A 135174-nucleotide genomic window follows, 5' to 3' on the forward strand; every position below is an offset into this window, starting at 1 on the left:
GACCCTGTTTGTGCATAAATGCTGCACAGTGGAACTGCACAGTGAAACTTTCCTGCACCTTCTTTTCAGTCATATGGGTTTTTTTTGTTTTGTTTTGCTTTTCTGCCCAGCAGACATGCAGGTTTATCTGAAACTTTTATTGGTCTTCCAAATCTTCAGTTCAGCTTTGACTTCCACGGTTTCACTTTTCTACCATGTCATGATGATGTTCAGAATCATTTTAGATCTTCAGTCAGTTGCCTAGAGGAGCCATGGATGTTGAGTGTCACCACAAGGTTTGAAGAGTCAGACAATTTAATCAGCCGACAATTCTTTACCTGCCTCACAAATCCTTACATTGAGTTAGATAAGGTTAGATAAAGTTAATGAAGTTCCGATGAGTTTACAAGTAGAAGTGTGCCCACATGCCTCAGTTACTGTTTTTTTTCTATTATTTTTTATGGTTAATGTAATAAAATGTAACAGTGCATTAACATTTGAAGCTGTTAGAGTTTTCCCCTCTAAACTTCTCAGTCTTCACAATTTCAAGGATACTGGTTAAAGCATCTATATCATATGGAGATGATTCAGTCATTACAAAAGCAGAAGATAATCTGTACACAAACCACAATTGGCTGTTGCCTGTAAGACAACAATGAGGGTATGAGCAGCTTTAATAATCGCTACAAGGGCATCAGGGCGGAAGATGGACCGTTCACAGACAGGAAATGCCTGTACATCATTGTGCTTTTTGATCTGTAAAGTCAACAACAGTTTTTCCGCTGGATCAAATACTCATTCCCAATCCTACACCAAAGTAAACAAACAAATAATAGGCCTAATAATAATAAATATTACCATGGCATCATAAAATCACTAATAGTACAAAGTGTAAAGCAGAACATTTTGCAATATCTGAATTCTGCACGAAAACAGCAATAACCCCTGTAAGCAGGTCTGTACTGCTGGCAACAAAATGACCCTTCAAAGATTCAGTTAATGTAATTTATTTTCGAGTTGTATTTATTTGCATTGCTTAAACATACTGTACATAGCTGCTTGAATTCCTGCAAATGAACAGCAGGTGGCAGTGTAAAACCAGAGATTATTGCACCTGACAAAAACAGACATCCAAATAACAGCACCATCTTATGTTAATGGACTATAATAATACTCATAGCCTACTATATACATAGTTGATTTTCTGTTTTTTGGAGTAAATCTTTTTATGTTACAGGGAATATTGTCACAGAAAACAAGCTGAATTTAAAAACAATTTTACAGTCACCTAAACTCCCATATTGATGTTGCAAATATTGGAAGTGTGTGCCCTCTGAATGTTACCCACTCACTAAATATAGACAGTAGTATAGGTTGCTACGCAATCATTCCTGTGCTGAAAGGTCCCTTCTTGCTGCCCTTTGCTGCATCTGTTAGAGAACTATATATTTCCATTGTTTTATGAATGCAGTGACACAAGAAAGAAATATACTGGTTTGAAATGTTTTTTCCCTGAGAACAGACAGTTTTTTTCTGTCATAGTAATTTCCCTGCAAGAATATTTCATATGTATGCATCACAATTGGAAAAAAGTCTGGGCAGACATGGAAGGATTAGTGAACGAGCTGACTGGGCATAAGCACAATAGTAACAAAAGGTCAAGGAGCCTTTGTCTGAAGTGACTTAAAAATTCTCATTGGAAAGTCAGTCAAGTGACTACAAAGAGATGCAAAACAACCACAAAAAGAAAACAACAGACAAAGAAATACAAAACTACTAGAAGAGATGCAAAATGACCATAAAAACTATAAGAAAGATACTTAAAATGATCACAGAGACTATACATAGGCACATCATTTGTAATTGTTTTGTGTCTATTTCAGTTTGGGTGTCTTGCTCCTCTGCAGAAGGGGTGGGGGGCTATAACATGTCTGTGCCCAGGGGCCCATTGTCTCATAATCCATCCATGTGTGCAGGAAATAGTAATATTTAGCTTCTTCATGCTTCAGTCAACTGAGGTGAATCTCATTCTGAGCCAAATTACCATTACTGTGTCACAATAAGTAATATTAGAGGTGTTGTTCATTGGCAGCTTTATTTCCTGTGGAATGTAGATGTTGTACGTAATGCACTTTTTTTTTTTTTTTGTTTACCTCCATGCATCATTTGCACTGTGAATGTATATCTTTCACAATATGAATAATCCATTATAGTGTAGGTTTTTTATCCACTCATTTATTCAGTCTCAAACTCATGAGCTCTGTTCCTGCAAGCCTGACAGACAGGTCTAACACCAACCAAGCTATTTAAGGTGTTGAAATAAGCACAGGATATTAAAGCATATCTGCCTGCAGTATTATAAAAAAAAGACCAACACTGAAATTACACTGCAAATTTCTTCTACATAAAAGAAGATTATAACAGGATGAATAAACAAAACAAGTTTATGTTTTATATTCTTCTGTATGAGTGTTGACATCTACAGTATATCAAAAAACATAACACAGAGATTACCACTGTATTGCGGTATCAATAAAACAAGTGTTGTTGGGTTTTATTAGTTTAAAATGCAGACAAAGCCTCATAAAGAAGATAGAATATTGAGATGTAAGATTGTTCCATGTAAAATTTGTTTTCAACACTTTGATTTTCATGATTTAAGTACATACAACGTAAAAACTGTTAGATTTTTCTCTTTGAAATTTAGTTAAACAAAATATAATATTTGCTCAAATGTAAATACCTTAAAAGGCACTTCAAAATCAAGGCCTTTAATGCTCAAATACATTTTTCCCTCTTAGCACCTAATTCAGTCATGTGAAGTCTACCTTATCTTAACTGCTGGATTATTATAGAGTTTTAGCTGAACACAGAGAAACAGTTCACAGTAGTAAATTTGTTTTTATTTGTGCAAAGAGTTACAATACACCAGCAATATACCCAGAATAACTAATTCTTGTTTATCTCAATGCAAATATAAGTGGAGATGTTAAGAGCATGCATGCAGATATATGATGCATCGTTATAAACCTATTCAGCGACAGTGGACCAAGAAAGGACAGAATAAATTCCAAAAATACAGCCAAATGTGAATTCCTATTGATATTTTAAATCATTATTTAATATATGTGATTGAGGGCAAAGTATTATACAAATCCAGGTTGTATTAGTGGATGTTAATGTGAGCCATTGTAACACATGATCTCAACATTTACTACTCAAGATAAGTAGTACACAGGTTGAATAGATAATGGCACTCCAAGTCTTAAGTGATTCAAAGAAATACTAATGTGTACTATATATGGCTGTATATTGGTCATAACTGTCACAGTTTCTTTGATGGATATTCTTATCTTGAAGTAACCTTCTGCGAGTGTCAAAAACCTGCTCTTTGAAGATTCCCACAGAGCTCCCAACCCCCTTCCTGCAGCTATTATTAGTGTGCTTGTGAAGCAAGACATTTCTTCTCCTGCTAATATTTCTTCTTATTATTGTTCTTTCACTACCTCTGTAACTTAAGCATATTTAAGATATATGTCTACATTTTAACTTAAAGCTGGAAAGATTCCTCTGGATGTGCATGCTATTTTTGCTCTCTCCTCTCAGAATTTTATATTGCATACTGAAGATTGCAGCTGACACACATTCGGCTTTGGATTTCATTAAAAAAGCTGCAGCCAAAAGTGTCAGCGGGGCTCCTCAGAACAGGAGTGGGACTTTAAGAACCAGCTTGAGGTTCAGATAGGGAGGTGGCTCAAATTCCCAGACATGACGATCAGAAGGAAACGGCAAACTAACAAAGCAGGAGAGGACGAAGTTTCACATCCTGGTGGCTGAGTGACTTAAGATACTCAGATTAAACCAGTATAGTAGAAGTGAATGTATTAAACCAAAAAAGACTCATTGTACCTGGAAAAAACACAATGCTGACCACAAACAAACCTGTCATATTAAGTGTGTTTGTATTGTAATTTGTGTTCTCACAGTTGCTGTCCACAGTGCCAGTAACATTAGCTGCTCACTTTGGTCTTCATGAATTTAATGGTAATGTCACAGGCTCTCCTGTGTTTGCTATGTGTTATGCTTTTTGAGGTGTGTCCCCTGAGAATTACCATAGGGCTGCCGTAACATGTTGGTTGTTGTTAGAAACAGTTTTGGGGTCATGTGGAGTACAGAAATTAAGAGAGGTGTGGTACCTTGTCTCTATGTCCGATTTCCAACTTATCCCAATACTTGAAACAGACTAGCCACCTAGCTACAATGAGGGAGCTAATCTAAGAAAACAACAGCGCAAACAACAAAGACACGATAAAAGAAAACTACAGCGGTCCGTAGAGGTAAAACACCACTACCACCCATATAACTGATTGTCTTCGCCTAACTGTGTATTTAATATCAAAATAACAAACAGGACATGAGATGGAGTACGATTAGCAGTAGCTACACTTTTCTTTATTTCTGTACTTCATGCGTTTGGACATTAGGCTAGTATGAGCTGCAAACTTTTGGATCTTAGAAAGGTAGCTTTAGCTCTTATAACCTCTTAATATTACAAGGTTAGCTTTAGCTACTAACTCTTGAACAAAGGGTAGCATTAAGCTACTTAAGACAGCGCCTTTAATGTTAGCTGCTAACTTTGGTCTTCGTCAATTTAATGGTAAGGTAAAAGGAAAACATGTCAGTAACACTAGGTACTAACTAATGGAATACAAGGCTAGGCTAGCTGGCTAGATGGAATAATGCAGTGCAACTAACATTAATCACACACTAATGACTAATGGCGAGCAATAGCTGGTAAGTCCTATATTTTGGACATCATAAGGTCAGCATTAGCTGCTAAAGTTTTAATGTTTGGACATTATGAGGGTAACATTAATAGCTACCATTGGAAGTTTTGCTGCTATAAGAAGGATGGACATAAGAAAGATGGCATGAGCTGTGAACTTTTGACATTTCAAGGCTAGCTAACTTTGCAATCTTTGTATGAAAAATTCATGTCACACTGAAAAAAAAAATTCACTGACAGAAAGACAGAAAGCCAAATGACATTAATTTAACATGTATTGTTCATTTAATCACAAGTAAATATGATAACAAAATGTGAGTGCTATTTAACTTTATTTCAAGAATTTCAGATTTTCCATACAAAGTAGCCCAAACCATGAAAACCATCCCCAGAGCAGAAGTATATTTAAATATGCAGACACAATGCACTTGTGTCTGCATATTTCTAGCTATTTCTTAGTGTATTTCACCTTTTTTTTTTTTTAGAGGTTTTGTTTTTTGTTGAACATCTCTCTATGTGATTTTTGAAACTGAAAACCAAACAGAGTTTAAAAAGGGTATGGGTTTGGTTCTTACTTTAAAATTTTCTTTACAATTTCACCTGTGTCACTGCTGTAAGAACTACAACATCCAGCAGCCTCTGACTCTGCGCAGACTCAATAGCAGCCTAAAGATGGCGTCTGCCAGGATGCATCCGTGTGTGTTAACAGTTTTACTTGTATTTTTTTTTTTCAGTTTTTTACTGATTTCCCCACCGAGGAGAAACGTTTCAGAGAGGAAATCCCGGAGAAAGTCTTGCTTATCGGTGAGTTTACAACACAAAACCCAATATAACAACAACAACCTCAGCTAAAGGAGTTAACGTTAGTTCGCTTTATGACTTACTAATTATTCACATCAGATTTGTGTATTTATTAAAGTCGTTTTCTTTTTAATTTCTCGAAATCACTGAAACGTTGCGTACAAACAGGGGGTTATTTTGAGTGGTGTACATGGATGTATATTAATACATCCATGGTGGTGTACTAACAGTTGACTGTAAATGTTGATAGCCAATCACATCAGCTGTTTTTGTGTGATTTCTGAATGTCAGCTGATCCATAATAGCATCATGATTGGCGTAACCTCGTGGTGAACATGTTGACCAATTAAATGCTGTTTTTAAACAGTACTCTCACTTTTTTTGCCTTATTATTCTCCAAAGTATTGTACATAGCGGTGGGACAGTAAGAATTTCAGGGATAAAAAGTCCTCATAGTCACAAGTCAGGGGATTAAAATTCTAAAACTGTAATGATTTTTTTTTTTTTATGTCTGATGTAGATACGGCTATCTGATGTTTATATCTGAAATATATAATTATTTACAAATATTAAGGAAATCAGATTTAAGGTAAAAGGGAAACAATATATCAATGGATGAAATACAATAACAGGAATATTATAAAAACAAGACCATTTAAAAAAAGTTATGTTATTTTTCCTTCATTTGTTTTTAATCAAATAACAACGTTCCAGCTTTTACTTGGATGAAATATGATCACTTTATGCAGTTTAATGCACATTTACATCTAACTATTAAGTGTTCACAAAGGATCTTTGGTCCTTATCTTTATCATAAAATTTCTCCCCATTTCCTTCACTTGCATCCTGTCCTCATGTCTCAGTCCCTCTCTTAAAATAAGAGATGTAACATTCTTTTCTGCGACCCATCATCTGAGGCATTATCAGTTCCTGGTGACGACAGCACAGCTGCATAACAGCTGGATCAGCTGTCAGTATGCAGGTGTTAAAAGAGCTTTTTATGCCTTGTAGTTTGTAATTGCACAGATAAAATGACACACTGTCCAAATAGTAAGTACAGCCAGTGCAGCAGTGTAGGGACATCCTCCAACAGGACCAAAATTGTCTGTGAAATAACATAAAGAAACTGTTTGACAGCAGCTGCATTCATTAAAAACCTGCATTTTTTATTTATATTGTGCACAGATCCATCAAACCACAGCTTAGTAAAGTTAAGGGTCAGACTTTGAAAGCTAATGAGCTAACAGAGCTTTATTTATTTTTTCCATACTTGCATATGCATTAATTGATTGATTTTCTATTTGTAAATTCATTATGTGATTATCCAAGTTATGTCTCCTAATTTGTAGAAATTATTTAGTAGAGTCTATGTTTTCGTGAGAGAAAACAAAATATTATCTCTATGTGACGACCTGATAAAAGGCGATGTTTAATTAAAAAGTTTTCACAGCTGAAAGACAACAGACTCTGAGGTGAGTCAGGACACAAATAAAATCTAAACTTGGGGGTGATGTTTCAGCTGAGGTGAAGCTGCTATTTTTCCTGTTATAAAACTGCAGTGATGTATCAGATCAGTCTGACCAACTGCAGTGTCCAATCGCTAACAGATTTCTAAGAAAGGTGTGTGTTGCTCTGATAAGTTTTCAGACTGATAAATACATGTGTAAATTCTCTGAACAGACTCATTTTTCAAAAACATTAATACTGCAGCTTCATGCAGAATGCAGGCGAAAAGTGAAAAAGCAGCACTTACACATTTTGCCACCACTGCTGACATAAGCCTAACAACCATACAGTGCATTCAGAATTCAGTATTCAGACTCCTTCACTTTTGTCACATTACCCCATAATGACAAAGTAGAAACCGAATGCAAATTTATTACAAAGGATTGATGAGGGAGGAAATGAGTTGTAACTGAGTGATCTGTCAAACGGACATCTATAGGTATTCTTTACTAACAGGTGCTTCTGCAAGCCCATATCATTTCTTCAAACACTTGTTCTAGTTACATTTTTTTTCCATGTTTTCCGAATTTATCAGGTATCACAGGACTTTCAGCAGCTTTATCCCAAGGCAGCCGAAAAACTTTTTGAAAACTGGGCTGTTGTCGATGATGGAATTCTTACATATGCCCAGTGAGAGGGAAACTGCACTTAGTGCTGGATGACATGACGCCAGGTAAGCTATTTCTTACAGTGATATCTCATAATCTATAAAAAAAAAAATGAGAGAAAAATAATTGAAAGACAGTTTAGATGTTTTTGGAATTAGACTGTATTTCAGACGTTTCTAACATGGTATCAGTTGGTAAATGTTGTTTGCTGTCTTGCTTAAGCCTGAGAAACTTGTAGCTGCAGTTTGGCTGTAGTTGACCTGCCTGGAGCATTTGGCTCTTCCATGAAGTGCCTCTAAAAATGCAACTGAATGTCATTTTCAGATTTACAATGTCCAGTCTTTACTCCAGTATCATCGCTGTTGTAGGTAATGTCTCCTCTGCTTCCCTCTGCCCCTCTGCTTTTCTCTCCTTATCTTGTCTACCTCCATCTCATCTCATCCAGTTCCAAACTTATGTCCCTCAAACAGCCTATGTAAAGTCGGCAAACAAATTCAATCCTCATGACTTTAAAAACCTGGCACATGAGTATCCACTGTCAGTCACTAGCATGATAAGATAAAACAAAAAAAGCTTAAATGTCTCTCTGGCTTGTCGTCTAACTCGGCATCAAATATGATACTTTGTAAATTCTAACCAGAATTTAGTCCATTGTAACATGTTCCAACACTTCTAGTAATCGTAATGGGATACACAATCAACACACTTTTGGTACCAATCAATACCAGGGCAGAAAAGTCAGAAATACTGCTTCAGAAGTATCACTTGTCATATACTTTAGCATACTATTTAAATGTTAATGCAACACTTTGTACCATGCTCAAATTGTTTAGTTGCTCAAGATGAGAGAGTTCTGAAGTTCCTGCCAACGCTGCTTCCCACATCCATCTATAAAGAGGAGGGAAAGTCTTCAGACCCACCACTGATGAGTCCCACAGGTCATTTATTGACATGCAGCCTGTAAGCTTCACTTTAGTTTTTCTACTTCAATAATGGTGGATGTTTGTGCTGCTTGACATGCTTGACATCTATGAAGTTAGTTTAGGGTCAGAATCAGAATGTTTGAAAGCAAAAAATGACAAACTGTGAATGTTAAACTAAACCCATAAATGATTTAGTTAAACTGTAAATGTAAAATCAAACCAAGCAGTAAATGAGAATGTGATCAGGGTTTTTTCAGTTTCTTCTTTCTTTCATGGTTCAATTCATTCTCAGTTCAGTGTTCTTGTTCTTGGTCTACATTTACAGTTTAAGTACAATCACAGTTTGTTATGGTTTGCTATGAATTGCCTTCATAGATAACCTTCCAGTGATTAGAGTTCAGTAACCAAGTATGTGATTTGGAGCTGATTTTTATGACAGCACTGCCTAATACTCTTAAACAAAGAGGCATGACTGAAGTTACTGGTGGCTAAAGTGGTCTGGTGTTTTATCTACACCCCTTCTAATTAGCACCACTGATGTTCATGAGGTCGTGTGTCATCTATTCATCAAAAGGATCGGTGTTTGTTTCTTTTATCCTAGATTTTTTTGCATTTTAAAGCTTGATAACTTTAAATGCCAGTTATATTTCAACACTAAGTGACTGATGTGTAATTCACAGGTTGGGACCAACATGGTTGAGTATTTACAAAGAGACTGATCAACAGATCAACCGTTCCCGGACATTTTGTGCCTTGGGGATGACATGACGACGTGCCAGCCCTTCACCGGTATTTCCGGCCACGTCATCGAAACAGACTCTTCGCCAGTGGCTGTCGATGTTTGTTTCATGATGTTTTACACCAAGCACCAAGTGACTCGCCACCTGGGGGTTTCTGTAGCATGCAGTGTATTGTATACTATATACATTTGTATTTATGCATAATAATTCCTTTTGGCAGAAAAATTGTAAAATGTCATTAAATGCACATTTGATAATTGTCATTTAGACTGTTGTTTTTTGAGTGTGCGGTATATTTTACTATTGAGTTTAATCTCTTCATATGTTTTGTTTGCAAAATCTTAATTGCTGAAGTAACAAAGACTGTCAGGTAAATGTAGTGCAATAAAAAGTGCATTCATTCCCTCTGGAATGTGGTGAACTTCTTAATTACAGTACTTGAGTAAATGTACTTATCTACTTTCCACCACTGTTGGTGGGAAACAGTCTAACCTTCTTAGCTACAGTAGTATTAATCATTTGGGAATAGACTGTACCGATCAGCTGGCTGGCAGGCTGAATCAGTTTGCGTTGCCAAGCACTGCTGGAAGTTTCTATATTGGTCGCAATGGGATTAACTTTCTGAAAGTCATCACAAGTTGAAAAACAATAACTCACTCTGAATATGCTCTTCCTCTGTCTTTCTTTCACAAACATACTCTCACACAGACCCTCCCCTCGAGCACAGCAGCTTGACTCTCGCTCAAGAGATGCTGTCACCAGAGAGTGAAGTTCATCACATTCAGGGAGGCTAAATAGTTTATGCTATACGTCGCATGTCAAGAGTCAGGAATTAGCAACTCAGCTTAATTAACACTGGTATTAATAGATTTCACAAGTGAGCTGGAAGGCAGCATGATGCACAGGAGAAAAGAATATTTGGAGACTTGATGATTTCAGTGTGATAAAGGGAGCAGGCAGCTTTAATTTTTTGCTTGATTTTCACACTGTGACTGTCTTTTCGCCTGGAATTTTAACAACCGCGTGTATTTTAATTACACTAACCAATAAGGAGCACTATTTCTGGCAGTTAGAAACACCTGTAGAGAGATATGTGAAACCATGGCAACCATACATGTTACCTCCAGCAGAAATGGGTTCAACAGCATGTTTTAACTGCGTGCAGTGGTAATACTGAAAGTTGAAGTGCAGTGCTTTACCAGTAATGGGAGAGCTGATATTGTGTGGATATAGTCAGGATGTAAAGCTGGAGTAGAATCAATCCATGTGAAGATTTAATGGATGGACATCAGATTACTTAACAGCCAATTATTTAACTTCCTGAGGTGACAAAGTGTGCAGACATGTAGGATACTGTTGTGATTCAGCGCACTTCACTCACTCTCATATTTTCCCCACAGATCCACCGTTTGGGTGGGTTGTTCACAGACTCCGCTGATGACCACTGAACATGACAAGTGATTCTCATCTGAGCAGCAGTGCGGAGAATGAAAGCGACTTTGAGGCCCCGAGTCCTCCTGCCAACGCAATGCATGTGTCATTCACATCTGCTGCTTCATAGACGGAGAGGGAGACAAGACAGTGAATGACTGTGAGTTTGACTTGTTTCAACCCTGGTATTACAGGTTTTATTTAACATTTAATGTCCAGTTTCAAACACATTTTTATATACAATCACTTCTCTGAAACATTGCACTGTCTCTATCAGCACCCTAAAGGCAGACTTGTACTGTAAGCAGAGAAGAGGAGTCTAAAACAGTAAATTAGGTGTAAGTAAGAAAACTTCAGAACAATAATTTTACTGCAGAACCTGTTTAAATTGTTATACTGTGACATTTTTAATCAAACGAGACCTAATTACACAGCTGAAATCTTTCAGTTTTGACAGCTTGCTCAGATCAAGTTGGGCTGACTAACTTGATCTGAGTTAGTCCACAGCCTCACCCAGGGAAAAAAATGAGTAAGGATTATGAACGACTTCAGGAGGTGCCTTTTGTTCATAAGGAGGATACATATTCTCTATTGTACAGGCTACTATAGGATGCTTCCACAATTAATCTGTTTTGTAGTTGTTGCTGTTGTAAAGAGCCAATTGAAATCAGCCAAATTGAATACCGTCATATACAATTTGTCAGTATATATATATTTATAGCATATCCAGAAATCTAAGGTGATTATCATTAATAAAATCTCATTTGGTTAAATACTAACATTGCATATTCCTATATTGCTTAGGTTGTCCTCAATAACATTTTAATAAAAAAAATAAAATAAACCCACAAATAAATACAACTGAAAAGCAAGGCTAATCTCTTATGTAAAACACTGCTGACCATGACTGGTGAAAAGCATGAATTATACTGACAGGGAGTGTGAGACTGTAAGGACATGCAGAGCTTATAAAACACCATAAACAGACATGCAACAGAACATCTGTTCAGCAGCCGGCGTTTGGTACAGGCAGGTTAGTCAGCTGCAGGCTGACTGACTGATGCTGGATGGGGCCCTGGGTGTACACATCCATATGTCCCTGTCACTAAAGCATGTGAGTCTGGAAGCATTTGGATCCATGCTTAGTCACACCAATGTACAGGTTTACAGTACATGGGAATAAAGGAACAATGCAAGAATTTGCTTTGGGTTTTTTGAACATTATGGATTAGGAATGTCATACTGTAATGTTACTTTCACACTGTCCTGCTTTAGAGGATATAAAATAAAATTATGATCACTGCAGACATCAAAAAGCTGCTTGCTCACAGTAGTGACAGATTCTGAAGATCCCACTGGACAATGACCCTAAAAATAAACGAGTGTGCTGTACTCAAAGATAAATATATATTAATTTTTCATTCCATTATTTTTGGCATGACAGGCAGCAGATACAGAGATTCTGAGTTTACCTTGTCAGAAAAGAAAAATATTTTGTTGATTTCTGCTCAAAATAAGACTATACTGTAAGTTTGAATTAGTGGTGGAGCCTTTGTTCAAGTAAAAGTACTGCTGTAGCTGCTTGCGGTGGAGCTAGTTTTAACTCATTTTTATACGGTTGGCTAGTTTCGTCCAGTGGTTCCCAACCTAGAGGTCGGGCCCCTCCGAGGAGCTACAACAAAAATCTGAGGGGTCGGTCGTGAGATGATTAATGGGGCAGTAAAGAAGAAAACATTAAGTTCTGCTACACAATTCTGTTTTCATTTGTTGGTCTTTTCTCTCATCTTCACTTTTTTGTGAAATAACAGATAACATGAAAGGATATAAACAGGTTTAGGAGGGAAATCTCACTTTGGTGGAACTGAAATCAACATCTCATAGTCTTCTGAAACGAGGTAGAAGTAACTCAGACTTTGACTGAAGAAATTCTACTTAGTTGTGGTATTGGCAAACTAGTAAAATGAAACTCCTGTCGCTTTTGTTTCAAATCCACATTGGCTTCAAATGCCTTTAAATGTGAAAACATTGGAGTGGACACAGTGAACATTAATGAGAATATCCTTTTTTTGATCACTGAGAGGCTCCAAGTTCAAACATCAACATTAAACTCAATAAAAGACGAATCTGACTCATACATTAAACAAAGGATATGAGTGTTTTCTGTGGAAAATAATCCCCAAGTAGTTTTTTCAGGGCAGCTAAACTGGTCCCTGGTGCATTTAAAATTTAGAAACATTTCATGTTCCCTCCCTGGTCTTTGCTAACCGCCGTCCTGTCTCCCCCTAACAGAGCCAAAAAACTAATAGTTGTGTTGCGTAAGAGATTATCTAAACTGCTCTTATCTTTTTCTCTGCTGTGGCTTGTAGGAAATCTAATTCTATCATGTAAAAAAAAAGAAAAACAACCTCTCCTGTGGCTTCATGAAGCAAAGGCCATTATGTCAAGTCAATTTTTATTTATATAGCGCCAAAGCACAGCAGAAGTTGTCTCAAGGCACTTTTATAATACTGATTACAGAGACCCAAATAATCCCAGCGTGAGCATTATGCCATGTTTGTGTCACTGTGGAAACAGACTCATGCTACTGAACGTATAGGCATGCAGTATGTTCTGGTGTAGTGTCAGCACTTCTGTAACTTTAGGTGAGGGTTGGAGGGAGTTGTGTAGGTATAACGTGACCTTGTTTTGCAGCAGTCACACCACACTACTGCACACCTCTGCTAACAGCAATAGTGAGAATCTGTGAGTCTGACGGATGCTCCACCTTCAAAATGGCTTGGTCAGTGCTGGAAAACAGTTGCTGCATGCAGCTCTCTCTGTGGGGAAGAGTTTGAAATGTGAAATCCTCCGTTTGTCCTGTTTGGTCAAACAGCTGTATGAGTAAACAAGGACTGGCTGCTGCACAGCTATTGATAATTAAGATTTTAAAACTTATGGCTCATCGCTTGAGATGATATGCTATTGAGTCTTCTGCAGAGTAAAGTTTAAAGTGAAGATGGTTTTGTTTTTAGAGTTGCAGCTCCTTTTGGCTTGAGACGTTTTTAAAGAGAAACAATGTTCACTTGCGCCCCCTTTTTTACAGGTTGAACACATGCACGAATGCAACCAAGTGCAATGTTCACTTCTCAGATTTATTCATGTCAATGGTTTTTACAGTCTTTCACAATAAAATTATAGAAAGATCAGAGAACAGTTAGAAAAAAAGAACAGATAAGAATAAATAAGATTTATTTATTTATTTATTTCTGTTGTTTTATCTTGTTACTCATCTGGCAACCGCTCAGATTAATCCCCTTTGAGGGATTCCGACCAGGTTGGTAACCTCTGTTCAAGACGAAAACAAACATACAGCCACATTGAATAAATAAGTGGTGAAACAAATGCAGAGGCTTCCATACAGTGCTCAGGAGGGGGTCACTGAGTATTTGGACGAGCTTGAGACTGATGTGAATCATATGCTATGACCTTCACAGTCACCAGATCTCAACCCAACACCTTTTGGAGCATATTAGACAACGCTCGCTGCCACCATCATCAAAACAACCAATGAGAGAAAGGATTTTGAAAGGATGGTTATCATCCCCCCAATAGAGTTCAGAGACTTCAGAAACTATGCCAAGGAGCATTGAAGCTGCTTAATGCTGTTTTTTGATAATTTGGTAGCCCATATGTAACATGTGTAGGCCTGATGTGATGCCTTGATATGAGCACACATGCAGGGTGAAAGGTTGAGGGATCAGCCTGTGTTCAACTCTTCTCAGATAGAGGGGTGATGTCCATTGTCATACTGGTCAAAACTGACCCCAGCCGGTTGTAAAACAGTGATAAAAAACGGTCAAATGTATTATGAAACTATTACTCAGCAGGATTTTATTACAGGACTAAAACGGCCTGCAGAAAAAAATGGTGAATGTCGGATTTTTATTCACCTTTTTCTTTTTTTTTTTTTAGATTTTATTTAATTTCAGACGGGAATATGACATTCTCCAAAAAAGAAGGGAGGGGGGAGACAGACAGATAGACAGACAGACATACATAAATGCCGAGACAAAAATGTGACGAAATCTGCAAAAAAAGAGACCGAGATTTACAAAATCTGGTCCTGAGACTATAGTCTTCACCAAATTCCTCTCATGTAATAGATTCCTATGTGTTTATCTAACACACAGCAGCAGCAGCAGCAGCAGCCGGTATGTGCGAGGTGTTATTTGGGTGAGATCTGAGCTGATGTCGAGCAGCCAGAGGCGCACAGGCGTTATGAATCCTCTGTGGTCATGCATGTAGAAAACAGAGGGAGTGAATGTGAAGCAGCCCTTATCAGCGGTAACCATGTGTGCGCAGTGGGCAGCGTGATGGAGCTGCATCCTTGCGCTCGCGGCCGTCGAGGAAAAACAGGCAAACGGTATTGTATCTGTCGCCACACCCATCACATAAAGCCAGACACGGCGCGGTAGCCAGGAAAAAAAGAGCGTTTTAAGTCGGTGACAGCGACATGACAACAGCCGAGGGCTATGGGTGAGCGACAGATGAGTCACACACATCCACCAGCCCCCCCCCCCCTCCACCTTTCATCGCAGATACTGTAAACCTGCAGCATACATAACTGGATGGTACCAATACAGACGAATAGTGCAAAAAAAAAAAAAAAGAAAAAAAAAAAGCAGTGTGGGTGAATGGATGATGGTGCACGTGGGGCCAGTTTAGGAGAGGTATTTAAAGATGTGGACACAGCTCTCTGTCAATGCGCATGATACTGCGGTTCCACTACTACGGCACGCTCCAACTCACCTTGAATCGGCGCACGGCCGCTCTCCTGTCATTCGGGTGCGGGGCGTACAGAGAACCAATACACGCCCCAAAGCCTCAACCAGCAGCCAATCCAATGATAGAAGAGGCGGACCTGTGGCTGCATTCTCACACTTGGTTTCACTATGCGCTCGTAAAACGGCTCCGTCTACTACAAACGCGGCGGTGCAGGTGCTCTGTCTCTTCGGGAGAGGATGCGGATGGAAGGACGGGGGAGGGAAGGGATGAAGGGAAACGCCACGAGGAAAGAAAATAGGATATGAAAAGAGGCTCGTGCTAAGAGACCGTGAGGTGCAAGGTCGAATATGAGAGATTGGTTGAACGGGGCACTTTGCGTGGTAATAGCTGGTCGGCAATAGTACTATGATTTGGTATGTGGCCACTCTGATAGCAAGTGTATTCAGCACCAGAGGAACGGCCGCTCAAGGTGAGTTGAAGTGCAGTATATCTTGTGCCGCACATAGCATATGATTTCTGCTGTCTTCGTGTGCGCTTGGTGCTGCTTTTTGTAATCGCATGACATTTTTTTGTATGTTAGGTTCATATGAACTGTGGGGCTATTTCATTCTAACAAATGGCTGCATATCTCATATGTCACGTGAAAGTTCAGCCCTGGTTAAATCGTATCAGGGAAACAACAATTGTCTTGAAATGGCCTTGCTCATATGCATGATAATATCTGAGATGGGATCATTCTTATGCCAGTGATAGAAAGACTAGTGTCCACAATTATTGAGAATGACAAAGACAGCTTGATTGATTTGGCTGTGGGTTAGGCCTGTACTGTGATATCTATGAGGCTCATTTTGTGTGATAAAGCAACGAGTAAATTGGAAAATAACGTTCCCGCTGCTGAGGGGAAATGTGTGCATTGTATCATAGCAAGCAGTCCCATTTGAGTTCTCCAGAGAGGGGTGTGACCGTCTCAGCCCTCAAGATGGAAAAGTAACTAAATAATGCATCACGTGTCAGATAAAATGCACTCTTGGATTTGATAGAGTCCATTGCTGCATGCATGGGATTCATATGCTGAATTTCACATTGCACATGGACAGGGTCTCAGTGTTGTGTGTGATGCACTGAACACATATGAGCTGCAAGGCTCGCCTGGTGCTGATCTAAGTGCTTCATAAACTAGTCATTCCTGGAGCTACAAACTGCACAATATCCCTTTTGTTCATATTTTTTCCTGAGCACTCTGTATTGACCCATGTACTTACTTAACCTTGCTCTTCCACTTATGTCCAGATGAGGGAGACATGTGCCAAGCTGTCGCCTGGTAACTGATCCCAATGACCCCACATACCCAGTTAAAACTGGTCTGCTCACAGGTCTGGCTCCTCCTGTGATGACAGCCACATCCAAGCTAAGCACAATGTGAAAACTTCCTCTAATAATGCAGTGAAACACATTTGAGCATCTCTCAGTGCGGTCATTGCTTAAAGCACAAATTCTCCATTTTATGAAGGCTTAGATGTGGCTTAATAATATCAATCCAAAGGTGTTGTCTGGTGTCGGCACTGCACTGAAGGTGATTTACTTTCGAATTATAGGCTGCGCCAGAGAGTCACAAATCACAACATATTAAAAATGAGAGCCGGTTTACTTCTTCTATTACAGTGTCCCAGAATATAGTGTTTGATCATAGTCTGGTGCGACACAGAACCACTGAAACGCATGTCAACACCAACTGTGACTTATTTTTCATCTCTTATTGCTAATCATAAAGACAACAAAGCAACCTATCATTAAAATTTAAGGCTTTTTTTTGACCATATTTAAACTCATGATTGCCAGAAGTCAAATATCTTTTTGTGCAGCATAATCTATTTACAGGTTGTTGGTTGAATACAAAAATATACTATGAAATAAATAAAACACATTAGAAAATAAGTCACAGTGTCTTAAATCATCAAGATAAAATATCGACTGAAGCTTGACATTTTGGGCCATACATATTAAATATAATAATAAATATATGTTTGCCCTCCATCTGAGAATTAGATGAGAAAACTGATACTACTCTTGTGTTTGCCTGGTCAGTATTAAGTGTGAGCTAGCAGCCAGTTAGCTTAGCTTAGCACAGAGAGTGGAAACAGGGGGAAACACCTAGCCTGGTTTTGTTTGAATGTACAAAAATCCACCTAGCAGGACCTCTGTATCTCACAAACATGTTTGCTTAAGCCATAAAAACACACATTTTAAAAACCATAAGTTTTGGTTTTACAGGGTGTTATGTGTCAGAGTATTTCTTGGACAGGAGCAGTGACTTCCAGGAGTTTTCTTGTCACTGTGACAATGCGGAGCAACCAGCAGAGCCTCCAGGAAATCTCTCCCCCCAGCCAATAAGTAGTGCAGCATGTAGCCTCTTGTAGTTTTTTCACTTTGTTTTTTCTAGAGATTAAACAAGCAAAATATAATGTGTTAATTAGTGGGCTTTAGGGTAGTAGGTTAATCGGTGGATTTTGATACTTTTAGCCGGAGTGGGACATGGTCGCCCTGTTCCCAGTCTTTGTGCTATGCTAAGCTAACTGGCTGCTGGCTCCATCTTCATATTTACTGTAGTAACTTGAGTAGTATTGATCCGCTCATTTAACTCTCTCCATGAAAGGAAATAAGCGCATTACACAAAATGTCAAACTATTCCTTTAAGAAATGGTAATTAAATAAGCTGCCATTCGCTTACTCTGGTACAAAGCTGCAAATCACATACTTTCCCGTTGGAAACCAAAGGCTAATGATATGCATGTTAGCTGCTGCAGCAGCTGCCCTCTCCATCGAGAGCCAATCTGACCCCATCCTGTTGGATTGGATACAACACTAACAAAATGGTGGTGCACTCCGGATTTCTACCAATAAGAAAAAACATATTAGAGAAAGTTTGATTGGTTTTCCACAGTCAGACGTGGAGGTAACAGTGCTGATAATATGATTTAATCCATTTTGTTAGTTTTCTTCCGTTAATACATGATGGGAGTTTCAGGTCAGCTTTCCAGGTACCAGCGGACATGAACGAAAACAGATGGTCGAAAACGAACATGCTCCAAAACAAACAAAAGAAAAGTAGGATTAGGGCAGCTCAGCTGAGCTGAGACTGGGCTCCTTTCTCATGAGTGGTATTTTGTTATATTTGCACTTTGCTTAGTGTTAGGCATAAACAAAGGACCAGAGAGTCCACAGCAAAATGTCGACATGAAATGCTTTAATTTCCTGTAGAAAATTACATTTCAAAATAGCATAAACTTCCTGAAACAGTTAATGTAAAATTATTTGTCCGGGCAATATTTGCACCTATCAACAACTTTAGTGTGGGTCTGGATAATACATAATACATTATGAAATTAGGTTTAACAATAATCAGTATGCTGCACCACTGTGTTTTTATAATGCAGTGCTCCATTAAATACTGTAGATGTTTATTGTTATTCAGTAAAGATAAAGAATTTGTTGTTCTAACTAAATCATACTGTTACTACAGAGAAAGTTGTAATACATAATTACTGTATATCAATTTAATTTCAACTGAAAAATCCAAACACCAACAGATGTATCATACTCTGGAAATGACTTATTATTAGGAGAGATGATGTTTTTAATTTTAATGAGCCTCTTCTGAAACTCACACTGGTCAGAGCGTTGCTGTGTGTGTGTTCTGAAAGTCAGAAAAGAAAAATTTTGAAAAACAAAAACAAGAAAACACAAAAATCTTCAAGATATAATTTCGCACAGCTCTGCTTAAATAGTAAAACAATATACTGGCACAATATGTGAGTGTTGTAAGTGGCACAACACAATGTGATGCAGGTCTTGTTCTTCCCATACACTGACTTAAAGTATGATTTAGGGCTGTGGTGGCCATGAAGGTGGCATCATCTGCAAACATGGATAGTTTGAAAATGTGAAGCACATGGGCATTGATGTAAATGGAACAGACGAGGTGGAAGAACACGTGTTCCCATAACACTGCACTGACTAGTTGATAAACTCTTTAGACAGAAAATTTTGATAATGTTGAAAACGAAAAAGGAGAGAAATATTTTTTGTTATTTCAGATATGATTTGCTTGCACTTGTCTGTTTCATGTCATTGTAGATTTAATACCTTTGGGTAATAATAACAAATAATTGCTTCTGAACATAATCATAATGGTAGCACGTCATTCGTTAAAAAAAACGTTGCCCAGCTTTTGCGTTAACACGCTGCAGTGTCAAATACAGGCAGGCACATTTTCCTAGAGGATAACTTTCAAATGTAAATAATGCTCTAGCGTTGAAAGAGCCTTTCTCATAGTATTATAAACCACTGTGCACTTTTAAATTTACTTACTTAACTTAAATTGTATAAGTTTAATAATTGAATTATAATTGAACAAGTTATGTGAAAAAAACATCCAATTACAAAAAATTTAACAACAATATATATATATATAGATTTATATATAAATATGTATAAGCACATCAGTCAGTGATTGACACATAATTGCTCAGGTATGATCAATCCGTCATAGTAACTGGACAGTCAAGGAAGTTTTCTTGTGCCAAGTGCCCATTGGGGAGGCAGCATATGGTCAGGGAGACTCGAGGGTAGTTCAGCAAAGTCAACAGTGACTTGGCAACCAATCAAGGTGAAGCAAGAGGGACGCTGATGGCAATATAGAAGTAATTAAATGTCATTGGCAAATGTTGGGGAGTGGTATATTTGAAGGACTACTTTCAGTCTGAGTCACTGATGGCAGACCGACTCCTCTTAGGTCCTATGCAAGGGCTTGGTGTTTTTTAAGCGTTAGTTGAGCTGGCTTTTGGCCAGATGGTATTCATCTGTAATTCCCTTCTTGTGAGCCGGCTCCTTGATGTTTCACAGGGTCCAGAGCTCCCTCGTGAACCGTGCCTTGGCACACTTGTTCTTGTCACTGGGTTTCCTCTGAAGGCATGTTTCTTCAAAGACAGAGATATATAGAAGCAGACAGGATTGTGAAGGTGTCAAAACTGTCACTCACATATCTGAGGCCTCCCATTAGTGCTGAAGCGGCGTCTGAAAGCCCTCCTACTGTCTCTGCGGGTCCAGTTTCAGATAGATTGGGCTGTCTTTGGTTTTTGTGGGGATGTTGAGACTGTCTGGGACACTCTGTAAGTCTGCTTTCCATGAGATGGTTGAGAAAAATGTTTTGACAGCAGTGTTTTAATTTGTCTGACATCTGAAGTGTTTTCAAAAGTTTTAATGATATGAGTAAGGGACATGAGTGCCTTTTCTTTCCACATTCACTTCACTGCAGTTTAACGATGTTTTCATGACTGTTTTTCCATGTTGGTTGAAAACTGAATAGAAATGTCTTTTTTTTTTTACTCTTGAACAATCAAAAGTAAATTTTGGTGGAATTTCTACTTAAATATGTTCAATGTCAATGAATCATAGTTGACAATTTATGTTAAGCTGTGTTCATGAACACATGTCCTAACTGGCTACTCAAAACTCTGTGAATGGTTTGTATTCAATTTTTGTTTTCTTTTTACTTCTGAATATTTTTATTGTACCATCAAAAACTGAGACACTACTCTCCAGCACACAAACACAAACATGGTGTACTGTACTGGAAAACATGTTTTAATTTTGATGGACTTGGATTGAAGCTCACACTGATCTGCACTCGCTGTGCGTGTGTTCTGAAAGTAAGATTTCAATCAAGCAAACTATGCAGCAAAAGTCGTAAACTACCACTGTAGTTTTTGAAGATGCTGCATACTGATGAGCAACTTATCTTCCTGTGCTGACATTATTTGTATGTGTTGCTATAGTGACAAAACCATTGTGTATGATGCACAATTTATTCTCTGCTCTTACCAATACAGTGAATGGGTTAATATTAACCAGCAATGGAGCACTTACTCTGTCACTGCTCACTTCGCTTGACCCGAGAAAGAGCAGTAACACCTCATCACATTTCCCTTCTCATTCATTCACTGATTTCTGTTATGACTTATTGCCAGAGTGGAGGAAGGATTCAGAGCCTTTGCTTAAGTAAAAGTAGCAATACTGCAGTTTAAAAATACAAGTTTATAAGTAAAAGCCCTGAACTAAAAATGCTACTTAAATAAACGCACACAAGTATTAGCAGCAAAATTTAAAGCATCAAATATAAAATATTCAAAATGTGGAAAGACCCACTGAGAATGTTAGCCTATAACTTAGTATATTGTTGTAATTTAATCTATGAAAAATGCATCATGTTTTAGAAATGAATTAGATTCACTTTTTTTCTGAAAAGCAACCAGTAACTACAGCTGTCAAAAAATGCCCATCACAGTTCGACCAAAAGTCAGAATATCCAAAAATATTTAGTTTGTACTGATGTGTGACATAGAAAAGGAGGAAATCCTCTCATCCTTCATATTGTTTTACTATTTTTGCCTTAAAAAATGGCTGAAATGAATAATGGATTATCAAAATAGTAGCTGATTATTTTTCCTGTAGCGAGTAACTGTTGGATTGGAAAAACTCATTTCAACAGTCCCAGCACATAAAGAGACAAGTTTACCTCAAGTCTTTGGTTCATCTGAGCTGCAAGAATGAAGACCAGGATCTGAATGGTCCTGAGCAACACAATAATAAAACTCCATTGGCCAATTTACCTCCTGTTTCTCAGAGTGTGAATACACTGATATCGCTCCATAGTTGTCATTAATAATCAGTTGTTGCAGGATTGTATACTTGCTGCTCTCATCTACCCAGTTTTTTTTTTTTTAACTATGTCAGCTGAACATATTTGCTTGACTGATGCTTTAACTTGCTGTTCTGAAATGATGTCCCCAGGATTCTTGGTCCAGACAGTTTTCTAACAGACATACAGTACAAAACAACTTTATCTCTTTTATTCTTTTATTTATTTATTTTTCTGTGCTGTACCTTCTCGCTCACAATCATGAGAGTAAAGCTTAGTAATGAGCTTAGGAGAGGGCCTGTGCTCAAGCTGTGGATGGCAGACTCTCAGCACTGGGCATGTGCCAGCTCTTTCTGGTGATGCCCCTTCCCCCCTCCCTTCTTCCTCCTCCCACACCCCCTCCTCCTCCCCCCTCCATCAGTCCAGTTGAGTCCCAGAGCCGAGTCTCCTTGCAAACAAACCCTGCAGCATTCTGGGAAAGCCAGTTTTTCAGATCGTGTGGTCCGAAGGACTAACTCTCTCAGCCACTGGAAAGTGAGTAAACGAAGTAAACTACAGTGTGATGTTGTGTTGATATTACACTTACTGTAGTCCCAGTTAAATTATCAGTGCACCAAAGACATACAGTAAAGTCCATCAGTCTTATCATGCAGCTGAACAATAAATATTTATAGATCTGCGATTAATCAGGCAGTCAACTGATAAATTAACTTAATGATTTAAGAGAAAAACCAATAGCCAGTGGATACAAATTATGCAGTGCAGTTTGCTGAGGTCATGCTTGTCATTATGAAAGTTTCTTTTGAAGTTTAGTATTTTATAGTTGTGTGTGCCTGCCCGTTATTTGGGTTTTTAAGAAAAAAAAACATGAAAAACTGTTGTAGGTAAGTGAAAAATAGTTTATACACAGAAGCCAATATCCATCAATATTTCCTTAGAAAGACAAACAAAACTTTTTAATTTTGAGTCTTCCTCACTTTGAACTACTTTACCGATCTGCTTGGTAATCGGTAAGTATCAATTTAATTGACCTTTATGCTGCATGCTGGTTGAATTGAGGACTTGGCTTTCAGCTACTCAGCGCTCCACTTGGAGATTTTGTGTGTCATTTTTACGCATTTTAGCCTTTTTGCATGTCATTCATTGAGTATCGGTTCGGGTTAGGGGTTAGTTAGTAGCGAAACGACATGGCATGGAATTACGCGACATCAGGCTCCTGTGTTTCAAACTGATATGATAGTCAACAAATAAGACGTGCTCTAAAATTTCACTGACTCAGCAGTTATACTTAATTTCCACCGACCTAACCTGTAAAATAAAATTACTCTGGGTGACACATTTTCTATTGAATCAATAATTAAGAATTTTTAATTCGTATTTCTAACTAAGATAAATATTGAAATTTGTTGACGAACTATTTTTCACTTACCTGCTACATCACTCAGATTATTTTTCCTAAAAATCTGAATTTAAGAGGGGGCACTTTCTTCATTTCCCTTACTATGTGGGCTCTTCCTTGGAAATATATTTTCCTTAACCTAATGGGCAGCAAACACTGTAAGAACATGCTTGTGATTATGTTGTTGGCTGTTGTGTCCGGAGTGGAGTAGTTGGTAGAGAAACTTCTTCCGATTAAAGTCCATAAAATTAGATTGAGTGTAGTGGTTTTTGAATATAAAGAGAAGTCTCTGGCCTCTCTGTTATTCAGGGTTGGGAGTTGGAGATAAGGATATGGACACTTGTATCATTTAGACTGGGCTGCACTGAACAGATAATATCGAGGTACTTCATTAAGGAAGGCAGAGTGGATCTTCTTCAAGAGGATGATCATGTCTTTGAATTTATACAATGAGCTAAAAGCACTTTTCATGGTTCCTTGCAGTGGTGGTGGATGAAGGTCTAGAGGGTGATAGAGGTTTAACCGTTTTTTTTTTTTTATTTAAAAAGGCCACTGCCATCATTCATCCTGCAGCAGGACTGGACTCTGTCCCAGAAAACATGATGAAGCAGTTTAGTCAACTCTTTGCGTTAAGAGCTATCAGACCTGTACTGTGTTTCCTGCACAGGCAGCTCCAACCTTAATGCTAGACTGCTATTTATTCCTGCTTTGGATTAATTACCTTCTCTGACTCTTTCCACCTCTGTCTTTGAGAGGTATCCAGAATACAGATGCTGAACCCTTCAAGTGAAGGGTGACTGAAGCATCCCAACTATTGGTTTGTTCCGATGTCTGCATTCATCAGCCTTTATAAGCATAATCTATCAAACCTAGTTGTAGGCCGCCACTTGCTTGTGATCCAGGCATCATGCTCACTTTTAAATAATCCCTGTAGTCCTGAAAAAGAAGAGATGCAAACTATATTTAAGGCAAAAAAACAGAATTTTTAGCAACAGATAAATAGACGTGAAAACAGAGTTAGTACAGTATATAGTACATTGTACCATTATAAGAAATATTACATGACATCTTATTTTAACGCAGGTAAAAACAACATCTTTATTTGCCATATTTTTTGTAAGATAAAAAGATTGAATGCTTTTGTAAATATGGATGATACACAAAGACTGAGTTTGCTGTTCACAACGTTTGAATTTTTAAATTCACTTGGAGTCACTAAGCCTGGGAGAAGAGAAAAAAATCCCTTTATCAGGATAAACTGAATGGTTGTAGGATTTTTTTTTGACATTAATACATTATTCCAAAGCATGTAGAAGTACTTATGATAATGTAACTTTTTTTTGTTCTAAGTTTTACCAGAAGATGCTTCTTTTTTTTTTTAACACTGCAGTGTCTTGTAATCCCATGGGGAGGGCCAGATGTTTGACACAACACAGAAGAACAAAACAAACAGAACAACAAACTCACTCTATATGGTATGCAGAACAATAATGTCTTATTATTATCTGTATATCTGTATAATTCAGATCTTTATTATTAGCTATACTATTTTTAGAAAGTAATTTGTTTTATTTGTATAGATTTTAGCACTGCAACCAACGCTTATTCATCTGCCAATTAATCGTGTAGTCAATGAAATGTCTGAAAGCAGTGAAAAATACTTACAACTTCCCACAGCCCAAAGTGATCTATTTTAATAGCTTGCTTTATTCAACCATCAATCCAAAGCCAAAACATACTCAGTTTACTTTCCTATATGATGAAGAACAACATTAAATCTTCAAATTTTTGAAGCTGGACCAGTAAATATTGGCATTTTTGCTTGTAAATGGTTAATCAGTTATCAAAATAGTGTTCAATTAATTTTCTCTTCATCAGCTAATTGATTAATTGTTGCAGGGCTCTTACATCTAGGTCCATTTACCGTGGAGGAAGTCTTTTTATTTTCTATCATAAAATATATATTTTACAGTAATCCTAGTGATTTGAATATCTTTCATGATGCTTAAATATCAAGCAACACGAATAGTGCTACTGAATCTTATCGTATATATTAATGCTGAGACGTATAAATCATCTGATAAATAAGCAGCCATACTGATAAGGTATTCATAATCAGTACTATTTTCATCTTTCCTTAAAACACCACTACTAAACTTACCCCACCTTCAATCAAGAACACATTTCATGCATCTGAAAGGAACTTTACAATCCTGAATCTGTCATATCTTTCCTCTATTTTGGGGAAACACATATATGCATCTGCACAAGAAGCACTTTACTTCCAGAGATAAGTGTTGAATCCTCACCGAGCACACTTATGTCGCTCTGAGCTGCAGCTCGAGTGTGTATGTGGGAGCGTTATACAAAGAGGAAGTGAGCGTGAGAGAGGGAGGGAGTGAATGGGAATTATATGGAAGTGGATATGTTGATCGGAAGATATGTGGAGCCGATGTTGTTCTGTGGATGTCTGAGCAGTTTACATGTAATACAGGAGAGCTGTGTTGCTTTGACTTTTTCGCTCACACTGTTACATATGATTTATTGATGCTGAATAAACAGTCTCATAACTGGCTGTAATTAGACAAGCCACATGAAAGCACTAATAAGCGCTATCAGCAGCAATATGCCTCTTTGTGTAATTACTTTAAAACACCTTGGCTAAAGCATTTATAACTGTTGTAAAAAAAAAAAAAAAAAAAAGAAAAGAAATGCTGTGAGCGACTGTAAAAATGACTGAATCATGGCTGGACTGAGGAATTTCTGTGACTTACAGCTCCTGCCAAAGATGCCCTGTAATGTGCACCTCTGGTAGTGCAGTGCCTAGCAATGTTGGTTCGCCCTTTGTGCCTTTGGCAAGCCAAGCCCATTTCACACACCTCTCTCTCTCTCTCTCGCTCTCTCTCCGTCCTCGCTGTGTGTTCGAGCAGGTGTCAGCACATCCATTGCATCCCTGACTGAGCATTGCTTGTCTGAGAGGAGAACTTTGCCATTAAACAGAAGCTAAATAGTGACGAGACCAAATCTATCTTGTATTGTCCCTGTACAAAAGTAAATGCAGCAGACACTGAGGTTGTCTGAATGCCACCTTCTGGAAAGTACCTTCTGGTCTGCAGACTGGAGTGTAAAATGTGTGCAAAGTCTGTTAGTTTACACCTTGACTGGACCAGTTGTGAATACATGCTGGTGAGTAGTTATGTGTAGAGAAAAGGCCGTCACTTTATATTTGAAATACAAGCTTGTGTTTGAACATGGGGAAAAAAAAACATACTGTTTGAAGTACTTTGCTTTAGTAAAAGTCACTACTAGCTTGACCAGCATCTGAAAAGCAGTGGGTGGATGTACTTTGGCTTCTTCACTGTAGATGGCAAAATTACCAACAAAGATGAGGCTGTTTGCTGACCTCATAAAAAGCAGCTGCCTCACTCTGCAGTGACTACAAGTCTGACAACTCACCTGCTACCTTAGCAGCCTAGTTAGATGGGCCGATAGAGAGAGCCAAAGTGAAACCTGAACTTCCTGGTTGTGTTCCAGAAGCAAGAAAACCTCATTCGAAATTCCACTGACATTTGTAACTACGCCAATGCCTAAAAATCCAGCTGTGGAACTGAGCCTTTCTCTCTTTCTGTTTTGTGACAAGCTTCCAGTGTCTAGATAAGGACAGTAGTATCTAATATCGTCGTTCATTCAATATTTATGTTTTTTAGCAGCCTTTAATGAACACCATTTCCCATATGCCCAAGACGTCCGAGCGCTAAACATCATTGCTTGACAGAGGAGGCGAGTTCATGAGCCAGTCGAGGGTTTGCAGTTAGTTCAGACACGTCTGTAATAACAGCAGGACAGACAGGACCCACGTTGCTGTTTGTAGTTTTTTTTCATGGGAGCTGTAGTTTTTTCTGTGCTCACAAAGCAAATGTTGTTTAACTTTGTTACCTCAGCTACTGGAGCAGAGAGTAACCTGGACGTGACATGATGACTTTGTCTGTCTATGGAAACAGACTTCGTGAATAAATCATGACGTACATGAAGCATGTGATTTGAACAACTACTCAAGCATCAACTTGTACTCAACTACAGTACGTGAGTGGAGCCATGACTCAGATCATTTCTGTAAGAGGGCAGCAGTAATATCACCTCATGTCAATCCGCAGATGCCTGTGTGCTGTAGGATTCTGTATTTTTGACTAATCACATGTGTATTCTTGTACCTGTATCAGTGAATGTGTCGTCCTGGTTACAGTCGTGAACAGTAACTAACCTCTCTGGCTTCCTCCCACAGTCCAAAGACATGCAGTTTCGGGTAATTTAGATTAGGTTAATTGGTGACTCTAAATTGCCCATAGGCGTGAAAGGTTGTTTGTCTCTGTATGTCAACCTTGTGATAGACTGGCGACCTGGCACCCTCACCCATTGTCAGCTGGGATTGGCTCAATAGCTAATGGATGAATTGCTGTGTTTGAATAGGGTGATTGTGCAGATGAGAATTGACCCCCCCAAATTTCTTTTGTAATAATTGAAAAAGATCGTTTTGGAGAAGGTACAATATGTAAAGCCTACTTGCATATTATTTGATGCACATTACCTCCTATAGAGCCAGAGAGACTAAACTAGCAGACAAACTAAATTAACCAACATACCACTCCATACTCAAGGGAGCTGATTGGCTCCAGACATGCTTGTATGCTTTCTCATGAAAAAGAGGAGGCTGCTGTGAATCCATGCGAACTACAAGCCTTCCCAACATTAGTCGTGTATAATGTAGGTGTATGTGTAGGATAAAATGTTATCGCTCTTGTTTTTCATTACTGGTGATGAGATAAAGAAGCCAGATCTAGCAGGGTGGTAAATGTGGCTAAAAAACAAAAACAAAATAGGTTCCCTATAAAACCACAGAGGAAGAGTCATGTATGCAGGGAGATGAATAACCAGGTGAAAGTCATATCCTGAATGTACCCAACACCAGATTAAGACTAGTGTGTGTGTGTGTGTAAACATACTCACTGCCTAAATTTCTCTTTATGTGTAGCTGCTCATGCATCTGTAGCTTCCATTTCAGAACAAATGCACTTTATACACCATCGACTGTGTTTGTGTTCTGTTGTACCTTAGCTGTTGTATACTTGAATTTTACAGACCCAGTTTAACACTGATACACAGATACGCACAGATAGACACAGGCATATCCCCGACAGCAAACACACACACACACACACACACACACACACACACACACACACACACACACACACACACACACACACACTCAGGCCATTCTCTGATGTGACCTTCAGCACATGCAGGCTGGCATTCAATTACCGCCCTGTCAGTGGCCCATCCAGCCCAGTGGCTGCACGTCCTTGAGACTCTCGCTCCAGCCTCCGTCCAGTCTATATTCCATTACATCCTCCACATCGGGAGCTCTGTCCAGCATAACGTGGCGCTCATATCCAAACCACTGTGAAACACACACACACAGCGTTCCCTCTTGATGCATCCTTTACAAAATCTCCAACTGCAGTGAGCAATGGTTTCCCTCGCTCATACGCTGAATCAAATCCAAGCATGAGGTAAATATTAGATTTTAGTTTTACTGGGTGAAATATTGTGCTGGTGTCAAAAAAGAGGTTTAGAAAACCTGAGCGCCGCTCTACATCTAAAATCGTCTCTCATTGAACTCCCTCAGTTTTCATATTTTTCCTCAATATTGTTCAGTGCGTTATTGGACCTCATTACTGTCAAAACATTTCGCCAGCTCTGCACCGCCTGATTATTGCCCAAAATTGCCTTGAGAGTCTATTTACTGTACAAATCTGTGATCATTACTGAAAGTACAATGTAGTAAAAGAGCCGTTTTCAGCCACTGCCACTTGAAAAACACTCACAGTTGAAATCTCTTGCAGATTTAACCCTGTGTGCCGCTGCATTTCCGCTGCAGTGATTCATGTGCCGGTCTGGACAGCTGTTGATTGACCTCAAACAGATGTCTCTTATTGGTTTATGATGTTTGTTACATCACATTGTGTGTATCAGTAAACATTTGTCTTTGGCAGCTTCACTCAGCTCTGGATATTTTTTCACATTTGCACTTTGCTAATGTGTTTTATTTATCTAATAAACCACTGAATATACATCATGGATAAAAGCTTTATAAGGCTACTGTAATTATTGACTGAGTGAGCTGCTGCAAAAGCAAAACTCTCACAAGAGCTGCGACAATTAGTCAATTAATCAATTAGTTGATGGACAGAAAACAATTGGCAACTTGACAATCAATTAATGGTACAAATCATTTTTCAGGTTTCCCAACCTGTGGTTGAGACACCTTTAAGAAGTAACAAGTTAAATCTAAAGGGTTCAAAAGATGCTTAATGTTCTGCTACACTAATTTGTTTTCTTAGCTCCAATCTTAGCGCTGTTTGGGACTGTCTTCTGAGATTTTATAGACTAAATGATTAGTGATTAATCGAGAAACTAATCAACAGCTTAATCGATAATGAAAATAACCACAGGTTGCAGTCCTGGCTCTAGCTTAGACTAACTTGCTGTGACACCGCCTGTTTAACCTATGCCCAACAATGAGGAATTATCCCCTCTGTATTTTGCTTTTGTACATGAACTGCCTGCCATATAGATGATTTATTTGACAGGTGACTGAATTGTTACCCTTCAGGAATTCATGATCATAGCAGTAAATCTACTATATGCCGAGGATAGATACATAAAACATATTGGGCTCCTGGATTTATTAGCTGCCTGATTAATGCAGAACTTACTCAACAGATTTCTGCCTCTGTGTATTTGGGGTTTCACTCTTCACTTTCCAACTTCAGTTGAATTTATGTTTACAGTGCCAAAGCAATCATGAGTTGCCATCATCTCTTAACTATATTGATGCCTTTTCATCTACAGTACTGTCTATTTGGAAGATCTTAAGCATGGACCATTGTACATTTATGTCTTGTTGCTAGCATAAATAGTTCCCCTGAATAAGCCCCCATAAACCCTACATTTCCATTAAGGAAATGAAAAAGACTTCAGCGGTGACCAAGCTTGTGCTGATTGTCCCTTCATGAGGATCTCATAAAAAAATTGGAGAATTATTAGCCCTCCAATATATTATCTCAAGTCTTTAAAGTCTCTTCTCTGTCCAAGACGTGCCCCTCTCGCCACCAGCATCCAAAAATATTGTCAGTGAGAAACATGAGCCGCTAAACCTATGCAACCTGAACTGTCTGCAGAGAAAACAATGGATTTCAGCAGCAGGCACTGTTCTGCCACAGGGTTTGAGCCTGTGCTTCATGTCAAGTGACTCTACTTACTCAAACCAAACAATGTGTCCAGTGTGTTTCATTCTGGATGTGGGCCCGCTTGCTGTTTTCCTCTGAAAAGTAAAAGCGCTGCACCCATACAGTAATTTAACTCAAAAGACACTTCAAGTATCAGCCACAATTTGTTATCCAACACCCCTGGTCCTGAAAATCTACGACTACAGGTCAACTATAACTCAGTTGTCTCAGTTTGTATTAAGGGCCGAAGTGTATCTTTGATCTGTATTAACAGTAGCAAACGTTTCTATTGGGTTAATGTACTGTAAATATCTTTATATGTTTTTCATGTGGTAAAATATTTCTAAAAATGTCCAGTTATTCTTGCCAACAGTCTTACCAAACCCTTGGTATTCTTCTTTGTCACCCTGAATAACCTTATTTTAGTATACATGAGAGATGGTGACTAGATAATTAAATCGGAATTAAAGCTGCAATGTGCAATTTTCCACAGGTTTAAAGGAGTAGTTTGACATTTTGGGTAAAATGCTTTTTTACTTTTTTTGAGTTAGATGAGAAGAGTGACACTCTCATGTCTGTACAGTAAACATGAAGGTACATCCAGCAGACAATTAGCTAGCCTGCGTCTGTCCAAAGGTAACAAAATCTTCCCACCAGCACCTCAAAAGTTGTTAAACTTTTGGATTAAACAATCAAGATATAAAGTGTTAATTACTGAGCTTTAGAGGTGGTGGTGGGCGGATTTTGTTTCTTTTGCACAGAGCCAGAAAAGCTGTTTCCCTCTGATTCCAGTCTTTGTGCTAAGCCAAGCTAACTGGCTGCTCTAGCTTCATATTTAACATACAGATATTAGAGTAATCATCAATTCTCTCATGTAACTTTCAGCCAGAGAGAGAACAAGCATATATTTCAAAATGTGTAACAATTCCTTTAAGTCACCCTGAGGTGCCATAGCACCCACTTTGGGATTTAGTGATCAAATTGAATTTTTTTCTCTTTTCTAAACAGAAGAACAAGTAAGTTTGGTGTCATATGACTCAGCACAATAACTGTGGAGCGTTGAAAGGGGTTATTATAATCGTTTTTAAAGGTGTTATAAATGAGGCTGCAATGGAGCGTGCTCAGGTGTGAATTTCAGGCTTTTGGAAAGTCTGAAAGGATTAGTTTAGCAGATTTCTGATTTTGTTGTGCTTATAACTGGATGGGACAGGTTTCCTCAGAAGCGTATTAAAAGGTCATGGTTCATACAGTTTGCAGGGCAGCGTCATGCCCTGCATGAATCTCTTTGCAGCAATCAACTCCCCACTCGATCAGTCTCAGCAGTCTTTGTACATTTTGATGCGGCAAACTGTGCTTGATCAAACACAGACTCCCCCTCAGTTTTATTTTAATGAAAAATGCTGCTTTATTACTGGCGTGATTTAGATGGTCCCAAATTAGTACATGTAGTTGATGTACAACTTCTATGGCTTGCAGCTGTCAGTCTCTTCCCCTATGAGCATATTTTTCACTTGTAACATTTACAGTGGGTTGGTTGGTAGTTAATTCTGTTTTATGTTAGTGTTCAGACTTGTGCAGCTTCATGTATTCCAGTGCTGGTCTATTGAAGACCTGCAGGGGCTGTTAAATGCTCATGCAGGGTTCACTGAGTCATTCACATGTTTCATTGGTTTTGTGTTGCTAATTAGAGCTCAGGGTAGCAAAGCATGGCTTCTTTTACCTTCTTACTAAAGAGGCACAATAGCAAAGCAGATTCCAGCACTGAGGTCTGTAACTGGCTGACCACATCTCCACTTTAAAAAGTGTAATTTGATTAAATCTGCTCTGTTTTAGTCCAGAATGTGTGCTGTTTGAAACGAATAAAGTAGATTAACTCTATCACAGGATAATGCAGATTAAACTGGTTAACACAAGCGCTAAGTGATTGTGCATATGGCCTTTAGGGGTGGAGTTAGAGCGCTATTTTTTCAGACAGAAGAACTGGGCGAAAATATTTAGGTTTTATTTTCAGTGTGCACAGTTGAAGTGCTTTCGGTCATATGAAATTTCCATTTCACACAACAGTGATGGTGGTTGAATATGAAAGAGAGAAACGCCATCACAGACAGTAGCAGTGCTGCTTGAGCTCATAATACCTTCCAAGTCCCGGCGTATTTGTTCTTCCTGTAAAAATTAGCCCTGATAATGCAAATGATACTGCTAATGATAGCATTACGTTATTCAGCTGGTGTTTCTCTGGAGTGAAACGTCAGCATGTCTCTTGATCCCTGAAGCGATTTTCCCTCTGGGCGAGGACGGGTAGTCATGCTTGCTCTGACGGTGGAGATACAGCCAGTTCAATGAAAGTGGGGGTGGCAGCTGGAGAAAATCCATTCCCAGAGTGAGCGTTCTGCTGAGGCAGGTATGCCGACCTTTCAGTCATCTGATAGGTCAACGCTCGGCAGCGTGCCTGGACATTCATGGCTAAACGCCAGGCCTGGTGGTGCTCATAGTAAAGCTCATCTGAGCAGCAGCCAGCTATGATCAATGGAACCCCTTGGCAGCTCATTTATAGTACAGTATGGCACAGCCACAAACCACTCACCAACAGATGCAGGTGACAGATGACAATGGACGCATGAGGAAAGCTGATGAAAGGGAGTGGGTTTACCCATGTGCACAGTGACCATTCACAATCTGCACAGTGATCTTGTTGTAGGTCATGAGCATCCAATGCATCTTAAGCAAAGTGTAGTGCAGCAGTTTAGTCAATCACCTTTAATTGCCACCCAATTATTGTTTGTAAATTAGTCTTGGATGACTTGAATGCAATGAGATTTTTCTGCTTTGTCTAGAGGAATCCTGTGCACCTTGTTCTGTGGCAAGTCAGACTCCGGCCCCATTGAGATGATCATTAAAATTCCTTGCTTGCACTGAAAGCTGCATCTTTCTCCTCTCAGGTGCCCACGGAGTGAGAGAGGAGCCCCGGTTTGTGACGGCGCGCGCTGGAGAGAGCGTGATCCTGGGGTGTGACGTGTCCCCTCCCCTGGACGGCCAGCAGCCCCCGTATGTGGTGGAGTGGTTCAAGTTTGGAGTGCCTATTCCCTTCTTCATCAACTTCCGCTTCTACCCTCCTCATGTGGACCCAGAGTACACTGGTAAGAAAGATGTAGCTAAAAAAAAAGCTCTGAAAGAATACAGAGACATTTTGTTTAAACATTTTAAATTGATGAGCATTTGGATGCATCTTTGGATGAATCAGGATCAAGATCTTTTTAATTGCCAAGTACAGGAAATCCACAGGACTCTGCAGCAGATACAAAGTTGACAACATCATCTCATGGTGCATACTAATGAACAGTGGTCATATTCTAACACCACTATGGTCTCACTATGCACGTGTAGATTAAATAATAATTAAAGCTGTGACATGCAAATGAGACGATTGATACCACTCTCCTATGTGTGGTAAATATGGAACTACAGCCAGCAGCAGGTTAGCTCAGCTGGAAACGGGGAGAAAACATCTAGCCTTGCTACGTCTAAAGGTAAAACCCCATTTACACTAAATCACTGCAAAAAAAGCAAAGTGTTAATGCTTCCAAGGAAAATTCAGGACAGATTGAAATTCGATTGTCGCATCGATCTTCTCATCTAACTTTGAACAAAAAAGAAAAATAAGTGTGTTTCCCAAAATGTCGTATTATTTTAAACAACAGCAAAGATAACGGGGCAAATACTTTTGTGTTACTTAAGTTGTTTCACCCTGTCTCAGTAAAAATACCACTGACCAAACAGATTGCATTAACAGAGACACAACCTGATGCCATTGGTATTGTCAACCAGGCAAGCGTAACCTGACCAATACATCGCTGTAGCAGATTACAGACTCCATCTCCAATTATGGTAAAATTACCTTTGTGAGTCCATCAAGCTGATGGATATAATAATAATATATTACTTCAAAAACATTATAGATCCTGCATAAGTAAAATCATTCAGTAAACTTTTCTATGATAATACAGTATACAGGTTTCCCTACACTACTGCAGACCTAATTATGAGCTTCTGGCTGAAGGCAGAGCCATTCCTGACAACCAGTTAAATATAATGCAGTGCTCTGTACATGTACCCTCCAATCCTATTTCATCGAAAAGATTGACCTGAAATTTCAACATGATCCAGAGCGTTTTCCCTCAGAATGGTGCTTCATCTGTTTGGGCTTTAAGGTTAAGGCATGGTACAGCACACAGAGACCTTCACTGTGAGTTCTCAGAGACAGACTTGGCCGTTCTGGTTCTTCAGCTGCACTTCGTTCTGTTCTAACATGACGTTCAGGGCTGTGCAGGGACAACTACTGCGTGTAAGTGCATAGAGGGAAATAACTGTGTCTCAGCAATTTATGACTGCATTGTACATACATGCTTTCCTGCACACTCCAGTGATGATGCAGCACAGAGCACATATAGTATAGAGTCAGTACAGTATATTAAAAAAAAAAGCCCATATGCTGCCCATATAGAACAGGGGGTTTTATAAACAAAATGAAAATCTTTACTTTTATGAAGCTATAACCAACAAATTATTGGCTTTAAATTGAAAAATAAGTGATTGTTTAACCACCTGAGGGCAGAGGAAACACGCTGTGAACAGATTCACTCTGTTGCCAGAGACATGTTTCTGTTATTTAACCCTCTCTGGACAAAATAGTAGAAACACTTGTCAGCATAAGGACATACAATTCAACCGCACCACTAACTACAGTGTCCAAAATGTTGAAACACAGTTGAATCAACACCTCTGTAGAACAGTTTCAACAAAAATTTAACATTATAACTTTCAGGACATTTATTGTAGGACTGTTGTATTAGGTGTTCCCAATAAACTGGCAGCTAAGTGCAGCTAAGTAAATATGCCATAAAGCTCTCCAGAGCTGAAGTGAACGGCAGAGTCGCCGAATTCTTTGTGTTGGGCGATCCCTTTCACCTTTAATCCATAGTTGAATAAAATCAAAATTGATTACAGCAGCTTAAAAAGCAGGACAACACTATATATGTGATAACACAAAATATGTGTTTTTCTTCACGTTCATCACAGCACCACACAACCTTAAAATCTCCCTGTCCTGACTTAGACAATATGTCTGCCTTCATTCAGACTCCTCACAGCAGGAAATTTGTTCTTCTGATGTTGCTTCAATGTCTGTGACAAGGTGGCGAGCTGTCAGAACGAGGTCAGAAGTATTCCTCGCTGTTCCCACCTCTTTACCGAGTACAAAACCCCTGCCTGACCCTGGCAATATGCTGTGAAATGAAGGCAAAACACGGCTTGTCGAAAAGCTGGAGGATTCATCTCCCTAGTGTGCGCGTCCCAAACATGGACATTTCTGTTTTTTTTATTAATAGGACTAGAGTGAAAGCAGTGTGAATAATATTAAATTCAGAGATTCCTCCCTATGGGCTTTTTCATGCAAGGTCATCAGTGAAAACAAGGCTAATGGCAGTGACTCACAGTCTGGGGAACCCTTTCTTTTTGTTTTGTAGTGGCTACTGTAGATACTGCAGCTGCTGGAGCCTTTCACTGTTTACTTTAACCTCCTGACTAACAGCAGGGTATGAGCGAACAGCACTTTTCAAACAGCATTACACTCCACTGTGCTCACTGGGGCTCTAGTAGTGGGCCTCTGCCATGTGCCATCAAGTCCACTGTTGAGGAATTACCAGTGAACAGATGCAACACAAATATGGCCAGTCTCATTACATAGATTAAAGTGTATTCTGGGGATTGCATGTGCATGGTGACGGTGTGATAATGACACCGGACTGTACTTCATGAAATGCTCTTTGGGGCATTTAATAGTGTCCATAATAGGTCATTGTTATCACTCAATATGAATAAAATTGGTGAACAGAGTAAATGTGCTTTTATTCCATCACACAGCTGCTACCAAAACAGAGCGGATTATCCATGAATACTGTACTTACAGTGTTGTCAAAGTGCAGAGCGGTGCAGATTGCTTTTTTGATTCCACTGATACTAAATCCATCCAGTTTCAGTGTGATCATTCTTCATTTTCCTCTCTTACTAATTATTAAGTCCTACAATATATTAATTTTAATAAGTAATTCAAATGTAAGAGAAGATATTTTCTCATTACAACTGTGTATTTTTCCCCGTCTAATTCACTGCTAAATGAGAATTGGTACATATCTCCTCGCAGACTAAAATCTATCCTGGATCATTTTGCCAGTTTGTCCTGCGGCTATATGGAAATTACAACATTTAAAAACATCTATTTTTGTGCCCACTCAAGCAAAGACGCAATCAATAATTCAGATGTGCAGCTTGTGAAATTTTAGTGTCAGATTCTAGCGATTTGGGACAGGCTGTTGGAAATCTAAATCATATCTCTCTTAGCACCGGATTTAGCTTTAGCCTGCACGAGAAAAAATATACACGTGTATATGTAATGTTTTTGTTGTAATCTGATCTGTTTTCCCTGCATTTGAACAGGAGGCTGTTTGTTATTGATGTAAAATTCCTCAGTTTTCTTGCCTTTGAAATAAAGAGGGAGTTGATGATTATGTGAACACAAAAAAATATTGAGGCACACCTTTCTGTGTCATTTGCCTTTTTTTTTTTTTTCATTGAATTGCTAGCACTTAATCATACAGTTAGTGGTAAGCTTGGCACTACATTTTTTTTCAAAGTTGGAAAATGCTGCATATTATTAGACTGTAATTATAAGCAGGCACGTGGGGGGGGGTTGGTTCACTCTGCTAGTTTAAATTCCAAGTCAGAGATAACGGGAATTTGTGACAGATAATGATAATGATATCTCGCACTTGACGAAAAGAATGACAGTAGCTTCAACAAACTAGTTGCAAAACCACTATGACTGGCACTTACAATTTAACTCAACTTACACTTAAATAAAATCCAACATCAGCTCTAATTCAGTTGATCTGGCCAATTGAAAAGGAGATATACATATACATACAGTTGTGAACAAATGCAACTATGTAACACAATAATAACACCAAATTTAGCCTGTTTGTCTGGTTTGATTGGATCTGTGAACGTGCTGACTTACTGAGCTTTAGTGCTCATATTGTATTTCTAACAGTGCTGCTTAAACCAAAGCATATGCATGAACTTTGGTCTTCAGCTTTATTTTTTCGTTTTCTGATTGTTGCTCTTTGCGATTGAAGGTTGTTTCCTAGTGTGCCACACTGTGTCTGCCAACTTTGTCACTTTGGATTTTAGTATTTTTTTTCCAAAGCTTTCCTATCTGACAAAGCTTGTGATGTGATCTGAACAAGGTGTTAGCTCCTCTGTTTTCACAGTAGACAGAACCCTGTACTGTGTAAGTGGTGTATGCCCAGGGGGACGGTCCTGACGTGGATACAGTGCCGTTAACTCTGTTTACAGCAGCACCATCTCACTCCTTGACAAATGGGAGCTGAGCCTGATCCCTACCCTTCACGCCGCCACCCGCCCCACTCAGCACTTCAATGCCCAGGCAAGAATAGAACTGACTTTTTAAAGACAAGCTACCTTTTTGCTGCAAGACTGCAGTCGCCACTCCTCTCTCTTCCTCTTTGCTGTATTGATTTTCTGCTAACAAAAAAAACGTCAGTTTTCTACCCAAACTATGGCAGCAGTCCCAGGGTTGGGGTATCTATCTCTCGCATTTATATACAGTGCTAGTAGAGCAATTCAGCCCACCCTCAACATCAATATATTTGCCTGACACTCACTTTGAAGTAAGAGGAAACAGTGCTTACAGTACATCTACACATCAAAGTTTTGAAAAATGCTTCATCTGAGAACACTCGTCAGACAGAGCAGAAGCGAGTGTTTTAGTCTGTTGGGCTGTCAGAGGCAGCCATGTGAGCAGCGGGCTGGAGGCTTGAAGACAGACAGCTTAGCAGCTGAAGATTTCACCATGCCTGGTTTCCTGAACCTCTCTCATCCCTTGTGATTTCCTTCTTTTAGAATTCCAATTTATCCTCAGCCTTGAAGAAAAAAAGAGGCGTGGATGGAGACGTTTTATTAGAAATAGATGATTCCTGTGAAGTAGAGGGATGGACTTTTTCCACACTGACACCGAATACTTAATTTTAATTCAGATGAAGGTATGGCTCCCGAGTAGTTTCATGCATTAAATCCTAATAGTTTAAGCCAGATGGTTGTTCATTTATGGTTAAATATTGTTACAGTTTATAGTGATTATTTGTTGAGCATTAAATGAGAAAATCGATATCAGACAGGAAGTCTATCCCTAAGATATGAGGCTACAGCTAGCAGCCAGTTACCCCAGTAAAGCAAACAGTTAGCCTGTCTCCATCCATCCCTACAAGCACCTCTGAAGCTCACTAAATAACTCCATAGATATATTTAAACTGGAGTTTAATTGGAAGCTAACCTAACCTTTTGTTGACTATAACTTCATATTCAACAGCTGTGAGAGTGCTATTGATTTTCTTATCTAACTTCCGGCGAGGACGCAAATAAGGGTATCCCCCAAAATGTCAAAACCAATCTTTTAAATCCACAAACATACCTTTTTTGCTAATAAAGCCTTTTTGGCGTTTTGGGGGGTATCGAGAGTCTGCATGTGTTTATATATCCATTTGTGTTTCCTCAACACTCCAAAGACTTGTAAGTCACGGTTGATTGAAGGCTCTAAATTGCCTGAAGATATGAATGCACAGTAAGTGTTAGGGATTGTCTGTCTCTGTTATCTTTGGGAGAGACTGGAAACCGGTCCAGGGTGTTTTCCTGCCTTCCATCCAGTGTTTGGACAAACTCCAGACTGTTGTACTCCCTGAGTAGGAATAAGTCGCTACAAAGCGTTTGTTTTTCACACCCGATTTGGACTTTGTGCGTCAAAATAGGCTTGTGCTTGTGCTTGTGCTTATTTGAATAACTAGTAGTTAAAGTCTGAATTTATGGAGCTGTTGCAGAGAAAAGAACAACAGAAGATTTCTTTAATGTTGAACTTAATCCTTATAACTCACTGGACTCCTCACAGCAAGAACATATGATCTTTTTAATCTCTTTAAAAGACAAAGCATTATTTTTGACCTTCTGGATCCTGCTCAAGAATACTACACCATGACTTGTAGGCTACTGCTGATGCGAAAGGCCAACCCAGTCCTTCATAAATGTGTTTCATGCTGTAAAAAAAAAAAAAAAAAGGTTAAAGTCAAGCACTTAGCCCCCAACTGCTATTCCATCGCTGGAAAAGAGCACGCTTTTGTCTTGAATGGCAGAAAAAGATAAATATATATAGCAGTGAAGAGGTTAATTTTGTTGTTCTCCTTTCCCCTCTGTCTGCAGGTAGAGCCTCTCTGCATGGGAAGGCCTCCCTGCAGATTGACCCGGTGCGCTCCGAGGACCAGGGCTGGTATGAGTGCAGGGTCCTGATGCTGGAGCAACAGTACGACACCTTCCACAACGGCAGCTGGGTGCACCTCACAGTCAATGGTGAGTCACCTGATCATACAGCCTGATCCGTGACCTGTGTGTTTGTGGTTGTGAAAGAAAAACAAAAATGCGTCACTCATTTAAGCTCCATATTCAGTCATCTTGTATTTGTTCTCAAGGACAGGCATTTGTAGTCTGGCGTTAATCATATATTCAGCCATTCAGTGTGGAGCTCTTCAGTAAAGGGCTCTGAGGGTTTATTGTGAGGCTGCATAAATCAGTCGTTTACAGTTTTTATATTAATTCTTTAGTTAAGTTTCTGATATTTTTTTGTGTGGAGATGGAGGAATTATAATAATTTAATAGAGACTTTTGCATTTACATTAATTTTCTTGTACTTTTTGTACTTTTGAAAGTTATAATGACATGCCATTTATATTTTTTATTGTACACAGTGATTTGTTTTTAATCTGTATTTCTCATTCCCGCTTTGGTTTGAGTTTGCAATTGTAACTTAGATTTTCATGGTAACACTTCTTGAAAGTTTTATATCAAACAATTAAAGATGAAACAACCAGTTGATTAACTGATCAGTGAACTGACTGAAAATGATTTGCATTTTCAAGAAAAACATATTCTAGTTGTAGCTTCTTAAATGAGAGCATTTGCTTTTTTTTTCTCTGTCACATCGCTGTAAATTCAATCCCGCTACAAATAAATGGGAAATTTGGATTTTTCACAATTTTTCTATACGGAAAAAATATGTATTTAATGAATTATTTTACTCCCCTTTGCTCTGAATATTTACATTTACAATACCTTAAAACATACTCCCCTGTGCTGGACATAGAAAGTGAAAGGAATGACCCTCTTCTCGTTCTGGCTGGACTTTGACTGCAGTGATCACACTCACTTATGCACTCCGTTTTATGAGAAAATGAAGGAAACCAAAGAGACTAGAGTTTGGTTCGGGAAGTTTTTGAACGAGGGATTGTTTGACGGTGATGTGGATCATTCCTGCAGCTGTTTTTAGAAAAAAGCCTCGGGTAAAACGGGCTGAGGGCTGGTTAGAAGAGGATTGATTATGGCCTGTTTAAGGCGGTTCCGGCAGGGATCGTCTGTGATAGTCTGAGAGCTATCAAAGTGATGACCAGGCGGAAAAAAAATCTGCACCTTTGCATTTCCCAGGAATGCCCCAGTGGCTTAGAGAATCCTGCGTGAAGTGTGTCTTCACATTGTTGCAGAGCACCAGAGACTACAGAGACACTGATGCCTTCGTGTTTTATTCTTTAAGCCCTGTATCTGTTTCATATGAGGAATGCTTTTTAGACAGATATTGTATTAAGCTGCTTCATATGTTTTGCGGTAGATGTAATTGAGTAAATGCTTGCTGTTTGCAGATGCATGATGCAGTAAATGTTTGTATGTTTGATGATTTTTTTAAACAGGCATTTAAGAAAGAAAAGTTCAGGTCAAAAGTGGTGATTTTCTTGTGTTAAAGCTTCACAGGTCTCTAACTTCAGAAAGCTGTAATCCTCTGTGTTGTTAGAGAGAGACTTTGCGAGCAAAGTCCTGTCAAGCTCATTCACATGTATATTTTTGGTCTGTGAACTTATGAGCGCTGTGTGAAACTCATGCATATTCGATTTGATCATGCATATGTTTTACAATGGATGCAATTCTCATATTTGAATAATGATTACAACACGCTGTATGCAAAATACTGTGTAAAGAACCATTTATAAAGTCCATTGCACCGCATAATCACTTTGGAATAAAAAATGCTGATCTGTATAAATGGTTATTATCAATGCAGAACATAATGTTTTCTTTTGTGTGTCGGCGTGTGTTTGTACGTCACGCACTGCAAATTACTTTCTGCACTTTTGTTCTGTGTATAGCGCATTACATCAACATTGACATGCCAGCGTCTCATTGTGTGTGTTTGTATGTGCCTAAATGAGATTTCTCTCTGCTGGTTGAAGTTGTAGTTGAAGAGTGAATAGGTCGTAATCTGCCGCCGAGTGTCACCTGCACACTCTCGTGATGTTTGGAGCATGTGAATGTCTGTGGGCGTGGGCGTGTGTCTGTGTGTGTGTGTGTGTGTGTGTGTGTGTGTGTGTGTGTGTGTGTGTGTGTGTGTGTGTGTGTGTGTGTGTGTGTGTGTATGAATGTCTTGTTGTGTAGGCATACTGCATCTCTGTAGCTAAACTCATCAGTATTCACTCTTAACTTCAACCCCTCCCTCCCTCTCTCCCTCCCTCCCTCCCTCCGTCTTCTGCTGCTCTCCACTCCTGTCAGACCTTTCAACAGAAACTGAGCTCTGCGGGCTGTAGCAGAACTAATAATATCCCTGAATGTCGTATAATATTTGGCATTTTAAATTATGGCATTTTACATGACCTCATGTACTTAACGTGTGGAGCTAAAGAGATGCAGCACCATTCATGTACACTTGTAGTTTAACTGGTACAAATATATTTTTTTTTTTTTGGGGGGGGGGCTTGTTATTTGACTAATAGACAGACATTCATGGAAATATCAAAAGCAGCAGCTGTTTCAACGTCTAGACATCTAACAGGGGAATTCATATGAAGACTTTATGCTACTGTTGTCCTCTAAATGGCTGTCTGTGAGGGAAGCAGGTGCCATTTTCGTCTGGCCTCCACACAGACACTAAGGGCACCCATTTCCTTTGGCCGTTGGTATTTGCATACACTCTTCCTTTGAGTTCCTGTTTGCTGGCCTTCACTTCCTGCCAAGCGGACAGGGAATTCATGCCCACTCAGTGGCAGGTGTCAGATGGCAAGGCCTTGTGCCCGAAAAAGACACTAAGGCTACTCTCTCTTTCTCTCTCTCTCTCTGTCTCTGCCCTCCCTCCATCTCCTCCTCTCCTCTTTAGTCTTGTCTCCCTGCTCTTCCTTCTTCTCTTTACTTTTCAAGCATCAGCACGCTTTTCAGAGATCAAAAAGTATACCCTCAAACTGTTAAGCATCTACACTGAAACATAAAAAATTAGACCCTGCCACTGTGTCACTGAGTTAGCGATGGCCTGGCATTTAGGTCCCATTTGGTTGACCCAGTTGGGGACCAAATGCCAGCTCGTTTGTCCAACAGGCCCATATATTCCCCGTGTGTGTCTGTCCTTGTCAGTCACTAATGGGGCCCAATGTGGCACCAAGTGGAGTCCATGTGAACAATCATCCTCACCACCATATGGGACCCCAAGGTGTAAATATGAATAATGCTTGCGTGTTCACATGGACTGAAATGTCATCCCATTAGGAACTCATGTGCGGGGTGTGAACGCAAGTGGTCATTTTTTTTTGTGATCCTGGCATTACACTAATAGATAAAAATACTAAATTCTTTTTTTTTGATTAAACAAAAAGAATTTAGTATTTTTCTCCATTAGTGTAATGCCAGGATCACACTACACAATATCAGCCCAGTGATAGCCCAACCTGAAGGAGGTGCGGTATGGTGAATAAAAATGGTCAGGTGCCTGATAAAAAAAAAACATCACTCAAGAACTTTTTTTTGGCTTTTCTATTCCTCTGTCCCATGTTCTTTGATGTTGGCCAAGAGCACCAAACAGTGCTTGTTTCATTTTAGATTAACCTGTAACCCTCAGCACAGGGACATTATACCAAATTAAAGAGTAAATTTAACACCAGGCTGAAAAGTAGTGCCTCACCGCCATCCCTTGTTGAAAGTTTCAAGCGCTATTGTACCTGTAACGACACCTGACAGTGATGGCACGCTGCACTGACACACCCTGTGTGGGTGCACCATCACCCTCTGCACACTAAAGACAAAATCACTCCCTTCTTTGCTCATTCACTATTAACTATATTCAGTAATTGCCTACTGTATAATTAGCACATTTTAGACACTAGTGTTGCGTCTCTTGCACATTATATTGTGGGATTGTTATCAAGCAGTAGTAGTGCAAACACTATCGGCACTACTTTTCGTTTCATTGTAGGAACTTTATAAAGCATTTATTTTATACTCAGTATTCAGGTGTTCAACTCAACAAATATAGTGCACTAAATAGTAAATAGCACAGCTTATTGCCACTAACACGTCATAGTGATGTTATGTTTCTGACTTGTAAATTCCATCCACGTCAACATCTAAGTTGTAATTACGACTGGGAAAAATCACATTTTTCTGAATGCTTATCTGACCTGGCATTTAACCAGTAGAGAAGTGCCTGAGAACAAAACAAACATGGCCACCTCACATCAGCCAAACAAACAAGACATTATGACACTATGTTCACCTAATGTGACCAGCTCAAACGACAAGAGTATCATGTAGCCTGTTCCCGCCATTAAAGGAAAGGGAGGATGGCAGTGTGGTGGTGAGGAAGTGAGTACTTTGAGTATACTGACATAAGAGGAGGAAGGAAAGTCTTTGTGAGCCTCTTCCTTCCCTTTGTAACAGTTAACACTGAAGCGTTTTGAGGCTCATGATGAGAAATCAATGAAAAATGTGTACTGTATGTAGCCGTGTTCTCTTAGGAGCAGAGACAAGAAAAGAGCGACCAAGTGAGGGAATAAAACGATGCGGACACTTATCGAGTTAGTGAGTAAATAAGAGCGAATATAAACCTTCAAAGAACAGACCAAACCCTGCGTCTTAGCATCCAGGCCATCTGCTGGTTGTGCTGTGTGGTCTGCAGAGAAGAACAGTGGGAGTGCTGGATCTTCAAGCATCTTTTAATGTATATAATTGATGAAGAGCTGCAGTAAGTAGGGCGAGAATTTCATGCTCATCTTACTTTTTTTTGTAGAGCAACTCCCTGGCTTCCCAGCTATAGTGACACTTCTTCTGTGACGAGCTGTACCTGATGGTGTGGAACAACTCCCAGGTTGACCAATGTACCTGCTGCTGTCACCGCCATGTGTGCCACCTATTTCCTGTCAACTCATGCTTATTCCCTTGAGAAAAATCTGAATTAGGAGTAGAATTAAAAACAGCACTTACAGTGGTGGAAGAAGTACTCAGATCCTTGAGTAAAAGCAGTGGTGGAAAGTAACTAAGTACATTTACCCAAGTGATGTACTTAAGTTTTGGGGACTTGTACTTAAGTATTTCCTTTTTCCGCTGCTTTATACTTTTTACACTACTACATTTATTCGACAGCTTTAGTTACAGGTTACAGATTGCAGATGCAGATTAATAACACAAAATAATCAGCAATAAATTACAATGTATTGTTATGGATTAAAACAAGATAAGACTAAATTTATAAGTTACTTAGCATTATATAAAGTAATTAAAATGAGCCCTGTCTTTACCAGCTGCAACACTAAAGTGCAAATGCAACATTAATGTATCAGAAATTATAATAACATAATATAAATTATTTTTCAATGGGCCATTGTGTGCAATAAGTACTTTTAGTACCTTTATTATTTGTTTATGCTAATACCAATCTACTTTTACTTAAGTAAAATGCAATAACAAAGTATTTCTACACTGTCGTGGTGCCACCTTTACTTAAGGAAAAGATCTGTGTACTTCTTCCACCACTGAGTAAAAGTAGCAATCCCACAGTGTAAAAAACAATACTCTCTTTCCCATGTTTCCTTTCAGTCTCCGCTTTCACTGTCTAATAAAGACATACAAAATACACCAAAAATGATTAGAATCAAAAAAAATTCATAACATTGATACAGCATTTTGTAAGCAGCATTTTACAGGTAGATTTATCTATTTTATGTAGGTAGGTAGTTCGAGTTCAGGTATTGGAATAGTGGGATAAAAGGTATAATATTTCACCATGAATAGTAGAAATAGTAGAAATATCAAGTAGCATCAAATAGAAATACTTAAGTACAAGTAAATGTACTTAGCTGCAATGTAAATCTCCCAATGAGAATCAGTAAAGTTTACCTTAAGATAAAAGCCCAAACTCATAGTGATGCAACTGCACATTGTTGCGTCTTAATAACTAAAATGATGCATCAGGATGTGTTTACGTCAGCCCATGACCCATCAACTACATTAGCAGGGGATGCATAAAGCAGTCATGCATTTTATTAGGATCTCCATTAATTTACTGTATCATATAATGTAATGAGTGCTAGGGAGTGAGAGTAGTATGGACAGGCAGATGTCTAAATGTGCTAATTGGGCGATTTGTTTACTCCATACCAGGTGTTTGAATGCAGTCTGAAGCATGGCAACACTCCCAGCGGCAAGCGGTGACCCACTTGTAATAGCAGCACCTTTTTTTCTCTTTAACTAAACACAGTGCCACTATTCATAATCAAAATATTATGTTGAAGTGGTAAAAGCAGCTGGTTGAGGAAACTGCAGTTTACTGGCCTGCAGTAGTTGGTGAAGAGCTCCCCTGTGGCAGTTAGTGAAGCTCAGAAACATCAGGTGGAAATGAAGTGATGTCACTAAGTGGTTTCTTTTGGTTTTGAAGAATAAATGGCAGATTGTCACCAACCCTGGTACATGTCCACTGTCCAGCTAGTACACAAAAGCTGTAGCAACCACATTACCCCGTATCTGGTCTACCTTTGTCCAAGAGTATTGTTCTTCCTATCCAGTTTCCCTTAGATACATGTAGCGGATGGATAGGAGGATAAAGTTTGTGATGCATCAACCTCATTGATACAAATGGGGTGGACCGCTCAGTATAACACAACACAAGGAAGAGTAGCTACTATTACAACACAGTGGCTAATGGGAATCTAACTAAATAAATAACCACAATTCAACAGCACCATAAACTGCAGCCTTCTAAATGACCGATAAAGCTGCTGTATCAACATCTTTCTGACACATTTTCGACACAAACTGAAGATTTCGACCTTCATTAGGGAAGAATTTTTGCAGGACTTCAGTTTTAGACTGCGTTATGAGTTGCACTTTACGCAGCCATGCTAGCAACTGTGTGAGGCTGTACTAATGGTGCTTTGAACTAAGTGCTAACATCAGCATGCAAGCATGCTCACAGTGCTAACATGCTGATTTTTTAGCAGGTTCAGGGTGTTAACATGCTAAAATTGGCTAATTAACAATAAACACAAGGAATATTTGAGGATGCTGGGGTGGTTAAAAATCAGATGTATGAAAACAGAATCCTAATCTAGATTTGGGAAAGAATGTGAGATCTGACGGGACATTTTTCCATGACGTGTTTCCATTCAAATTTTTATTACTTTACTGTTGTAATGACGACTGTTTCTCTGTCACTTTCTCCACAGCTCCACCTTCATTTACAGCGACGCCGCCACAATATGTGGAGGCGAAGGAAGGGGGAAGCACTCTGCTTAGCTGCTCTGCCCAGGGAAATCCAAAACCAATGATCAGCTGGCTGAGGGAAGGGGAGGAGCTCGCAACCAACGCAAAATATTCAGTAAGAAAAACACAATGGCCATGATTCTGATTTATGACTGTGTACAAAAATAGAAGCAGGGCTTTTGCACAGATGGTGTCATCCAATGAGTCCATCTGTACTGAAAGTATGTAATGGACTGTATCTCACTCAGGCAAATATCAGTTTATTATGTTTCTGTGCAGCAGAAATGTCCAGTTTTTTGTAATAAAACCTCTGTCAATGGGTCTTTAAAACGTGTGCTGAGACTTAAGTTGATGATCGAAGAATAATATGATTTTTTTTTCCATTTGAGACATTGCAACACAGATATTGTAAATTGATTCCTGCATGTATTTGGCATGCAACAAGTTCAAATTTTACGTTTCATTAATTAGAACCACAATCTGTGATCAGCACCAACGATACTGTCACTCAGACTCTTCCTGCTTCTTTGTATTGTCTTTAGTAAGAATAAAAATACACGTTGAATCACTTCAGCAATGTTAAGAACAGCTACTGGCAACGAACCTCACATTTTTCTGAGCTCTCTTTGTTGTCTGGTGATGCCTGATTTTTTAGTCCCGTGGATAAACTCCCAAATGTAGACAGCCTGATGTCATGACAAGATATTTCTGGCACAGCCACAATGTGGTTTGATAGCAGCGGAAAAAAAGTCTCAGCTACATAAACCATCAACAATAAACATCAGGTTGGTGGTGTTAGTCGCGCAGAATCAAACACGTTTTCACACGCCGTTCCATTACAGATGACTCAGGAAACACAGAATCAAGTTTCGACACACGGTGATGCACTGCGGCCGCAGGATGTTGCATCTTGAGTTAAAAGTGCAAATGTCAGTTTCTCTCAAGTGGAGAAACTCTTGCTCCCTTGCGCTCCAGATACCATCGCAATCGCTCCCGCCATCTACACGTGTAGCTGACAGCTGAATGCAACAAATTCACGCCTGGGAATTGTCAGGAGTCAGTCTTGCAAAAGTAGGTATTAGAAGTAGAAGAGGGGGGTCAAAGTAAGCACAAACTGAAATCACAGCAGCTCATTACGAAAACAACAGGAATGCTTTGAACATATTGAGAGTACAAGAGCATTAAAAGGGCGTTTGTTTTTTTTTTACACTGCTCGTAATTGTTTTTGGAACTTTTTGAAAGGTGGATGCCTCCTTCCTTTTCTGCATGCCTTCACATTCTCCCATGTCACTGATGTGGCAGTCTGCTGCAGGCGCTATCAACTCTTCACAGCTGCCTCGTGCATATACAGTGTACAGGAAGTGACAGGAGCATACAGGAGCGTCTTTTAAGGGCCTATTTCGTTTTTTTAAAAATATTTTATCCTTTTTTCTCTGCGATCTCTCGCTCCAGTCGCATCTTTTCAACGCCATCCCCTCAGTAAATGATTAGACAACATTCTGATGCATTATTAATCTCCCTCTCCTGCATCAATATTACATTAGTCCTAATATGAGTGTTACACTAAAAATGAAAATCGCTAGTGAGAGCCAAATGCCATGCTTCACTAGCTTCATCATTATATACTAAGAAATATAAAGAAGCAGTGCATTTATCAGCTTTCCTCATCCATTTTCCAGTTCTCGGTTTATGTTCTAGCAAAGACTTGGGAAAGCTCCTTCCTGTGGTGAGAAGAGAGCTGAGTGTTTGTGTGAGCGAGCATGAGGGTCTATTTGCTCACCCGCATCAGATCCATGGAGACGTCATGGAGAAAGGGGGGAATGTGACAGTCATGGAGAAAGGGGGGAATGTGAGGAGGAATCCTCATCCTCCTCCTCTCTTTACTTCATTACTTTTTTTTTGTTTCGTTTTTGCATGCAGAGAGCCACAGCTAAAAAGCAGCGATATTGAATAAAGAAGTTGTGCAGGAGACGGGACAGAAAGCTAGGTGGGATTATAAGGGTCTTCTCCAAAGTGCACTGAAAATCACAAATAAAAAAATGCAAGCAGGAAAACAACGGCGTGCTCCTGCTGTTTCAGGACCCAATGTTGGTCTGTTCGGATGTGTCGGTGAAGTGCGTGTGAGAGAAATTGAGATTCTGCTTTCATCTCATGCCTCACCTATCTTCTGTTTCTGTTTCTGCCTACTGCAGACTTCCCCCTCCTCTTCCTCCTGCTCCTCTTCATCCTTTTTCTTTAATTTTCTCTCCCTCACCTCAGATTGGGTTCAGCTATGGCACAGAAAGTATCTGAACAGACCGATGACCTTTACATATTATCAGACCCTGTTGATTTTACTGTCTTGGTAGTCTGCTACAGTCAGGGCTTCATGTTTTGTCTGTGTTTGATTTGAATTTGATGGAGTCAGTGCAACACAAGAAAGTAGCATAAGACTGTGTTTGGGCAGAACGCGAGGCAAGTTTTAAAGGAGGCACGACTGTGTACAGAGCTGATGAAAAGGTGCGATTAGATGCAAAATCGTCCGAGTTGAAAATTTGCTCAGTCTGCTTCATAAACGTACGGAGACGAGAGGAGACCGGAGGGAAATAACAGAGAGAAAAAGAGGTTCTGGTGAACAGAAACACACTTGTACACTCACATACTCACAGTCGGTGCGTCCATTGCTAGCTAGTTCACAGCTAACTTCTGTGCAGATGGTACAGTTCAGTACATTGACTGAACAGGAGTAACTTGCTCATTAGCAAACATTGCACCTGCACTTTCTCCAACAGTTTATGTGACATTGCACCAAGCACTTGTATTTTTTTGTTATTTGTAATCTTGGAGGCCAGAGGCATAGAAAATGAAATCCCAGAAAGTACAGTAATAATTATCATCTCTACAGATGCGTATCCACAAACCTATTGGCCCAGCTCTGCATTGCCTTTTTTTGCTGGCAAAACTCTTTGTGCCAGATGAATTTCACACTCATTTGCATAATATAAAGATGACATTTTTCAACGTTTGGCCCCACCCCCTCTCCACCCCATATCACCTGGAAATTCACCAAATGACACAAGGCAAAAATTAGCCTCACTCTCTGTCTGAACCTTTACAGCTCAACATCTATGAATTCTAAAAAAAAAAGAGTCAACAGTAATCAAACACATGATATCTCAGTGAGACTATCTCACCAAGAATGGCATGTATTTTTAGGCATAACAAACAGCAGATCAGTAAAAGTCACTGGTACGTGAAGGAGGCTGAACGGGAGCAGAAAATATGCCAAATCAGCCAGACAGGATTCAGTGCAAGTGTGTGATTAAAATAAAGACAATTTAATCAATTTCTAGTTGATTTAATCTCTTCCAACTTTTTTAATCAATGCAAATGGCTTTCCAAGCCTGGAATTGATGCTTCACAACACATCAGTGTTTAGTTTACACTCCGAGCTCTCACACGTGTTGCATGTTGCAGCAGTGACACACAAAGTGTTATCTTGTGATAGACAGTCTGAGTGAGGATGATACAGTTTGCCAACAGACTGACACAAGTTAAATGATGCTCGGGTTGATCTACTAGTACCATCTCTTGGCTGTAAAACATTTTAGAGACAGATGAATGGGAATAATTCTGCAGGCATGGCAGATTCCCCCTCAGCTGCATGAATGGACAGACTACAGCTGTGTGTGACTTGAATGGACAGAGCCTCTTGCAACCTGTTGCATAATTTATGAGGGTATTTCTATTAGGTTTGGTTAATGTGTTTCTTCACCACTTATTGGTTCTCATCAGTGGCTGGAGACGGGGACGCGCAGCGACATAGAGTTGGACGTTTCCAAGGTTACCACATGCAGGAATCAGACCTGGAGTTAATTAAAACATGACACATTCATGACTTGGGGCGTTGTATATCTTCTGTCTATATCTTTATTTTCACTTCATGTCATTCAGTATTTCTGCTCTGCTGCATTTGTCACAGTTAGATTATAAATTAGGATACAACATTTACTCATATGATTTTAAACAGTGTGTAAATTTAGACCTGAAGCATTAAATAAATGAATCAACTGTTTGATCAACAGAAAAATCATAAGGAACTATTTTGATAATTGATTTATTAAAGTAATTCTTCCTTCTTAAATGTGAGGATTTGCTGCTTCACAAACAAACAATAAGATGTTACTTTGGGCTGTGGAACATTGTGAGGAGCATTTTTCACTATTTCCTGACATTTGACATAGTAAACAATCAAAGTTAATCAAGAGGAAATTATTAGCTGATTATTAGATAATAAGAATAATCATTGGTTGCAAAAATTGGGTCATCCTGAACCAACTACATCACATTCTTACACATTAATACATCAGGAAAAATAATCTAATGATGATATAATGTTTTTTTACTACATTGAGTACTTTTACTTTTGATAATAATACTGATGCACTTTTCAATCTCGGAGTATTTTTAAAGTGTGGTGCTACCAGGACCTGAGTTATAGCTACAACTAATGATCATTTTCAGTATTGATTAATCTCCCTGTTATTTTGTCAATTAATGAAAATTAAATTTCTACAAAATGTAGAAAATAGTGAAAAATTGCAATTTTTTTGCTATGATGTCTTCATATTTCTTGTCATGCCTGACCAACACTTCACTTTACTATCTTAGAGGATTCACATTTGAGGAGCAGAAACCAATGAATTTGGACATTTTTGCTTAGATTACCAAAATTGTTGCTGATTAATTTTCTCTCAATTGCCAAATTGATGAATCAATAAATTGTTGAAGCTGTAGTCTGAATACCACCCACCCTCACCTGTCATTTACAGCCTGAAACATGCCCTGCAGTGCTTGTGTTTATCATGTTATTTCAACTGTTTTGTGCTGGAGGTTGGATGTGAATCTGTATCTCCTGCTCATGTAACCACAGGTACATGATGGCAGTCTAACCATCCTTGGCATCACCAGAGATGACAGAGGGGCGTACACATGCCGAGCCTACAGCGACCAGGGAGAAGTGCTCCACACTACCCGTCTGTTGGTTCAAGGTACTCTATCCATCAAATGAGCTGTTCGTAAATGCATTTCCATGAATCACAGGATTTTGAAATAAAAAGAATATATATATATATATACAGTATATATATGCTCTCTACCTGCAGCTTAATATTGCATTTGCATCTCTTACATTTCATTATTTGTACTTAAAGGCATTCACTGTAGTAGCATTTTAAAGCAAAGTCATGCAACTCTGTGGTGTATTGATGTAGGTAACACACCTTCTGGGTCTGTATCAGTCAGTCAATAGCTCAGTCTGGGGCCTGTGTGTGTTCATGTGTGCGTGCTCTTGTGCACAGCCATGTGTGTACAACAGGATCTGTCTGTGAGAACGTCACTGTCTCTCTCCGCTCCATTAACTAGACTCTCTGCTAGACACAGATCAGATAGATGCTTGTGATACCAACCTCCAGTTCTCTCAGTCTCCCGATACAGCAGAGCTGGAGGGATTTAACAGTGTGTATTTAACAAGCAACTGAGCATCTTGCTTTTATGGTAGAGGTAGCGTAAGGTCTATTTTAATCCTTGACTTCTGTAGGTGGAAACAGAGCAAAAGGAATTACTCCTCTCTTTCTTCCTTGTAGACTAAACGTATTTGCACACACTGCAAACACACATTGTGTTGTAACCTGGTGAAGAGTGTAACCACTGTAGTTCACTGCAGCAGTGGAGGTGAAATCTGTGGTCAGTTGTGCCTCCATCATATGAAGGCAGGATTATAAGACTTGTCTGTTCAGCTACTGCACAATATAAAGCAAACTATATTCTCAGAACTTGTTTGTTCATCATTATTATTATTATTATTATAAAGATTAGATACTACATTCTCAAAAACATCAGATTATTGTTTTCTCTAATACTAAGGTAATATCTGTACTATGGATATATTGTATTTCCTTTATAATTTTTGTTAGGGGTGCAGCTAAGGTTTATTTTCAGTTAAGTATTTACTTGATTAAATGCTTTGTTGTTTTATCCATGCATTTCTCATAAAATAGAAATAGTAAAAAACTGCCGTTCACAACTTCTCAGAGGCAAAGAAAACCAATGATAACAACAAAGTATCAAAAAAAGCGGAAAAACTCCTCATATTACTTTTTGCATTTTGGCTTGAAAAGTGACTGAAGTGATTAATTTTCAGTTGATCAATCAATGGATTGTTTAATCTAATTCTCATATTATATTTTGAATTTTTTTCTTCAGTGTGATAAAGAACCATAAAACAATTCTTAAACAATTTTGCAGATAATTGACTGTATTATGGTGTATGTCATTATATAATATCCATTAATTTCATTTGTTTGAAAGCAAGATAGCAGCCGGCTACGTCATGGCTGACCCACATGCACCACTGGAGCTTTTATATCAATATCGCACCATAAGATTTATTGTGTCAGAAGCATTAATGAATTTTAATTGGCACTATAGTCATTCTTTTCCACCCCCTGTAAATAAAAGAGACAGTTTATAATAGAATCATTGCTTTCCATTGTATTTCTAGTTGTGGAGATTTTGAATTTTTCAGGATTAATTTTACCTTCATGGTTTGAGCTAAATCAACAGTTTAAATCCATTGGATTATCTGAAAAATGCATTGTCACAAAGTAAAAAAATAAAGGGCTGGTTTTTTTTACATCTCAATAAATGCCCAAGATTATGAGTAGACATTTAGACTTATTGAATCAGATTTTTTTCCAACTTTGGAAACAAAGTGAAATTGTCATCTTCCAGTCTCTGAAACATTTTTTTTTTCTTTTGGCTAATAATGTTCACATCATGCAAAAATAACCTAGTTTCTGTGGGAAAGTATAATTTGTTTATATGCCCTGGAAAACAGACTGAAAATATGAGACCAGAATAAATGTAGCGCTGGACAATCCCAAAATAAATGTACCAGGGTTCCTTGTTTTGGACACTGAGGCATGTAGTTTGTGGAATAAGACTTTTGAATTCTCACCTGTTCTCACCTGCCATGTGTGATGCTGAAGTTTGAGTCATAGCCACAGCAGCATCAAATGTGTTACACCACTCCACATGCACAGGGACAGCTTCATCTTTTCCCTCATAAAACCGTCTTAATGTGTGAAACACTTGAGTAACACAACAGGAATCTGGAGTGAGGTGCACCCACAAAAATAAAATGCTTTTCCTGATGTTGAGTTCGGTTGAATGTTGGCATGAAAAGTGCGGTGAAATAAAATGGAAGATATGATTAGGACTCATACCCAGAGCAAGGAGGAGTCATGATTCTCACTCGGTGATCTGTTTTTAATTGTTATGTGAGACGCCTGCATGGTGCCGTCAGCGGTCCCATGTGATGTATAAAGCTGTGCTCGCTGAGAGGAAAATAACCAGGAGGCTTGTATCTGGGCCTACTCATAAAAGACAGCTTACCTTTCATGGCTTCTGCTGTTTTATTGAGAGTTGAGAGCAAACCTAGAGCTCCTCGGGGGATGAAAAGGTTACAATGTGAAGCACGCTAAGCTTCAACACTGACTACTATTAAGGTTATGATAGCTGGCTGCTCACTGTATTTTACATCAGACTGCGGTGATATATTGTAAATAATACATAGTGTGTGCTCTTTCTCACTCACTCACAAAAACAAGTTGACATTCTCAAAGTGGAAACAGTGGAGTCCTGCATATAGTTTAATAGGCTTTTATGATTTAAAGATACTTTTCATCCCTCTAATGGTTTTTCTCTGCTGTTTGGTTGAGCACATTTTAAGTTTAGATATGTTGGTGAAAAATAAGTTGTACTTAAAGTGAACCTGACTGAGGCACCTTTCAACAACAAGGAAATCCAAAGTGCGAACATATAAAAGATGTTGAAATAAAATATTAAAGAAACTCAATGAAAAAAGATATATAAACATGATTTAAAAGAGTAGGTTGATACCGCCATATACCCTGCAGTACTCTGCAAATCTAAATCTAAAACTCGAGTTTTACCGTGAATTAAAACGTTCCTGATCATTATTTGTTGATCATAAAAACTAATGTTATCGCAGTGTATATTTGTTTAAATTTTTGTTTCGCCATCATTTGTTGGAGATTTTTTAGATGTTTTCAATCAAAGTTCAGGCAGTGATGAGGTTAATCCAAGGTGATACTCATTGCTTGTCAATATTTAGCAATAATGATTTAACAACAGCTGTGGAAAGAAGCAAAAAACTCTAATCACTTGGGTGATTCCTGTCGGAAGTTTATGTCAAGACTGAAGTGGGTTTTAGAAAACAATCAACAGAGGATCCATTGCCCAGAAATCTAGTATAACAAACAATGTGCTGCATAGTTTTTCTTCTTTTTATATGACCATGAGTTCATTTTTTATTTAATGTATTCATCTCTTACAGTTTTTATGTTGTGTGTATAAATGGGTTTTGGGCATCATTGTTGTCCATAACAATGTGAATAAAATTGTCTTTTATTTCACTTTATTGGAGACAAACCTATGCAGAAGGACGTGGTAAAGGTGTCGTAAAAAAAGATTTTTACTTGGTGGGATCATTGTAGGGTTAAAACAGTAGACGGAGCTTTTACAGCTGTTAAAACACATGTTTCTGTTTCTCTTAGGGCCCCCATACATCGTGTCACCACCAGAAAACGTCACTGTAAACATATCCCAGAACGCACTCTTCACCTGCCAAGCGGAGGCGTATCCTGGCAACCTGACCTACACCTGGTTTTGGGAAGAGGATAACGTCTACTTCAAGAAGTAAAGTTATGATCAAGTTCACTTCTGTACCGTAGCTGCTGTAACTCTGTGTGTAGGGAAACATCTTAGTTAAGCACATGGGTGAGGTTAAGGCTCAGTCACTTAAATCACACAGGCTGCATTAAGCTTTTATCCCTAAGCATTTGTGATGTGAGTGACATTGTGTGTCTCTGAGCCCTTTGCTGTGTATTTTGAGTGACTGTCAAAGGGTATTTGGTTTGTGTGCCTATATGAACTGTATATATGTGTGTGTGTGTGTGTGTGTGTGTGTGTGTGTGTGTGTGTGTGTGTGTGTGTGTGTGTGTGTGTGTGTGTGTGTGTGTGGGCGCGCGCACTAGAGCCCTTTCCTGCTGCGGCCCTAGAGGCAGTAAGAGGGGGCCTGGCGGGGGTCGGTCTGGAGCGTGCCAGACGAGTTAGTGCATTCTGAGGACAGTATCACATGACTCAGGCCTTGTGTCATCATGCGCCTCTCATGCAGTGATGATCTGAAGCGTAGCCAGGACCTCTGCGGGCTCCCCAGAGCAGGTCTTTAGAGTCTGAGAGGGTTTTTACAGCGAACAAGTGACAGGCAGAACAAGTGGGAAGGAAGAACAAGTGAATGGGGTTTTGACTGGCAGTGAAAACAAGTGTCTGAGGGACTTTCACAGAGGAAGTGCATTAAAGTGTCCAGGCTAATTTTAAACAGCTTTCGGGGTGTCAGTCTTTTTTTCTTTTTCTTTTTTGTTTTTTTGCAGGACAAGTAAGATGTATTTTGGAGAATTGCATTAAATTTTATTGGTACCACTTTCTAATAAGAGACTTTTTATACTGAGTTTATACATTGGAATGTGCAACTTGGGAGAAGAGCCTGTATTTATCATAACGGCTAAAAATTACACTTAAGAGTGCGCTAAGGAGCTAGGGATAACAGCATAAAGGGACCACACTGTGTGACTTTTGGCTGCATTAGACATCAGCTGCTGCATTCATAAACCCAAAATGGTGGTCCTACATCTCACTGTGAGACTTGTCCATCGAGAGTCGATTTGGAGCTGTGGTGACCGAAGACATGCTGCGGCAAAATTCAGACAGTGTCAGAAATTTAGGATCTTCTCTCACAATTTTACTGCTGATGCAACCCAAGTCTAGAAACCAACCAATCAGAATACGACATGAAACGACGTTTAACACACACGTGCACACACAGAGACTTGGAAAAATAGAGGTGGAAATTTGTGCGACCGTAGCAAAGAAGAAAAACCTTGCAGAGCTGCAACTACTAAACATAAGAGCAGCACGGATGGATGACGCACCTCTGCTCTCATTTTCTTTTTTCTGTTCATGTCGTAGCGCCACAATTCACCGCACAGTCATCGCACAATCGGTCGTGCCTCAAACTGATATCATACAGTCTCATGCAGATTCATCTTGCACAGCGTGACATGCAATACAAATAATTGAGTGTGAGGTATAAGACTTCACGCTTACAGCTAAGTTGAAGAGTAACCTTTCACCTTTAACCCCTTCGTCTCCAAATTGTTGTAATTTTTTCAAAAATCCTTACACTTTAGTTTTACTCACTGACATTTTCCTGCAAAACCATAGATGATTTTTATTTTCAAAACAGTTAATCTGATTTGTGTGAAATCCTTAATATCTTCAGTAGCAATTAATATGTGCTGTACAACATATGCAGTACCGTGTAAAACTCGACCAAAAGAAGGGTGAAGACGCTTTCAAAAATATTACCATGAGTAAAAATGACTCCATGATGCTGAGATCAGGGCTCTGTGGGGGCCGGACCATCTGTTGCAGGACTCCTTGTTGTTCTTGTTGCTGAAGATAGCTCTCCATGACTCTGGCTGTATGTTTTGGGGTTGTTGCTTCATCTAACCTATTATTCATCGTCATGTGATCACCTGTGTCTCTGTACTGGAGCCATTTAGGATGTATTCCTAACCAGCTTAAGAAACATTACTGATGCAGTGTACTACATACAATGTACATGTATTGTATATACCACGATGTAGTTTAATATTTGATGTATATGTTATTTATTATACATATGTATACAACTGATTATAAATATATTATTGTTTTTTTCCCAATATAATCAAAATAAGCAACATTTCCAATACAAAGAAAAAACAGATTATATAAGAAGAAAATCATGAAGAAAAAATAAAACGTGAATTTCCAGCCTGGAATCAATAGTCTCACCTTAAATTGTAACTGTTGGCTTTAATAATCATTAATAAATCATTAACCAGTACTTTAAAGATAGCTCATAAGCCATTAATAAAAATACTTAAGGCTTTGCAGGCTGTGAAAAATATCTGTTTGGCAACAGTGCAGTTGTAAACATGGTTAATCCATCAATAAATATTTAATGGAAGAATGGACCTAATAATTAATGTGTTTTTTTATCCAGATTCTCTACATCCTTTTTCACAAAGTTTTCATACAGTTCAATCAGTCAAAGGATGTTTTCACAGCCAGGCAACTCAAGTGTTATTCGTTTGATTGGCCTATAACTGATCTGTAAACCTTTAGTAAATCATGTGTTAATCATTAATAAAGCCATTAGCTATGGCCTATAAACTTGTTACCAAGGGGGTCTTATTAGAAAGTGGTACCTTTTTATTTATTGACATTCAGTTTGAACTTCTCTTCAGTTGTGTGATTAAATGTTGATTTCACTGTGTGGACAAGGAGAGCAGCTCCATTAAAAAGGAAAGCCAGTGGAATATGTGCTCCGTCATTAGTGTTAAATTTTAAATGCTGTCAAGGGGGAAAACATGTACCATTTGGCGATTATGACAATTAGCAGATTTATTTGAATCTCTCACTCTGTACTCTGTGTTCTTTGGATCCCTCTCAGAGCTGGCTGCTGTTTGACTCTCTGCTGCTCTCTTATGGCACCATGATGTAATTTAGCCCAAGAAAAAGAAAAAAAAAAGAAAGAAAGAAATAGATTGGTTCCCTGTCCTGTCGTTGTGTTTCAGCAACACGGTGTGACAAAACATCTGTGTCTTCTTGCAGTGATCTGAAGCTCCGTGTGCGCATCCTCATCGACGGCACCCTTATCATCTTCCGGGTCAAGCCGGAGGATGCTGGGAAATACACCTGCAGTCCGAGCAACAGCCTCGGCATCTCGCCCTCAGCATCAGCCTACCTGACTGTTCAGTGTGAGTGTTACCCTGGCAACAAAGTGGAGGGGGAGGGGCGGGAGCGAGCTGTGTGAGGAGAAGGGAACAGCAGCAGCAGTATGGAGGCAGTTTGTGGTGGAGGCTGCTGTATTATTTGGCAGCGCTGCTCTGCCACTGTAATGCTAAGTAACCTTCTTGAATTTCAAGGTCAAACGTTACAGAGAGGGAGCAGAGATTCCCCCTCGTCATTTTGACTCAGCCTCTTTGGCCATTTCCATACTCTCAAAGGATTTCAGTGATTGAATTATTATCTATTCCGACTCCAGCCTCATTCCTGTGCACAAAGATGGAGACGGGCTCGTCCTCAGACTCCATTTTTCCTGGTCTCTTTTGAGTCTGGGCCCCCACTAAATGAAATGGTGACCTTCCTGTTCATCAGCTGAGACTGATGAGAGAGAAACGACACTCCTGGCCATCTGACGTTTCATCGTCAGCCCTTGTGTGTTGTGCTAATTTGCTCCCAAGTTGCTGCTGGTCATTGATTACTGTGCTACAGTATGAGAGAGAGAGAGAGAGGGAGAGAGAGAGGGAAGCTGGGGGATTCACAGCACTGCAGGCACTGATTTCATCACTGGCCTCAGTTACAGCAGACCATAATGAAACCAGTGTCCTGGATGCTTCATGCAAAATATACTCTGCACCCATATTTATCAAGCATCATAGAATCACTCCCAGGAATTGTTCTAAAGTTAATTTAGGACTAAAGATAGATTAGGTAGTTGAGAGTAATTTATTTATTGTCCTATACTTACTTTCAGGGAGGAACAGGACAACTATTTCATGCATTTTGAGTGTATTATTGTTTGTTTTAATATAAGTACCAAGGATTCTCTGAAAGCGGTATTGATTCTGAGTGGATTTTCCATATGAAAAAAAGTTAAAAGTTAAATTAAATTCAATGCAACAGCAGGTAGCTGAGAAAAATCAGCAGAATTAGTTGATTCACTAGATAATTACTGCCCTCCATTTCCTCAGCCACCTGTCCATCAAACACAGGCTCATTTACTCACATTGTCTGACTGAATCTGTCTATCACATTCATTTATGATTTTCTGACAGTTTCAAGGGTTTTATATGACAAGGTAAATAACTTAACCAAGGTTATATATGCAAAGTACGATGACAAAATTCATTAAAGGTCAAAGTCACTAACATTGTGCTTTAAGTTGCCCTGTTAAGCATTCACAACTAGCATATGAACAAATGTTCATATAAATGTTGTATATAAATGTTCATAATAAAAGGTTTGTAACACACTATAGTTCAGTTGTAACAGATTACCGTCTATTTATGTATTTTTATTTGCAACTGTACCTCCTCCTGTTAACACCCATACGTGGAGGCTGCTGTGTAAATAGATAATGAATGACAATATAGTAAAACACAGCTGTTGCAATACAAAATATGTCTTCATGGGAGAAAATATAATTGCTAATTGCTATACATTAATTATCACCTAAAAATGTCCTTGATGTTGACAACTGTGTTATATGTGATTTATTGAATCATATGTATGTATGTACTTATTATTAATGCTAAAGAGGGAGACTTCAAATAAGGTGTTACCATGAGGTCTATATGTAAATCAAAATAGTAGGTAATATGACCCAGCTAAGTGTAATAGTCCTATCTGCCCCGCCCAACCCCACATCGTCTAACAGCCTATAATAATGCTGCACTGCATCTTGCACACATTGCACAGGCACAGACACATGCAGCGATGACGTGAAAACTCTTCAGCTGGCTGCAGCTCCGTCTTCTCTCTCACTAATTCCCCTAAACCTGCACCTCTTCTATGTTCCCTAAATGTTCATATTTTATAGTCCTGCCGTTATTTGAAATAAATAAACATAACAATTAGCTAGATATAAAACAATATGTTAAATTTTGCCTGTTGTGATTAAGTAGCAATATCCTTCATTATGCAGATGAGTCCGTTCTCTCCTCTTTGTGAGCATTATGAGATGCAAAAGCATGATCAAAGTGTGATTTATCAGTGTCAGAATTGTTGGTGCTGTCAGAATCAACACTGTTGCACAGCTGTATTTTCGGATCCCATCATGTTTTCTCCTCTGCATCCTGCACAAAGTCAAGCTCAAAACGTATTTTGTCAAAACAACCTTTTAATAAGCTCATAGTCATCAAGCATTCCCAAGTCTTCTGTCCTATCACGACTTGTTTCTACCTGAACGTCGTCTCCTGACAACTCCTGACAGGTAGGACACCTCTGGAGAGCTCCTAAAATTTGGGTGAAAGAGAAGTGATTTCCTTAGTTAAAGAAAATTGATAAAACACTCTGGACAAAAACATAGGACCAAAACTGTGTCCGTCTGAGAATTTCTGGCCAGTTAAGAATGAGTTCCTGTCTCTGCTGTGAAATTTCTTTACACATTAAAAACAGTAAATATCAAACATTTGGTTCAGACATTATTGATTATGTGTCCAACACCGATCTGTCCTTTATGTCCAGACCCTGCCCGAGTGATCAACATGCCCCCGGTCATCTACGTACCACGGAAACTGCCAGGCATCATCCGCTGCCCGGTGGACGCCAACCCACCTGTGACATCGGTAAAGTGGGAGAAAGACGGCTATCCTCTCCGAGTGGAGAAGGTCAGTCTGCCTCTGGACTTTGTTGACCTCACTTATAAAAGAGTCTTTTTTTTTTTTTTTTTTTTATGTTCAGGTTTGCTTTTCTGCAGGTCTGTATGTCTCAGTGTAAACTATTTGAAAATTGGCCCCAAATTCAATGAGGTATGATTATGCGGTGATTTATTTGGTGCTGCTGATAAACAAGTGGCTTTTTATCAGATCTGTGATAAATGTATTATGATTTTAATAATGACATTATGAAAGTTATGTTTTCTTTTTAAATACTTTTTTTTATGAGTTTGATTTGCTTGACTGCAATCTTTTCAACAAAATAAAACAACATTTAGACTAATATACTAATATTTTTCAGCATTAGACTTTGGACATTAAGTTCCAGACTTTGAAGTTACAGACACCATATTTTTAAAGTGTCATTTGCATAATTTTCTGTGCATTTTACCAGTATTATTTATTTCTTTAAATAACAACCGAGATGAGAAGAGTTGAACCTACATACATGTGTTACATGTTGATATTCAGGTAACTTCTTTATAATTGAACAGTCCATCAAAGTCCACTGGGTGATAAAAGCTTAACACAAAACTTTTCCTTTTCTGTTTTTGTGACAGTAAAAGCACATTGATGATTTAAACTTTCCCATTGCAATTCCAAGATTATGATCAAGTGTCCAGTGACCTTTGCAAAAATAGTAGTCTGCAACCAAACCCCACAGTTTCTGTATCATTTCAACACTACACTGTCTGTGTAAAGCAGTGTTGTTTTCAAACCTTACTCAAGTGTCCCATACATACCTCTGTGCTCTGTTTATCTACTACTGTATTTCACACTGCTGTTGAGGGCAGACTTGCATTGCAATAATTTTCACTTCTCATTCATCCGATTTAAATTCTGGTTTAAGTTTTGGTTTCTTGTGCGGTTCAAAAGTATTTAGAACCCTGAAATCAAGCATTTCCCCTTGTCTTGCAGTACCCCGGTTGGAGCCTGATGCCAGATGGAAGTATCCGGGTGGCGGAGGCCACAGAAGACTCCCTGGGCACCTACACCTGTGTGCCTTACAACGCCCTGGGTACCATGGGCATGTCCCCCCCTGCCACTTTGGTGCTAAAGGTACATTGCAGTTTGGTAGTGTCTGATGTTCAGTTTCTACATGTTGTAGCATAGAGTGCTCTGTCCTCAAGTCTGCATGGTGTGTGTTTGTGTGTGCTTATCAAGGATCCCCCTTACTTTAATGTGAGGCCTGGGGGGGAGTATCGTCAGGAGGCTGGGAGAGAGCTAGTGATCCCCTGTGCTGCTTCTGGAGACCCTGATATACCAACCATCACCTGGAGAAAGGTGCAGTAGACAAACACACACCATAACAAATCTCCTGAAAGTAAATCACCTTGTGTTTCTGTTTCTGATTTTACCTGTCGTGTACTAAAATCTGTTTGCCTCACACCTTTTAACCATGTCGCTGTAATTTTCGTGTCCATTGAAGGTGGGGAAGCCAAGCAGGAGTAAGCACAACATCCTACCCAGTGGCAGCTTACAGTTTCTGTCCCTCAGCAAGGAAGACCATGGAGAATGGGAGTGTGTAGCCACCAATGTGGTCACAAGCATCACTGCCAGCACGCGTATCCTAGTCATCGGTACAAAGAACCCGCACAGTGCTCTCAACTTCCTTAACCACTGACCTGTCTTAGTTATTCTGAGTTCATTGTGATCTCACTCTGTTGTGTCTTTGAAATGATTTGCATGAAGAAGAAGTGTACTTATCCCACAAACCTCTTGCCTCTACCCAATTTCCCCTTGGGCATCATTAAAATTTCAGTAGATTTTATCTGTAATAGCTTTAGACAGTTACATTAAAGCCTGACTCTGTAGCTACAGTGTGCTATCCAGCCCTCTGCTAAAACCCTGTCACTTCAGCCTTTGTCTGTTCAGGTGTTGGGCCAAGGACATCTTTTTACTCATAAATTGATTGACTGAAGCGCCGACAAAGGCATGCAGGGATATGAAGTTTAAACAGGGCTATGAAGGTCCAGATGCACTAAGAATGCATTGTGAAGGGCAATACAACGAGCCCTGAACACTGTGCAAAGCCTCCTTTGACACCAATAATGCAAATTCTAAACATCAGATTTTAATCATGGTGCCTTTGCCTTTAAGTACCCCTTACAACTGTAAAGTTCTCTCATACAGTTACAGATTGCAGCACTTATTATGCCTTTTGCTTGCTTAAGTTGTGACAAAGTTTTTACAGCTGTAATAGCAGCCATTTTGAGTAGATAAAAGCCTTACACAGAGTTTTAAAACCGCCTCAACTCATTATGGAGGTGTACTGACTTATTGACATATAATTATTATGGGAAATGATTATAATTATGTTAAATGTACAATTGCATTGCAACAAGAGACACAAAAGTATTGTTCTTTAAGAGGTGGTTTATGCTGTTAAGCACATTTTACAGTTGTACACACATGCAAACATTAAGTAAATGTATGTCTTGTTCTTGTATTCTAGTCCAGGCTTTTAAAGGAATACTCCTCTGAAAATCGATCTATTGATTATGAAATATTTATCCCCTGTAGGCTGGAAAGATAGTTTTATGTACAGTATATTTTTCAGACTTGTAATTGCAAAAGTAGGTAAGATGTCACAAACTATTTGCACAGGGGGATCACTTGTACATTCTTGCCAGGAATTGAAATGAACTTTAGATGTTGAGGCCATATGTCATGCACCCCAACTACTACTGGAAATACACTTTCACTATCTTGCTGAGAGTTTGATAAAAAGATTAATACTACTGTCATGTCTGCACAGTAAATATGAAGCTACAGCCGGTTAGCTCAGCTTAGCATAAAGACTTGGGGGAAACAGCTATCTTGGATCTGACGAAAGGTAAAAGAAAAAAAAAAACTCCACCTAATAGCACCTATAAAGCTCAATAAATCACAGTGTGAATCTTGTTTGTTTAATCTGTACAAAAACAGAAGTGCAAAAATGACAAATTGTTCCCCAAAATGATGAACTACTACTTCAACCGAGTAAACATCACAATATTTAACTTTAGGATTTCTGTATAAAACCACCTAGGAGCCATAGCTTTAGCTAAACTACAATCAAGTTTTCTGTGTCAGATCAGCCTTGTGCTTCTCAGAAATCATCTATTACTCAAAAAACTCCACCATCCCACCTCTTTTTTCTTCAAGGCTGAGGAGACATTGCAATTATAAAAGGAGGAAATCACAGTCTCCCGTCCCCTCCCATCTCCCATGGCCCTAGCTTCATATTTGACACACAGATATGTGATGGCATCAGTCTTTTCATTTATCTCTCAGAAGGTAATGAATATCCATATTTTCATGATGTTGAATTGAATCGTTCCCTTCAAGTCTTGTAGTCCATTAAATGTGAACAATTCAGACTTACTCTGCCCCAGTAGCCCATTGCCCCAGTGCCTATGAAGTGGTTATAGTGTCGCACAGCTGTGTGAGCAGCCCTCAGCTGACAGGTGTCACAGGGCGGCACAGACAGCTGTGCTCCTCAGACCACGCTTAGGTCTCTCCCTTAGTGAGAAGTAGCTGGCTTCGGGCCGCACTGCACAGCTGTTTGGTGGGTGGGATGAGCAGAGCCGCAGACAGCGCTGCTGATCTAGAACTTGACCTTACACTGGTCGCCACCTCAGCCAGCATGACATTATCCACAGAGAGCAGACGCATGAAGCAGCACTGCATTTGGGGATGAAAACAGCAACAGAATGCTCATAGTTTGCTTTTTTTTTTTTTAACTCAATCAGATTGATTATGAGTCTGACTTAGAATTGCCAGTTATATGAATAAAATGTTAATACAGTATTCATATCAACTAATTTATACAATTTTTCTGCCTCTGTCTCTATGAACCACTCAGGCACCAGCCCACACGCTCCGGGCAATATCCATGTATTGCCCTCAACAACCTCTGCTAATGTGTCCTGGGAACCAGGTTATGATGGTGGCTTCGAACAGACCTTTTCTGTGTGGTACGGTCCAGTGTGAGTGCTCTTAGTTTCCTTCAAATCAATCATCAATCAGTCTACAGATGTGGAAACACTATCTGGAGGTTATCGGCCTAGTTTGATGTACATTAGGAGCAGGGTTTTTTTTTTTTTTCTTCTGCCGTCTTCATTGATGATGATAAAATATGAAATTCAATCAGTAGCTCACCACAGAATTGTTTTGACAGCTTATTTCTCAGGGTATTTAGTGGATGTGTGTGTGCATAATTCATAATGTGTATTGGGAAAGTAATGGAGTGTCACTGCAGTAACATCCCACTCAGCATCGTGCATGAGATATGCCCCTGCTACCAGCCAGAACAGAGTATATTTTTTGATTTTTTTTCCATGTGTGTGAGTAAACCATCCATCATGGTAACAATAGACGCTCACGTGATTATTGTAAAAATAAAGAAAGTGACACTTTTGAATGTAGTTCCACAACGTTCTCGTGTACAATAACATTTCACATGGAATTGAAACTACAAATTTGTGAGTCAAAGCCCTGTAATTACCTTGGTAAGAGATAATTAATATGCTTAATACATTTCACATTGTAGCCTAATGGAGTGGGGTATTGTGGATGTAAACACAACTAAATAGCAGTGACACAATTAAAATAACATTATTATTTAATAAGAACCAAATAACAGGTTTATATGGCTGCAGTGGCAGGGACCACGACTAATAGGTGAAACGCACAAATTGGTTAACACTTAAATACTTTTGTGTTATCCTGTCAATGTCAGTCATCAGTTTTTTAAATTACAGTTTCCAATAAGCAAATACACTGTTGCCCATAAAGTTGGAATGATTTTGTTTTCAGACACAATCCTCTGTTTATTCCTATTTAAATGCATCAGTAATCACTTTTGACCAGGTGCAATGATTAGATTATGTGTCCCAATTACGCAGGTGAAATGAAATAAATCACAATGTCACAATCATTTCATGGAAAGAGGTTAAAAAATATTTTATTCCAACTTTATGAGCAACAGTGTATAAATCGAGTGAATTTAAGATTGAGATTTTGTTGCTATAGCAATCATATTCCCTGGGTGGATCATTCAAGTAGTTTTAAAAGTTAGAAGATATTGATAGTGGAATAATTGTCAGTTTTGGCAAAACAAATGATGTCATTTTCACTGGGGATGGGTGGAGGACATGTCCCCTCCACCATTAAAGTTTCAGGGTGATTTACTCACTAGAATCTCTCTGAGCAGAGTCCACCAGACTGTCTCCTACTGTCCAGCCGCCATAAGTCAGATGAGAGAAGAGTTGATAAAAATGTTGATTTGCTCATCCAGGCTGCTTTCAGTTATTCCTGCGCTCACAGCAGTTAAGCTTTAAGAGAAGCAGTGAGCGATTTGCAGACTTTGGTTTTTAAAGCAGTATTAGAACCACATAACTTGGTTCTTGGTAACTTGGTTCTAATTACAGGTGAAACTGAGAGTGATCAATTGATACACTTACAGTTATTTCTAGCTCAACCTTTAGACCTTTATTCAGAGGATGAGGAGGAGAGCTGCACATGCAAATTGAGAAACGTGTCTAAAACCAAACATTCAATTCAGAATAAATGATGTGGATGAAGTAATACATTTACACTGAAGTTAAATGGACTGACAACTTTGTCTTTATTTTCCCCATAATTAGAACCAAACTATGTGGTTCATTCCAGGAAACTTTTAATTATTCGGGAATAGCAGATCTATAGAATAAAGTGTTATTGTTTATGACTTACCTACAGGTTTTTCTTCAGGAAACTCAAATATAACTGTCACACTTTCTCCATATCTCTTGTAGTTACTTGTTTGGGCCTTTTCTTGGAAACATCCTAGTAATGAAAACCAGCAAAATAGCATCTAATTTTTTGGAAATTATGAGGAAAGTTTCCAGGAAATTGACTGGAAAAAAGGGGGAGTAGGCTGGTGCAAGACTATGACGTGCTTCAAAGACAAGAAAAAAAAATGATGTCAAACAGAGAGAAATCTATTTGGTGCTTGACCCTTAAATTATCTGCACATTTTTAGCACCCACTTTCTGAACAACACTGTCTTGTGACTAATCGCAGCAAGAAAATTATTCACCATTATGAAGTTTTAGCCTTTAATAATGCTGTAAATAATCCTCAGTGTTTCTGCCTTTTATTTCTGTTCTCAGGTCAAAGAGAATAGACTTCGGTCCTCACGACTGGCATTCGATGCCAGTCTCTGGTGCTCAGACCTGGTTGGTGGTGCCAGGGCTGGAGCCTGGGACAGAGTACCAGTTCAGTGTGTTGGCACAAAACAAACTGGGCACGGGCCCATTCAGCGAAGTTGTGACAGTCAACACTGCAGGTGGGTGCAGTTAATCAAAGGTTTTTCCATCCATGTTTGCCGCTTCTTGACTTCAGAATCAACCCACTGAGCTGCACTGAGACACCATTTCTAATTTTAGAATATCATCAGACACGGTGTGGAAGATACTGCCCTCTAGTGATGTTTAAATTAATGTATATAATGGTGTAATTTCCACTGGGGATGGCGGGGGGACATTTTCCCGTCACTTCAAAATCCTATTCCCATTTTCTTTTATTGTTTCGGGTTGATTATGTCACTAAAATCTCTTTAAACAATGACTGTCTGACTGCCCAGCTGCCAAAATACAGATGAGAGAAGATATGACTTGATAAAAATGTTCATCTCAGTCGGCTTCAATTACTGCTGTGTGCTCAGAGCAATAACCTTAAAGACCAGCAGCAAGTGGAGCAGCAAGCATTTTTATGTCTTTTTTATGCCCTGGGTTTCACCTGTCAGGCTACATACAGTCTGCTCCACCTCTTCGGGAGTGGTTGTCTTCACTGGTTGGAGCCTGAGGACCTACAGACACTGTTCAGGGCAAAACACCCACCATTTCTTCACCTCCTCTGCATGATTAAAAAAATAATTATATCTGGATCTAACATCTATCGTCTTTATAAAGGAAACTAATCACGATTTTAAGGAGAGTTAATGCACGAACAATACAGCAGACGTTTACACATCTATGTTCCTTTCTCTTTTGTTATTTTATGTTATGCTACCATTCTTATGGAAAGCACCATAACCATTTTCATTTTTATTTTCTTACCCAAAAAACATATATTTATATATAAATATTGTATATATTTCAAATATATGCCCTTGAAGGTATGTAACAGTACTACTACTAAAGGAAATGACATGTTTGGACCAGATTCCTTCATTCTTTTAAGCATCATCTTTTACATCCACAACACACTGCTTTAATTCCACCGACCTCCACGAAGCTCTTTTTAAAATCTGTAGATAAATCAAGGCCTTTCTAGCTTCCTTTTAAGCCCATGTGTGGTGTCCTGTCAGGATTTAAAAGAAGAAATCGAAACTATCATTAAAAATTTATAATTTCTACCATTCGCTGTTATGTGCCTGACACTTACAGGCATCATAGGTAAAGAAATGCACAAAATGAGTCAGGAAAGCATTAAAATGTGTTGAACTTTAAAGCTGCTGATATTTCTCACACAGCACTGTGGATAAACTTCAGTGCACTGAGCAATGCAACAGATAATTCTCACTGCAAACATTTTTGAGTTCTCATAGCAGGAGGAACACAGGTGTAACTAATGGCATTAATGATGGCACTGTCCCATTTAGGTGTGCCAATAAACCAGCACGTACAATACCAGAGGCTTTTATTAATGTTATTAGTTCCACCTGTGTTTGACAAGTCAACATGTTTGCCGTGAGAAAGATCCATTACAGAATAGCTTGCCAGTCAACTGAGCTGAGTGTAGCTGCTATTAAGAAAATTCATGTTTTGGTATGAAGTGCATTTTTGATGTGAAAAGAAAAAAAGGGTTTACATTTAAGGTTTACAGTTTACGTTTAGATTCTTGTGTGTTTTAATTCAACTCATGCTTCAAGGGCATGCTGCCAGGTCAGTCTTTGTATGCCCGCTGCCTGAGCAGACGCTGAATTAAAGGTGTATGGTATTTAAAGTGAATGTCTCAGCAAAAAGAAAGGCATGAAGGGAGGAGCGTGCATGACCAGATTTCCCCTCATGCCAGTGGAAAGGACAAAGAAGTGAAGGTTTTGAATGAGGAAATGCATAAAACAAGGCACACCCAAAGTCTCTGTGTGTACGAAACAGAGAAAAGAAACCTCAAACAAACCCATGTAGTCTAATTCCACACAGTTCATTAAATATGGAAATCAGTGCATTAAGTTACCTTTTTAACAATAATAATATATATATAATATAAAATACTTAGCTGTGAAGACCTCAGTTAAAAAAAACTGTTAGTTTGAAACACAACAGTTAAAATGTTATTATTGTTTCGCCCAGGCAGCAAAGTTAAATGCACCAAGATTAAACAAGTATTCCAGTTTTTCATATTTAATTGAAAATTAACTCTTTTATATCATTATGATTTTTATAGTACAAAAAAAAATTGGACTCACACATTCCTCTTCACCTTGATCAGCTCAAACTATCTGTTTTCCTCCTGAACATTTTTGAATCCACCAGCCTGTGAAGAGGAAGAATACCAGCTCTCAACTAAAGATCTTTGACTTCTGGATAAACAAGATGTAGCACGTGACTCAGGTCCAAACGTTTGTTTGATATTCACATACCTTCCTTAATTTTGGCTCTGACTTGGCTTTATTTTCAATTTTTCTTCGAACTTCAATGAAAACTTACTTTTAATAAAGTTAACATTACAACACAAATGATTCCTACAGATATAAAGAATATCCACCTTCTTAAACACCTAGTAAAGCTCTTCACTGAGAACTGGATGATTTACTCCACATAAACACCTTCTTATTGATTCTATCCTCTGCCATTTTTATGAGACAATCAAACAGTCGGATCACAATCCCTAAGACTTGATAACAGTAACTTCCTGACAGCACTGGTCTGGTTTTATACAGTGTAAACTCTGATTCTGCTACAAACAATGTGTTGTGAAGCTTCCCTTCATTCAACAAAGGCTAAATGGGGCTTGCAAAGTTCTGACCTAGTTCACACACTCAGATAGCAGCCAATAGATGGATGACAATGGAGAATAAGGTTTCTGTTGTATATTGCATTGTTCCATAGTCTCATTTTTGTTAAATTTTCACAACAGAAATCAAACATCAGTCATTCAACTCGAGCTCACAGCCGTCACACATACTCTTATAAGCTAACAACATTTTTTAAAGAAAAAAAGACGTGATTATGTTTGAATTGTTAAAGGAGAAAATAAATTTTGGATAAACTAAATTTCACAGGGCGTCTTTGTGACCCAGGATTTAGTCCAACTCATGTATGATTAATGTGTCAGTGCTCAGGATCTCCTGCTCTTTCATGACAAATGGATTCTATTGTCGATATATTGTGACATGCTGTGTTACCATACCACTGGTAGGATGTCTGTCATTCATGGCATGACAATTAAGTAAGAATTTTCCATTCGATTCATTTTACTTCAAATTTTTGATTTGGTCATTTCAGACACTAAATTTGCTTTTTGGATAAAACTGTACAACAGCCTAGTGTATTTCTGTGTGCACGACTATGAGTAGTATACCTATGTTTTTATAGTAACACTTTACTTCAAGTCCTCTATTTTGCATTTATAAGCAGTATATAAACTTTAATAAACTTAATAAATGGTTTATTATGTTATAATGTAATTGTCAGCAGATACATTTTAAGTTTGTATTATATGTACAGTATTTGTTAACAATTATAACTTGTCCTATTAAGGCATATTTTATATTATCACAGCTGTGTTTTACTATAATGTTATTCTCTACCAGCAGCCTCATGGCTGCACACAGGAGTACTAAACACTCAATAAATAATAAACACTTATATCTGCTTAGAACCACATTAGAGTGTGTTATAAACCACATAATAAATGTTCAGACACTCCTTATAAATCTAAGTAATGGGATGTTTTTTGTGGGTAACTAGGAGAACTGTGTTTGGTCTCAGCTTTTTTCAAAAGAAAATAGTGGAAGTTCTTTAGCCAGTGCGACACTGCAGGGAAAGCTCTCTCAGTATTTAGTCTGAGGTCAGGTGGAGCACTTGTGAGGTCAAATATTCAAAGAGCTAAACTGCGCTCCTTTCTCAGGCCATCTGACAAACTTCAAGTTGAGTGACTCAATGCATCTTTTACATGATACTTATTACGGTTTATGATATACACTGTATTGCTTTTTTATTGGTAAAAAAGTTCTAAAACTCTGTTCATTCTTTCTTCCACTCAGCGCTGTTTGCAGATCCACTGAATCTAGTCAGTTTTAGCCATGCTAGTGAATGGCTCTCACAAAGGCCCTTCTGGTCAGTCAGTCCACCATAGATTACCATGAAACACATGTACACATGTTCGCAGTCTGACCAACTTTGGTGATCTCCTGACTTTTCCTCTGTTGTCACCAGCAGGATGATATTTTTGGATTTTAGTGAAATGTCTTTTGAAACTATCAGATAGATTTCTATGAAATTGTGTACAGATATTCATAACTTTGGTGAGCAGCAGGTCAAAATTTACACTTTCAGTATATCTTAAAATGTACTTGATGGATTGGCACAACATTTGGTACAATGGTACAATGGTGTCCAATTTCTGGTCCACAGGCTCTCCTCTGGGTACCCCAGAACCACTGGTGCTTCTTACTCCACCACGGTGCCTCACAGCCAATCGCACGCAGCACGGTGTCCTCCTCACATGGCTCCCTCCAGCCAACCATTCCTCACCCATCGACCGATACATCATGGAGTTCCGCCTCGGGGAGAGGTGGGAGGTTCTGGATGACCTGATCCCATCCACTGAGACTGAGCTCGTAGCCAGAGACCTCGTTCAGGTCAGTTACATCCACATTTTGATTTGGAAACATGAGTCTGTGGGAGTTTTTCTGTCTTCATGGTTTTATTTTGTTTAATGTTAGTGGCACAGTGGATAAGTTAGACGAATAATTGACTGAAAAGTTAATTAACAGGATCCTTTTTTGTTAACAATCTCACCATTTCATGGTGCCAAGCATATCTGGAAGTGACATTATTTGCCGTCCACGCTTTTATCATACAGTATGCATTGGGTTTTAGAGGACTGACATCCATATAAAGACTGACATCAATGAAAACTAATTTCTTATTTTTAGCCTTTTTGCGTTTCAGTGCATTTCAATAACCACTCAGTTGTAGACTACAGCTGGTTCAAAATTACAAAACGGTACAGTCATTAATACATAGACATTTTTACAATCACTAATAGAATACCTATAAAAAAAATAGAATAATTATCATATGTCTAATATAATCTGTATAATCTATAAACCAATTGTGTGAAATTCAGTGCCGGGTGTTAAGCCATGTTCTAGTAAGCTGTTCACAAAAACCAGTGTATGAGACGCTCATAAGAAGAGTGTGTTTGGTTTGTCTCTGTGACAGGAGTCCTGGTACGAGTTTCGAGTGATGGCTGTCATGGATGACCTGATCAGTGAGAGCAGCAATGTCGTGGGAGTATCTAGCACAGGTCAGTCTGTTCCCAGTAAAGCATTACAGACGATACACAGAAATGAATGGCTCTTGCGAGGAATAGACTTGTGAGTTTTTTATTTGCGAACTCTCCATTTAACCTCCTCATCTGCCCCGTCAGATCCCTTCCCTCCTGCGGAGTTGCCTGACGAGGGGCTGGCGCGGCCTGTGGTGGCGGGTGTCGTGGCAACTATCTGTTTTCTGGCAGCGGCAGTACTGTTCAGCACTCTAGCTGCTTGCTTTGTCAATAAGCAACACCGTCGTAAACTCAAGCGTAAACCAGGTCGGTCTCCCTCTCCTATTGATTCACATGTATTAAATATGGTACGTGTCTCACCATGGATGGATTACTGAGCAGGCAAAGGCCCCGGGGTCCAGAGCCAGAGCCTCTCGTTTGAAGTGACTGTTAATATTTCAATCAAAAGACTACAAAGACAAGCAAACTGAATAGACAGTGATGCAAGGTGTCTACAAAGAGATGCATAATGACTATAATCAGATGCAAAATGACTACAAATAGACACAAAATGGCCACAGAGGGATTCAAAACAACTACAAAGACACACAAAATGTCTAGAAAACACGCAAAACGACCACAAAGAGACCAAAAACAACCAGAGGCAAAGAGACACAAAATTACCCCAAAAAGACACAGAAGAACCATGAACGGACACAAAACAATTACGAACGATGCAGCCTATGTATGAGGGGTGAGAGGCCTGTTACATGTCTGTGCTCAGGGACCCATTGTCTCTTAATCCCTCCATGTGTCTGACTTGTACTCTTGGTATTGTGCAGAAGAAATGCTAAATTGAAATATTTTTGTCCTCTCAGATCCTCCCTTGTCGGTGACACACTTCAGGAAAAGCATTGAGTCACCGTAAGTAAAGCCAATGCCAGAGCCCCTGCAGTCTACCAGAGGTGGCTACTACTGTGCATCTTCTTTTGCACCTTTTGTAAAAATTTCACTTCCCATGCATACTGTGACAAGGCAATAAATAACAGGTAAAACCCACAAACAGCAACTGGAAATACATACATAATCTTTTTGGAGCCTTGTAAGTGAAGCCGCTTGATGCACACAGCATGCATTCTCCTGTAATATGGCAAGAGTTGATGTATTGGTTAAGAAGTGCAAAATGAATAAGCATACAGAAGAAGAAGCAGCCCAGGTGGATGATTAAAAAAAAACAAAAAAACATTGATTTATATGCTTGATTTTTTTTGGAGGGTGTGGAAGAACATGTACAGTAGCAACCTCTAGCGGATCATGGGCAGATTAAGGAGACTTCAAAGCAGCCAAGTCAGCATTTTAAACACATTACCCAGAGTGCCCAAGCTGCAGTATGTGTATTGATTTTTGATCCATCTGTATTCTTTAACCTCAAACGCTGTCTGCTTTCTGCATGATTCTCAGTGGTTAATAATGCTGTTTTTTGTTTAGCTGCACATTTAATGTACAGTATCAGCTACATGTGTGTACCTGTCTGTCTGTCTGTAAAACCTGTGTACATGTATGACTGCATTTCAATCTCAAAAGGAGCTCATTTGTGACAATAATCTGTGTAAATACCATTCCAGAGTAAATGTTTGTTTGCCTGAGACTTTAGGGAAATCATTAGTATCAGATACCTTTGTCTATTTTTTATGAAATGGTCCAGGCAGGTCAGGGAGTTCACACTCAGTCCTTCCTGCAAGTGGCATAGATAAAGATGAACCAGGCCCATGTCGTTTGTCTCCCATCGCAGGCCTCCTCTCACCCCCTTGCCAGGGGTAGAGCCCTGCTGGGACGAGCCTGCCAGGAGCAGTTTCTTGCCCCCGCCCGCCAGCCCCCTGTGAGTGCCTGCCTGCACCAAAATACAGAGTGTGCTGCACTGCACTGGCTTGGCTGCATGGTTAATGCATTGCATAGAAATGATCAACTTACAATGACTATTTGTTGTAGTGAAGCCTACCGCTGGTCTTATTGCATGCACAGACTTCACGCACCATACAGGAGTTAAATTGCATTAGCTCAGCTGCATGTACAGTCGAATACTGTGTATATGCGCTCTTTATAATGTATGTCTACGTGATGCATTCAGTGACCCAGTTAATGTCGACTGTGCTGCTCCTGGTGTGGGCAAATGAGGCCTGGTTAGATGTCATCTGCTTTCCTCACATCACCATTTGGTGCAGCATATGGAAATTGGGCTCACGTCTGCTCAAGAAGATGTAGATTCAATAGATAAGTTATACGGTTGTCATGGTTGCGTCGTTGGTTCTCCTTTCATCTTGTCATTTTAGCTTGGTTCATTAGCTGCTGTTCCATTAGGATACTGCTGTCGCCATACACTGGTCATTATCATATTGCTCTTCATTATGGCTGCTTTATATAGCGCTTTGGCTTTGTATTGTGTCATTTGTTCAGTTGAAGAATGGAACTTCAATCATGCCTATTAATTTACAGCATCAGAGATTTTTTTTTCTTTTTTTTGTTAAATACTTGAAATGTTTTCCCTTTGCGTGTCCTTTGGTGTATGTTAAATAAAGCCTGTGTCTTGTGTCTGCATTGTATTGTTAGGTTATCATCGGGGAAGATAAGTCCAGAGAGCTCCCCTCCATCTCGGCCACGCTCTCTTTCTTCAGAGGGTTCCCAGGGTCCAGGCCTGTACGTCAGGAAGCTGCCCAGCCCTCAGAGAGAGAAAGACAAGGAGCTCTCTTTCTACAAGAAAACCAAGCGTGCCATAGCCAGCAAGAAATACAGTGTGTCCAAGCATGAAGCAGAGGTCACCACGCCTATTGAGTTGATAAGCCGCGGTCCTGATGGCCGCTTCGTCATGGAGAGCAGCCCACCGCCCCGCCGCATCCAGGGCTTCCCCTTCGCAGAGGAGTCTGACATGTACCCTGAGTTCCGGCAGTCTGATGAGGAGAATGATTTTGACCCCGGGCCTCTGCCGCCCATCATGCCCACGCTGCGGCCCCAGCTCTCCCCAACGTCCTCCAGCCTGGAGTCAACGCAGCCCCCTACCTACAGCCCCCGCCTACACAGGCCCATGGAAGGTATGAGCTTTGCAGAGGGCAGTGCACTTCACGCCTCAGGGCAGGCCCCGTCCTCCCGCTACAGGGGCTTTCCCCAGGGCCCATTCTATGGGTATCTAGGCAGCCGCGGTGAATCAGGGATTCCACCACCATTCTACATGCCTGACATCAGCCCGCGTAGCTCCGCTCTATCCTCCCCCCCAGGCACCGCCGAAGGGCCCTTTGGTTACCCCTCCATCCCCGAGGAGAGTGGAGAGATGGAGCACCATCAGTACACTGCCTCTGGCCATTCTCTCTCTCACACGCACAGCCCTCCTCCTCGTTCACCTGAAAGCTGGCAGCCTCATGAGCTACCCTTCCTGGGTCTAGAGGGTCCACGGTTCATATACCCACCTCACCATCCTTTACATCATCCCCAGGACCTCCCTGACCCACCCCCATACCCTCCTCACTCTCTCCCCCCCAGCCGCCTGCACCTCCCTTCCCTAAAGGATCCAACAAGTCCTGGACTCCTGCAGCTGGAGGTCCCTGTGGCTCCCCCAGGCAGAGACAGGCCCTCGGGGCCTCCGGTTAGGCGCTTAGCTATGCAACAGGCCCAAAGTCTCGGCCAGCTCAGACACACGGCCCACGGTGTGGGTGTACCAGTGTTGCCTTACCCTGACCCGGCAGCCCGTGCAGGGAGCCCAAGCACAGCCCCCAGTAGTAGTCCTCAGTCCTGGATCAGCCCGAGGGCGGGGCGCCGGGCAGACCCCAGCCTACCCCCGCTAGTACTCCAGCCCTCCCGCCTCTCTCCACTCTCCCAAAGCCCCCTTAGCACCCAGCCAGGTTCTCCAGATATTCTAGTGCGCCCCCCTCCGCGCCCCAGCATCCTCCGCACCTCTCGGTCTCTGGAGATGCCTGAAATCACCCTGCAGCCCTCCGCCACTGTCAGTTTCTCCCGGAGATCCTCCCTGTCCACCTCTCCCACTCAGAGCCAGGGCGCCACTCAACCCAGCCCCAGTTACCACGCCCACATGTCCTATGCCTCCACTGCAGCCAGTTACCCCTCCCAGTCCCCCTCTCCCCCTCTGGAGGGCAGGGATGTTTTCGGGCAGAGGCCATCCCAGAGAAGGACAGAGGAGGAGATGCTACCCTCAGAGCCCTCCCAGCTCCAGATTTCAGCCTCAGGGTAGGTGATCCATTCCAGTAGAGAATAGTCACATATTTATTTAAAGAGGAGACTTGTCTCCGCGTCTGCTCTCTAGTCCAAATTTCCTGAGTATTTATCCACAGTTTTACTTTGATGTTTCCATTTAGGCATAATTAAGATGCATATTGTACTTAAATATGCAGAAGGCATGTAATTGCATTTAGCACACATTGTAAGTTCATAAAAATGACAGTTCTCTAAACTTTGACACTTTAATGGCATGTGAAAGCTCAATTTGATTTTAAGATCATGTATTTTTGTCTTTACTATTTGATAGCTCATATTTAATCTTATAAAATATAGATCATAAGAATGAAAAATGAAGTCAGCTTTAAAAATAATGACTGGAGGAAGATTTGGATGAAAAGCTCAAGCTACACAAACCCTCAAGTTTACTGTTTTTAAAACTGTACCATTTTTTTTCTGTCCCCCATTTCATTTTAAACAGTGAAACTCTGAAGTATTTTCCACAGATTGATATAAATTAAATTTGATCAGATCAATTATTTATAGAAGTATGGAAGTCAAAACGTGTGTGAACCATTAGCAGATATTATTTTCATACTCAACTTGAGTGTATATTTAAAGAATATTTACATTTTTACATTTATACTGTTACATATAATGGTACCACTTTCTCATAATTCACCCTTTATAAACGACTGTTGATGTGTTTAATATGTGTTTACTGCAATAAGGACTTCACACTTTTTTCACAACTTGGTAAACAAAAACTTGTTTTCATTTGTAGCTTATAACAGTTCCATAAACCATTAGTTGACAATTTATCGACCTTTGATAAAGCCTTTAGTTACAGCTTTTAATGCTTATAAAGGGTCATTATAAAAGGTAACAAACCATCAGTTCTACTGTTAAGATTTCTAATAAACCATTAATAAAAGGTCAAGAGTTTCTCACTTTCTAATAAGTCAACAGTAAAAGCTGGCAAGACATCTGTATTATTACAGTAGTGATATTGTTAATATGTCATTAATAGATGGTTATTATAAAAAAATCCAGGTCTGTTATTGTAAATAATGATAAGTTGTTAATTAACAACATTTTGACCCAGATGGTCTGCAGACCTTTTCAAGTAGGTCTAATGTCTAACGATCCATTGGAGCGGTCTTCCTGATGAATTAAATCAAGTGTCATGCTGGAGAGGGGAAAAAGCCAGCCACAACCTGGCAACATAACATAGCTGTTTTTAATGGCTTGTAACTGTCCTGTAAAGCAAAAGTAAAGGATTTATCAATCATTCAATTAATAACATAATTAGTTATCAGATGAGTTAGTTACAACTTTTAAACCCCTTATAAAAGGTACATTATTAAGAAAGTGGTAACCATAAGGACAAAAAATTCACTGAGAATGAGGGAACACCACACAATAATTATATACCACTAGAAGGGATTTTTCCTAATATGTCCAACATTTTGAAAGATCAGTGTCCCTGTTTTAGACATAACGTAGGAAAGCTAACACAAAAAAGTAGCTGAGGTTCATATACTTTTATGCCCCTTAGTATTTCTATACTGCACACACTCCTGTGCCCCCTCACACCCACCTCACAACCCTAGAAGCTACAATGATACAGTGGCTAAAGCCATGAGGCAGAGACTTGCTCCTGCACTATCACTGGCCTTTAAGGGAAAGTAGCTTATAGGGCTGCTGCTTTATAGAGGGTAAGGGTCTTACCTGATTTGTTTTTGATTGATCTCAGCTATCTGGGCAGCGTTGTTGTGACCCGGTCCCCTACGCCGCAATAGGTAAGGGTCGGACCCATGTCTGAGAGGGGAGGGGTCAGCAGGGGGAGGGCTCTAATCACTCTCTCCTTTAAAGGGGAATCGCTTTGGGTTGTGCCTCTGTGCTGGATTCAAGTGAAGTACAACTAATGGTAATAATGACTGCAGGACACATTTGTCAATACACTTCCAAGGCACAGTAAGCCTGCTATGCTGTGGCGTAGGCTACAGTAATTAGGCTTGTGAGCAAGCACGAGGAGCGGTTTTGGACTGTGGAGAAGCATTTGATTTTGTCTTTTGATTGTTTGAATACAGACATGTTTCCCTGCACCAAAAAAAGCCTTGAATCAATAGAGGACGCACATGAATGATAGACTGGAGTATTCCCCTTTAAAGTTTTGTTCCATGTGCAAAATGCCATGCATGCATTCTCTAAACTTCTCTCTATGACCAAACAAATAACAACAATTCTCAAACTAAATTCTTTGTCACATTTGTTGTCCTAAGTGCTTTCGTTTTTCTGTCATGTGACTGTTTTTAATGGCCATTTCCTCTTCCTGTCATGTGACTTGTTCTTTAACGGCCATTTCCTCTTCCTGCCATCTCCTCCCGTCAGCATGGTGAAGCCTCTGTACGCAGTGTTCATGTTTATGAAAGTGTGCTGTACAGTGTTTATGTCTATGGAAATGTACTATATTTTAACACACTGTGGCCTCTGCACACAGTTCATGTGATAATGGAAGTGTTCTCTATCTGTCCAGGACTGTTGCAATTCTCAGATTTGTCTCACCCTCTCTGCTAATGGCTCTCAATCTCTCTCTCCACAGTGACATATGATGGACAGCATCTCTAAAGCTTTGTGTTCCTATGCCTTTTGAAACAATACATGTTTGGCACAACAACTTGGCTTAATGACAGCATTAAGTCAGGTTTTGAAGCTGTTTGTATTCAGTTCTTTGAAAGGCAAAGACATTGAGCCAACATTGAGCCTCATGAACCTCACCAAACTTAAATGTTGAGTTTGTGAGGTTATTTGGATTTTATTTGACTTTATTGCATATTTCTATGAGAGATGGACAACAAAACCAGAGTATTCGGTATGAGGTGAAACTACTTCTAAAACATACTGCATACTATGAAAGTGAAGTGATTAACTTGATGTGATTATTGTTTTGCTGATTAAACATTGATTATTTTTCATTCAACTTACTGTAGCATGTATCACTCATGAAATGAAAATAGTTCTTCAGGTTTCAGGAACAGATTCCTGTTTATTTTCTGTTTCGAAACACGTGTTATGATCAAACTGAACAACCAGTCAGAGAAATGCTCATGCACCTTCTGCAGGGGTCAGCAACCTTGTGATGTGATGAGTGTCAGTTTACAAAGATGAAGATGTGGCAGCAGCATTTATTAAGTCGCCTGTAGTTCATTATCGCTGATGGACAGTTACACTATTAGAGGAAGTTTGATAAGCTTATTATTTGCACAAGAGCCCCTATCTCAATACCTTGTTATGATGTAGGCTAGTAAAATGTAAACTGGCGATTACTGCGATCCCCGTCCCTGCCTTTCGCTGCTCAGTCGCACTATGTCTGGTTCTCAGTATTTCAGGAATGTGCCTCTCAACAGTTCTGCAGACAGAGGCAAATCTGTAATTCTGGATATGATGGTGTCCTTACTCGGCAGTCCATCAAACAAAACCACTGCTGAGGGAAGCCTCCTTTATGAATTATGTCTCTGAACGGTTTCCCACATCTATCAATGCACTCTGAAATTTTATAGCTGCCCTCTGTAGACTGATGTGCTGTAAACGTGCCACTTTGCGTTGCATATTTTGACACTGCCCTCTTGACTCACTCCACTTTATCAGACAGTTCTTTGAAGTTTTTCTTATGCTTTTAGAAAAGCGCTTTACGTTCAAAATGCCAAATTCTCACAGCAAGATGCACACACAGCAACAAACCCAAACGGCGTGCTCACTTTGCTCGCCATGTCGTGTGCACATAGATGCAGTGTGGTCTCCTCTTTGTCAAGCGGTTACTGGTTACAGCACCTGCAGCTCTGGGATGACTCAAAATGCTGTTTTTTTTTTAAATTCAGATTTGACATGTTATCTTGTCAACATTAATTCATCATGCTGTGGTAATCTCCTTTGTCATTAATCCAATTTACAAACTTGTAGTTATGGGACAATGCTAATGTAATATTTAACAAAACAGCGAGATATATCTATATTGTAGTGTAATATTTACTTTCTCACATGCTTTTAACAAACGGCTTAGTGTGTCATATGTTGCTGACTCCTGACCTGGTGTAAACTAAAAAATAATGTATTGGAGGATTTGAAAAGAAAATCTACTCGTCATTGTAACAGGAACATTAATTTACAGTTCCAGGAATTATTTTCATTTTATGAGTTTTATACAGCAAAGAGACCAATATTGCCTGCATTTCTGAAGTGGCCACTATTTAAAGACCCAAACCTGAATGAGCACATTAGTTGCAATTATTGTCTGAATTTGAAATTTATTTTAGCACTGTTGCTAAGATTACAGAATGTCCCTGATTTTAAATAACAATTATGGCACCTATAATTCGTGGACTGAGTGATTTTGTATCACTAACAAATACCCTTTAAGAATAAATATGTAGTTTGCATTGCCATAATCTTTATGAATCCTGGACTGGGTCTTTAATGTAGTGATTGTTTGAGAACAAACTTATAGCCGATAATTTCACCAAATCCATATGTCAACTATTCTTTCTTTCTTTCTTTCACTTTCTCTTTTCTTTTTCTTTCTTTCCCTCTTTCTTTCTTTGTGTCTAACTTTTATCATCCATCAACGCAGATAGACAGTGGAAATTCATCATCTTAGTGAAAGGGCTCTCAGTAGAAATACAAGAGCTCATCAAATCATATGATAGCACCTACTGGAAATAGCAATGAAAGTGCCATTCTGTCCTTTCACTCTGAGACGGGACTGAACACGACTGTTGGATTAATGCAGAACAATGTGTGCTGTGCTGTCTCTCCTCTTCTCAGGGAACCTCTAGGTGCGTCTAGTGATCCTGCCGGGTCTGAGAGCTTACCAGCACTGCTACACCACTGTATTACTAAAGCCAAGGGAGTGGCCGCCAACAACAATAACAACACAACCTCCGGACGGAGAACAGGTTAGTCTGGCAATTAGAAAGAAGAAACACAAAGTTAATATTAGAAATATGTGGGTGGTGTGTCACTCCTGTGCTTCTCTCGGCTTCCCTTTCAGGTGTGTGTCCCTCTCAGACCCAGCAGCAATCTCAGACACCCCAAGAGGGAGAGAATCTCAACTTCCACAGAAAGAGGAAAAGGCAAAACAAGAAGAATCCCTATCTCTATTTGACCTCCTTCCTGCACCGCAGGCAGTCTGAGGAGGACCAGACAGGCATCCTGGCCAGTGCAGACTCTGAGGGCCCAAATTATGGGACTCTACGCTGACCCATGTGCCCACCAAGCCATTGGACTCGACGAAACTGACCCTCCCCCTCACACGTAGAAGAAAAAAAAAAAAAAAAAAAAAAACTAAACAAAAAAAAAACACACACCTCAGCCCTCCCTGCTCCATCCCGGTCTCTGTATCAAGCTAATACATTTCTTATAATCTCTAAAAAGTTCATCGGTGTTTGTGGAGCGGGAAACATCAAGCTGAATACTCCGGGGTTGGAAAAATTTGAAGACAAGAACAATGGCTTTTCTGAGTTGTCACCACTACTTGTCTCTGAGGAATTTCACTTGAAAATGCTCTGAAAATAAATAATGTATATAAATAGTAAAACAAGGGAATTAAGCTTCCTCCTACAGTAATAAAAATGTGTTGGTTGAGTATGTGACAACACGTTAAAGATTTTTCACTCACTGGTCATTGAGGGGTCCATATCTTTAGGTTTTTCAGTGATACAGTGTACTGTTAAGCCTGGTGCGTCCTCGGACAGGGACATGAGTCTACCTTTCCTACAATACAAATAGTGTCAGTATTTAAACACAGGGTTCTTACCACAAAATATACCTCAGAGTAAAACGCAGAATTGCTGTAATTCTTGTGGTATACTGTACGTGCTTGACCTTTTTACATATGAAACGTATGGATAAAAAGGTTTATATCACACACCATGCTCATTCAAATGGATAATATGGCCTAACTTGATCTAATTTAGAAGCTTTTTATTATCAGTAATAGCTGGCATATTGTGTTTATTTTGATTTATGATCTAATGCCAACCATTAGGCGTCAGTGTCTTAATTTTAGTGCGTGATGGCTCAGTGTGTTCGCACTCATCACTACAGCACTGCATTAAGACAAAGATCATAGCCTTCATGAGAACTCTCAAAATAATTTGGGACTTACACGCTCAACAGAGGTTGGACTTGTAGGATGAGAAGAACAGGGTGATGAATTGTGAAGTGTACTGTAGTATGTATTTCATTATTAAGGAATCATTTGTGAAATGTGGCACGTCTCGTGGTGCCTTTTTTTTGCCTTTTTTCTCTTGTTTTTTCTAACATAAACTGCCTTTTCCTTCGCCTTCTCATATTTGTCTTTTCGGGGGGAGTGAGGGACTCCAATGTTACGTGTATTTTTACTTTCTCTGCCAAGGACAGGAGAATATGCTACAGAAGATGCATAATTCTTGTTTTTTTTTTTTTTGTTTATTTGTTTGTTTTTTTAAAACATTTTTTTTATGTTTTTAACTGGGTACCTGCTTCAACTGTGTATATCCAAGTAATAGGACAGAACCAGAATACCCATAAAAACAAAAAAAATACACAAGTTTAGATTAATAAAAGGCAAATAAATCAATAAATACAATTTCAGTGGAAAAGTACATGAGTTTTCATGCAGGAAGAACAAACCACAACAGTAACGATGTTAATGTTTAACAGCAGCTGTTAAGAGAAGAATGTGATTGCTTCATAAAGCTGTTAACAAGCAATGGGAAATATTCAAAGAATGGCCACCCTGACTGTTTATCTTTAAAAACTGTATATTACTTGCTAGCTACTTCTCTGTATGTTTGTTAATTTTTCAACACTAACCGATAATGAATGTATGTTTTGCTGTACAGGAAATGAATGTCCCGATGTCACAGTACATTGAATGACCCATTACGTTGTTAAAAAGTGCAGCTGTGACTGGTGGGATGACCAGTTGGCACATTAAGTCCAAATTGTTTTACTTCTCTGTGTTTTGCCTGTATTTGAAAATAACTGGTAGGCCCCACACAGGTTCTCAGCCAAGCTCCTTTTGCTCTGACGGCTACAAAAACAACCGTTTTCCTTGTATTGCTAAAGCTAGTTCAATCATTCAAAGACATATCAGATAGATTTCCATCTGCTACCGACGAATCAGAGGTTTTTCCGACAAATATCCACAATGAATGAATCGACTCAATGTCTGCTTACTGAAAACTCTTGACAAGTGAGAAAGTGATGATTGCCTGAAAGTGAGCGTCAAAGTGCATATTCTACTTTAACAAATTGGTTTCGTGTAAGATACGAGGGAAAAAAAATCTATATTTGTTATGTACTGTACATGGTGTGTATTGTATTTGTAAAGATAAATCAAACCATGTTTTACAGGAAGACGTTCTTGTATGAGGGTGAATGAAAAGACGGGAAGGATCCCAAGGTAAAAGAAATTAGATTATATATAAAAATATTTGCTTACAGTTCGGCTTTAAGTGGATAATGTTTTTAAAACATTTTAAGGTGCCTCATTTGTCATACTTTAGCAGACATTATTTTATCTGAGAAGAAAAGAAACCTTAATGTTAGTACCGTACAATGTATTATTGCCATAGCCCGCTGGCTGCACAAGTTGAGTAGTATTTTCTCTGATGTATAGTACGTGAATGCCCATTGGAAAAAGCTTTAGAAGCAGAAGTGTGTTGCCCTCTATAATATTTCTGGAACAAAGTAATACTGTATTTTGCCCGTTCATGAGCACACATGTAGATTCACTCCAGATCTCTTCGCCTTCAGGTGTCCAAAGCAAATAAACTGAAGGAAACTTTTTTCTAAGAGTCACAGACATGCTATAGTCATGTACAATACGTGCTGTGGAGGAAATTGTGTTTACATTAGTTTGATAAAGAAAAAGTGTGTTAGGGCATAGTTGCTTTGAACGTTACGACTTGGTGCTATGTTTAACTTTGTGGTGCTGTAGAATAGAGGTCTAAAGATTTTTTCGTTTCCTGTTTCCACAAGCGACTCTTTCGGCCCTGTGTGTTTGAGCAACTAAACTAGCTCCGGTAGACACTATAGGTCCTTATCATAACAGTATCATGGTGTGATGACAGTGATAGACAATAATGGAAAATAGTAGTATAACCGCAAATAATAGAGACTTGTGACATTCAACTGAACTCAAGATGACCTGTTTTCTATAGTGTGTTTGCAATGTCTGTCCGTGCTTCCAAGGTACCCTCTCTAAAGTATATTTGTGATGATATTGAGAATATTAACCCAGCCTAAAAGGAGAAACATAACCTGATTTAGATTAGTACACACCACAGGATACACGGGAGGGAATCTGAGAGCATCGTCAGGTCATGAGGGGATCTTTTCTACACACTTCCTGTAGGTCTACAATCTTTGGTTAACAGCACTGTTTTTCAAGCACACTACTGCAGGGGCGTAACCGTCTCACGTCATCCCACCACCCTTTTTGACGGAAGAATTCCTACTAGTACTGTACAGTATAGCCATGACTAGTCACCAGACCACATTTGTATTTACTGCTGATTCTCCTGGTAGAAAGGTATTGGGAAGAGCTGATACAAAGCTCAACAAGCTCTCCATGGGGTTTTATGAATGGATGTCGTCTTCCGGGCTTTTTTGCATATTCAACAGAAACATGTACAGTGTTTAAGAGGGCTGCTTTGGACGTACTGTTAGCTCCGTTTGTTTTTTCGTTTTACTTTGTTTGTTTTTTTTATTTTGTTTTTTCCAATTTTTCTGCTTACAGCTTTTAGTGCATCACTAGGTGCTGGTAGGATGATACTTAAAACCAATTTGATTTTTTATTGTATTAATCTTGCATGTAGAGACAATACAAAAACGCCTATTTAGCAATCATTCATGGACATCCGAGCTGGTTGTTATTGGACGGAAAATAGAAATATGTAGTATTTTCTATATTCTCTGTTTTTTCATGTGTACCAGCACTGAGAAACTAGAATGTATTATTATCGTAGGCTACAATAAGCACTACATCGCTGACTGTTTTAGCTAATGCTCATACTCAAGCAAACCAAGTAGTGCTTAAAAGGAAGAAAATTTACTACATTTCATTTCATTTTCATCCACTGAACTCTGTGCTGTACATCACATGTTTACATTCTGTATTATATGTTGGTTATTCTGGGTTTTTTTGTGCATAATGTTTCCATAATGTCCTTCTTTAAGTTGAAACATGTATTCAACAATGTTCATATGTAAATATTTCAAAGCAAAAACATTTTTTACTTTACTCTGTTTTAAACTGATAACCTGATGTTTCTCTTTATTTGTCAGTTTTTTAGACTTGTCATTCTGTTCTCTCACTACATCAGGTAATACGCTTCACTTAACTTTTTGTGAGCAATTAACTCATACTGTATGGTGCTGTACCAAAGCCTTATGTATAATATTTGTATTACTTTCCTCTCGTTTTGCCACTGCTGTCCAGTGAATTCTGTATCGTCTGAGATCATGTCTTACTCACTCTTCATGTTCAACTGCCATGGATCTCGTTTCTTTATTGAGTAAAAACAGAATGAACTATGATGTAAAAACACTCTGGTCTGTTACCAACTGGCCTAGATATAGTGACAGTCGCCATCTCAAGCCTTTATAGGGAAAACGCACAGGCTCACTCCTGGTAGCTCATCATGACGTAGACATGGGCCTAGCACATGATCTATGCTCTATCTATGGCATGTCTGTGAGAATATGAAAGTAGTGTCGTATTCATGTCACCATATCATTTCAAATGCTTAGTCCCATACAAAATTTTCCTCTCAAATTTTTGTATTTTGATATAATAAAAAAAATCAAAAGAGGTTTTAATTTTCTTGTGGTTTTGTCTCTTGAAACAAACTGGTCCAATCTTTGAGGAAGATGGTGTAGTTCATATGCTGGACACAGGGTGTAAGTATTGGGCAGAGAGTGGGGAAGATAGTGTGATGATTAGAGCGGCTTAATCAGGTCATGTGGGTTTTTTTTTTTATTATTCTAAGACACACAGGCAGCAGCCCAGGAGGAGAAGCTCCATGTTTCAAATTCAATTTTTCCTCAAAAACATGACAATTATAAACAAATAATCTTGAAATGCAACTTAATTTAGAAGAAACATTTGTTCAAGGAAGATCAAAGTCATGTTTGAAAAAGCCTGCATGTTGTTCAGTGATTAGTATTTTGACCCCGGCTTTGCCATCTCCACCCAGACTTTAAGGACTGGATTGTGTGTCGGCTGAGCCAGAACAAGGAAAACAAACAACTTGAAAGAGGATGAGGTCTGTCAGAATGACCTTTGTGCTTTTGTTCAAATTCCCTCTGGCAAGCTGGGAAACAAACAAATGAGCAGCCATCTGCATACACCTGAGGAAAATGAAAAGTGCAGTTAATCCACTAGTCAAACACACTCTAACCTTTAGAGGCCAGGTTGTCTACATTTCATAGGAGATTCTTGAACATACAGGTTTGACTTTTCCCTTGCTATTACCATGATTGTATTTTTCAGGTAAAATGAGTCAATTATACAAGTACAAGTGCAACAGGATGTCAGAATGCCCATCAAAAGGTTACAGCTTCAAATATTTTTATTGTTTCGTCACTCCAACAATCCAAAACACAAAGATATTCAATTCATAATGACATGAAACAGAGAAAAGCGTACAGCTAGATGAGAAGATTGATAATATTCTGCTCTCAGTCTGGTAAATATGAATATGGTTTAGTTTAGCTTAGCATAAAGACTGGAAACAGGGGGAACCAGCTAGTCTGGCTCAGTCTAAAGGTTTCAAAATCCACCTTCCACCACCCCTAAAGCTAACAAATACACATACTATATCTTGTTCTTTGTTTACTCCTACCACCATTAAAAGGTCCTGGTATAGGTGGATTTGGTTTACCTTTGGACAGGGCAAGGCTAGCTGAAGAAGGCAAGAAGGGAATTAGCTGTGGTGGAGGAAGTATTCAGATCATTTCGCTGCTAACACCACGCTGTAAAAATACTCCATTACAAGTGAAAGTCCTGCATGGAAAAGTTTGCACAAGAGTAAAAGTAGTGTATGTAAGTACAACCAGGAAAATGTACTTTAAGCATCAACACAGAAAAATGGCCCTGTGACTGTTATTTATAATGATATCATTAAATCACTATTACCAATGCATCAATGTGACGTGGAAGTAGCATTTCACTGTAGTAGCTGGTTGAGGTGGAGCTAATTTTAACTATTTCATATAGGACTGCAACTGATGACAATTTTCAATATGGACTAACCAGAGTGACACATTAAAGTAGCTTGTTCTTTCTGACCAAACCTCAAATTTATTCAGTTTATTTTAATTTAAGACAAATACAAACAGCTAATCCTCACTTTTGAGGATCTGGGGCCGTGAAATGTTTGGTATTTTTTCTAAATATGATCAATCAGTTATTGAAATTGTTTACACTTCCTGACAATTGACAAATTAATTAATTAACTAATCATTTCATCTCTAACTTTAATTACTGTTGGGTAATTTGATCTATGACTATGCATCATGTTTTATGAGCTTGTCATATATTTTGCATGGAAAAATAGACTGGTAAAATAACTAGCTGTCAGATAAATGCAGTGGAGTAAAAAAACTTCCCTCTGAAATGTAATGTAGGAATATAATGACACATAAAATGGAAATACTCTACACTGAGAATTAACATATTTCCCAAAATGTCAAACTGATTCTTTAAGAAACTGTATCCTCTAAATTTTTACATGATAAACTCCGTTGTGAAAAAAAGTATTTTAAAAGGAAAATTTGAGGACATGACCAAAAGAAGGGTCCCAGTGCCCCCCCCCCCCCCCAGCAAAAATAGGAGTAGCTGAATTTCACATTATCTCCTCCAGTGCACAGGCACAATGAGATGATGTATTAGGATGAGTTATTTGCACACCAGGTTTCACTCCCCTCACTGTTACCACCCCACCTACACTGGATGCTTATATAATTCTGTACCAAGCATTACCTAACACCACACCACTTGCCAGATGGGGCTGCTCGGGCTTGTGAATATCATCAAGCAGAGGGTCCATGCATACTCCCACGCCTACCTAATATCCGGGTCCACGGTTTTGAAAAGATCTGGGAACCCCGGGGTCTAAAATATCCGAGGCGCGGGCACGAGACCAGTTGTGCGCGCTCCCGGCGGCAAGTGCAGATTCCCAGCAGTCAGTCAGGCAGGCAGGCAGGCAGGCAGGCAGGCAGGCAGCCCAGCCGCGGCTCTCCGGAGTGACTCCCACGCTGCCTCCGCGGTGTCGCACCCGATCACAGGGTTTATCGTGAAAACATCTACCTCAGATGATCAGCTCTAGCCTGTGTGCTTGTTGTGTGTGTGTGTGTCCGGTGTGAGGGGCTCTGCAGTGCGATGCTGACAACATGTTTCCTCGTCGAGAAGCTCAGCGCTGTGCAGCATAGAGGAGGCAGCGGAGTGGAGCAACGTGCACAGTTACAGGTAGGCTGTTTGAACACGGATCGTCTCTAAATATCACGTACTGTACAGACATAACCAGGTTACTGCTTCGTCTGCTGCCACAGCCCTGACGGTGCGTCCTCTACACCTGTTTGAGGCATTTATTTCATTTCAATTGATCAGTCTGACAAAGGAACGTGCGTGCGTGTGTGCGTGCGTGTGTATGTGTGTGTGTGTCTGTGCGTGCGTGCGTGCGTGTGTGCGCGCGTGTGTGTGTGTGTGTGTGTGTGTGTGTGGGTGTGTGTTTACGGCTGACCGGTGATCTGTCAGGCCCAACAGGTCAGAGTACACCGGTGGTAAACTTTTCCCAGTGGATCCCAGTTCCGTTTGTGGCTGGTGTAGAGGACTGGGAGGGGAGTGTGTGTCTGGTTGCATCACAGGTTATGAAAACACTTCAGAGTTTATCTGTCAGGAGGATTTTGGGGCTGTTTTTCTAGGAATCACTGTAATGCAGTGGGTGGGCCCATAAATGATAAAGACTTGGATGATCTAATGCAATACAGTGCAACAGCCCTGCAACAAGTGCTACATTTGTGAGACCTCTTCATTTTAAAGTGTCATAATTTTTTTAAGGATTTTTATTCATATCACCTATTTAGAGCACATGTAAGAACTGTACATTAACCTCTGTGGTAATGTCTGAGGCTGTACCTTGGATTGCATTATTTTATGAATCCTGTACCACAGGTATAAGCTGTGAGGACAAAATAATACACGTTAAGTATTTTATGTTGATCTTAAAAGATTAGTCGATTAATCATCGAGACAGGTGATAATCAATGACACATTTAGGACATTTTTTTTAGCAAAAAAACATTTTTCTACTTAGTGGGAGGTGTGTCGCAAAATAATAGGTATATTTAAGTATTTCATGTTAACCTGTATCGTTTAGTCGTGAGACAACTATATTGATGATCTGTTAATGGTTTTCCAAGTAAAAAGCACAAAATTAGGCATTACATTTGGCTTTAGCAAACTGTTTTGGGCATTTGCCCCTATATTCTTCCATTTTATAGAATAAATCATTAATCAATGAATTAATGAAATTATAAATCTATTAAAAAATTGTCATTTGTCACAGGACAAAATAATAGCCATATGTTAGGTATTTTATGTTGAGCTAAAATGATTCGTCGATCAGGATAGACACAAAAGTAGGAAGTAGGAAGCCATTTTGACAATTGGTTAGTTTTTTCAGTCATTTTTTAAGCAAAAATTCCCAAAATTCACTGGTTCCATCTTCAAAAATGTGAATATCTGCTGATTTTCTTTGTCATATGTGATAGAAAACTGAATATCTTTGTGTTTTGGACTGTTAGAAAGAAAATAATCATTAGCCACAGCCCTGCATTTTATTGTGAAGCCTGCAGGCACAAGTGTGTAGTTTCAAAATAATAGGTAGGCTACATGCTAGATATTTTATGACGTGATGCAGTCCAATACACACGCCACAATCACTGCCTCAAAAATGATTACCCCAGAGTTGAGCCAACTCTGACATCGCTGAACAGGATCTTGACAGAGGTAGTAATTGTTTCAGGGATGTTGGATCGCATTAGGAGACTGTAGTCTTGTATAACTGTGTGGGTGAGTCTTTGTGACACTAAGTATTGACTTAGTGAGCCAGTTGTAAAGTGGCATGGCTATATCCTCCTGTCAAAAATATTTGTCCCACAGAATAACATTTTCTCTTTTTCTCTATTTTCACTACATCATCAGTTTTTCTTGAGGAAATAAATTTGTGCTCTGAACAGAAAGACCTATACTTCACTGCAAGGCTTAGGTTGTCTTCCTTGGTGACAGATCGGCTTGTTAATTAAATATTTGGATCTTTGTTGTCTACAACTTAATCGCCCTGCTGTTCACTCTTCACCTCTGAAGGTTGCAGGACAAAGACTGAGCTGTGACACCGACTCAGATGAAATAAAGTTAATCTCACTGGTAGATATCAAGAAGATTATAGGATCATATGCCCCCCTCCCCCCAGAAGTGACAAAGCTCCAGTAAAGATGGCTGATTTAAAATCATTTCCTGCATTGTGGCCTTCTCACACGAGAGCAGCAGCACACCGGGCATCTGAACACCTCAGATTAACTAATGATGTGTCAAAAGCTTGTGGTCAAACGTTCCTTTAAGGTTTCATTTCACTCCTCGTGTTGCCTCATCCTCAGTCTGGAGGAGCATCAAGTCACGATGGACTGGAGACATGTTACCATGGCAACCGTGGGCCTTTCTCCACTGCGTCTCTCTCGCTTGTGTTGACTGCATTCCAGAGCTCAGAATGAGAGCATGAAACCAACTTTCCCCTTGTTGACAACGCCGGCCTGTCACTTCGTCGTGGGGATCCACAGCAAAATCAAGCGATGTCAGAGATATAGTTTAAGCTGCAATAATCAATATTTTTATGTTAACAATGGATCTCAGGGCTATGTTAATATGAAAGGGGGGACTCATAACGATGAACCTACAGAGAATTATCATCCGACTTCTGCATTTCTTTGCAGCTCACTGTTTTGGTTTTCCGTCTTTCAAATAGACTGTATTGGCTCAGTCTGACCACTCCCATCTGCATTAGTCCAGCTGCAGCAGGCCTAAAAACCTGCCACACATTCCCTGCCCAGCAACAAATGACAGACCCACAAAGTTAGCGACTAGATGGTGAACATAGTGGAGCATTTAGCAGCAGGAGTTGGTGGAGACCAAAAACTAAAGACCAAACTAGACCAAAAGCTAAAGGAACAGCGAATATTGGGCTTATATTCATCATTTGGACACAAACATGACTACAAATGAATAATATTGCTCTTTATCTGCTGGACATATAATTAGCAACTTGGTTTAGGTAATATTTTGACATGCAGCAGCACAAAATGACTGAAAGTTCCCTGCAGGGGTTTGGAAAGTTTATGATGAACATTTTAGGTCCAGAGATATTTCTGGTTTACCTCCTGGTTCGTACTTTAGGTACCAAGTTCTTAATCTCTTCCTCCACATACTGGTATTTGCAGCTATCTTATTGAAGAGGACAGTTCTACAAGCCAAAAGAGATAACGATAAAACAGCCTCTCCTCTTCTTTAGACTTGTCTTCAGTACCTGTTCTTATTAGCAAGCCAATGTTTCTATTTTGAAAATGTGTTTGACTGTGTTATGTTTGTCACTTACAGTCCACCTTAAACAATGTACCGGAAGCCTTTTGATTGCAATTGCAATTCCATAATCTCCTGCAGACATCCACAAAAATACTACCTAATATCCGTACATGAGCTGTATTAGCATTCATGTGTGTCAGTTACACTTAATTCTGTCTGGGTGGATGGAGACTGTGTTGTCAAAACCCTGAAAAAGAAAAAAGTGAAATGGCAGTTTTTGTATTCCCTCTCCATCTCCTCAGCCGTACTTCCTCCCTCCCTAGCCGTGACTCACTTAAGACACATCTGCTGCGTGTTTGTAGCTACAAATATGTAGGCAGCCATTTTTCATGTCAACACGCTTGCTGATACCAGTTTCATAAACAGTGTGTGTGCAAGATTGTGTGGGCTGCCCTATTTTTCTTTAAAACGCCATGTAGGCCATCAGATACCGGAACGACATCCTTCTGTGCTGCTACAGTCTCCTGACATCAGAACAATGTCTCTGCCTTTAAGTGTGGCAGGTACACGTCATCTTTGTTCTTGTATCTGGAATAGTTTTGCTTAATGCTTTGGATATGACTGATAGAGATGTAGTGGAAAGATGAGTTCTTCCTGATTTGGAAAGATGAGTTCTTCCTGATATACAGCAGCTGTGTGCAGTGTAGGTTCCAACAGTAAATCGGTGTCAGAGATTTTGAGGTACTTGGTTCACCATTGTTTTATTTTTTCTTGCCTGTAATGCTGAACAAAGTGTATGTGCCACCCATTTTCCTCTGCCATGGACAAACGTGAGATCACCTCCTAAAACTCGGACTTTTTACAATCGTGACAGTCTTTTTATAACCCAAGCTATTTGGGCCATTTCAAGAATACTCTACTTTTCCTGTATTGTGATGTTCATAATAGCAAATGGGTGCTTGCTATAAGGCATTCACTTGTTCATATGTTCCTCTCTGTTGTCTTCAGTTCTTCTCCCACAAGGTCTTTCACATAGAAACAAAAGCCCATGACTCCTTCACCAGGCAGGCGGTTTTAAAGCTCACAGCAAGCCAGCCTCCTCTGCAATGTGAAGTACAACATGTTCCTACACTTGAAAAGACTCGCTGTCTGATGTGGTACGATCAGCAAGGTCAGGCATTGTACTGTGTAGCATGCAACATTTTTTTTTATCATAGATTGCAAGCAGCCGCTGGCATTATCTGTCCTCCATTAGCACACATAGTCCAAATATTTTAAAAGAGGTGATGATGATCGCCATATCTTGATGAATGTGCAGCACAACTTACTTTGTTTTATGTTGTCCTAAATATCTAAACTATACAAGGAGGCACTAATTATATTACAAGTACTCCCAATGCTCCCAGTTTCACATAATTTGGTGACATGCTGCTTATTCATATGACTTTCCAAAAAGGTTTTCCCCAAGTGACCACCATCCAAGAGTGCTTTCTAAACAGTAAATGAATTTCCTGTCTGTTTAAGGCATTGGCTCTCCCCTGGCAAGGGTATGGTGTCTATTAGAGAGGAGATATAGTATGAGATGTGGATAGAGTGGAGTCCGACCTGGCCTGTATTCCTGTCTGCCTGCTCACATTCTGCTGAGTCAGGAGGCTTTGTGGAAGTCAGTCAACAGCAACTCAGTGGGGCTCCAGGCCAGAGGGGCTGGTGGGAAACTGCTACTACAGCAGCGGCTGGGGTTGATGAATCTACTTGTTACTCCAAACATTTCCGTGCTGATTAGCAAATCTGCTTAGGGAAGAGGTAAAACTGCCTTGGTGTTAATTGGAAGGATTTTTTTTTCCAGTGCTGTAGTTGTATGCCTTCGAGGTGAGGTGTGTGAAGGGCCCTTTATTTGCACCCACATGCCCTCAGGTCACTGTTTAACACGAAGCACCTGGAAGCTAGTTATGGGAAGATTGTAGAGGAACATTATGAAGGGTCGAGTTTCACTGCATCAGGACATTCCTTCTGCTTGTTTACAGTACATAAAGAGAGGAGTAGTAATTATGGATTTTGGTAGAAAGTGAGAGCGCTAGGGGCTGTTCCAGTATCAGTCTTCTCATGGATCCAATATGGTCCAGAAACATGTAGATATTTATTCAATAAAAAAGAGTAAATATCAGAATTACACTTTCAAATTTCCCTTGTGGACTGGTAAATGGCTGGATTTCAATGTTATCTATTAATTTTTTTTATTACTGAAGAACAACAAAGAATTTATGGACTGGTCCACACAGGTAGAACATCATGTGCTGGAGCGTAACATGACCCCTGGTTTTGTGTGTGCCAGTTAGTTTGCAGCAATCTGATTGGACGTAACATTATTCAGGCGTATGTGCCATATGAGTAGAGCAGCACTGCGGTGAAGTGGTTGAATGTTTTAGCTGGGCGTGCGTGGGTTTTCTCCCACAGTCCAAAGGCATGCAGGTTAGGTCGACTGACGACTCTAAATTGCCCGGTGGTGTGAATTGGAGCGTGAATGGTTGTTTGTCTATATGTGTGCACTCCGCCCATCACCCAGTGGGAGCTGGGTTTTGTTCCAGCCCCTTAGATAAGGATAAGCAGATACACATGATGGATGGATGATGGCACCATATGAGCACCTTAAAAAATAATTTCTTATTTGATATTGTATTTAAGGGGTTCAAATTTGCAATTAATCAAATCATGTAAATCTAGTTAGCCTAACTAGCCTAACAAGGCCCCGAAAGCACATTCATTGTGTTTCCGGGGCCTTGTTTCTGTGTATACATCCATTCCTTTTTTGTTTTTTGTTTTTTGTGGAAAGAATAAGAAGATGACAGCAGTGCCTTAAAGCATTTGTGAGAAAGCTGGGATGGGCCAGTGGGTGTTTACTCACTGTTTGTTTGGTGAACAAGATATGAACCTCAGTGGGTTTTTGCCTGACATGATGGGGGTTGATTTTCATTTCCGGGCGGATTATTCTTAATACACTTAGGTCAAAAGTAACCCATTCATACCAAGAGTGTAGAATATCAAGAGTCTGGAAAAAAAATCAAAAGAAATATATTCATGAGTGATAAAAAAAGCAAAAATAACTGCCCTAAACCTGCATATGTTGTTCAGGGACGTGCACTGAAGCTGCTGTGGCAGTCTTGACATTTCCATGAGGGGGATATGAGTATGTTTTCCAGCTAAAACCTGTCAGTGCTCTGATAAAAAAGAAGCTGATATTCTCATGAACCCATCATATGAATTTGCAGCCTGACATGCATTATCTCTGAAGCAGCCCTCGGCACTGTAGCATGATGTCATCGCACATTACAGTCTGGGCTCTGTGGATTGTAGCCTTGAGAGTCGCGCACGCTGCAGCCTCAAGTGGGTTAACGTCTGGCGGCTTTATTGCATCGGACTCTTCCTCCCATCTTGTACTCTTTTACCCACCCACCTTGCTTCCTTCCCTCGTTCTCTCTCCCTTTTCCCTCCTACTCACGTTTCTCTACAGCGCGCTGTTGCAGTAAGGCAGCATCATGGAGGCTGGATGTGTGGTTGCCGCGGTGATTGAAAATGCTGCTTCAGGACCCCAGGGAGAACCAGGAAGTAGTGACGTCCTTGAGGGGTGAGTTACTCTCTTTTTCCTTGTTTCATGTCAGCTGATCGGAATTATGTAAAACCATACAAATGCACATTAAAAAGTATGTGTAAATATTACTTGGCCGCTTGGTCATTTACATGTGTTTGCATTTAAATTAATAAAAGTTTGAGCAGTTTAATGGTAAGGCGAAAGCATGACCCTGTTTTCAGAGTAAGACAGAGAGGAAAACTGTTTAAAGCGCTATCAGACCCGAAGCTCATTGTATTTTCTATGAGTTTACATAATATCTATGTAATTAGATGTGTCACAAATGACGCTGTGTCTGTGTTTCTGGCCTCATGTCCTGATCTCATCAAGCTGAATGACTGTGACAAATTAAAGGCCTCTCTCTCTCCGTTCTTTGTTGCTTATAAAAGTTGAGCTGAATGGACCTCACCCTTCGCTCCCGAGTACGTTGAGTCACATTTCAAGTGAAGGTTTTGTGAAGCGCTCCCTTGTGGGTGGATTGCCTTTATGACTTTCTGAATAGACAAGCTTTGCTTTCCTGAGTGCATTCAAAAGACACCATGGCTTTTTGTTGACCCCTTGGAAGATGCAACCATTTTTCAGACTAATCTGTATCAAGGATGAATGTAATGTATTTGTTCCCGTCTAGACTTGATTGGAACAGATGATTAGATTCTCATGTTTTATTAATGATGTTACAGATTCAAGCACCACAGTCCAAGTACAACATGTTTTCTGGGCCATGCTGGTGCAGTGTCATGATTTGAGCCCAAGCCACATATTGTGAATTCATCTCACTCACTTGCACCATCTGGTGTATTTCTAAAAAACTACAAGACTTTTTTTTCTGGAAAACCTCACACTGCATGGATGTGGACATGTCATTGTTCTTTTGTTTTGACTCCTGACCTGTGTCTCTCTGCAGAGATGTGCTACCATCTACTGACCTGGATAAAGAAGATGCCTTACCTCAAGCCACCAACAATAATCCTCTAGAAGAGAAACAGCCACAGGAGACATCCACTGCCATGGTACACACCCACACACACAACTCTGACTCATCACGTACCCACAACAAATACATAAATATAGAATAAAAAGTACATAAAAATATATTAAAAAGATGCATAAACCAACAGACATGTCACCCTTCTTCCATGAGGCTGCACTGGTTGTGATTCACACAATGGTGTCACATATTAATGTAACTGAGGTCATATGTCAGTCACATGACAGCTGTTAGTCACAGTGATAAAGGTATGGACAGGTGTAAATTTGCATTTGAGGATGTGTTACCTGAGAGTGAGGAGGCGTGTTTGATAACTGCTGAGGTAAAGGTGTTTTGACAATATTGCCTCCACAGTCTTTCTTTACATCTTCATATTTCTGTGGGAGAATTAACTTCCTGTTTTTAGAATCTGTGTCTCTTGGATCAGTGAAGTGCAATAGATTTTTATGCATGTATTCTTTTCTTTATAAGCCTTTTTTTATTTAGATTTGATACAAACATGACCAATATTAATAATATTAATAACAATATTCATAGACAAACACATAGACCAAGAACAGCCTTAATGTTCATATATATATTTAATCAAAGAATGACTCAACTTAACTTAACTCATATAACATAATATTAGCATGAAATAACATTACATAGCTTTACAACAAAGCATAACGTAGCATAAGAAAAAACATAACTTTAGCATAGCGCTGATATAACATAAGATATCATGTCATGATTTACAGGAAACAACCTAACATAGTTTAACATAGTATAGCATAGTATAAGATTAAATTAGTTTAACATAACATTAGCATAGTTGTAGCATACATAACATAACATAACATAACATAACATAACATAACATAAGCTGTATGTATCTTGTGTCTGTTGCTGCCCAACCACTTTTTTATGGTGATCCACATAATCATTCTTGACTGTAATCTCTTCTCCATCAGTTGTCCTGTGACTGACACTTAGTGATGTTTGCTGTCTCTGTTTGGCAGGTGAGGAGCGATGATATCACAGAGCATCCAGCCGAGCCCCTCCTGCGCTCCTGCGTCAGCACGGCTAGCATGAAGGTCAAGAACATGAAGAAGTAGGTGCTCCCCGTGACAGTGTTGCTGCTATTATAGGCTGTAAACCAGGGCTCTTATCCAGGCCAGTGAAATGAGGACCTATAAAATGATGGGCGCGGCGCAGACAGACAAGTCAGCCTGCTACATCTCTAACCCTGCTTTCACACACAGAGGCCTAATCATTCCCTTCCTCTTTCCCCACTCTTTTGTTCTCTTTCACTTTGCCTTTTCTCTCCATCACAGTGACATTGTGTTGAATACTGATGAGCTGCTGTTGTGCTGTGTTGTATATAGGCTGACGTTTCCCAGAGGTCACTTCCCCAGGTTGGCAGAGTGTGCCCATTTCCACTATGAGACTGTTGACTTTGGCAACGTTCAGGTGAGCCTTGAAAATACTTACAGTGTGACTTCTGCAGCTGAGAGTTACTATATTTAGAAATTGTGTCTTTGGCCCAAGTTCGGTGGCCATTTTGGTGAATTGCTCCAAAAATGCCTCATTGCTGAAATGCAATGAGGCAATTAAATCAATATGCTTGTTTGTCTTTTCTGGACAGTCGTAATTGCATTTTCCTCCCTTTTCCTGAAATACCACATTGGTGCTGTCAGTTCTGTTTTATCGGGGCATCTATGGAATACAAATTTGTCCAGAAGTATAACCTGTCATGCAGAGATTATTATGTTTTCACTACTACAGATGTTATTAGCCTCATTCATGTTGAAGCCATGATCTGATTCCAGTTATGTGTTAATCCTCTATATTACAGTATATTAATGTCACAGTCATCCGACCTCTTTAAACTTGTGATGCAGGATTTTAGTTTGACTTGAGCACATGATGTCAGCCAGTGAGTAAATAAGATACAGTACTTTCTTGGATAGACAGCTGAGTCTATCTAGGAATTGAGGGAGATAAGTCATTTGAGAGTAACCAAACAATAAAAGGTGTGAGAATATATGATTACAGTTAAATTTAGCAAGAGGTAATCGCTGTATTGTGGGCTTTCTTCAAAATATTGTCACATGGCAGCATGGCTCGCAGCATTGGTTCAACACTGAAATATCTAACTATTTTATATTGATCTATTTTATACCTGATGATCATCCAACTCATTACTTGGACATATGAACTTTTCTAACTTTAAGAGAGAGTATATTTGCAGCAGTGATAATGAGTAGTAGTGAAGCACTACTCGTTGGTCAGTCATGTGTGGAAGTGGCTGTTAAACGACTGGTTAGCCTCGGTGCAGTTCAAAGTGCTTGCCAGCAGAGTGCAGCAGTCATCTCTCCACAACCAGAAGCACGCCAGGATAGCTTAACACAAAACAGTGTGTGATCAGTGCATGCACACTGAGGGGCTGAATCCTTCCCTACATGTAGCATTAATGGACCAGAATGTAGCAGGCTGGATGGGACTTAAATCCCAGGATGCTCTCACTCTGTTGGGTGAACGTCCTGCTGTGGCGGCCATGACCAGTGTGGCTTAATCGTTAGGGTGGAGGCAGGTGAAGAAGCACAACAGCTTCAGTGACCTTGAAACGGTCCACAGGGAGAAGAAAAGCCGAGCTGAGCTGGGAGAGAAATATCAGCGTGGGAGACACACTGACAGTGAATGCTGCACTCACTGCCTGCACATACATATAGAAACATAAAGCAGGCACATACCACCGAGATTTATTTCATTTTTGTATTTTTAAGTTTGATTAATTTCTTGACATGAGTCTTCTCTTATGGTATCTCCCATGATGCATTTGCCTGTCTGCATTCACAGACCCTGGCGGCAGGGAGGGAGGGAGGGAGGGTACTGATCAGGTCTTGCAGAATAGCACAAGGAGAGCAGACTGTCTCTGTCTGCAGCCTCCCTGACTGATTCCTCCCCAGATTAGCTCCAGTCTCGCCTTGAGAGTGGAATGAATGAGAATTGTTTTGAAATGAAGAAGGGTCGCCTATCTATCTGGTGCAGCCTTTGCCTCTGTGTGATGGATGAGCTTTTGCATCTGTGTGTGCCGGTTGAGCCCATTTAATGCCAACCCCCCTTTGCCACCGGAGAAAGGAGTAGAGAGGGGGAGGGCAAGATGGAGAGGGTGGAGGGAGGCAGTGCACAGGAGAGGGAGGAGGGGGAAGAGATCGAAAGAGGGAGGCAGGAAGGAGGGGAGGGGGTGTTAGACACACAGAGGGAAGCATCCTCTTTTCATATTTTCTGCTTTGAATAGCGCAGTAAGCGTCTGGTGATCCAAAATCGTGTGAATGAGCATTTTACGTAAGGCGGCAGTGGACGGCAACCAGGCGAGTAAGGAGCAGCATTTAAAATCTGCTGCCCTCAGCCAAGACTTGGCTTGTTGTTGGAGCTTAGTGAGGTCCAGGACTGCGGCTGCACACAAAGGGAGAGCCACTTCCTCCAGTTGCGGATGGATATCTGAGATGCCTTAGTGGCAGGTAACAAGAAACGTGTTTTAGATTACATGTTAATTTGAGCATCTGGTGCCAGATGTTTGTGAATGAATAACATATTGCAGGTATGTTTCTGTGCAAACGGCTGAGGTCTGAGCCGTGTTAGCGTGATTTAGATTAGGAGGACTGATCTGTGAGGTGTTAGCATCATAGAGGAAGTGGTACTCAAGCATGCCTTCAGTGATAACTTTAAGATTTTTGCTGTTTCATTCCATAATGTTTAATTTTTATCAGGTTAGCTTTTTGTTTAATAGAAAAAAGGATCTTGGTTTATCTGTATGATTATGCTTCCCATCATCCTTTTGGCCTTTTGACCCTCTTCAGTACTTAATTTAGCTTTTTAGATCGGACTATTACTTCCAACAGCTTTTCCATCATGACTCATTTAACAACAATTTCTCATTCTGGGTTCTTTGTCAGTCTGGTTTGCTGTATTACTGTTGAGCAGTAACTAGGTCGTTGTGTGTTGTGTAACAGTGTATGTGGATGAGCTACAGTTATAAATAACTAGAACTTCCTTTGGCTTCCAGGTCTTTGAAGTGTCTTTTACAGAAATGTCTATCAACATATTCCCAAACTCCTGCGAGGCTTTGATCTTCTCAGTTTTCGGGTCATATAGAATATTGGTGAGGAGAAGGCGAAATCTGTTCTAAGTCTACACTGCCTCCAAGCGCCGATATCTTAGCAGCTAATGTATTATACATTTCATACTGCAGGATTTATGGTGAAGTGAGAATATGAATCACTTCTATGTTGGCAGCACAGGAAATATACTCAATTCCCTAAATAAACTTTATCATAAAGTCTGACATGTTCAACGAGCGTTTGTCAGAATTTCTGACAGCTCATTTCTAAATTAAACAAAAAGCAAATTTTATTGTATTTTTCAAAAATGTTCATACACATCTTTTTTTCAAGCTTGTCTTCCCATGATTCAGTGTTGCTGGAGTTTTTAAGGTTTTATACCCAGCTGCTCAGTGTAAAAGGAGTTTTACTATTTAATGGAAAAATGGGGTTTGACATGATGCTTTTCTTGTATACCAGGTCACATACAGAGAGGTTGTTGTATTATACTCATCCATTATTTAGAATATGAGTCCCTCTCAATATTAGCTCCTCTGACGCTCTGTTTTTACTGGTTCCCTTCCCTCGTAGTTGGCCTTTGCAGAGGGGCAGAGTGAAGGACCGAAGGCTGGTTTAGACTCCAAAGAGCTGGTCTTTCTGGTTCAGATCACCTGCCAGGTACAATTACTTGTTATATTTATATATATATATATATATATATATTGTATGATATCGCAAATTGGTTAGTAATGTTTTTCTTCTGTTAAACTGCAGTTTCTCATCTTTTCTTTGTCAGGGTCGAAACTGGCTGGTGAAGAGATCCTATGAAGACTTTCGGGTGCTGGACAAACACGTGCACTTGTGTATCTATGACCGGCGTTACTCCCATCTCACCGAACTGCCACGATACGACACGTTAAAGGACACTGTTGAGGTACCACAGAGCTACAATGGCTTTCTCTATGATCTGTAACTGCTTTAAGTTATACATTACAGATTAATTAGGATTAATCTGGTAATCAGATCTGGTTCTCTTTCACGTTGCATGGAAAATGATGCTTCATTTGTTATACTTGTATAAATCTTGCCAATCTCATGTTTCCCTTCAGTCAGTAACGAAGATGCTGGCCACTTACCTGTCCCGCTTCTCTGCCATCGCTGACAACAAAATCAACTGTGGTCCAGTATTAACATGGATGGAGGTATCAGTTCTTCTTATCAGTTGTTTGCTCATATTTGCTATTAATCCTGCGCTCTACAGAATGGACCCCATTGTTTAATATTCACTTTTCAATATATAAGTTTGTTTTAATTCACTTTTTGTTTTATAAATGCAGCTCAGGAAAACTATACATTTCAGTTTGTGTCACATATGACAAGTTTGTGAGATGTGGTAACATTATACAGCTGGAGATGTTGTGTAAATTGGGTTTATATTTCCAACTGTTTGAACTATGAGGTTTCTTGTGGGAGGTTCCTGGTATTTTTTAATTGATTTCAGTTTTTAACCAACATGTTGGAGTAGACTTAAACACTTTTAATCTCCTCTTTCCTGTAAACACATTTTTAAAATCAAACACATTCTGTAATAAACTGATAATTGGCTGCGTTTTGATGCATTGGTCAGGGTCTCCTCCACTCTCAGCAAAAATATTAATAACAGTAAATAAGAAAATGTATCTTTTATTGTACTTTGTTTTGTTATGTATGTATCAATTTTTATTATAATAACTTTATTCATATAGCCCCTTTCAACATAAGGTTACAAAGTTCTTTACAGTAAAAACAAAGAGTAAAGGTCAGTTCTAAAGCTCACAGGTGTGATGTGGTCTCAGAGCGTGTAGCTGTGTTTTGTAATAATTGATTGATTTTGATGTTTTGCCTGCTGATACCAGAATTAAGTGCTCTGCAATAGTCAAGTCAGGAGGAGCTTAAATACTTTTTTCTAGATCTGCAACTGAAAGGAATAACCTGATCTGGTTTAAATGCCCTGGTTGGACAAAACAGAATGGCACAATTTTATTCACCTGAACATCAAAAGACAGCTTTGTTCAAAAGTACACTTATGGGCCTCTTTTTTTAACATTATTACAAAAGGCACCTGGACTAGATTAGAAATGATTAATGCTGTTACTACAGCATCCAATTCTTAATTTCAGTGACGCAGGAAATAATAAAAGAAATATTGGTGGTATCAGGCTTTATGGGAACACACAGCTGCGTATCATCCGCCTGGTAATGAAAATCATTACTATGTCTAAACATGATGAATGAATCTAGACTAGCTAACTCTCCCTACTTCCAGCCTTTGAGCAAAGAAAACATGACTCTAACTAAGGAGAAGGCATTTCCTCAAATGTCAGGCTGTGTTTCCTTTTAGATTGACAACAAGGGGAACCATCTGCTGGTGTCTGAAGAAGCCTCGATCAATGTCCCCGCCATCGCTGCTGCCCACGTGACCAAACGCTACACAGCACAGGCCACAGATGAATTGACCTTCGAGGTACCCTCTGAGACACGTTGTTTATCACGAATAAGTCATTTTATCATCAGCTGGCAGCTCTTTCATTTTTTTAGCATTCCTTTTTCCCTGCATGTTTTTGCACATGCATATTTCTGATGCCATTTTGACACGCTCAGCTGTGAGCAGATTATTCACATCTTCACACTGTCTGTGATCCAGGTGGGCGACATTGTGTCGGTGATAGACATGCCTCCTAAAGAAGACACGGGCTGGTGGAGAGGGAAACATGGCTTTCAGGTAAAACATCTGCTGCGCTTCACTTCGTTCGCATTGTGGTCGTATCAGGCAGACTGCAATCTGGACTTTGATTATGTCTGATAGAAATTAATAGTGAACAGCTTGTCTCTTCTTCCACTGATGATAAAGTAGTGACTAAGTAAAACTTTTCCAGGGAATTCATATTCAGAGATAAGGACATACTGACTGCTTGGGTTCCTATTTGTTCCTGTTGAATACCATATTTTTAAAATCGCCTTAGTAAAGAAAGGATTTGTCGCTGTGACACCCATGGATGCTCAGCTAAATAAGAATGGAAGCCAGCAATGTTCAGCCCGAGGCAGCTTGTACCCTCATGCTTACTGACCTATTTTTGCACCTTCACCCTACAACAGTCTGCTACAGCACTAAACACCCCCAGTGGTCCTTTGAACTTACAAGTGTATCACCATCTCTGGCTCTCCTATTTACTCGGCTCTTCTCTCTACTTGCAGGTTGGTTTTTTCCCCTGCGACTGTGTTGAGCTGATAAATGACAAGATTCCCCCGAGTGTTCAAAGCTCAGTGCCAAAGCCAGGTACTCTTCAGTGTGCGTCTGTCCTGCTGTTGATGACTTATTTAAGACATGCTCCCAGGATATGAGTCGGATTGATTTAAAGTGGCTGTTATATGTGTGTGTGCTGTCTTAATCAGTGTGTAAGAAGCATGGGAAGCTGGTAACATTCCTGAGGTCTTTTATGAAGTCTCGACCGCCACCACAGAAGCTGCGTCAGCGCGGCATCCTCAGAGAGCGAGTGTTTGGCTGTGACCTGGGGGAACATCTCCACAACTCAGGACATGAGGGTAAATTATTCCTGCAATGGTTTCTTTTTTCATTTTCTCTCTTATTTCCCTTTGTGTAATTCTTACCTGCTGGCAGTTCTCACCGAAATGTTTCACATTTTTAAATTGTAAATACCCCAAGAAGGGATTACCCGATGGATCTGCCGCCTCTATAGTGGATTTGTGATACATTGCTGTGATGTTTGATGTGAATTGAGTTGGTGGTGTGAATAACCGTTTTATGTTCGACAGCAGGGTGTGATTCTGCATAGATCCCTGAAGATTTGCCAAAAGCTCTTTCTTAAGTGTGTTTTTGAAACAGGCCTATGGTGCAATAAGCAGGTTTATGTCATGTCATGTCAGTTTATGCAGAGTAATGGATTAAAGCTACATGGGCAACACTGTAAAATAAGATGTAAACCAGCGCTTTCCAAACCGTTTGGCTTGTGACCCCTTACAATGATGTAATGCCTATTTGTGACCCCTCCTCGCGCGTTCAACCATAGAGTGATTTATGTTTGAAGAGGTAAAATTATAGTATTTCAGTATTTCACATGAAAAAAGGAGGGATTAGAGAAAAAATAAATAAACATCATTTTGTAGGGCAGAAATGTGTTTTCTGTCTTTGTCTGATAATCATCTTGTTTTGTATTTTGGAATGATCCCATCACCAAACAAAATGACACGTGTGACACATATCTCAGAAAAATAGGTCACAAATATATACAGTACTTTATTTAAAAGGCTAAATCATTTCCTAAAACAGCTGAGCACTGTACATTTTAGCAGATGTTACTCAAACAGGAGTAAATGGTGCACAAGCTGCAGATTAATACACATTTGGTTGGCGAGTAAGTATTCACAGCAGCAGGACTGTATGTGCTGGATTCACTCAAAACAGAAATTACAGTGCACATATTCATAGTAATGAAGGAACATGTCACCCAGTGAAACTTTGTGGCTCAATGGTTTTGTTCTTTTTGTGGTATTTGAAAAATATAGACTATCACAAGAGTTATCCTTTTAATGTGATTTGTGGAGAATTGAGATGCCAGCGCTTGCAATCACTAGTTGTGTTCTTACATGAGCCATTCTGTGTGTCTGGTGAGGAATTTGTCTGAAGATATCCAAAATGAACGAGAGTGTGATACTTACAGCACTTTATTTGTGCTTTATAGAAACGTACTGTTTCAGCCTCCTCTCATGACTGTGACTGTGTCCTATAGTCCCACAGGTTGTGAAGAGCTGTGCTGAATTCATAGAAAAGCATGGAGTTGTGGATGGAATCTACAGACTGTCTGGGATCTCCTCCAACATCCAGAAACTGAGGTTTGTGTCCATTATGTTCATGACATTGATTTAATATAACACAAATCAATGTGACAGGTCAGGAATAAGCACCGAACCTGGGGAGACACTTTTCTCTCCACCTGAGACCCACTTCTTGTAAAGCAGTACGCTGAAAAGTGCTACACAAAACTGATTTCTTCTAATGACTAATATGCTTTATACAGTATGGTTTGTTGTTTAAGAAAGACTCTGATAATGGTAGGGCTGCAAATGTGTTATTGCTTGGCAGGTGACTGACAAGTTGTGGGTTTCTATTTAAATTTGGATAGTCAGTATGATGCATTTAATGATTCGAAAGCAGTTATTAGAAATAGACTGTAAGAGTCCACCATCAACATGATGGACGCTGTTGATAGTGTTGTTTTTAAGCTGTTTCATCTGAAATCCATCAAATACAATGTCTTTGAACCTGTGCAGCTTTGAGCGGCTGTAATTATCTTTTTTTATGCTTGCCAGGAGGAATTCATGAAACAAAAACTCCCATCAGTAGATAATTTGGGAAACATATAATCTGATGTGGTGTTGACAGCCAATTATGCTGACTTCTCTCACATAAAAACGTGTTGACTGTCGCCACATCACATCTCATTGTTTTAGAAAAGGATAAATATCTGGTGACATGTCGATGTGTCTCACAGTTTATACTCATTGAGGGCGTTGAAGTGGTTTCTTCTTTACCTGCTGCAAAGAAGAAGGTTGCTATTTTTTAATTGGGGAGGAATATTATTAGAGATGGAAATCATGTCAATTATGATGCAGAAATTTTGTTGGGTTTTTCTTTTTTTGCACTATTATCAAAGTACGCCAGAGCATTTCAAAAGATATCAGATCAAAATAAATCATTAATTCACCAAGTACCATTACCAAGTCAAATAGTGGCTCATAGTGTAAAAATATCCTCCTTGTTTTTGTGTTTTCATACTGACAGATGGGCAGTAGGATGACTCCCACGCTGTTCTATATCTTCTTCTTCTGTTTGTCACTGTCTAGGCACGAGTTTGACTCTGAACAGATCCCAGACCTGAGCAGAGATGTCTTCAGACAGGATATCCACTCAGTGGGCTCTCTCTGCAAGCTGTACTTCAGAGAGCTGCCCAACCCTCTGCTCACCTACCAGCTCTACGACAGATTCTCAGTAAGGACCAGAACATTGAAACTGGGGCACAGATTTTCGGTTAAGCATTGTCAAGAGATAAAGCTGGATAGCATAGGAAACATTCTAGTTACCCAGTAAACAAAAGAAAAATATACAAAAAAAACAAACAGAAGAATTCATTTTAAAATTTCAGCTCATTTGAAGTGCTGCTCAAAACAGAGTCATTGCATCACACTGAGCTTTCTAGGAACAGCAGGGGATGTGCATGCTAATAGCAGATTAAGTGTGCCGAAACACTGGCTGCTGTGAATATAAAAGGATAAAAAGAGAGCGAGAATGTTAAGGCAGCTCCCTCTGCTGTGATTATCAGCCTCTCAGTGACGTGCGCTTTATCCTCTGTCTACACAGGAGGCCGTGTCTGCAGCCACAGATGAAGAAAGGCTGGTCAAAATCCACAATGTCATCCAGCAGCTGCCTCCTCCACATTACAGGTCAGGTGTTAGGCTCACTGCTGCACCCTGGTGGTCTGAATTGGAAATGTTTGATCTCTAGAAAAAGGGAGTGCTGCGTCAAAACTGTCTCTCCTGCGATGCTCATTTGAGTCTTTGGAAGATTAATGCCAGCAACACCTTTTATTTTTACTTACATCTCAACCACACATAAAAACCTCTTTGAGATGTGACTCAGCTCTAGATAAAAATGTCACAATGACCCCTTTGTACAGCACAGCATTCCTACTCTACATAGGCATCTTTTTTAACTAAGTCAATTCAAAGTGACATTAATCTTGCTTCTCACCAGATGCACTGAACTCCTCAGTTATGACTTCATCTGCTGGCATTCTCCCATGAACCAGGAGTAAAAAAATGTATTGTCTTAAAGCAAATAATTTGAAATTAACAGGTGAAATTTATATTAAAAAATTGCATTCTCTATCCACAGGACCCTGGAGTTCCTCATGAGACACCTCTCCCACCTGGCCACCTTCAGCTCCATCACTAGCATGCACACTAAAAACCTGGCTATTGTCTGGGCTCCTAACCTCCTCAGGTGACTGTCGCTAACTACACCAACGTCTGGCTGCATGCATTAGCACCGTTAGCACTGCTGTTTCACTCTAGCCTTTCTGTGACAGTGAACTGGGGCATGTCTCAGTGGTCCAGAGCTGTGAATTAGGTTGTGTTGTACTCTGACTGTGTTTCAGGTCCAGACAGATTGAGTCGGCCTGCTTTAGTGGCACAGCCGCGTTCATGGAGGTGCGTATCCAGTCTGTGGTGGTGGAGTTCATCCTCAACAACACTGAGGCTCTCTTCAGCCAGAAACTCAATGCCATCATAAGGGAAAGCACTGGTAGGTCATTTTTATTTACCTCAATAAAATAAGAAAACAAAAATGTAAGAGAATATATGAATCTCTAAGGAATTTATCTGAACACCTCAACTATAGGTAACAACACCTTATCCAGACCTAAGTCCCTGCTGGTCTGCTCCCCGTCCACAAAGTTACTGTCTCTGGAGGAGGCCCAGGCTCGCACTCAGGCACAGCTGGGCTCCCCAGCCACCACCCCCTGCCTCACCCACAGTGATTACATCGAGGTCGGGGAGGGACCCGGAGCTCTGCTCGGCAAGTTCCACACAGTCATCGAGCTGCCGATGGAGAGGTACATTTATGGACCACCAGAGCTGTCCTAAATGTTTGTTCTTCTTGCACATCACTCGACATTTGTTCTTTTAGCAGTTCAATCGTGATGCTTTGTAGTGTGAGTAATAATTCATGTTTCTTCAGTGCTGAAATAATTGGTTGATGCATCAATTAGTAGATTGACAGAATATGTGTAGACAACAATTTTTATAGTTGACTATTTATTCAAATCATTAATTAATCAAAAATGCCAAACACGGCAAAAAAAATGAACAGTATTTGAACATATCACCATAGACACTGTTTTATGATTTCTTGTAGACTGAATGATGAATCAGATTAGAATATAATAAAAATAACTACTGCTAGCAGCCCTATTTTTTTTGTTTTTGTTTTTGTCATTTTTATTTATTTCTGCTTGAATGAAGTGACTTGTACTTTTGTTAGATGAAACGTCAAGTGTTGAAAATTATTTGTTTCTGTGTCGTAGCGGCAAACGGCCTCCTGCTAAGGCTAAGAAGTCTCCTGTGGGGAACTGGCTCTCCTTTTTCCATCTGGGCAAGTCCCATTCTGTTTCTAAACGCAAACTGAAGCGACACCCAAGTGAGCCTAACGAGATAAAGAGCATTGCACTGCCAGGTCAGATCACTACTGCTGTTACACGGCCAGAGAACATACCACTTGTGTACCTGTACTTTTCAAAACCTCGTAATTAATTAGCACCTGTCAATTTCTTCAGTTAATCTTGACGGTTGTATGTGTTGAGTTGTTCCTTTAGAGGTGATGATTCATTTTATCGAGAAAAATAATTTGCTGAAACATTTGCAGGTGGAAGAGGGGATAGCGGCACATTGCGCTCTACCAAAAGTGAAGAATCTCTCACCTCTTTGCACAATGTGGAAGGTAATTATACATTTAAATCGTACACTGCAACTGGCTCCCAGTAGTTGACTTTATCTGTATATTTGTGACTACTGAAGACTCAGTTTAAATTTACGTGTGCATTTTTCCATCTCAGGGGAACCTCCAAGTTACCGCCCGCTCAGACCTCGTTCGACTAGCGAGGCCATTTCTGCCGTCAGTAGAGATGACCTTCGCAACATCAGAAGTAAAGACGACAACAAAGCCCACTCACTGAATGAGAGTCGTAACGGTGCTGATCGTGCTCACACCGCACCGTGTATTTCACCTCCACACCAGGAGGACGATCTCGATCTTTGTCCGCCGGCTGCGGGCATCTCTACTTTGGACTTTGACCCCATGTCTTTTCAGTGCAGCCCACCCTCAGCAAATCCTGGGCCGCAACACAACCGAGATGGAAATAAATGGAGGAAGAGTGCAGGTTGTTCTAGTGAATCTGAGCCAATTTCCTCACCAAACAACAACATTAGTTACTCTCAGTCTCCAGATATTAGCCCGGTTCTGGGTAAAGGTGGGAAGAAGGTTACCTCCAAGCCGCTCTCTCCTAAACTCAGGAAGAAATCATTTAAGACCCAAGCAGATGTTCAGACTGCATTCGCCTCTCAGCCAAGTTTCCCCTCCCCTTCGCCCCCGGTGGAGAAATGTGAAGCTCCAGTGGCAGATGGAAAAGAGCCAAGAGCGTCCTTCCAACACTGCAGCCCACTCAGCACAGCGAGCCAGGCATCAGCCCTGACCGACCTCAGTCAATCTGCACAGAACCTGCCTGATCCAGGTGAGTACCACTCCTCTTTAACATCATACATAACATTTGCTGAATATAGTTAGTATCTATTTAAATAATAATCCATTCTGTAGTTTCTTATGAAAGCTTTTGTGTCCTGTCCCATCATGTCTTACCATAGCTTTGTTTGTCCTGTCATACTGTAGCGTTGTTTGTCTTATCCCTCCCCAGGAACAGATAGACTTATGAGTTCAGTGTCTGTTCTCCCTCCTCACCCTCCCTTGACGAGTGCTGCACGCAAGTTGGCTTTGGCTCTGGCTGAATCTGCCCAGAAGGCCAGCAGTGGCTCTCAAAGAAGAAACAACATCCCATCGCACCCTTTCCCAAGACAGGAAGCTTCTCACTCCCAGGACAGACCACCCCGGCCCTCTGTTCTTGATCTCAAAGTTTACCCCCAGGAGTACTGCAGCCCTCACGTCTCCTCCTCTGTCTCCCAATGGCAAACATCAGTGCACAGCCCTTTGGAGAGCCTGTGCTGCCCTCACCCTGTTCATTTCCCACCTGCACATCTCTGCTCGGAGCCATCGCAGGTCACTGACGGACAGGAGAGCATGTGCAATTTCACACCTAATGTCAGCCCGCTTGGTTCAGGGAGCTTGGATGAAGGCAGTGCAGAGAGGAGGGCCCGCAAAGAGGAAAAAGAGTTTAGAGATGTCACACAGGCAGAGCCTACCTATCAGAGCGTTGGTGTTTCAACACCCACTCAGCCTGTCTGCTCGGCTCAGAGCCCGTCAACTTCTCCCGTTTATGTGAACACCGACTCCATCAATGTCTTTAATTTCCGTGCGGTTCTGGCTGAGACCTCCATGCCTGCCTCCATTGAGGAGGTCCTTCCACGGCCATTACAGCCCTCCTCAACCCATAACTACAGCCCAGAGGAGGACAGACCTCTGGGCATTGTTGAGGATGTCTACAGTAATCATCATCATCATCATCATCATCATCATCATCGGCCAATTCAAGCAGGACAAATGCCTGCACCTCACTGCCCACGGCCTGACGCTCTGCCACATCACCTTTCAGGGCCAAAAAGCATGTACAGGCAGTCCTCTGAAAGCCGCTACAGCACTTTAGGTTTACGACACCCTTTGTCACCTCAGTACAGACGTTACCATAGAGATGAGCACCTTATCAGTGGCCGGCACAGGCAGCAAGGTCAATGGCAGAGGTCAGAAGATAGAATAGTTGGGCATCCGGCCATCCGGAGGGCTCGCTCCTTTCATGCCCCTCAGATTAGTCACTACGAGCTGGCAGAGACAGAAGTCCTGCCCCCTGACACCATGTTTTACATCGAGCAGACAACAAACCAAGAGGCGCCCTATCAGAGGCTGATTCAGACCGGCATCCACCCTGTTCGGCCACAGTTTGAGAACACAAATGCCGACTACCGTTACGGCACCTACACAGATAACCCAATGGATGGTTCCTGCTACTATGTAGAGCCTTGTCGGCAAAGTGGTATCCGACACAGTCAGTCTTATACCATGCGTAACACGAGGGAAAGTGGACAATCAGATTACTACAACTACTCTCCACGTCGTGCCCCCCCTGTGAACAGGGAGCTTTACATAGAAAGCAGGGACACTGTTGTTTACGAGGCAAGAGACGCAGAAGTTTTTGAAAGAGTTGTATACCAACCAGTCAAGCAGGAGAATAAATCCAGACGTAAAAATACATGTCCAGCAGTGTCTCCTTATGAGAGTCCTGTCTCACCGACTGACACAAGAAGCAGAGACATAATGCACACAAGGAGCAAGTCTGACCCTGGAAATGCCTGCCTCCTCTCCACCGACAGAACAGAAAGTCAAAATATTGTTGTTGCTACATCCCCAACGTCCATGAGTTCTCAACAGGCAGACCCAGAGGGCACCAGGCAGCTGTGTGGCCACCGGTCAAGCACAGAGCTAGGACCATCCAGGCGAATTCACATCAAAGAGAGTTCCCCACAGCAGCCACTGCTTCGCAAAGTCCCCTCACTCCCAGAGAGGGACTGTCTCAACCTCAAGAACATTGAGCACAAAGACAGAAGCCATACGCGAGGTCATGACCAGGATCGATTAATGATGACCAATGCTGTCAACAGCTACTCTGGTATTGTGAAACCCAGCATCCTCAGGAGACCCGGGCGGTCGCAGAGCACCAGAGAAAATCGTCACCACTATCATTACCACGGAAAATCCCCTCTGGATCCTGAACATCTGGGATCCTTTTCCACTCAGCTCAACAGAAGGACTCAGAGCACTAAAGTCAGGCCCACACAATATGACCACATGGAGGGGTATTACGCAGCTCCCAAACTTAAACCCACAAGATCCGGTAAAGCCATGGCCGGATATTTGCCTGGCCAAGGATGCATGTCTCCCCGTGGGCACAGACTGCTGTCCAAGGCTCTGGGTCATGAGGCTTTTTGTCATGCTGCACTGAGATCAGAGGCCGGAGTCTACGAGGGATTCTGACCACTGGTTTTTATCTGATTCTACACTGGGGCCAAAGGAAAACAGCACTTTATCCTCTGCCAGACCAACAGACTGTTGCGTTGAAAGTGTGTTTGTTTTAACCTTCAAGAGCTGCTAAAAAAAAGTGTGAAGGGAGGCTGCTGATGAGGATTCATACTGTCGCCATCACTGGTAGTTTCATATTTTGCAATGGCTTTTGAAGACGCTCAAAAGGGAAAAAAATGAATCGTATGCAGATATTGTCTTAAATTTAGGGATTTGAAAATAACAGTGTGTGGGCATGTTTGAGAAAATGATGGCTTATATATTTTATTTAATGTCTAAACAACAAGAGATGACAAGCTAAAGTAACAGGTTTTATTAATATGATTTTAAAGTTCATATAGGAATGTGTATAAATAACATTCATTTCATAAATGTATTATATTTGTATAAATAACACACAGCTAACATGTGGCCAATGTACTGTAAATTTTGTTTTCTATTCTAGTCTGCTCAGACTTCAAGCACTTTTGAGGATAACTGTGTATGAAACACATTGTCTTAACGTGGTGTACATGAAGCCTCTTGATATACAGTATATATTTTTTTCTGTAAGAAATGGCTTGCTCTGAATCATCGTGAAAATACTTAATTAGCACTTTCAGGAGGTTAAAATGGATGATAACCTCATGGTTTCCTAACTTTTCACATTTTTCTGTCACATATTGTAAAATGCAATCTTAACATAACAACGAGTGCTACGATTTCAAGGTCAAAGCTACCATGGCAAAATATGCTAGACATAAATGCAATTCAGCTCATTCAGTTAGGTGAAAAAGTGTATTTTGTACGGCGATGTGGTTTTGTCACAAAATGAACATTTCTTTCCTCTTTTAAGGAAACTTTTAACAATGTGGTGTTTTACATGAACTATGATGTTGTTTTATTCATTAAAGTTGCTATTTCAAATCCAAACACGTAGATGAGGATATTCTGTTAAGACATGTTAAATGCATTATTTTAGTGAGAGTCTTAAAAAAAATAAAAGTATATTATCAATGATTATAGTTTGTTGAACTCTTGTGTCATGGCCATATTTTAAAGGAGAGCATCTGAGATGTGCATGTTAGAGTAGGAGCTCCCAACATTTTGCCTCATCACCTTTTGAAAGTAGGGGATGGGCGGTACCACCAAAGAATTTTCTTTTAATCCAGTACAGAAAAATATCATCCCTGTATCACATATATCAAGCTATACTTTTTACTAATAAAATGGCTTACATTAGTAGGGGAGAGCCATGTGTTGGTTATTATTATATATATAAACGCATCATTAGGCTAAATAAATTCAATTAATCATTTAATCACGTTAAAACACAACAGTTTGCATGGTAAATATTAGGGGTCCGACCAATTGGACGTTCTAGCCTCCTATTTATTTCTTTCTCTATTTTAAATTACACTCCTGTAACAGTGTCGCACTTGCGATAGACAATTTACAAAAAGGATTTTTTTAAAAAATCAATGGCGCACAACCAGAGATACAATTATTACAAATCTGCCCATTCTCGTTCCTTGTGACTGGTGCCCTTACCCACAAGGCAATTTGACACCAATTGAGTGGTCGCAGATTCAGGTGTGTTGCTGGTTAATGTAGCGCGTCAATCACTAGCTGCAAGCCCAGCTGAGGAGTTGGCTACAGGGGTCTGGTAAGATCATTTTTTATATATAACTCAACACTCCTACATGTATTTGCATTGACAGTATTATAGTTTTCAATCCCAGCCGACGCTGATTCAGGTTAAAAAATGTTATTTGAGCAAACCGTCGATTTCTTTATAAGACGATTATCCGGCCGTGTTAGAGAAACTTATGGGCACTTAAAATATTTACTGCATTCCTGACAGTATTATCAGAATTGTCTAACACGTTTTTAAACTTTTGGATGGAATATATTCCTGTCTATTGGAAATTTTTGTTACCTGTCCAGGTAGGCGGTGGCTGCCGTTTTTGTTTTGAACTCACACATATCAATACCAATATCCATACTTTTAAAATCAGCTGATTCACTATTATGTAAGAAATATGTCATGATTTACTACATGAATGTATTATTAATAGGCTACTTCTGGATGTATTGTTATTACTACCATTTTACTTGTCACTGTTATCTACCACTGTTTTTTATTTATTTTCTACTTTATGTTAAACACAAGACAGTTTTTAATGGTAAAACAAACGGCAAATGTTCATTATGGGAGTTTTCTAATCTAAAGAGGTGATCACTGCACACATGCACATGCAGCAGAGATGCAGCAATTAGAAAAGTGTTCCAGGACAGAAATTAACAATTATTATCAGATTGAATCATCTGTTGATAAGCCTTTTAAAATTTTTGATTAATCTAGTGTTTATGTGTAAATGTGTCCCAACATAAATAGTGAAGCAGAAAAAAGATTTTAGGGCATAATGCACCATGGTGTTCACTGAGGAAGTCCATCATAAATTCAGACTAAAATAAATTGTGCAAAAAAGGGTTTAGGACAGGTAGTAGTAATTCAAATGTTGATCATTTCAAGTAATAAGTTTATAATATATACAGCACTTATCTCAATATTGAACTTTTCTCAATACTAAATGTATAGCAAGAGTTCGGTCAGCATTACAGAGGGGGATTGTAAGCATGTCCACGTGCTCTGTTACAGGCTTTCTCTTTTCTTATAGTCACTAAGAGGTATTCAGATGGGGTTGATGTTGCAGGGATAGACAAGTATGGCTTTGCCAGGATGGCTAAGGTGGAAAACCTTGTTTTATTTTCCTTGCACCATTTGAGTTGTTTCTCATCCTTTGGGATAAAAAGTTTTCCAAAGTACATCATTACCTCATTCCTCATGCATTTTTCATTTCTCTTATGCTGGTAGGAACCTTAGTTTTCTATATCTTGGTTCAAGGGCAATAATGCATACACTTTGTGCATCATCTGTGAATGTGGTCTCCAGCTCCCATCTTGAAGTCATCTCCTGTGCTTCAGCAGTCTGGAAAGCGTTGACGGGCATGGTCTCAAATGAAGTGCTGTGTGTGGACTTTTGGAGGCCGTTCACCAGCAGAGGTAGAGCAGAAAGAGTGACATAAGCCTCAGCACACAGGAAGACACTCTGCACTCTCAAAGGGCTTTAGGACTTGTTCCAGTTCTTCAAGTAGGCTCCACTCATCACTTTTCAGATCCAGGAAGTGCTTCCCTCGCTCTGTGACTTCAGGGTCTGAAAGGGTTGTTGTCATGGGCCACCTCTGTTCCAGCAGGGGGCTGATCATGTAAAATGACCTGCTCCATCTTACTGATGCACATTGTATTAGTTTAAGCTTGGGAGTACCCATTTGTTTCTGCTTTGCTTTCAGCTTGGTGCTGGCCAGCTCATTCTTCTTGAAATGTTCTGTGAGGCATCTTGCAGCTCTGACTGCCTTGCTGATCTGAACATCCTTCAGAGCATAGTCAACAACTAACTGTAGTGCATGGTCAGCTCACCTGAGAGAAGTAACCCCTTGCCTCTTGCCTAAGTATGCCTCAGTGACAATGCTTGTGCATGCATCTGTGGTGAGAGTAATTTTTGTATTGACCTCTTTGAGAGAAGCTTTCATCCTCTCAGGAGTCTCCTCATATTTCCTCTCTATCAGCTTAGTGAATTGGGCCCTGGAGGGAAGTGTCTAACCTGGGTAAAATGTGTTTAGCATCTCATGGAAGCCCTGACCCTCCATATAAGAAAGGGATCTCATGTCCTTGACAATCATGTTGAGAATGCTATCAGAGAGTTCAGCCATGTGGGGTGTGCATACAGAGAAATCCTTTTTATTTATTTTTTTATTCAAATCTTGCACACAGCTTTGCCTCTTCCTGCAACACATTTTAATATCAAACTAACTTTTAACTAATGATACTTTTTATCACAAGTTAAGATTTATGTAGCGAAGGGCCTAATAAAGAAAAGTGTTGTCAACTGTTGCTGTTTCTCAATTGGCGTACATTCAGGCTCACAGTGCAGAGGTGCATTCACATTGACAAGTATAGCAACATGCAGTGCACTACAAGTACCCGGACAGTGCACTCAAAATGGTAAAAAAATTTAGTGTAAAATGGACACATAAGATGGACACTTATAACCGTCAGTGGTCGCCATCTTGGCTACGTTAGAGGGGGTAGAGGGACCACCAACATATTTTCAAACTTGTGAAAATGGCAACCGAGGAGGAGGACAGATTGTCGGCACCAACATCAGTGTTTGTTTTGGGACAAAACTAACCCGTCAAAATTCATGCATTACGCTAGTTAGTATACACTGTACACAGTGTACTACATGTAAGTGTACTGACTGAAGTATCCAATTTGAGGTCCATACGCACATAAACAAATGTGCGTACGCGACTGCCTAGAGCATCTGCTCTAGGCAGTCTTCATTGAGTTCCTGTCTGGGACACAACAGCTAAGCATGCGATGATGACTCTCAGGCACTCGCTACCAACCAACAATCAGACAAAACTCACCTTAATAGTCCAGATACACAGGCTGCTGTTTCATTGCAATGAGGTCAGAGAGTCGCAGGATGTTTTCTTTTGAGATGCTGGTGTTTAGTAGTTGTGCTGCTGTGGGAGATCATTTCAGTTTTACAAAGTGTGCACAGCACCATTTAAGAATTCCATCACCATGATCTGGTTCTGGCTTTTTGGGATAAAATCTCATTTTCAGTGCTCGGGAGCAGGAGCTGCCGTAATTAGGTATGAATTGCGATGCATTGATGCTTTCCAAGCAAATCATTGTGTTTAGGCGTTGTTCCAGCCCTACAGAAAATATTTTTAAAATGCCCCTTATGATTTCTCACAGACCAAAGTGAACTCTTCAAGTTTTTTTTGTCTGACCAACGGACCGAAACTCAGATATTCAGTTTACCATTATGTGTTACAAAGTAAAGCATCAAATTCTCACACTTAAGAAGCGAGAAACAGCAGATATTTGGCATTGATGCTTTAAAAAATGACTAAAAACAACTATTCAATCATGGAAATGGCTAATTAATTTTTTTGTCAATCGTGTAATTGATTAGTTGACTAATCGTTGCAGGTCTAGTGTGATCATGTGCCCTATTGACTCTAGTACTGATAGTCAAAACAAGTTTGTGTCAGTAGTATCGATACTTTGGAAGTTGATTTGCCCACCCCTAGCTAATGTATGAGAGGCAAAGTCCGGGCCTAGTGAACAGAATGGATTACTTGATTTTAATATTTATTGGAGGCCTGAGGAGGTAAAACTGTCTGGTAAAAAAATTAGGGAAAGGTCAAAAAAACAATTAAAATAACAATCTTTTTTTCCTCTTTCTCAACCAGTTAATTGATTGTATCCTGACCCCCAGGTTGGGAGCTACTGTGTTAGAATACTTGCTGTATTTACACAGTGGTGTACGCTCACCACCAGGTGGCATTGTAGTACTTCAGAAATTATAACACTTCTATTGCATTCTGGGGAGATCACAGACTTTGATTTGCGTCTCAGACATCTCATATCTGTTCAGAAACACTGCAGATGATCCTGACTGTTTAATTGTTTGTATTGCTTTTAAATTTCGGAGGCTATTATAGTAAGAAGTACTTGGTCATAAAGAACCAATTTAGACAGTGTGACAGATCCTTCCAGTTGACAATAGTAGTGACCTTAGCTGTAGATGACATGCTCTGAATGTGAGTATGAGGCTATTGCTCATATACCATAAGCTTGTTGCTGTAGAAAGCCCATTCAATCACAGTTTAAAGTGAGTTGAGTGGCTGGAGGATAATCAGAAGGAATCAGCCAAGGTTGTCCAAAATGCCTCGGGAATTGTTGCTTTGTTAGAAATTATAAAAGTGTTCCCCCCCAGATCAAAACAGCGTCCCATTCACAGCTGACTGAAAGGCTTGGTCTGTGGCAGAAACCATTAAGAGAGCCTGTGGACTCAAAGCAATGTCTCCTGGCAGCTCTGCATTGCTCCTGGAGCAGTGAGCCATTGTTTATTCATCGCCGCATTGGCATTCAAAGTGCATCCTCACTGTTCTCTCTCATAACCAACAAGTTGCAATTTTTATGCATGTGAAGGTTGAAGGCAAATTATTTATGGGAGACTGGACCTGAGGAAAGAGAACGGCCTCTAGCAAAATGGTTTACGTTGAGAGCAATCCTTTTCTATAGGCTATTGAATTCGCTGGATCACAGCAAGATATGCATGTATTATTCAGCGTTTCAGAGAAAGAATTGTTGCCCTGCTAGACAGCCATCTGCTTTTTGGACATTGTGATGCATTTGAGACATGCTACCTTTCAGGATCAGGTTAAAGTCTTATTTTTCAGCAGGGGGCAAATGAAATGAGTGGAAAAAGGCTCTCCAGTGTCCCTCCCGCTAGGTTTTCACCTCCCCCTCACTGCAGTTTTAAAGTAAGAAATATCTGAGCAGAAATTGCGTGCACCTGCCTTGATGTGTCTAGATTGGAAGAAACGTAGAGCAAGTTGAGGTTCAGCTGCAAAGGGAAGGAACTTTCACCTCCATGAGAAATTATTCAAGAACATCTGGTTTCGTCCAGATGCAGAGATGGGGTATGTGAGGCATGTGGTGTCAAACACCAGCAGGTGCAAGGTGAAAGGACTGTCACCTCTCCAGAGGCAGGTGATCTACAGGGTAATAGTTGCCCTAAACACTTGAGGAGATGACTCTTTATAGTTCAACTAAAATGTGCATTACAAGCCCCTTTTACACATGCTGTTCAAGACGGGAATGTTGCGCCTTTATTCCGCCTGACAGTTCTGTATAAAAGGTCTTACCTTGTCCCATTCTGACTTCAGATTGCATTCCGTCACTGTCCTCCAACTTAAGGGATTCTCTGGACTATATACATTGCTGTAATTACTTCTCTCTTTCGTCTTCTCCTCTCTTAGTGCTCATCTCTTTGAGCTGCATCAGTGCCCTTAGTCTTTCTTTTGGTCGCTCCCTCTTCTCTCTTGTCTCCATGCTCTATTCTTTCCCTGTACTCTGTGTCCTCCGCTTCATCTCTATCCACTTAATAACAACTTCGAAAATCAAACTTCTCTTGGGGAGGGCCAAGCTCTGAAATAAGCATCAGGTTGGTTAGGTTTGTATTACTCAGTGAATTTATAAATTTAGTTTTAATCCTGTTTTGTATGCTAAGTACACGTTCACATGACATTCTTTGCTGAATCTGCCTCATGCTTTCTTTTCAAAGCTTCTGTATGAGAAACACCATCTGCATGGTGACTTAAAGTTGCCGTTTTGTAACTTTGGCTGGTAAGAGGCACACATTTCGAACCGCACCTTTCACTGATATGTTCAAGCCACAGATATAATCAGAGCCAGTTAACCTGTGACTTGTCTTTGGACTGTTGCTTCACCTTAGTAATGTCACCGTTACTTACCTGAGGATCTTGAGGATTAACCTTGTCAATGTTTACATCACTTGTACTGCCATTTGTGCTAGTACTTTCAGGTTCCATTTTTTTTTTTCTGAGTGGGTTCCACTTCAGAGGATTTAGATTTATATTTTGGCCAGTGGCCCATGTTTGCGTGCCATGCTGATATCATTGACACCTGTCACCTATATGCTAACTAGAAATGCTGAGGGGGCTAATAGCGATCTAGAGAGAGGGAGAGAGAACGGGCCAAATGTGTTGTACAAAGTGGAAGTCGGACCATCAGATGTTGGCTTCCAGCCAGTCGTCCTGCATTCCACACTGTTGCAAATGTTGACATTATAATATGCTATAAATGTGTGCTAGAATTTCCTGCATCATAAATGCTAGATTTTGTAACAGTCAAAATTGTGAAATGTTCCTTCAGACATGCTGTGTTACCTAGATAGGAGAGGGGCTGCGTCATCAGCCCACGCTTGGTTTTCCTTTTTACTTGAGCAGTTGTGGCTTCTGTTTTGTTCATGTATGATAAGATAGAGCCGTCCAACCAGGCATGGTAAGGTTGAATTGTAGTGATAAAGTGATACACGATGAGTATTATGGAAGTCCCAGCACTTGTGTAGACGTGAGTTTTTGCCGCCTCCTCTTTTTCTCCACGCTCTCCAAACTGTCAAAACAAGATACACAGCTCGAAACTGTTACAATTGGCAGGAATCAATGAAAATATGTGCAACACCCACAATCCTCCACTGATATTCAAGCCCTGATAAAAGATACAAACACGGAATTGAGGTCATTCTCGTCCCGGATAGATGTCTGTGTAAAAGGTAGAGTTGGCGTGGTTGGACTGACGCAGGCGCCGTTGTGTTGCACATCATGCCTCTGATTCTGGAGCACTGGCTCGCTATCTGAAATCAGATACTGAGGCAGCATTATGCTAGCTTTGTGGTTGGTTCCACTGGTTCAGTGTAAACAAGTGAAGCCAGCGTAATAAAGGGTCTTCTTAAAAGCTGTATCTCTGTTTAAAAGAGAGTATGGTCTCTTTACATTCTGGAAGAACTGTTTAAAATCCTTAATGGTTCTGACTGAGACTGCAGTCTTCAGATCTATTTGTAATATAGCACGAGGCGGTAGCTGTGTTGCTCTGGTTCACGGCACTTTAGTGGCTCCATAAAGAACCATTTTTGGTTGTTCATTACAGTGTAATGTTCCATTGCAAAACATTATTGGAACTTTATGAATGTACACTTCCTTATTGTTTCTTTGATGGATCTTGACTGTGAAGTGCAGAGCATATTTAAATAGTAAAATGGTGCAGTAGAAGCCTCTGGTTCCAAAAAAAAAAAAAAAAAAAGTACTTTAAAAAGATTTGAATCCTGCTGGGGCTTATTTTGGAATTCATATCAGTCTAAATATGGGTTGTTGTTTTTTTTTCTTCTTGTGAATATGCATAAAAAGTATTGTCTTGTCTTTATATTACCGCCACTGTATATAGATAGTCATATCAGTCTAAATATGGGTTGTTGTTTTCTTTTTTTCTTCTTGTGAATATGCATAAAAAGTATTGTCTCGTCTTGATATTACCGCCACTGTATATAGATAGTGCTGCGTGATGGCCTGAAATGGTGCCTTAAAATAGATGGTTTAGTGAACAAATAAAGAAGAGCCTCAGCTTATTACAAGCTTGAGCATCCAATTTTGGTGCTTTTCCTTGTTTGTGTGACAGAGGAAAAGTGTGATCTGCACTCTGTCCATCTGGCTTGGTGCCACATTGTCCTCAGTGTTGACGGTTTAGAGATGAGTTTCACAAGAGCTAAAGAAGTAGATGGCAGTTTCTAGTTTTAGGCACGTTCCTGTTATCTTTTCAACAAATCACTGATTATGTAGTAGTTAGCAGAAGCTGCAGCCTTGTTTGCTGTAATCACCAGTGTATTTCAGATTGTGTATCCTTTCTATACTTGTTTGTAAGATGTAGTGTTGCCATTTAAGAGAGAGAGAAAAGTTATTAGGAATCATCTATGGATCACTTAATTACCTAGTTAACATGACAATGGATTTTCATTTGATTAGAGCTTCCAAGAGAACCTTGTTAGTACTCCAGATTACCAATTATGGGCAGAAATACATATTTTATTCAAGTGTAGCCACGGTTTTTAAATAGAAAATCAGCTGCTTTTTAGAGGGAGCAGTGGTGGCAGGGTGGTGAAGAGCAGGGACACAATGCTTAGTGATTGAATAAGTGATTAGACCTCAGGTTTACACAGAGGTTCCTCACTTGCAGTAATGACTCCCTATTAGGGCTCAGTTTTCTAATTTGACATTCACATGCATATCAAAGTGACTAAGCAACTAGAAGACTGTGTGCTGGCCCATACGATGCAAGGCTCAGTTTGTGTAGCAAATAATGCTCTTGACCTTTAACTGATGAATAATAGCCTGAGAAGCAGAATGTAATTATCCAAGGCATTACAGTTGGTTCAAAAGGTAACCACCAGTTGAATAAGCTTTAGCCATGTGAATCCATCTGGGGCATTTACTTGTAAATGATACATCTGTTATTTGGGGCATGGCTCTACGGTGTTCAATACAGTTCGATGATTTTGAATTTTGCAAAATTTAAAACCATAAGGCATTACTAATGAGGAAATAGGAACAAAAGCCAATCAATTCAACAGGTTCCAGCCTATGGAGAGTGGGTTTTATCCATTAGGAAAAAAAAAAGTGTTTGTTTAAAACTCCCATCTGGATCACTGAGCATTTAGTCTAGCCATCAGATGAAAGGCCAGAGTAAACAAGCGCACACTCAGTTGCTGTGCAGACTCAAAGGATGCATGGTTGCTAATGGTGTGCCACTGCTGCAGGTGGACACACTGCACTAATTTATGGTTGGTCATTCACCCTAAAGTCAGACAGGTAAGATAATGATGCACATGACACAGACAGGGTATGAAAATTACATGTTAAAAGAGGAACCTATAACTGAGCAGGAAAGTAATTACATCCATGCAGTCATTTTACCAACCAGAACAGAAAACCTCAGTCGCCTCAGGCTCAACCTTCTGTAATTTTGCAAGTATTTAATTCATGCATTTAAGACCTCAATTTAATTTCTACGTTAAGAAACAAAGCATGCTCGGATATAATTTATCTTTCTGACATGCCCTTTTTAAATTGGACTAAATCAAATATGCTTTAGGGTGGAGGTGGAATAGTTTTCTGAAAAATCTTTTTCTCAGGTCTCAGCATAGCAAGCACATGTAACAGGTAATGTGGTTAAAAGTAAACTAATTACCTTACTTCCCCTGTGTTGTTTATGTTTTATGCTTTCTTCATAATTTGGATGGTGAAAATAATTTTTTTGGTGAGCTGGGCTTCCAAACCTCATCTCATAAATTAATGCTCCATTAGCAGGTTCAACAAGCATCAATAAAAATATATTTTTTGCTATTAATTAAAGGTAAATAATGCACACATGGGTCAACTCTACACAGAAAGGCAACAAATTACCACCACAACTACATGTTTTACTTAATATAGAGAAAAACAAACCTTTACCATGAATTGACTGTCTTGAATGGAAGTAAAAGAGCTAATGACGTGTTTAATGGTACATAAATGGAGAACGTTGTTCACCCTTACCTTTGCTATAATTACTCAAAGACTAGAATTAAAATTCTTAAAATAACACATTATTCTTGATACTACTACTATTCCTCAAAATACTAATTAAATGTTGTAGAAAAGTGTGTTCCATCTTGTTTCCATTAACTTGTCTCTTTTGTTCTTTTCTGTACACATTTTTCTTGTTTCACTAGCTCACTTTCTTTTGTTCACATCACAATGACTTGGTAAGAGTGCGCTAAGACTGAGTACTTACTACATCTCAGGCTCAGACTTTCATGTCTTAAAATGAATACCCAGTGATAGCACAAGAATAATGTTTTAGATGATAGCTTTCCACATCTCGTGGTGGATTATGTCTCTCTGCATGTGTGCAAGCTGAACTGTTGTGTGAATGTAAACTCAGAACTAGATGTGTAGAGATGACCACACAGGCAAACTGGATAAACAGCTCTGCTCAGCAATGTTATACCAAGTAAGAACTCAATCCTTTGCACAGCTGAACAAAGGAAATAAATACCAAACATTTCTCTGTATTTGTCTGCAAACCTCTATTTCAAATCTTTCTTTGTCTGCAATGCCATACAAAGTAAAAACACAATAACTAAACTATTTCACATCTTACCTCACTATAAAAAATGATCATAGAAATGTGTCCTTTTGGCAAAAAAAGCTTGAGAAAATTACAAAACTTGAAAATCCAAACTGCAGGGATTGCACTCTTAAACCAATGTATCCACTTTTTTCATGAAAAAATCAGTTGTAGATCTTAGTAATTGAATTTGTTATACCACACAAATAAGCTAGTAGCTAAATTTTACATCATAATTCCTTGCTAAAGGCTATGTTGCTAAAAGCAGAATAGCCTAAATAAAAATAGTAGCCTCTGACTCTGTAATACACATGATTTTTTTTGTTAAACTACCTTTAGATTACATATTTTAATGTTTTATTGCTAATGTATTTAATTTAAGATTAAATGATTAAAGTAGTTCTTTAGTACAAAAGGACAGAAACATTTTTTTTGTAGACACTGTTTTCCCTGCACCCTTTAGATTATCATAGAGGACAGTATCTAAATAAAAAGAAGGAAAATAAAAAATATTTTTATTTTATTTATTTTTACAATGTATTTATCTGTTGTACAGTATGGCTAAATAGGTTAAACTTCAAACCCTCTTTCTTAGTTCACTCTTACTGTAGAGTTATTGCTTTCAGCCTTTATGCGGTGCTGTGTGTTTTCCCTTTTTTCTGGAATTTTCCTGGAACTGAAAAATCGATTTTGATGATCCGGCATTTTACTGTTTGTTAAACCCCATAAATAAAACAGTAGTGAAATCTTAGTGTTGAAAATGGTGACACAATTTGTCCTGCTCAAAGCTAACTTGCTAAAAGCTAAATAGCCTAGCTTACCATGAGTGGCCATTGACTCTAGTGGATTGCATGTTTTACTTAATTTTAAAGGTATAATAATGAGTAACTTTTTATAACACCTGTGTTATATATATTTTGTTGAGTTGTTCTGTTGATGTCATTTCCCCTTTGTGCATGCGTTTGCATTGGATGTAAGCCAGAAGGTCCAAATTGACCTTTTATCCAGTTTTTAGTCAAATTTTAAGATATACTTTTTAGATAGTGGTAGTTTCTAAGTATATGGATGAAGGATTTTAGAGGCTGCAATTTCCCTGCAGGTCATAAAAATGTCATAGTATGGTAACAAATAAAAGGACATAGTATGGTATAAAAATGTAAAAAAAAAATCATAGTATAGTATGGCATAAAAATGTCAAAAAAACATCATAGTATATTAAGGCATAAAAGGTCATAAAAACATCATAGTATGGTAAGGAATAAAAGGAAATAACATGGTATGGTTAAAAAAATATAAAAAAACATAGTATAATATGGCATAAAATGTCAAAAAGACATCATAGTATATTAAGGCATAAAATGTCATAGTAGTGTCATATTATGGTAGAGAATAAGATGACATAGGATAGGGAGGCATAATAATGCCAAAAAACATCATAGTATAGTATGGCATAAAACGTCAAAAAAATATCATAGTATATTATGGCATAAAAGGTCATAAAAACATCATAGTATGCCAAAGCATCAAAGGAAATAGTATTATAAGGCATCAAAATGCCAAAAAACATCATGGTATAGCATAAAAACTTTAAAAAAATGTCGTAGTATATTATGGCTTAAAAGGTCATAAAAACGTAATAGTATGGTCAGGCATCAAATTAAATAGTGTTATAAGGAATAATAATGCCAAAAAAAAACGTCATAGTATAGTATGTCATAAAAATGTTAAAAAATTACAAAAAACGTCATAGTATAGTATGGCATAAAACGACAACAAAAAATCATAGTATATTAAGGCATGAAAGGTCATAAAAATACCATGGTCAGGCATCAAATGAAATAGTGTTATAATAATATTGCAAAAATACGTCATAGTATAGTATGGCATAAAATTGTCAAAAAACCTTATAGTATATTATGGCATAAAGGGTCATAAAAATTTTATAGTATGGCAAGGCATCAAATGAAATAGTATTGTAAGGCATAAAAATGCCAAAAAACATCATAGTATAGTATGGCAGAAAAATGTCAAAAAACGTCATATAATATTAAGGCATAAAAGATCATGAAAACGTCATAGTATTGTAGAGGATAAAACAGCATAGGATAGGTAGGCATAATAATGCCAAAAAACATCATAGTATATTATGGCATAAAGTGTCATAAAAACGTTATAGTATGGCAAGGCATCAAATGAAATAGTATTGTAAGGCATAATAATGCCAAAAACGTCATAAAAATGTCAAAAAAGGTCATAGTATAGTATGGCATAAAACGTCAAAAAAACCTTATAGTATATTATGGCATAAAAGGTCATAAAAACGTCATATTATGGTACAGAATAAGATTACATAGTAAAGGGATGCATAATAATCCAAAAAAACGTCATTGTATAGTATGGCATAAAACGTCAAAAAAAACATCATTGTATAGTATGTCATTAAAATATCAAAAAACGTCATATTATATTATGGCATAAAAGGTCATAAAAACATGATAGTATGCCAAGGCATCAAATGAAATAGTATTATAAGGCATAAAAATGCCAAAAAAGGTCATATTATAGTATGGCATAAAACATCAAAAAACATCATAGTATATTAAGGTATGAAAGGTCATAAAAACGTCATAGTATAGCAAGGCATCAAATGATATAGTATTGTAAGGCAGAAAAAGGCCAAAAAACATCATAGTATTGTATGGCATAAAAATTACAAAAAACCTTATATTATGTTATGGCATAAAATGTCAAAAAACCTTATATTATATTATGGCATAAAAGGTCATAAAAACGTCATAGTATGGTGGAGAATAAAAAGACATAGGACAGGGAGGGATAATAATGCCAAAAAATGTCATAGAATAGTATGTCATAAAAATGTCAAAAAACTTCATAGTCATATAGTATGGCATAAAATGTCATAAATACGTTATAGTATGGCAAGGCATCAAATGAAATACAGTCCCTGACAAAAGTCTTGTCGCTTGGGTACAAGTTGACCTTAAGTGCCCCTCAAATATATTTGTAATCAATTTTTTTTTTTACAAGAAATGGCTAATTTCAATCCCAAAAGCTTTTGAAATTTGAAATAATGTTTGCTGCCAAACGAAACTGCTGAAAACCATTCTAACGTTTGCAGCTTGGTAATGCCCACTGAGTCAGTTTTTGCAAAGACAAAAGTCTTGTCGCCTTGTCATATGATGCACCCAATCCTAGATTACAGCCTCACCTGTGATCAATAATTGATCAATCAATTAGTGGGTGTGTATAAAAAGAACCCCAGCACACCAGACCTTCACATCAACTGCAACTTGACCTCTGACAACATGCCTAAGATTCACCCTGAGACCAAAGCGTTGATTATCAAGAGGCTGAAGACCAGATCCACTGCTGAGGTGGCTGACACCTTCAATGTGTCTCAGCGTCAAGTACAAAGAATAAGAAAAATATTTGAAGAGACTGGAGATGTTTTTGACAAGCCCAGGTTCGGCAGACCCCACAAGACAACTGCTCGGGAGGACCGTTTGTTGGGTCGAAAATCCAAGGCCAGCCCCTTTTCCACTGCAGCAGAGCTCCACCAGGCCTGGTCACCTCAAGTCCCCGTGTCAACCAGGACAGTTTGTAGAATTCTGTCTCGAAATGGCCTCCATGGTTGAATCAGTGCCCAGAAACCAGCACTAAACAAAAGGCAATTAAAAAAACGTGTGGCATTTGCCAAGGCCCACAGCCTACTAAAAGGATGGACGCTGGAAAAGTGGCAGAAGGTGGATTTCTCAGAAGAATCTTCGGTTGAATTATATCACAGCCGCCGCAAATATTGCAGGAGACCTACTGGAGCCCTCATGGATCCGAGATTCACCCAGAAAACAGTTAAGTTTGGTGGCGGAAAAATCATGGTCTGGGGTTACATCCAGTATGGGGGTGTGCGAGAGATTTGCAGGGTGGAAGGCAATATCAGTAGCCTAAAATATCAAGAAGTATTAGCTACCTCTTACATTCCCAACCATAAAAGGGGTCAAATTTTGCAGCAGAATGGTGCTCCATTGCATACTTCCATCTTTACATCAAAGTTCCTCAAGGCGAAGAAGATCAAGGTGCTCCAGGACTGGCCAGCCCAGTCACCAGACATGAACATCATTGAGCATGTCTGGGGTAGAATGAAAGAGGAAGCATGGAAGACGAAACCAAAGAATCTTGATGAACTCTGGGAGGCATGTAAGACTGCTTTCTTTGCTATTCCTGATGACTTCATCAATAAATTGTATGAATCATTGTTGAACCGCATGGATGCAGTCCTTCAAGCTCATGGAAGTCATACAAGATATTAAATATGGATCTCACTGCACCACTACTTAATTCACTGATGTTATGCAACATATTTTTGTAATTGAAGTAAATTATTTGTTCAATTTTCACATTACTCTCTGTAGGCGACAAAACTTTTGTCTTGCCAAAATCTGACCTTTCTGTGTTCATTAAATGATCAATCTTTCTTCAGTGAAGCAAATTTATTTTAGTATATTAAACATAATTTGGGAGGGTTTTAGCTTTCATATGAGCCATTTCTAAAACCAATGGATTAATTAAAAGTCAGGTTATAATCTGCTGTTTCTACAAAATGACAAAGACAAAGTGACAAGACTTTTGTCAGGGACTGTAGTATTGTAAGGCATAAAAAGGCCAAAAAACATCATATTATATTAAGGCATAAAAGTTCATAAAAACGTCATAGTATGGTAGAAAATGAGATTATAAAGGATAGGGAGGCATAATAATGCCAAAAAACATCATAGTATGGTATGTCATAAAAATATCAAAAAACCTCATAGTATAGTATGGCATAAAACGTAAAAAAAACATCATACTATATTAAGGCATTAAATGTCATAAAAAAGTCATAGTATGGCAAGGCATCAAATGATATAGTATTGTAAGGCAGAAAAAGGCCAAAAAATATCATAGTATTGTATGGCATAAAATGTCAAAAAACCTTATAGTATATTATAGCATAAATGGTCATAACAACGTCATAGTGTGGCATGGCATCAAATGAAATAGTATTCTAAGGTATAAAAAGGCCAACAAACATCATAGTATTGTATGGCATAAAATGTCAAAAAACCTTAAAGTATATTATAGCATAAAAGGTCATAAAAACGTCATAGTATGGTAAAGCATCAAAGGAAATAGTATTTTAAGGCAAAAAAAGGTCAAAAAAACATCATAGTAAAGTATGCCATAAAACGTCAAAAAAACATCATATTATATTGAGGCATAAATGGTCAAAACAATGTCATAGTGTGGCATGGCATCAAATGATATAGTATTGTAAGGCATAATAATGCCAAAAAACGTCATAATATAGTATGGCATAAAACATCAAAAAAACAGCATATTATATTAAGGCATAAAAGGTCATAAAAATGTCATAGTATGGCATGGCATCAAATGAAATAGTATTCTAAGGTATAAAAAGGCCAAAAAACGTCATAGTATGGTAAAGCATCAAAGGAAATAGTATTGTAAGGCATAAAAAAAACATCATATTATAGTATGGCATAGAAATCTCTAAAAACGTCATATTATATTAAGGCATAAAAAGTCATAAAAACGTCATAGTACGGTAGAGAATAAGATTACATAGTATAGGGAGGCATAATAATGCCAAAAAAACGTCATAGTATGGGATAAAATGTCACAAAACATTATAGTATATTAAGGCATAAAAGGTCATAAAAACGTGATAGTATGGTAAAGCACCAAAGGAAATAGTATTGTAAGGCATAAAAATGCCAAAAAAAACATCATAGTATAGTATGTCATAAAAATATCAAAAAACATCACAGTATATTATGGAATAAAACGTCAAAAAAACATCATATTATATTAAGGCACAAAAGGTCATACAAACGTCATATTATGTTACAGAATAAGATTACATAGGATAGGGAGGCATAAAAATGCCAAAAAACGTCATAGTATAGTATATGTCATTAAAATATCAAAAAACGTCATAGTATAGTACGGCATAAAACGTAAAAAAAATATCATAGTATATTATGGCATAAAATGTCATAAAAACGTCATAATATGGTAAATCATCAAAGGAAAGAGTATTTTAAGGCATAAAAATGCCAAAAAAACATCATACTATAGTATGTCATAAAAATGCCAAAAAACGTCATAGTATGGTTAAGCATCACAGAAAATAGTATTTTAAGGCATAAAAATGCCAAAAAAACATTATAGTATAGTATGTCATAAAAATGTCAAAAAAGGTCATAGGATAATATGGCAGAAAACTTCAATAAAACATCATAGTAAATTATGGCATAAAAACGTAATAGTATGGTAGAGAATAAGATTACATAGGATAGGGAGGCATAATAATACCAAAAAACGTCATAGTATAGTATGGCATAAAACGTCAAAAAAATATCATAGTATATTATGGCATAAAAGGTCATAAAAACATCATAGTATGCTAAAGTAACAAAGGAAATAGTATTTTAAGGCATAAAAATGTCAAAAAAACGTCATTGTATAGTATATCATAAAAATGTCAAAAAACGTCATAGTATAGCATGGAATAAAACGTCCAAAAAACGTCATAGTATAGTATGGCATAAAACGTCAAAAAAAATATCATAGTATATTATGGCATAAAAGGTCATAAAAACATTATAGTATGCTAAATCAACAAAGGAAATAGTATTTTAAGGCATAAAACCGCCAAAAAAACATCATAGTATAGTATGTCATCAAAATGTCAAAAAACGTCATAGTATAGTATGGCATAAAACGTCAAAAAAACAGCATAGTATATTATGGCATAAAAGGTCGTACAAACGTCATATTATGGTAGAGAATAAGATTACATAGGATAGGGAGGCATAATAATACCAAAAAACGTCATAGTATAGTATGGCATAAAACGTCAAAAAAATATCATAGTATATTATGGCATAAAAGGTCATAAAAACATCATAGTATGCCAAAGCATCAAAGGAAATAGTATTTTAATGCATAAAAATGCCAAAAAAACATTATAGTATAGTATGTCATGAAAATGTCAAAAAACGTCATAGTATAGTATGTCATCAAAATGTCTAAAAACGTCATAGTATAGTATGGCATAAAACGTCAAAAAAAATATCATAGTATATTATGGCATAAAAGGTCATAAAAACATTATAGTATGCTAAAGCATCAAAGGAAATAGTATTTTAAGGCATAAAAATGCCAAAAAAACATCATAGTATAGTATGTCATCAAAATACCAAAAAACGTCATAGTATAGTATGGCATAAAACGTCAAAAAAACATCATATTATATTAAGGCATAAAAGGTCATAGAAACGTCATATTATGGTAGAGAATAAGATTACATAGGATAGGGAGGCATAATAATACCAAAAAACGTCATAGTATAGTATGTCATAAAAATGTCAAAAAACGTCATAGTATAGTATGGCATAAAACGTCAAAAAAACATCATAGTATATTAAGGCATAAAAGGTCATAAAAACACCATAGTATGGTAAAGCTTCAAAGGAAATAGTATTTTAAGGCATAAAAATGCCAAAAAAACATCATACTATAGTATGTCATAAAAATGCCAAAAAACGTCATAGTATGGTTAAGCATCACAGAAAATAGTATTTTAAGGCATAAAAATGCCAAAAAAACATTATAGTATAGTATGTCATAAAAATGTCAAAAAAGGTCATAGGATAATATGGCAGAAAACTTCAATAAAACATCATAGTATATTATGGCATAAAAAGTCATAAAAACGTCATAGTATGGTACAGAATAAGATTACATAGGATAGGGAGGCATAATAATGCAAAAAAACATCATAGTATAGTATGTCATAAAAATGTCAAATAACGTCATAGTATAGTATGGCATAAAACGTCAAAAAAATATCATAGTACATTATGGCATAAAATGTCATAAAAACATCATAGTATGGTAAAGCAACAAAGGAAATAGTATTTTAAGGCATAAAAATGCCAAAAAAACGTCATTGTATAGTATATCATAAAAATGTCAAAAAACGTCATATTATAGTATGGCATAAAACGTCAAAAAAATATCATAGTATATTATGGCATAAAATGTCATAAAAACGTCATAGTATGGTAAAGCAACAAAGGAAATAGTATTTTAAGGCATAAAACTGCCAAAAAAACATCATAGTATAGTATGTCATAAAAATGTCAAAAAACGTCATAGTATAGTATGGCATAAAACGTCAAAAAAACAGCATAGTGTATTAAGGCATAAAAAGTCATAAAAACGTCATAGTATGGTACAGAATAAGATTACATAGGATAGGGAGGCATAATAATACCAAAAAACGTCATAGTATAGTATGGCATAAAACGTCAAAAAAATATCATAGTATATTATGTCATGAAAGGTCATAAAAACATTATAGTATGCTAAAGCAACAAAGGAAATAGTATTTTAAGGCATAAAAATGCCAAAAAAACATCATAGTATAGTATGGCATAAAACGTCAAAAAAACAGCATGGTATAGTATGTCATAAAAGGTCATAAAAACGTCATAGTATGGTAAGGCATAAAAATGCCAAAAAAACGTCATTGTATAGTATGTCATAAAAATGTCAAAAAACGTCATAGTATAGTATGGCATAAAATGTCATAAAAACATCATAGTATGGTAAAGCAACAAAGGAAATAGTATTTTAAGGCATAAAAATGCCAAAAAAACATCATAGTATAGTATGTCATGAAAATGTAAAAAAACGTCATAGTATAGTATGTCATAAAAATGTCAAAAAACGTCATAGTATAGTATGGCATAAAACGTCAAAAAAACAGCATAGTATAGTATGGCATAAAACGTCAAAAAAACAGCATAGTATAGTATGTCATCAAAATACCAAAAAAACGTTATAGTATAGTATGTCATGAAAATGTCAAAAAACGTCATAGTATAGTATGGCATAAAACGTCAAAAAAACAGCATAGTGTATTAAGGCATAAAACTGCCAAAAAAAACAGCATAGTGTATTAAGGCATAAAAAGTCATAAAAACATCATAGTATATTATGGCATAAAAAGTCATAAAAATGTCAAATAACGTCATAGTATAGTATGTCATAAAAAGTCATAAAAAGTCATAAAAACGTCATAGTATAGTATGGCATAAAAATGCCAAAAAAACATCATAGTATAGTATGGCATAAAACTTCAAAAAAACAGCATAGTATAGTATGTCATCAAAATGTCTAAAAACGTCATAGTATGGTAAAGCATCAAAGGAAATAGTATTTTAAGGCATAAAAATGTCATAAAAACATCATAGTATGCTAAATCAACAAAGGAAATAGTATTTTAAGGCATAAAAAGTCATAAAAACATCATAGTATAGTATGTCATCAAAATACCAAAAAACGTCATTGTATAGTATGTCATAAAAAGTCATAAAAACATCATAGTATAGTATGGCATAAAACTTCAAAAAAACAGCATAGTGTATTTA

The 135174-nt window shown here is 39.2% G+C and overlaps 2 protein-coding genes across 6 annotated transcripts; both read left to right on the forward strand.

Moving 5' to 3' along the window:
• The first annotated feature begins 10469 nt into the window (after positions 1–10469).
• igsf9ba (immunoglobulin superfamily, member 9Ba) lies at positions 10470–87756 on the forward strand. 4 transcript variants are annotated; one of them, XM_056373785.1, is made up of 21 exons: positions 10470–10934; positions 33863–34060; positions 40248–40394; positions 47567–47718; positions 52516–52633; positions 56222–56363; positions 59385–59530; positions 62022–62164; positions 63131–63271; positions 63377–63496; positions 63642–63792; positions 66060–66183; positions 68350–68525; positions 72820–73046; positions 73633–73717; positions 73841–74002; positions 74554–74599; positions 75468–75554; positions 76283–77908; positions 82721–82851; positions 82947–87756. In XM_056373785.1, the coding sequence occupies exons 3-21, from the start codon at positions 40334–40336 to the stop codon at positions 83153–83155; spliced, it is 4047 nt and encodes a 1348-aa protein (XP_056229760.1). In that variant the 5' UTR covers positions 10470–10934; positions 33863–34060; positions 40248–40333; the 3' UTR covers positions 83156–87756. The 4 variants fall into 4 exon arrangements, with proteins under 4 accessions (XP_056229760.1, XP_056229759.1, XP_056229757.1 ...); XM_056373784.1 differs by lacking the exons at positions 10470–10934; positions 82947–87756 and adding exons at positions 14538–16007; positions 79653–79698 and having other exon boundaries at positions 82721–82853; XM_056373782.1 differs by lacking the exon at positions 10470–10934 and adding an exon at positions 15717–16007.
• A 2179-nt stretch (positions 87757–89935) lies between these two features.
• On the forward strand, positions 89936–115069 carry arhgap32a (Rho GTPase activating protein 32a). 2 transcript variants are annotated; one of them, XM_056374580.1, is made up of 22 exons: positions 89936–90413; positions 97030–97143; positions 98051–98156; positions 99136–99227; positions 99502–99586; positions 102811–102897; positions 103016–103153; positions 103329–103421; positions 104600–104722; positions 104903–104980; positions 105454–105535; positions 105652–105801; positions 107007–107109; positions 108121–108265; positions 108635–108717; positions 109169–109276; positions 109431–109576; positions 109673–109886; positions 110358–110506; positions 110696–110770; positions 110886–111560; positions 111741–115069. In XM_056374580.1, exons 2-22 carry the CDS (start codon positions 97055–97057, stop codon positions 114023–114025), a joined length of 5106 nt encoding a protein of 1701 aa, XP_056230555.1. In that variant the 5' UTR covers positions 89936–90413; positions 97030–97054; the 3' UTR covers positions 114026–115069. The 2 variants fall into 2 exon arrangements, with proteins under 2 accessions (XP_056230555.1, XP_056230556.1); XM_056374581.1 differs by lacking the exons at positions 89936–90413; positions 97030–97143; positions 98051–98156; positions 99136–99227; positions 99502–99586 and adding an exon at positions 101436–101640.
• The last annotated feature ends 20105 nt before the right edge of the window (positions 115070–135174 follow it).

This window comes from Seriola aureovittata, chromosome 4 (assembly GCF_021018895.1).
Source record: "Seriola aureovittata isolate HTS-2021-v1 ecotype China chromosome 4, ASM2101889v1, whole genome shotgun sequence".
Lineage (NCBI taxonomy): Eukaryota > Metazoa > Chordata > Actinopteri > Carangiformes > Carangidae > Seriola > Seriola aureovittata.

Coding starts and splice junctions, on each gene's coding strand:
- igsf9ba (XM_056373782.1), top strand. CDS start 15,944: ATGATTTGGTATGTGGCCACTCTGATAGCAAGTGTATTCAGCACCAGA. Junction 52,634..56,221: donor TACCCGTCTGTTGGTTCAAG/GTACTCTATCCA, acceptor TGTTTCTCTTAG/GGCCCCCATACATCGTGTCA. Junction 73,718..73,840: donor CGTGGGAGTATCTAGCACAG/GTCAGTCTGTTC, acceptor CTGCCCCGTCAG/ATCCCTTCCCTCCTGCGGAG.
- arhgap32a (XM_056374580.1), top strand. CDS start 97,055: ATGGAGGCTGGATGTGTGGTTGCCGCGGTGATTGAAAATGCTGCTTCA. Junction 102,898..103,015: donor TGGTTCAGATCACCTGCCAG/GTACAATTACTT, acceptor TTTCTTTGTCAG/GGTCGAAACTGGCTGGTGAA. Junction 111,561..111,740: donor ACAGAACCTGCCTGATCCAG/GTGAGTACCACT, acceptor ATCCCTCCCCAG/GAACAGATAGACTTATGAGT.